The following is a 135691-nucleotide window of genomic DNA, read 5'->3' as shown; positions in this document are numbered from 1 at the left end:
CGCCAATCACAGCCCGCCGAGGGCGGGGCCTCACCGTAGCACCATCCTGGAGCAGGCCAGCCCGCAGTCCCAGTGGTACAGCTGCTGCACGATGGGCACTTTCAGTTGCACGAAGTCGCCTGGGTCAGAGCACGAGCGAGCGTCGGAGGAGGCCGGGCCAGGGGCTTCCACAAAAGACCGGCTCCCTCCCCCCGCGGCCGCGCCTCGGTCGGTCTCCCCGGCGGTCAGGGAGAGCTGGGACCCCGGAAAGGAACCCCTTGCTCCCCAGGAGCGCGGCGGGGCGGCCATTTCAGAGCCGCTCGGCTCCCCGGACCCGTTTAGTCTGCCCGCGCCAACGGGGTGAAGTGACTTGTCCAGGGTGACACAGCCGGGAAGGGCCTGTGGCCGCATTTGAACCCAGGTCCTCCGGTCCCCGCCCCCCGCGGCCGTGTCTCAGTTTCCCCAGCCGTCCCGACGCCCAGCTTCCCGCGGCCCTCACCGGGCTGGGCCCCGGCTCCCTCGGCTTCCTCCCTCATGCCGCCTGCGGGCGGACGGGCCGGGGCTTCGGCTGTGGGGGCGCCTCGGCCATGGCCCCGGCCCGATCCGCTCCCGCCCGAGCCTCAGCCCCGGCCGAGTCGGCTCCTCAGCCCCTTTCCGGGACCGCCGCCACCGCCACAGCCGCTCCCGGGAGGACGCGATCCCGCACAAGGCGCATGCGCCCGCTGTCGCTGCCGTAGGCACGGCGCAGTGGTGTCCCAGGCCCCGCCCCTTTACGCACAAGTTCCAGGCCCCGCCCCAGAGGGCCGTCTCGGGACGGACGCCGCTGCGGGGCGGGCCGTGCTCCGGAAGTGCCCACCCCGCTTCCGGGTCTGCTGCATGCTGGGACCGCGAGGCCCGCCATTCAGTTGCCGCCGCTCGTCTCACGTTCGTGTCGCCGGGGCCGGAACCGGAGCCGGGACCGGGGCTGCAGGTGAGGAGGCCGTCTGGCGGGGTGGGTTCCGCGTGACCCGGAGTGGCAAAGCGGGGCTGGAACCGGTGGAGGGGGAAAGGGCGGGGAGACTGCGCGGGCTAGAGACGCTGGGCTCGGCGTTCAAGGCCGGGCCTCGTAGCGTGCCTTCCTTTGGACTCCCCGGGCCCCAGCGAGAAGGGGAGGAGCCAAGCCGGGCTTCCCCGGGTGCACTTCCTGGACCTTCCCATTCCCCCTGAATGTGGCCGGAGCTGGGGGGAGCGGGGCTCATTTAGCTTGGGGGGGCCGCTCTCATTCCCCCCTCCCCCATTTCCGGAGAGAGGGAGGAGGTCCTATCACCGCCTCTTTCCCCGGGCTTTTCTCAATGGGAAGCTGGCCCTGGCACCCTCGTCCCCCACAGCCCACAAGACCCTCATTGTCCCCCTGCCTTGGAGGCCCAACTAAGCCTGCTTCCTCCAGGAAGCCTTCCTGGTTGGAGTTGTTTGCTGCTTGGGGGCTCTTAATCAGTTGGACCCCGAGTTCAAGTCCTGCCTCCACCACAGTTCCTCAGGGTTCCAAGCCCCTCTGACTCGGTTTCCCCCTGGTGACGACCCCTAGGGGGTCCCAGGCCAGCCGAGATGAGATGCTCATGGTCCTCCGTGGGGCCCCCCCCAGCTTCTTCCTCCCAGGATGTCCATCGGGGTCCCGATCAAGGTCCTGCATGAGGCCGAGGGCCACATCGTCACCTGTGAGACCAACACCGGGGAGGTGTACCGGGGCAAGCTGATCGAGGCCGAGGACAACATGAACTGCCAGGTACCGGGGCCTCCCTGCGACTTACAGGCTGCACCCCTGGGTCCCTTCCTGAGGCGCCCCCGGGTAGAGGCTGCAGGGCCAGGCTGGGCTGGGAGGTGAGGGGAGAACTGGAAGGGGCCTTCTCCCCGAACCCAGAACCGTCCAGACTGGCTTTAAATGGCCTTTGTTGGACGAGGTGGGATTTGAACCTTGAGCCTTGATTCAAAGGGTTCTAGGAGTGGAGGAAGCAAGCAGTCAGTGTGTTCAAAGGTGCAGCGGTGGGAAACAGAACAGTTCGAGTGCTCGAGGCTCCTGTGGCTGGATCATAGGGGAGTTGTAAAGGAGCGTCTTCAGAGGCCAGCGGAGCGTTTTGGAGGGTAGCGTGGGTAGATTTGGCTTTGGGAGTCACTTGGAGACCCCCCCCCCCCCCCAGCATTACAGGGTTCGGGGTGTGAGGTGAGGAGGGAGCTTCATGGATCAGAGATGCCGCAGGTGGGCCTCGGTGCCATGGGGGGGGGGGGGAGGCTTCCTTCGAAACGGGCAAGCTTGACACCTCAGACCACTGCGCCGTGGAATGGGGAAAAGGAGCTCGGAACACAGGCCGAGGATGGGGTGTTTGCTGTGCCGTTCCCCGACTGAAGGCCAGACTGGCCCCTCCAAAGCAGGCTTGTCCCTGCCTTCCCACTCAGTGCCAGGGTGCCTCTTCCTCTCAGTTTCCCAGCCTCAGTGATCCTCCGCAGCTTCCGCTCGCTGCCCATGTCTGGTCTGTCGTCAAGGACTTGGGAGTTTGGCCACGCCTTTCTCTGTCCCCCCTTCTCTCCTGTCACAGTAGTTGGCGGTCTCTGCCTGCAGTCCATCCTCAGCCATGGGCCCAGGTTAGCTTTAGAAACCTTGACTTCCAGGGCCGCCTGCCAGCCATTGGCTCTGCGGTCGAATACCGACTTAATTGGGATTTACTGCCCTTCCGAATCTGGGCCCTCGTTTAGCCTCCTGGATGGGGTTTAGCCGCACCTTGGCTTACAGTCGATATGAGTGTTGCTTCCCAGGCAGAAGTGCAGTACGGCTTGGGCAGTTGGGGTCAAGTGACTGGTTTAGGGTCACCAAACTAGGGAGTGTCCAAAGTCAGATTTCTCTCTTCTCCAGGCTTGGCTCTCTACGCCTGGCTGCCCTCCACCTCATTTAATTGTATTTATCTTCACACCCTGTGATTATGCTTGTCTTGCCAAGCCCATCATCAGCCTCTGTCCTGTGGCCATGGGGTCGAGCCAGGAAGAAGGAGGAGTGATCCTGGTGGCTACCCCAGTGGTCTTGGTTGAGGCAGAGACTGTGATGGTGCCCGGTTTCCCTTGCAGATGTCGAACATCACAGTCACATACAGAGATGGACGAGTGGCCCAGCTAGAGCAGGTTTACATCCGAGGGAGCAAGATTCGCTTTCTGATCTTGCCAGACATGCTGAAGAATGCCCCGATGTTGAAGAGCATGAAAAACAAGAACCAGGGCTCTGGGGCTGGCCGAGGGAAAGCAGCCATTCTGAAGGCCCAGGGTGGGTAGCCAGGCAGCCTGCCTTGGGATTGGAGGCACAGGCTCTGGGGCTGGCCAAGGGAAAACGGCCTTTCTGGAGGCCCAGGGTGGGAGGCTGGCCAGGCAGCCTGCCTTGGGATTGGAGGCACAGGCTCTGGGGCTGGCCGAGGGAAAGCAGCCATTCTGGAGGCCCAGGGTGGGTAGCCAGGCAGCCTGCCTTGGGATTGGAGGCACAGGCTCTGGGGCTGGCCGAGGGAAAACGGCCTTTCTGGAGGCCCAGGGTGGGAGGCCGGCCAGGCAGCCTGCCTTGGTGTTGGAGGCACAGGCTTTGTTGGGCTGGCAGCCATTCTGAAGGCCCAGGGTGGGAGGCCAGTTGGGGAGAGGGGCAAACTTCAGGGAGTGACTGGGCTGCTCTGACTTATCGTGGTTTTTCCTCCCTTGTCCAGTGGCTGCCAGAGGAAGAGGGCGTGGAATGGGCCGGGGCAATATTTTCCAGAAACGAAGATAATCTCCTCTGAGGAAGAGAACTCTGTCCTTGTTGTTGTCTGCTTTTCGGGGCTCGGAGCTCAGCCTTCTGGGGTGTCAGCTCTCTCTTAGATGAGGGAGGAGCAGGAGGCGCACCAGCCAAATAAAGGTGTTTGGGAATACTTGAGGCCTAGTGTGGGCTGCTGGTCCTGCTCTTTATTCCGGGGCACTTGACTGGCCCATTGGGCTACCCCTTTGTCTGTCCTCCACAACGTGGAGTTAGCAGGAGGACTCCAGTGGGCTTTAGCAGTCGGTGGCTAAGAGGCCAGACTGACATCAGCAGAGGCTCGGGTCCTCCTGGCACAGCTTTCGATGCCGTTGCCACCATGAGAATAAGGAGCTCCCCCTAAGCCTGGGGGTTAGGCCAGGCCCTTCCCCTGTCCCCACCTGGGTCAGGGAGCCAGCCCCTGAGCAGCCGTGGGAGGGGCGTGCGCCTGTAGAGAGGGCCAGGGCTCCTAGAGCTGGAGGCCACATGGGATGTAGCACGAAATGAACCCTTCCTGCTCGCAGGAGTCCAAATCAGGATGGGGTGGTGAGGGCTCCGGAGAGACTGTGTGGAGGTGACAGGCACAGCCAGTCCAAAGGCTTGGAGGTGGAAATGGGGCTCCATGGTGAGGGGCAGAAGTTTGCTTGCCACCAGAGATGCTTGAGGGTGGGGAACGCCTCAGGAAAGTGTGAGAGCACAGCCGGGGGGGGGGGGGGGGGGGGTTGCCACTCATGGCTGTCAGGCCTACGTGGAGGGAAGGTACAGAGGATGAGATTAAGCAGCTGGCAGCATGGTGGTGGGAGCCCAGGACCCTGTGGGGGGAGGAAGGCCGCTGGTTCCTGGGGAGATGGGGGCACTTTGGGATGCCATCAGAAGGCAGCAGCCAGAAAGGGTGGAGGGCACCTGGGAAGGGAGAAGATGGAGCTGGGGCTGGGACTTGGCCACGGAGAAGTGAGCCAGTGACTGTGCCTGCCTTGGAGAGGGAGTCGTCCGTCCCAGGAGCTCGCACAGGTGCCTGGGGTCAGTGGCCTACCAAAGAGCAGCTGCGGCTGACCAGACAGGTAGTGAGCTCCCTGTCCTCGGACGTCTCCAAGCAGGGACCTTGCAGAGGCACTGGAGCTCTCCCATGTCAGGGTTCCCCAGCCCTCCCTGCTAGCGTCCTTCTCTGGGCAGCCTGGGCCCCTGCCACGACCTTGGGCTCCCTCCCCAGGGGCGCTGAGGGCCCCCCTTGCCCCATCGCCTCCAGGGTGTCTCCCTGGAAGCTGTGGGCTGGGCCCTAGGCACTCTGGGCTGCCCAGCGGGGGCGGGACTCCCTGGGGCCACCTCCCCGGCAGGGGCTCAGGGCACAGAAGGTGCCTGGGCAGACCTGGAACGGCTTGCGTTTGGCTTTCAACCCCCCTCCCCGCCTGGTAAGTGGCCCCAGCCTCACTCCCACCCCCGGGGGCCCTGGCTGCCTCTGGAGGGATGGAGGAGGCCGGGGTGCCAGCCTCCTCCCCTCCTCGGTCCCCCGGGCTCAATAAAGCGCCTCTGTGCCGGCCGGGGCCCCTCCTCCGGCCTGCCTCCTGGCCGCTCCTTTGTTTCCGGCTGCCCTCCCCTGCTGCTGCTGCTGCTGGCGGAGCGGAGCGGGGGAGGCCTGGAGGGGCTCCTGCCAACCCCCACACAGTCGCCTACCTGCCCGGGGCGCCCGGCCAGCTCTCGTGCCTGCCCCAAGGCGCCCACCAGCGGGAGCTCAGCCAGAAGGAGGAGGAGAGCCCGTGCTTGCAGCACCAAGGAAGGCCTCGGAGATGAGGCGCTTCAGGGCCCTCCCAGGTGGCCTTGGCTTCCCATGGGCGTGGGTCCCCGGCGGGCACGGGCTAGGAGGGAGCCGGCGAATGCGGCCCTGGCCCTGCCACGTGCCACTGCTGGCCATCTCGGCCCAACTGGTGACTGTTTAAACAGCAGGCTCCCCACACAACACAAGGATCGGCTGAAGTTAGCCATGTTTTCTCCCCCAAAGCCACAACGGGCAGACAACTGGCTGCCCCTCAATGCCTCGCCCTTCCGAAGTAGAGCTGCTCACACCAGAAATTTAATGATCGGCTTTCCCGGGCAGGGCTGGGGCCCACAGAAAGGGCTTCGCTAAAGCCTGTTTCTCCATAGAGCAAAGATGCAGGCAGTGGCAGTGGGGGAGAGTACTAGGCAGGAAACCTGGGTTCAAGTCCCACCTCAGGCTCATCCCATACTGGCTGTGACATGCTCCATGCCTCAGTCTCCTCGCCCGTAAGATGGCATTGAAGGCCCCGCTCGCTGCCCAGGGGTGACCCCCAACCTCCTGGTGAGGCCCTTGGGGGGGGGAGATGAGAGCGAGGCCGAAGCAGCCCCCGAGCCACATGGATGGCCAGGCTCAGGCGAGCCCAGAGACGGGTCTAGTGGAGGGCCTGTCGCTGCACTTCCCCGGTGGGACTGACCAAGGCACCCCCAACTGGCCTCTCGGCTCTCGCCAGGCCCCAAGGCTTAGACTGGATGCCAGCGAAGGCGAGGGGCTTGGGGACCGGGGGGTCAGACCCCCCCCCCAACGAATTCTTTCCCTTGGCATTCGAGGCCTCCTTGGGCTGCCCCAAGTGACCTTTGAATTCCCTCCAGTTGTGCACACGTTTATCCCAACCCTGCACCGTGTGAGGCCCAGCCCCCTTCCTTCGCCCCCCTCACAGCCCAGGGAGCCCACGCTGTGGCTGGGTGGCTGGCTAGGATCCAGCCACTTGAGACTACAATCCAGGAGGGCTGTGGGAGGCAGTGTCTACTAGTAGAGTCTGGCCGAAGGGAAGGAGGGGTGCATTGTGGGTAGCATGGCTCCCTGAGGTTGGGAATGCTGAAGGAGAGCAGCTGCCCTGTCCTGGGGACCGCGGCCAGGCAGGAGGCCAGCCTCACCCACAGCCTCTTCTCCCCACCTTCCCAGGGCCACGAGGGGCCTCACCTCCTCCTGGCCCCCCCGGGCGAGCCTGGGGCCTCTCGGCCGCTCCTGGCCCTCGCCCAGCACTTACCTCACGGAGCAGCCATCTGCCAGCCAGAGAGGTGGGGGGCACCGGGCACCCCGCCATCCCCGAGACCTTCCTCCAGACGACAGGCGGGCGTGTGAGGGCAAGAGCAGAGACGGGCAGAGACAGCCAGAGAGAGACAGAGACAGAGACAGCCAGGAGAGACGCGCAGAGACAGAGACGGCCAGGAGAGACGGGCAGAGACAGAGACAGCCAGGAGAGACAAGCAGAGACAGAGACGGCCAGGAGAGACGGGCAGAGACAGAGACAGCCAGGAGAGACGGGCAGAGACAGAGACGGGCAGAGACAGAGACGGCCAGGAGAGACGGGCAGAGACAGAGACGGCCAGGAGAGACGGGCAGAGACAGAGACGGCCAGGAGAGACGCGCAGAGACAGAGACGGCCAGGAGAGACGCGCAGAGACAGAGACGGCCAGGAGAGACGGGCAGAGACAGAGACGGCCAGGAGAGACGGGCAGAGACAGAGACGGCCAGGAGAGACGGGCAGAGACAGAGACGGCCAGGAGAGACGGGCAGAGACAGAGACGGCCAGGAGAGACGCGCAGAGACAGAGACGGCCAGGAGAGACGGGCAGAGACAGAGACGGCCAGGAGAGACGCGCAGAGACAGAGACGGCCAGGAGAGACGCGCAGAGACAGAGACTGCCAGGAGAGACAGAGACAGAGACAGAGACGGCCAGGAGAGACGCGCAGAGACAGAGACGGCCAGGAGAGACAGAGACAGAGACAACCAGGAGAGACGCGCAGAGACAGAGACGGCCAGGAGAGACGGGCAGAGACAGAGACGGCCAGGAGAGACGCGCAGAGACAGAGACGGCCAGGAGAGACGCGCAGAGACAGAGACGGCCAGGAGAGACGCGCAGAGACAGAGACGGCCAGGAGAGACAGAGACAGAGACAGAGACAGCCAGGAGAGACGCGCAGAGACAGAGACGGCCAGGAGAGACAGAGACAGAGACAGAGACAGCCAGGAGAGACGCACAGAGACAGAGACGGCCAGGAGAGACGGGCAGAGACAGAGACGGCCAGGAGAGACGCGCAGAGACAGAGACGGCCAGGAGAGACGGGCAGAGACAGAGACGGCCAGGAGAGACAGAGACAGAGACAGAGACGGCCAGGAGAGACGCGCAGAGACAGAGACGGCCAGGAGAGACAGAGACAGAGACAGAGACGGCCAGGAGAGACGCGCAGAGACAGAGACAGCCAGGAGAGACGGGCAGAGACAGAGACAGCCAGGAGAGACAGAGACAGAGACAGAGACGGCCAGGAGAGACGCGCAGAGACAGAGACGGCCAGGAGAGACGCGCAGAGACAGAGACGGCCAGGAGAGACGCGCAGAGACAGAGACGGCCAGGAGAGACAGAGACAGAGACAGAGACGGCCAGGAGAGACGGGCAGAGACAGAGACGGCCAGGAGAGACAGAGACAGAGACAGAGACGGCCAGGAGAGACGCGCAGAGACAGAGACGGCCAGGAGAGACAGAGACAGAGACAGCCAGGAGAGACGGGCAGAGACAGAGACAGCCAGGAGAGACAGAGACAGAGACAGAGACGGCCAGGAGAGACGCGCAGAGACAGAGACAGCCAGGAGAGACAGAGACAGAGACAGAGACGGCCAGGAGAGACGGGCAGAGACAGAGACGGACAGAGACAGAGACAGCCAGGAGAGACGGGCAGAGACAGAGACAGAGACAGCCAGGAGAGACGCATAGAGACAGAGACAGCCAGGAGAGACGCATAGAGACAGAGACAGCCAGGAGAGACGCATAGAGACAGAGACAGCCAGGAGAGACGGGCAGAGACAGAGACAGAGACAGCCAGGAGAGACGCATAGAGACAGAGACAGCCAGGAGAGACGGGCAGAGACAGAGACAGCCAGGAGAGACGGGCAGAGACAGAGACAGAGACAGCCAGGAGAGACGCATAGAGACAGAGACAGAGACAGCCAGGAGAGACGGGCAGAGACAGAGACAGCCAGGAGAGACAGAGACAGAGACAGAGACGGCCAGGAGAGACGCGCAGAGACAGAGACAGCCAGGAGAGACAGAGACAGAGACAGAGACGGCCAGGAGAGACGCGCAGAGACAGCCAGAGAGAGACAGAGACAGGCAGAGACAGAGACAGCCAGGAGAGACGCGCAGAGACAGAGACAGCCAGGAGAGACAGAGACAGAGACAGCCAGGAGAGACGCGCAGAGACAGAGACAGACTGGAGCGGCCAGGGAAGGCTCCTGTGGGGTGCTGTGTGTGTGAGGGGCCGGCCTGTGGCTGGGAGCCCTCCTCGGTGGTGCCTGAGGCCCTCGGACGGGGGAGCTGGGCTGAGGCGGATTTCTGGGTGGCCCCTCGGCCGCCCTGTCGGAGCTCTTGGGGTGCCCGGGGGCTCCCCGAGGGCCGGCTGAAGCAGACGCAGAGGAGCCCTGAAGAGGGTCCCCCTCCCCTGCTGGAGCACACGGGCCGGGCGCCCGCCGCAGGCCCTCCAGAGCCTTTGGGGCTCCCAGCTGAGGCCTCTCCAGGCCCGGCGTGTCTATGGCGGCCCCGGCGAGCTGCTCCGGCCCCCCCGCCAGATCCAGTGTAGTGCCGGCCCGTCGGCCCTCCAGGGTCAGACCCAGAATCCTCCGGGGCGGCCCCAGCCCCCTGCTTGTTTCCCCCGGCTCCGGGCCTTATTGGCACAGGCCTGGGGGCAGAAAGATGCTGGTGCCCCTGCCTCAGTTTCCCCGTTGGTCCAATGGCTCCTCCCTCGGGGTCTTCGGAGGCTGCGCGCCAGGCCCGGCCCACAGGAGGACACGAGGAAGTGCGCCGAGTTCCGCGCGTGCTCTGAAGGGTGCTCGGCGAGGGCCCCCCCTCCCAGCACGAGGGTCAGACCCTTGTCGGGCTTCCCGTGGACGTGTCCTCGGAGGGTGGCCCGGCGCGCCCTGTGCCGGGACGGGGCCAGGCCTGGGTCCGCAGGCCCCGAGTTCAGGTCTGCCCCCAGATGCCCCCTAGGGGTGTGAGCGTGGATGGCACCCTTCGCTTCTGCTTGCCTCAGCTCCCTCATTTGTAAAATGGGCCTTCAAACAGGATCTGCCCGGCGGGGTGTCCAAGGCCTCCGTCCCTTCTCTGGGCGCGGGAAGGCCCTTCTTCCCGCTCGGCGCCCCGCTGGGTCACCCCCAGAACCTCAGAGTTCTTCAAGGCTCCTCCGGCCGGTTCCGGTGCACTTCCTGGGCGGCTCCGCCCGCCTCCTCCTGTGCCCAGCTGTGGACCGAGCCCCGAGCCTGGGTCCATCGGCCGGTCCTTGGGGTGGGGACGGGACTCGGGTTCCGGGCTCGGCGCGCCTCCCTCCCTGTGACGGTAGCAGCTGCCGCCATGCTCCGGGGCACCAGAGGTGAAACTGACCAGAGATGGGGCAGAGGTGAGACTGACCAGAGGTGAAACTGACCAGAGATGGGGCAGAGGTGAGACTGTCCAGAGGTGAAACTGACTAGAGATGGGGCAGAGGTGAGAATGAGCAGAGGTGAAACTGACTAGAGATGGGGCAGAGGTGAGACTGACCAGAGATGGGGCAGAGGTGAGACTGACCAGAGGTGAAACTGACCAGAGATGGGGCAGAGGTGAGACTGACCAGAGATGGGGCAGAGGTGAAACTGACCAGAGATGGGGCAGAGGTGAGATTGACCAGAGGTGAAACTGACCAGAGATGGGGCAGAGGTGAGACTGACCAGAGGTGAAACTGACCAGAGATGGGGCAGAGGTGAAACTGACCAGAGATGGGGCAGAGGTGAGACTGACCAGAGGTGAAACTGACCAGACATGGGGCAGAGGTGAGACTGACCAGAGGTGAAACTGACCAGAGATGGGGCAGAGGTGAGACTGACCAGAGGTGAAACTGACTAGAGATGGGGCAGAGGTGAGACTGACCAGAGGTAAAACTGACTAGAGATGGGGCAGAGGTGAGACTGACCAGAGGTGAAACTGACTAGAGATGGGGCAGAGGTGAGACTGACCAGAGGTGAAACTGACTAGAGATGGGGCAGAGGTGAGACTGACCAGAGATGGGGCAGAGGTGAGACTGACCAGAGGTGAAACTGACTAGAGATGGGGCAGAGGTGAGACTGACCAGAGGTGAAACTGACCAGAGATGGGGCAGAGGTGAGACTGACCAGAGGTGAAACTGACCAGAGATGGGGCAGAGGTGAGACTGACCAGAGGTGAAACTGACCAGAGATGGGGCAGAGGTGAGACTGACCAGAGGTGAAACTGAACAGAGATGGGGCAGAGGTGAGACTGACCAGAGATGGGGCAGAGGTGAGACTGACCAGAGGTGAAACTGACTAGAGATGGGGCAGAGGTGAGACTGACCAGAGGTGAAACTGACCAGAGATGGGGCAGAGGTGAAACTGACCAGAGATGGGGCAGAGGTGAGACTGACCAGAGGTGAAACTGACTAGAGATGGGGCAGAGGTGAGACTGACCAGAGGTGAAACTGACTAGAGATGGGGCAGAGGTGAGACTGACCAGAGGTGAAACTGACTAGAGATGGGGCAGAGGTGAGACTGACCAGAGATGGGGCAGAGGTGAGACTGACCAGAGGTGAAACTGACCAGAGATGGGGCAGAGGTGAGACTGACCAGAGGTGAAACTGACCAGAGATGGGGCAGAGGTGAAACTGACCAGAGATGGGGCAGAGGTGAGACTGACCAGAGATGGGGCAGAGGTGAGACTGACTAGAGGTGAAACTGACTAGAGATGGGGCAGAGGTGAAACTGACCAGAGATGGGGCAGAGGTGAGACTGACCAGAGGTGAAACTGACCAGAGATGGGGCAGAGGTGAAACTGACCAGAGATGGGGCAGAGGTGAGACTGACCAGAGGTGAAACTGACTAGAGATGGGGCAGAGGTGAGACTGACCAGAGGTGAAACTGACCAGAGATGGGGCAGAGGTGAGACTGACCAGAGGTGAAACTGACCAGAGATGGGGCAGAGGTGAGACTGACCAGAGATGGGGCAGAGGAGAAACTGACCAGAGATGGGGCAGAGGTGAGACTGACCAGAGGTGAAACTGACCAGAGATGGGGCAGAGGTGAGACTGACCAGAGGTGAAACTGACTAGAGATGGGGCAGAGGTGAGAATGACCAGAGGTGAAACTGACTAGAGATGGGGCAGAGGTTAGACTGACCAGAGATGGGGCAGAGGTGAGACTGACCAGAGGTGAAACTGACCAGAGATGGGGCAGAGGTGAGACTGACCAGAGATGGGGCAGAGGTGAAACTGACCAGAGATGGGGCAGAGGTGAGATTGACCAGAGGTGAAACTGACCAGAGATGGGGCAGAGGTGAGACTGACCAGAGGTGAAACTGACCAGAGATGGGGCAGAGGTGAAACTGACCAGAGATGGGGCAGAGGTGAGACTGACCAGAGGTGAAACTGACCAGAGATGGGGCAGAGGTGAGACTGACCAGAGGTGAAACTGACTAGAGATGGGGCAGAGGTGAGACTGACCAGAGATGGGGCAGAGGTGAGACTGACCAGAGGTGAAACTGACCAGAGATGGGGCAGAGGTGAGACTGACCAGAGGTGAAACTGACCAGACATGGGGCAGAGGTGAGACTGACCAGAGGTGAAACTGACTAGAGATGGGGCAGAGGTGAGACTGACCAGAGATGGGGCAGAGGTGAGACTGACCAGAGGTGAAACTGACCAGAGATGGGGCAGAGGTGAGACTGACCAGAGGTGAAACTGACCAGAGATGGGGCAGAGGTGAAACTGACCAGAGATGGGGCAGAGGTGAGACTGACCAGAGGTGAAACTGACCAGAGATGGGGCAGAGGTGAGACTGACCAGAGATGGGGCAGAGGTGAGACTGACTAGAGGTGAAACTGACTAGAGATGGGGCAGAGGTGAGACTGACCAGAGATGGGGCAGAGGTGAGACTGACCAGAGGTGAAACTGACCAGAGATGGGGCAGAGGTGAAACTGACCAGAGATGGGGCAGAGGTGAGACTGACCAGAGGTGAAACTGACTAGAGATGGGGCAGAGGTGAGACTGACCAGAGGTGAAACTGACCAGAGATGGGGCAGAGGTGAGACTGACCAGAGATGGGGCAGAGGAGAAACTGACCAGAGATGGGGCAGAGGTGAGACTGACCAGAGGTGAAACTGACCAGAGATGGGGCAGAGGTGAGACTGACCAGAGGTGAAACTGACTAGAGATGGGGCAGAGGTGAGAATGACCAGAGGTGAAACTGACTAGAGATGGGGCAGAGGTTAGACTGACCAGAGATGGGGCAGAGGTGAGACTGACCAGAGGTGAAACTGACCAGAGATGGGGCAGAGGTGAGACTGACCAGAGATGGGGCAGAGGTGAAACTGACCAGAGATGGGGCAGAGGTGAGATTGACCAGAGGTGAAACTGACCAGAGATGGGGCAGAGGTGAGACTGACCAGAGGTGAAACTGACCAGAGATGGGGCAGAGGTGAAACTGACCAGAGATGGGGCAGAGGTGAGACTGACCAGAGGTGAAACTGACCAGAGATGGGGCAGAGGTGAGACTGACCAGAGGTGAAACTGACTAGAGATGGGGCAGAGGTGAGACTGACCAGAGATGGGGCAGAGGTGAGACTGACCAGAGGTGAAACTGACCAGAGATGGGGCAGAGGTGAGACTGACCAGAGGTGAAACTGACCAGACATGGGGCAGAGGTGAGACTGACCAGAGGTGAAACTGACTAGAGATGGGGCAGAGGTGAGACTGACCAGAGATGGGGCAGAGGTGAGACTGACCAGAGGTGAAACTGACCAGAGATGGGGCAGAGGTGAGACTGACCAGAGGTGAAACTGACCAGAGATGGGGCAGAGGTGAAACTGACCAGAGATGGGGCAGAGGTGAGACTGACCAGAGGTGAAACTGACCAGAGATGGGGCAGAGGTGAGACTGACCAGAGATGGGGCAGAGGTGAGACTGACTAGAGGTGAAACTGACTAGAGATGGGGCAGAGGTGAGACTGACCAGAGATGGGGCAGAGGTGAGACTGACCAGAGGTGAAACTGACCAGAGATGGGGCAGAGGTGAAACTGACCAGAGATGGGGCAGAGGTGAGACTGACCAGAGGTGAAACTGACTAGAGATGGGGCAGAGGTGAGACTGACCAGAGGTGAAACTGACCAGAGATGGGGCAGAGGTGAGACTGACCAGAGATGGGGCAGAGGAGAAACTGACCAGAGATGGGGCAGAGGTGAGACTGACCAGAGGTGAAACTGACCAGAGATGGGGCAGAGGTGAGACTGACCAGAGGTGAAACTGACTAGAGATGGGGCAGAGGTGAGAATGACCAGAGGTGAAACTGACTAGAGATGGGGCAGAGGTTAGACTGACCAGAGATGGGGCAGAGGTGAGACTGACCAGAGGTGAAACTGACCAGAGATGGGGCAGAGGTGAGACTGACCAGAGATGGGGCAGAGGTGAAACTGACCAGAGATGGGGCAGAGGTGAGATTGACCAGAGGTGAAACTGACCAGAGATGGGGCAGAGGTGAGACTGACCAGAGGTGAAACTGACCAGAGATGGGGCAGAGGTGAAACTGACCAGAGATGGGGCAGAGGTGAGACTGACCAGAGGTGAAACTGACCAGAGATGGGGCAGAGGTGAGACTGACCAGAGGTGAAACTGACTAGAGATGGGGCAGAGGTGAGACTGACCAGAGATGGGGCAGAGGTGAGACTGACCAGAGGTGAAACTGACCAGAGATGGGGCAGAGGTGAGACTGACCAGAGGTGAAACTGACCAGACATGGGGCAGAGGTGAGACTGACCAGAGGTGAAACTGACCAGAGATGGGGCAGAGGTGAGACTGACCAGAGGTGAAACTGACTAGAGATGGGGCAGAGGTGAGACTGACCAGAGGTGAAACTGACTAGAGATGGGGCAGAGGTGAGACTGACCAGAGGTGAAACTGACTAGAGATGGGGCAGAGGAGAGACTGACCAGAGATGGGGCAGAGGTGAGACTGACCAGAGGTGAAACTGACTAGAGATGGGGCAGAGGTGAGACTGACCAGAGGTGAAACTGACCAGAGATGGGGCATAGGTGAGACTGACCAGAGGTGAAACTGACCAGAGATGGGGCAGAGGTGAGACTGACCAGAGATGGGGCAGAGGAGAAACTGACCAGAGATGGGGCAGAGGTGAGACTGACCAGAGGTGAAAGTGACCAGCGATGGGGCAGAGGTGAGACTGACCAGAGGTGAAACTGACCAGAGATGGGGCAGAGGTGAGACTGACCAGAGGTGAAACTGACCAGAGATGGGGCAGAGGTGAGACTGACCAGAGGTGAAACTGACCAGAGATGGGGCAGAGGTGAAACTGACCATAGATGGGGCAGAGGTGAGACTGACCAGAGGTGAAACTGACCAGAGATGGGGCAGAGGTGAGGCTGACCAGAGGTGAAACTGACTAGAGATGGGGCAGAGGTGAGACTGACCAGAGATGGGGCAGAGGTGAGACTGACCAGAGGTGAAACTGACTAGAGATGGGGCAGAGGTGAGACTGACCAGAGGTGAAACTGACCAGAGATGGGGCAGAGATGAGACTGACCAGAGGTGAAACTGACCAGAGATGGGGCAGAGGTGAGACTGACCAGAGGTGAAACTGACCAGAGATGGGGCAGAGGTGAAACTGACCAGAGATGGGGCAGAGGTGAGACTGACCAGAGGTGAAACTGACTAGAGATGGGGCAGAGGTGAGACTGACCAGAGGTGAAACTGACCAGAGATGGGGCAGAGGTGAAACTGACCAGAGATGGGGCAGAGGTGAGACTGACCAGAGGTGAAACTGACTAGAGATGGGGCAGAGGTGAGACTGACCAGAGGTGAAACTGACTAGAGATGGGGCAGAGGTGAGACTGACCAGAGATGGAGCAGAGGTGAGACTGACCAGAGGTGAAACTGACTAGAGATGGGGCAGAGGTGAGACTGACCAGAGGTGAAACTGACCAGAGATGGGGCAGAGGTGAGACTGACCAGAGGTGAAACTGACCAGAGATGGGGCAGAGGTGAAACTGACTAGAGATGGGTCAGAGGTGAGACTGACCAGAGGTGAAACTGACCAGAGATGGGGCAGAGGTGAAACTGACCAGAGATGGGGCAGAGGTGAGACTGACCAGAGATGGGGCAGAGGAGAAACTGACCAGAGATGGGGCAGAGGTGAGACTGACCAGAGGTGAAACTGACTAGAGATGGGGCAGAGGTGAGACTGACCAGAGGTGAAACTGACCAGAGATGGGGCAGAGGTGAGACTCACCAGAGGTGAAACTGACTAGAGATGGGGCAGAGGTGAGACTGACCAGAGATGGGGCAGAGGTGAGACTGACCAGAGGTGAAACTGACTAGAGATGGGGCAGAGGTGAGACTGACCAGAGATGGGGCAGAGGTGAGACTGACCAGAGGTGAAACTGACTAGAGATGGGGCAGAGGTGAGACTGACCAGAGGTGAAACTGACCAGAGATGGGGCAGAGGTGAGACTGACCAGAGGTGAAACTGACCAGAGATGGGGCAGAGGTGAGACTGACCAGAGGTGAAACTGACCAGAGATGGGGCAGAGGTGAGACTGACCAGAGGTGAAACTGACCAGAGATGGGGCAGAGGTGAAACTGACCAGAGATGGGGCAGAGGTGAGACTGACCAGAGGTGAAACTGACCAGAGATGGGGCAGAGGTGAGACTGACCAGAGGTGAAACTGACTAGAGATGGGGCAGAGGTGAGACTGACCAGAGATGGGGCAGAGGTGAGACTGACCAGAGGTGAAACTGACTAGAGATGGGGCAGAGGTGAGACTGACCAGAGATGGGGCAGAGGTGAGACTCACCAGAGGTGAAACTGACCAGAGATGGGGCAGAGGTGAGACTGACCAGAGGTGAAACTGACCAGAGATGGGGCAGAGGTGAGACTGACCAGAGGTGAAACTGACCAGAGATGGGGCAGAGGTGAAACTGACCATAGATGGGGCAGAGGTGAGACTGACCAGAGGTGAAACTGACCAGAGATGGGGCAGAGGTGAGGCTGACCAGAGGTGAAACTGACTAGAGATGGGGCAGAGGTGAGACTGACCAGAGATGGGGCAGAGGTGAGACTGACCAGAGGTGAAACTGACTAGAGATGGGGCAGAGGTGAGACTGACCAGAGGTGAAACTGACCAGAGATGGGGCAGAGATGAGACTGACCAGAGGTGAAACTGACCAGAGATGGGGCAGAGGTGAGACTGACCAGAGGTGAAACTGACCAGAGATGGGGCAGAGGTGAAACTGACCAGAGATGGGGCAGAGGTGAGACTGACCAGAGGTGAAACTGACTAGAGATGGGGCAGAGGTGAGACTGACCAGAGGTGAAACTGACCAGAGATGGGGCAGAGGTGAAACTGACCAGAGATGGGGCAGAGGTGAGACTGAACAGAGGTGAAACTGACTAGAGATGGGGCAGAGGTGAGACTGACCAGAGGTGAAACTGACTAGAGATGGGGCAGAGGTGAGACTGACCAGAGATGGAGCAGAGGTGAGACTGACCAGAGGTGAAACTGACTAGAGATGGGGCAGAGGTGAGACTGACCAGAGGTGAAACTGACCAGAGATGGGGCAGAGGTGAGACTGACCAGAGGTGAAACTGACCAGAGATGGGGCAGAGGTGAAACTGACTAGAGATGGGTCAGAGGTGAGACTGACCAGAGGTGAAACTGACCAGAGATGGGGCAGAGGTGAAACTGACCAGAGATGGGGCAGAGGTGAGACTGACCAGAGATGGGGCAGAGGAGAAACTGACCAGAGATGGGGCAGAGGTGAGACTGACCAGAGGTGAAACTGACTAGAGATGGGGCAGAGGTGAGACTGACCAGAGGTGAAACTGACCAGAGATGGGGCAGAGGTGAGACTCACCAGAGGTGAAACTGACTAGAGATGGGGCAGAGGTGAGACTGACCAGAGATGGGGCAGAGGTGAGACTGACCAGAGGTGAAACTGACTAGAGATGGGGCAGAGGTGAGACTGACCAGAGATGGGGCAGAGGTGAGACTGACCAGAGGTGAAACTGACTAGAGATGGGGCAGAGGTGAGACTGACCAGAGGTGAAACTGACCAGAGATGGGGCAGAGGTGAGACTGACCAGAGGTGAAACTGACCAGAGATGGGGCAGAGGTGAGACTGACCAGAGGTGAAACTGACCAGAGATGGGGCAGAGGTGAGACTGACCAGAGGTGAAACTGACCAGAGATGGGGCAGAGGTGAAACTGACCAGAGATGGGGCAGAGGTGAGACTGACCAGAGGTGAAACTGACCAGAGATGGGGCAGAGGTGAGACTGACCAGAGGTGAAACTGACTAGAGATGGGGCAGAGGTGAGACTGACCAGAGATGGGGCAGAGGTGAGACTGACCAGAGGTGAAACTGACTAGAGATGGGGCAGAGGTGAGACTGACCAGAGATGGGGCAGAGGTGAGACTCACCAGAGGTGAAACTGACTAGAGATGGGGCAGAGGTGAGACTGACCAGAGGTGAAAGTGACCAGAGATGGGGCAGAGGTGAGACTGACCAGAGGTGAAACTGACCAGAGATGGGGCAGAGGTGAGACTGACCAGAGGTGAAACTGACTAGAGATGGGGCAGAGGTGAGACTGACCAGAGATGGGGCAGAGGTGAGACTGACCAGAGGTGAAACTGACTAGAGATGGGGCAGAGGTGAGACTGACCAGAGGTGAAACTGACCAGAGATGGGGCAGAGGTGAAACTGACCAGAGATGGGGCAGAGGTGAGACTGACCAGAGGTGAAACTGACTAGAGATGGGGCAGAGGTGAGACTGACCAGAGGTGAAACTGACTAGAGATGGGGCAGAGGTGAGACTGACCAGAGGTGAAACTGACTAGAGATGGGGCAGAGGTGAGACTGACCAGAGATGGGGCAGAGGTGAGACTGACCAGAGGTGAAACTGACTAGAGATGGGGCAGAGGTGAGACTGACCAGAGGTGAAACTGACCAGAGATGGGGCAGAGGTGAAACTGACCAGAGATGGGGCAGAGGTGAGACTGACCAGAGGTGAAACTGACCAGAGATGGGGCAGAGGTGAGACTGACCAGAGATGGGGCAGAGGTGAGACTGACTAGAGGTGAAACTGACTAGAGATGGGGCAGAGGTGAGACTGACCAGAGATGGGGCAGAGGTGAGACTGACCAGAGGTGAAACTGACCAGAGATGGGGCAGAGGTGAAACTGACCAGAGATGGGGCAGAGGTGAGACTGACCAGAGGTGAAACTGACTAGAGATGGGGCAGAGGTGAGACTGACCAGAGGTGAAACTGACCAGAGATGGGGCAGAGGTGAGACTGACCAGAGGTGAAACTGACCAGAGATGGGGCAGAGGTGAGACTGACCAGAGATGGGGCAGAGGAGAAACTGACCAGAGATGGGGCAGAGGTGAGACTGACCAGAGGTGAAACTGACCAGAGATGGGGCAGAGGTGAGACTGACCAGAGGTGAAACTGACCAGAGATGGGGCAGAGGTGAGACTGACCAGAGGTGAAACTGACCAGAGATGGGGCAGAGGTGAGACTGACCAGAGATGGGGCAGAGGTGAGACTGACCAGAGGTGAAACTGACTAGAGATGGGGCAGAGGTGAGACTGACCAGAAGTGAAACTGACCAGAGATGGGGCAGAGGTGAAACTGACCAGAGATGGGGCAGAGGTGAGACTGACCAGCGGTGAAACTGACTAGAGATGGGGCAGCGGTGAGACTGACCAGAGATGGGGCAGAGGTGAGACTGACCAGAGGTGAAACTGACTAGAGATGGGGCAGAGGTGAGACTGACCAGAAGTGAAACTGACCAGAGATGGGGCAGAGGTGAAACTGACCAGAGATGGGGCAGAGGTGAGACTGACCAGAGGTGAAACTGACCAGAGATGGGGCAGAGGTGAGACTGACCAGAGATGGGGCAGAGGTGAAACTGACCAGAGATGGGGCAGAGGTGAGATTGACCAGAGGTGAAACTGACCAGAGATGGGGCAGAGGTGAGACTGACCAGAGGTGAACCTGACCAGAGATGGAGCAGAGGTGGGACTGACCAGAGGTGAAACTGACCAGAGATGGGGCAGAGGTGAGACTGACCAGAGGTGAAACTGACCAGAGATGGGGCAGAGGTGAGACTGACCAGAGGTGAAACTGACTAGAGATGGGGCAGAGGTGAGACTGACCAGAGGTGAAACTGACCAGAGATGGGGCAGAGGTGAGACTGACCAGAGGTGAAACTGACCAGAGATGGGGCAGAGGTGAGACTGACCAGAGGTGAGACTGACCAGAGATGGGGCAGAGGTGAGACTGACCAGAGATGGGGCAGAGGTGAGATTGACCAGAGGTGAAACTGACCAGAGATGGGGCAGAGGTGAGACTGACCAGATGTGAAACTGACCAGAGATGGGGCAGAGGTGAAACTGACCAGAGATGGGGCAGAGGTGAGACTGACCAGAGGTGAAACTGACCAGAGATGGGGCAGAGGTGAGACTGACCAGAGGTGAGACTGACCAGAAATGGGGCAGAGGTGAAACTGACCAGAGATGGGGCAGAGGTGAGACTGACCAGAGGTGAAACTGACCAGAGATGGGGCAGAGGTGAGACTGACCAGAGGTGAAACTGACCAGAGATGGGGCAGAGGTGAGACTGACCAGAGGTGAAACTGACTAGAGGTGGGGCAGAGGTGAGACTGACCAGAGATGGGGCAGAGGTGAGACTGACCAGAGGTGAAACTGACCAGAGATGGGGCAAAGGTGAGACTGACCAGAGGTTAGACTGACCAGAGATGGGGAAGAGGTGAAAGTGACCAGAGATGGGGCAGAGGTGAGACTGACCAGAGGTGAAACTGACCAGAGATGGGGCATAGGTGAGACTGACCAGAGGTGAAACTGACTAGAGATGGGGCAGAGGTGAGAATGACCAGAGGTGAAACTGACCAGAGATGGGCAGAGGTGAGACTGACCAGAAGTGAAACTGACCAGAGATGGGGCAGAGGTGAGACTGACCAGAGGTGAAACTGACTAGAGGTGGGGCAGAGGTGAGACTGACCAGAGATGGGGCAGAGGTGAGACTGACCAGAGGTGAAACTGACCAGAGATGGGGCAGAGGTGAGACTGACCAGAGGTGAGACTGACCAGAGATGGGGAAGAGGTGAAACTGACCAGAGATGGGGCAGAGGTGAAACTGACCAGAGGTGAAACTGACTAGAGATGGGGCAGAGGTGAAACTGACCAGAGATGGGGCAGAGGTGAGACTGACCAGAGGTGAAACTGACCAGAGATGGGGTAGAGGTGAAACTGACCAGAGATGGGGTGGAGGTGAGACTGACCAGAGGTGAAACTGACCAGAGATGGGGCAGAGGTGAGACTGACCAGAGGTGAGACTGACCAGAGATGGGGCAGAGGTGAAACTGACCAGTGATTTTGCCAAAGTGAAATTGATTGGCTTTGGTACCATATTGGATATGGGGAGTGAAAGGGAGGAGGTCTGCATGACTCCAAGGTCGGGAAGCTGAGGGCCTGGGAGGGTAGGGTTGCCCTTAAGAGTGACAGGGAAGGTGGGAGGGAGGAGGAGGAAGAGCTGGCCTGGAATTGTGGGTGTCTGGAAGGCAGCTGGAGATGAGGTCGTGGGCAGAGATTTGAGATTCGCCAGCACAGAGATGGCCATTGCGTTCCTGGGCGTGATGAGCTGATCCCTGGGACAGCAGGGTGGAGAGAGGAGAGCGAGGGATGGCTGCTGTAGACAGGGCCGGTGCAGCCCAGAAGAGGGGCAGGAGGAGAGGCTGGGGCTACTGCCAAAGAGGGAGCTTCCAGGGTGAGGAGAGTTCTCTGGCCTGCTCTGGAGGGAAAGGCCTGGAGAGAGATCTCTGAATCTTGGGTTTGGGCGGAGTCGCTCCTCAGCTTCTTCCCCCTTCGATTTCCAAAGAGGAAAGAGACCCCCCTGGGCGGCCTGGCTTCCGTCCCTCCGGGTGGGTGGGGAGCTGACATGTGCCTCAGTCCCTTTCAAAGGGAGGCCTAACCTGAGGTAACAAGGGACGGGTGCCTGGAAGGACCCACCAAGTCTGCTGCCCTCCTATGACAGATAAAGAAATCAAGGCAGGGAGAGAAGGGACTTGCCCAGGGACGCCCCGCTGGGAGTGTCAGAAGCAAGATGGGGAATGAGGTCTTCCTGAGTCCTAGTCCGGCGCCCCAGGCGCCCCCGGGTCTCTCAGATCAGAAGGGCTGCCAGCCAAGCACCCAGACTCCGCGGTGGGCCTTTTCCTGGCTCTCTCCCCGCAGCGTCCGTCTGCGGGCAGGCCAGGGCGCGTCTCCCATGACTGCCCCAGAGAAGCCGAGACCCACCCTGTCGGGAGCACCCGTTTCTGTGTAGCGCAGGGGAGCGAGGCCTCAAAGGCCACTGGGGCGACCGGCCCCCCAGGGCCCTCTTGAGGGGGCAGCAGGGCTCCTCTCTCTCCACAGGGTGGAGGCAAGCACAGAGTGGCTACCAAGGCCCAGGCTCCTGGGCAGACCAAGAGCTGGCTTGTGCCCACTCCTCTGGGAGTGAGCTCACCCAGGGTGGCCAGGCCTAAGCTGAGGGCTGCTGGGGCAGGTTCCTAGCACCCCAAGGCAGCTTGGCTCCGCCTTGGAGCCCCCACTCAGTGCCTGCTCAGTTCTGGCCCCATGTCTGGGGAGCGGCTGGGGGGGGGAGTCTGGAAAAGCGTTGCCATCAAAATCTGCTGGAAAGAGAAACTGAGGCAGAAAAGCCCGAGCCTGGTCCCCGTGCCAGCAAGGCTAGCAACGGCCCAGAAGGGCAGTCAATGGGCCCTCGGTGCCCCGAGCCACACCTTCCCATCCTGGTTATGCAACGTTACGTAAGCGAGCGCAGCTGGTGTCAGCCAAACCAAGACAGATGGGTCAGTGATTCTGCTGACTTGCAGGAAGGGTCTTCCAGAGTCCAGGGCCGCAGGGGCCCCGGCTTAGTCATCGTCCTCTGGACCATCCCACCCAGACACTCCCTCGTACCGAAGACACCCAGGGCTGGAGAAAGGCCTCCCGGCGGCTGAATCACCCACCATCTCCCCCTGTGGCCACCCCGCAAGAATCGTTCCACCCAGGCTTCCGGGAAGGGCTCTGAATCCAGGGATTAGAGATTGCCCTGATTTGAGCCCTTAACAGTAATCAACCAATCAGCGAGTCCACAGAGGAGACAGTCAGGGGAGGGGGTGTAATGGCTGCCTTTTGACTCATCTGTGAGAGCTGAGCCAGCATGGAAGGGGCAGTCTGAGAAAGTAGTGAGCTCCCCATTGCTGGAGGGCTCCAAGCAGAGAAGCCTCAGGTGGCAGGTCCCTTCCTAGGCTGGGATTCTGGTATTCCTGAGCAGAATTTCTAGGGTGCCTCCAAATCAACAGACATGAGGACTAGCACTGAGACTTAGTGAAGCAGCGGGCGCTCATGCCCTCATGAAGGAAGAAAGACTCTCAGAGAACAGGCAGCTTCCCTCCCAGGCGAGCCAGCACGAGCTCTTCCCTCCAGTGTGGCTCCCACCTGTTCCCCTGCCCCAGGGATGATGCACCAGGGCCAGCCGCAGGCGACGCAGAATAAATGTCCAACATGTGCGAGGGAGACTCTGAGCCCGGGAAAGGGCTCTCTCTGCAGCTGGGAAGTTCCAAGTGGGGGCCCCCTCTCCTGAGAGTCAGCCTGAGATGGTGGGTCCCCAGCCCATCAGCGGCAGCCCAAGGCCAGCCTCTGGGAGCTGAGCACCCAAGCCCCAGACACACCATAAGCACATGTCCTGGCTGCTGCACAGCCTGGGGGAGGCCAGGAGGGCACTCTCTGCAGCCACACCGCCCGCTGGCTGCCGCGCCCTGCCTGCCCCAAGGACCTTCTGCCCTGGGCGTAGGTGAGTCACCCTCATCAGAGCCAGAGGCTTGTCCCCTCCTGCCTGACCCTGGAAAGGGCTCTGGCCACTAGGCCTGTCACCTAGGGGCAGCTGCAGTCAGGAAGGCCCGAGTTCAAATCTAGCCTCATGCTAAGCCACTTCACCTCTGTTTGCCTCAGTTTCCTTGACTATAAAATGGGGATAATGACACTCCCCGCCTCTCAGAGTGGTTGTGATAACGATCGTGTGGCTCTTGGCCCTGTGCCTGGCCTAGTAAGCACTCCCTAAATGGGAGCCATTATTATTATTATCGTCATTACTATAATCACCAGGAGGCAGCGGCAGGCTCCCAGGAGAAGGAATCCGTGTCTCGGGCTGGTACAAGGCAGGAAAAGGCGTCCCTGCTGAGTCTGGCTGGTGTCGCTCCCCAAGGGGCCGTCTTCACTCAAGGCGCATTTCTTGGTTGGGCCCACAAGAGGGGTTTCCCGGGCTCAGCTCCAGGGTGGATTCCTGAGCCTTGCCAGGGAGAGGAATGTGGCCCCGTTGGGGGGGGGGGGCAGGGAGGGGCGTCCGAGCCCCCCTTCCGAGAGGCTTCTCTGCCCCCTGGGGGTGGGGATGCTTTTGGCGTGTGACTGCCAGAGATCTCATGGGCTTGGCCTGGGCCCACCCTGAAGGCCACACTGCCACCAGGCGTCAGAGACATTTGTGCAGACGACCAGCCCCTGGACATGGATCTTAATTTCCTAACAGCAAAAGGCAGGCCAGAGAGAGGCACAGGCCGGCCTGCTCTTCAGCCAACTGCCTGGTGCGGAGGCCAAGCCAGCCCACCACCAACTTCCTGCCCCCTCACGATTCCTGCTCTTCGTGGGCCTCTCACTGGGGACTCGGACCCCCGTTAGGAACAGATGATGGCGCGCGGGCATCTGGCTCCACCTGGCTCTGCCTAGCCCACAGAGTGACGTCCCCACCCAAGAAAGTCCCTTTTATGGACAAAGACCTTCTCTCCTCAGTGTAGACAAAAGGAGCGGGGCCCAGCCTGGGAAGGAGCCAGTCGGCAGCTCTGGATTCAAATCAAAGGGTTTTCAGGGGCCCAGGATCACTGGACAGACAATATCCCGATTCACCGTTGATATGGCGTGACGTTGTCATTGGACCTTTGGCCACAAGGAGCCCCTTTGCCTGGCGGCACCTTGTTGGGAGCTGCAGAGGCCAGGCTTTGCCTTGGTCTCTGATGGGGCCAGACCCCAGGCGCCCTGACATTTTCAGAGGGGTTGACCCTCCCATCCTAGGCGCCAGGAGAGGCGCCATTTGCTGACAACCCGCCTCAATCATGCTGGGATGCAGACCCCAAGCTCCAGCCCAGGAACTATTTCCCAGCTGACTTCTTGGGGGGACGCCTTCTCTCCCAGGGTTCTATGCTTTCATGGGACCCATCCATAGAGTCCCAGCCTCACCCTGGCCCCTCTAGGGGACTGCCCTTCTGTCCCTTCCCCCATTGCACTGATTCCTTGAGACTTCCCAGCTCCAATGGTCTGTCCATAGGCTGGTGCCCCCTCAGTCCTGCTTGGCCCCTGTCAGTCCATCGGCATTTGCCAGGTGGCAGAACTGGGCCGTGAATGGCAATTTGTATTGAAAATTTTCATTTAATTAATTAATTTAGAATATTTTCCCACAGTTACACGATTCATGTTCTTCCCCTCTCCTCCTTTCCCACCCCGGTAGCTGACACAGAACTCCTCTGGGGTTTTACATGTGTCCTTGATCAAGACCCGTTTCCATATTATTGATATCTGCACTAGGATGATGGTTTAGAGTCTACATCCCCAATCATGTCCCCATCAATGCAATCAATCCTGTTTCTCTTCTGCAGTTCTTTCCTAGCTGCGATTAGCATTTTCCTCATAAGTCCTTCAGGGTTGTTCTGGGTCATTGCACTGCTGCTAGTAGAGAGGTCAGTTACACCCGATGGTGCCACAATGTATCCCTCTCTGTGTACAGTGTCCTCCTGGCTCTGCTCCTCTCACTCTGAATCACTTCCTGGAGGTCGTCCCAGTTCACGTGGAGTCCCTCCAGTTCATCACTCCTTTGCGCACAATAGCATTCCATCACCAACATGTACCACAATGTGTTCAGCCATTCCCCAGTCGAAGGGCAGCCCCTCATTTTCCAGTTTTTGTATTATCTCTTTGGGGTTTAAACCCAGCAGGGCTATGGCTGGGTCAAAGGGCAGACAGTCTTTTAGCACCCTTTGGGCATAGTTCCCAGTTGTGAATGGCAATGATTCCCACTGGATGCTCAGAGGAGCGGGTAGCCTTGCAAAATCGAGGCTGGCTCAGCAACAGCAATGGGCGACTGGCACAGTCCTGGGCAGCCAGCCCGGGTAAATCTGCACGAGCTGCAGGCAGCCTTCTCCCCCAGGAGGCAAACACTGAGCCTTCCATGCAAATGGACTCCAGAAGCAGCCACAGGGAAGAAATGAACTGCGGCCTCCAAGGAGAAACCTGGCAAGCAGAGCGCCTCGGGGCCCCCCCAGCAAGCTCAGCTTGGGGAGGCCTGAATTTCAGGGCTCCAGCACGGCGCCTCCCCCTCACTGGACGGTCTCTGAGGCCAAGGACTTTGTCTGACCTCTCAGGGAACCTGGGCCAAGCTTTGCCCTCCAACCCCAGGGAGCCGTTTGGAGGCTGCCACGGGCGAGGGATGGCCCTCACCCCCGCCTCCCCCTCCCCGGCCTGGCTCCATCTGATCCTCCGAGGCTGTCCAGATGCTCCGACTGCAGGAAGGGGCTCCGGAGGGCAGCTAGAGGAGGAGGAGGAGGAAGGCCTGGGGGGCCTCTTGTTGGTTATAGGGCAAGGCTTAGCCTGGGCAAGGCTCTCTGCCCTTCCGTGAGAGGTCAGCACATACCCGGCTCCCTGAGTGTGCTGCGCAGGCCCCGAGGCCTCAGAGGGCTTCCGGGCTGGCTCCTGCTGGGGGAAGCAGCCTCCGTTTCCTTCTGCCATTCCCCTGTCAGGCCCTCCTCTGGACACTGCGGCTGCCTCCCCGGACGGGTCCTCAGACAGGCCGTCAGGATCCAAGTGTCCAACACACAGAGAAAGGCGAAGCCAGGCCTTCCTGGGAGCTGAGATCACCCTGGCCCTAGGATTCTGAAGTGGCTGGTGGTCTACCTAGACCCCCGGCTCTTTTTCAGAATCCCTGCTGGCTCTTGGGCTGGAGTGTGCCAGGTGGCAGAGGCAGGTGTGTGTGTCCTGGGCAGGTACCGGCTTCTGGTCTCTTCCCTGCCTGCCTGTCCATCTCTCCATCCAACCATGGGCCGGGCAGGAGGGCCTCTGCCTCCTCCCCCTCTGGCCTTCCTGCTGGGAAGGGAGCAGAGGAGCTGGTTTGGCCACTTCTCAGGCCAAACAGGGGTAAGGCGGGCAGCAGGTGTGGGGAGCCAGGGCACCGGGACTGATAAAGAGCCGCTGGACAGCCTCAGGTGACCAACCGCTGCAGCCAGGGGAGGGGGTGGCCAGGGCGCACCTCAGTTTCCCTTTCTGCTTTGCCTCTCAGGGCACCGTGAAGCCCCTGGCCTGGATCGGATGCTCAGGGAGACAGGTCATGGGGCCCATGGGCCCATTTTACAGATGTGGAAATTGAAGCCCAAAGTGCCCCATACTCCCAGAGAGGGGGCTTCAGCTAGAACTAGAACCCGGGGCCAGAGACTGGAAGGAGCCCTGCCCCCTGCTCCAAGGAGTGAGGGCCCCTGGGTGCCCCCAGGGCAGAGGCTTTGGCTTGGGGGAGGGCAGAAGCACTGGCAGCCCCCTCGCCCCTTCCCCAGGATAGGGCCAGCCTGGCCCCGCCCCACCCCGCCCCACCCCGCCCCCGTACCTTTGGTCCTGGAGCCGGGGAGGGGCCGGACAGGGACGATTGGCTGGAGCGGGAGCCTCAGCCAGACCCAGACCAGACCAGACCTGGAGGTCCCAGAGACAGAGCCCACCACGCGGCCCGCGCTGACTGGCCACCCCTGGGACTGTGCACCTGGCGCCCTCGGAGGAGCTGCGGAAAACGCCCAGCCACAGGTGCCACCCCCTCTCCCTTCCTCCTCTCCTCCTCTTTCCCTGTTCCCCGAAGGGCATCCAGCCACGCTGCCCGGGAGAGTTCCTGCCTCCAGACCAAGCTCTGGGGCAGTGCGCCCTCCATGTGTCCATCCTCCCATCCTCTGCCCCTGGCCCTGGGCCTGTGGCCTCACGCTCCTTCTTCCCAGAGACCACAAGAAGAGCCTGAGCATGGCCCTTGGCCAGGTAGGACCCTCCCTCCCCCTCAGGACTGCCAGAGCCCCGGAGCTTCCCTTGGGTCTGGGGCGCTGTGTGCTCAGAGTCTGTGCTGGAGGGCCCCCAAGTTGGTGCCTGAAGGCAGACTCGGGGTTCCCAGAATAGTAGCAGGGAAGAGTTGGGACATGAGGAGAAGAGAGGAGAGTGGGAGCACCAGAGGGTTCTATCCCCCCACTGGTGTCAGGCCTGGTGCTGAGAAGCTGCCATTCTGCAGGGTGTGTGTGTGCGCATGGGGATGGTGCAGAGCAGGTCTGAGGGATGCAAAACCCTCTCCCGGCTGCCCTGGGGAGCGAGCCTTGCCTGCCTCTGAGCAAGTTCAGAGTCCCCAGAGGCTAGGGGAAGCTGAGGGAACTTGCGCAAGTTCTGAACGGAACAAGACTTGCACAAGAGGCTGGAGATGAGTGATGTGCTGGGAGAGAGTGTCCTACCTGGGGAGTGCAAGCACAGGACATGCTGGGCGCCAGACTAGAGCAGCACTGGATACGATGGGCTGCCCTTTGGGGTCTGACATGGGCTCGGGGAGGCCCCCTTGGCAGTGCCGTGCCTGAGGCTCAGCCAGGTCACAGGTCACGGCGGTCCCAAGGTGGGGCGGCCGACACGGAGCACAAGGTGGGCTTTACACACGTTGGCTTTGGGAGGTTCATGGGATGCTCATGTGGAAGTATGTAGAAGGCAATGGAGACGTGGGGCTAGAGTGCGAGAGAGAGCCCTCTCCAGACTTCTCCTTCTTCCAGCCAGTGCCCTTCTCTCTTCCCTTCCTCCCTTGTACATCCTCCCCTTGCTGGCAGTCCTGCCCTCAGCAACCAGAGTGGTGGGATAAAGCCCTGGGCCCGGGAGTCAGGAAGACATCCTGAGTTCAATTAGCCATGTGACCCTGGGCAAGTCACTTTGCCCTGCTGGCCTCAGTTTCCTTATCTGCAAAATGAACTGGAGAAGGCAATGATGGAGCACCCCAGAATCTTTGCCGGACCCCCCCCCCCGGGGGGTGGGGACATAACAAAGGAAGCTGAGGAGGAGTGGTCAAACAGGAATGGAGCCAGAAGGGGGCGGAGGCCTAGATTTAATGGTTTAGAGATTACCGGTGACACAGAGCAGCCAATTTCCTTTAAGATCAGGTAGATAAAAAGGAGCTCGAGGCAGGGTGGAGGCTTGGAGTTCATGCCTGGCTTGGAATCCCCAACTCCTGCGCCATGGGTCCCTGGCCGGCTGTCGCCCTTTGGGGCCACCCGCCATCACAGGGTGATGCCTTGACTTGCGCGCCAATTGGATTCCGTGAGGCAGAGTTGTACAAAGTCCCTGAAAGCCAGTGGCAGGCCAAGAGTCCGGACCCCGGGGATGCCACAGGGCGCAGGGGATGGCCTTGGGGTCCTCCATGCGTGACCAAGCTCTATAGTGGCCTTCATGGCTGTGGAACATATTGTTCTCAGCCACACATTCCATGCTGGGCGTAGGCAGCCTCTTCAGTCCCTGATGGGTTCGAGGCCTCTCCGTTACCCCCCACCTTGTTCCTCCCATCTGCTGTGTGTGGCCACTGAGGATGTGCCACCTTCCTGGAGCCACGGATGAAAGCTGGGTGGCAGGCAGACCCCAGAGGAGGGAAACAGCCCTGGAGGTCCAGGGCTTCCGTGGACACCCCCATACCCCACCCAGTGCAGTGCCTGCCCCGGAACAGGCTTGTAGACTGCCTAATTGTCTGCGTGCTTGTTGGAGGCAAGGGGAGGGGCAGAGACCAGCCTTGGCGAGGGAGAGAGTGGGGTTCTGTGGTGGGGAGGCGGCCCAGATGGTGGCCTAAGCCTTTCCCACTTCTAGGAGGAGCCCTGTGGCACTCACCCGGAGTCTTGGGGCAGCTGTGGCCGCCTGTCCACGGGAAGGGAGCACCCCCTCTCTTGCATCCACGTCTGTCTTCCATGTGTCTTCCTGCTGGTCCAGGATCTCCCCGTCAGGAACGGGCGTGGGGCAATCGAATGCTCTGCTCGGAGACCCCCTCCTTCCCCACTCCTCATCCCGATGTTGCCTTCCGATAGAGATAGAACGACTGGACTCCCCTTTCCAAACTGGGGACCAGCTGCCTGAGTCCAGCCCTCGTACTCGTTACCCCCCCCAGATGTGGGCCAAGGTGAGGGGGGAGGAGTAGGGTAGGTGACTTGGGAAAGCAATGAGTCAGCAATGCCGGGCCTTCCCCAGCCACGTTCTGAAGTAGCGACCAAAGAAGAAGGGGGTGGAGGGACCCGAAGTTGTGGTCAGGTAGAGCGAGGACCATCTGGGAGGCCTTGGAGCCCCAGGATATTTGTGGCCAAGGACAAGGACCATCCCTGCGTGAGGCTCTGCTGCTCCCAGGAGTTGGTCGTTATTAGGTGCTGACTCGATGCCAGGCACAGTGCCAAGAGGATCTGAGCGGGTATCGGCCTGGAAACTGGGATGAGGAAGAAGACGGCAAGCAGGCTCCCAAACTCCCTGAGCACAGAGAATAACCGGAGGGCCCGGAGACCACAGCCCTCAGGATCGGGCAGGAGAGGAGGAGAACAGACCTGGAAGCAGAGAACCACCAAGAAGAGGCTGTTGAGGCCGGGGGAAGTGGAAGGTCTGGAGGTGGCCGCTGGGACAGCCAGGAAATTAGGCTGCTCATCGGAGAGGAGCTTCCCAGGCACAGCTTTGGAGAGGAGATGGAGCCTCCTGAGAGAGGAGAGAGGATCCCCAAAGGCAGCAGTGAGGAGGAAGGGCTTGCCAGGAAAGGGGGGAGACACCATTTACTTTTCCGGGCTTAAATGCTGCATTCTTCATTCTTCATGCCCTCTCTTTCCTGGGAAATTCGGTGCAAAGATTCCTTCTGCTGCCGCCGGATGCAAGAATGCTATTTGCACAGAAGCATCTCAGTGTCATGTATTCAGAGTTAGGCCTTTTATCTCCGGTAATGGCCTCGGACTCCCTCCCGTATCCATAGCTATGTAGCCATGAGAAGTATGTGATGGGCTTCTCTTCTGACTTTGTGGATGCTCTAACCTTGAATACGAAGATCACATCTCTCTAGAGTGCATTGAGGAGTGTGGTGGAAGCTGTTGGTCTAAGCATAGTTTCTGCCAGTTTGCTTTCCATTTTCTGAGCAGTTTTGAACAAATGAGGAGTATGTTCCTGGTACCTTGTTTTCTACTGTATCAAACACTGGGTTACTGAGTTAGTTCTATGGTTTCTGAATCTCCCTTTCTAGCCTGTTTCATTGATCCAGTGCTCTGTAATTGCCAAATGGGTTTGATGCCTGCTGCTTTACAGTAGAGCTTGAGATCTGGAAGTACCATTCCCTGTCATCCCTACTTCTTTCCCTCACTTCCCTTGCTATTCTGGATCTTTGGTTTTTCCAGATGAATTTCCTTATTATTTTTATCAAGTTCTGGCATTTACCCCTGGGTTATTTGGATTGGAATAGCACTGAGGGTAAAGTAATTCTATTAGTTTTGTTATTTCTATTATTCTGACACAGCCTAGCCATGAGAACTGAATATTCCTCCAGTTCTTTAAGCTGTTCTTTATTTCTTTAAGTTCTGTTTTGTTATTTAATCTGGACAATCTTTTGCAGGTTGGTCCCCAGATAGCTTAGGCCCTTTGACAGTTATTTGGAATGTGATTTCCCTTTCTACTATTACTTCTTATATATATGTATAGTAAAAAATGCTGGGGGAAGCTGGGTAGCTCAGTGGATTGAGAGCCAGGCCCAGAGACAGGGAGGCCCTGGGTTCAAATGTGGCCTCAGATACTTCCTAGGCATGTGACCCTGGGCAAGTCACTTGACCCTCCATTGCCTAGCCTTTACCACTCTTCTGCCTTAGAACCAATACACAGTATTGATTCTAATGTGGAAGGTGAGGGTTTAAAAAAACAAACAAAAAAACTGGTTTTTGAGGATTTATTTATTCTGTGGCTTGCAATCTTGATGAAGCTATTGTCTCAATTAATCTCTTTGCTGATTTCTTTGGGTTTTTCAAGTAAACCATCATATCATCAACTGATAGAGTTTTCTCCTCTTTACCTATTTTTGTGCTTATAATTTCTTTCTCTTGTCTTAATGCTGTTGCTAGCATTTCCAAAAGGGGAAGAGAATAAACATGTATATAGTTCCTACTACTAACCAAGACCAGGAGTTTATATGACTTATCTATTGGGTGGGGATAGTGGACATTCTTGTTTTTCCTCCATATTGATTAGAAAAGATTCTAGTGCATGATGCTTGCTTTCGTTTTTAGATAGATGCTTTTATGACCTTAAAAAGGCACCTGTACTTTGTAGGGTTTTTAGCGTCAAATAGTGCTGTACTTTATCAAAGGCTGTTTTCACTTACTGATTAACCATGTGGCTGTGGATGTTTTGATTTTTAATGTGATTAATTCTCTTGATTGTTTTCCTAATGTTGAACACCCCCCCCCCCCCTTTGCATTTCTCATAGAAATCTCATTTGTTCATGAAGGATGATATCTTGGATAAATCTCTGTAGTCAATTTAACAGAATTTTGAGTGAAATTTTATCATTGATGCTATTGGCCTATAGTTTTCCTTCTGTGTTTGAACCTTTTGTGGTTTGGGTATTAGAACTACATTTGTCTCATTAAAAGGATTCTGGCAGAGTGCTTGTTTTCTCAATGTCTGAAAATAATTTGAGTAGTACTGGTACTAATTTAATTGTTCTTTAAAAGTCTGTTAGACTTCTATGAATCGTCAGGACCAGAAGGGGTTTTTGTCCCCTGGGTTCTTCCTTTCGTCTAGATCCAGCTTGTTTTCTGATACTGGGTTATTTAAAATCTGTTTGATTTTCTGATAGTTTGAGTATTTTATAATTTTGAAGGTATTTTTCTATTTCTTTGGGATTTTCAGTTTTGTTAGCATGTGTCAACATGGAATCTAGAAACCCCAAACTTGTAGCCCAGATGATCCCCAGTTTACTTAGTTTAAAGGTTTGACCTTGTCACCTGAGAGTTCCTCCCTGAGGGAAAGTCCTACTTCACCTATCTCAGACTAACAATAGACCTAAAGGTAGTTTGAGTGGGAATAGCTAATCCCATCAGATATTAAATATCTCTTGTCTCAATGGTTTCTCCCCTTAGGCCAAAGTCCTTTACTGGTGGCCCAGCCCTTGGCTGGGTCTTTCCCTTTTTGTGTCCATTGTAAAGCATCAGCCCCTCACTGTTATTACTGTCTGGGATTCCTCATTTTCCTTTGTTACCATTGTAAAGTCAATCAACTGTTCCTCTCCTCCTCCTCCTCACCTAGAAAGGTATTTAAGCTCCCCAACTTTAATGGCGCCTTGGAATTGTCCAATCTAGCACAGTGTCCAGAGCAACCAGAGCTCAATCCTGGGACTCTGTGTAGAGGCCTACTATCACACTGAACCCCTTTCCTTAATTAAAGAGTGCTTTTTCTGACTATTTAATGGTTCTGTGTTTTTTCTAAGTCAATACATGTAACAGATTATTCTTTTGCTTTTGTTGTGATTTCACCTTGCTCCTTTGCCATTTTATTGATTTAAGTTTCTGCTCTCTTTTTAAAAATCAGGTTAGCCAAAGGTTTCCCAATAAAAAGAACCACATTTTAGTTTTTTTAGCACTTCCAGCATTTTTGTTTCCAGTTTATCTCTTTCTTCTCTATAGTTTTAACAGCCCTATTTTGAGTCTTTTTATGTTTATTTGTTGACTTTCTAATCCTTAACAATGAAAATTTGGTTCATGAATACTCTTTTTCTATTTTGTCAATGTGTGTTCCTTGGCTTATGATGTCCCTTCCTAACACTGCTTTAGCTGCATCCCAGAAAATTTTGGTGTATTGTTTGATCATTATCATTTTCTTTCATATATTTGATCAGTGTTTTTATGATTTGTTCTTTGACCTAGTCATAATTGAAGATTTCATTGTTGATCTTGGGCGAGTCATTTAACTCTGGTTGCCTCATCCTTGCCACTCTTCTGTTTTATACTTGATACTAAGACAGGTGTTAAAAAAAAAAAAAAGGTTTCATTGTTGAGTCCCCATTTGACTATGCAACTTTTGTTTGGGGTCCCTGAACCAACTGCCATTTTTATTACATTGTGATCTGCTAAGATATATTTGCTATTTGCCTTTTTACATTTGTTTGCAATACCTCTGGTGGGTTTTTGTAAATGTTCCATGTGGTCCTGAGAAATATGTATTCTTTTGCTGTTCCATTTAGAATATGTTGTAAGTTCTAATTCTGGTGAGAAGATAGCATGAGGCTTTTAGCTCTAAGTTTTTCCAGTATTTGTTTATCTTTCTGTTGGACTTATTCAGACTTGAGGGAAGGATATTGGAATCTGCAGTCACTCTTGTGTTACTATGTTTTCTTGTAGCTGTTAATGTTTCATTTATGAATTTGGATACAAAGGCATTTTAAAGCATCGAAATTTATTGTTGATAAGAATTTGCTGTCTAAGGTTCCTTTCAATATAATATAGTTTCCTTGTTTCTCCCTTTTTACCTTTTTAATTTTTGTTTTTGTTTTGCCACCTAGCAAGATACAATTTTTCAAGACACATTGTATGCAGAGTAGATTTTTTCCATCTTCTTGGTTTCATTTTGTGTATATGTCTATTTTTTATAATGTCTTTCTTGCAAGCAACACATTGTAGGGTTTTGTTTTCTTAGCCAGTCGGCACACTTTTTCCTTTTATAGGATTATTTATGTTTGCACCCATTTACATTAAAGTTATAAGAGTTAGATTTGTATTTGCATTTTTCTCCATTTGTCTCTAATGTTGATTTTTTTTTTCAAATTCTGATTTTCCCCTCTTCTGCTGTAAACTTAATACCCTGTTTCTTTAGTCAACTTAGGTAACTCTTTTTTATGATGGCCCTCTTCCCACCCACTTTATTCCCTTCATCCCCAACTTCCTTCTCCCATTTTTATACCTTTCCATGAGAGTTTAGTTTATTAATTCCTTTTTCTTTTCTGCTTTTATCTTACTATTGAATTCTTTCCCTGTCTGCTGTCTCAGTTAGTAGGTTCTTCTCCCTCCTCCTCCTCCTCTCTAACTAATGCTCTCACTAGTAGGTTAAATGTTCATTTCGATGCCCTTTTCCAGAGAGGACTTCTCTCACTCTCTTTATTATCTATCTTTTCTTTCTCCTCTAGAACCCCATTCTCTGATTCATGATACCTATAACTCTCTAGTCTCCCATGCAATCTGTGGGAGGAAAAATACCTTCATCCTGCTGTGGCACCCCAGTGTAGTAGAGCAGGGATGGGGAACCTTTTGGAGACTGTGTTGTGCCTCGTCCTGGGCTCCCCCCTCCCCCCCCAAGACCTAGTGCTGCCCCATGCCTCCCCTCTCCCCCCACCTTACCCCAGGCAGTGGAGAGAGTAAGTGCTTCCATGGGCTGCTGGGCAGGGCAGGAAGGCATGGTGGAGAAGGGGAAGGGAGCAGCTCTGCCCGAGTCCCTCTGCCTTTCTAGTAACTAACTCTGCTAGGGATGGCATGCATGCCCACAGAGAGGTCTCTGTGTGCCATCTTTGGCACATGTGCCATAGGCCCACCATCACGATTGTAGCATAACATCACATCTACTGGCCTGGTGTTCCCTGGCATCAGCCTGAGCGTCAATGTGCAATGTCGCCACAGAGGGAGGAGCTGGTGGGACTATAAGGCAAGTGCAGGAAGGAGATAGATCTTTCTACTTCCTCTCTTGACCAGCCTGGCTTCCTGGGCTGGCTCTTGGTGAGTGGCAGCCAGCATGGAGGGGACCGCACTGGGCTGAAATCTGGGACCAGATCTTACCCTAAATTAGTAAGGCTAAAATTTCTCCTCCCCGCCTCTCATTTTATTAATAAGTGCCAGACCCCTTTTTATTCCCAACACATCGAATCTTCCTCGGGATGCATTCGAGGCTCCCACCTTTAGGCAGTTGCTGCCCGGCCTTGTAGGGCTTGTGCACAGATTTCCTTTTTCCACTGTCCCTCACTCCTGGAATAATGCCAATTCCTGCAAGTGACAGAGAGGCCCATCTCTCTACCCTCCTCCTGGTGAGCCATGCCCTCCCACTCCCCCAAATGCCAGTTACCCCCAGGTGTTCTAACGCCTCCCCTCAACTTTCTGAAGTAGGACAAGTGGCCTTCCCAAGCCCCGAATGCCCCAGACCACTCCCAGCCCAAGGACCTCATCTCTCTTCAGAAAACAGCTTTCCTCCCCAGGAGCAGTCAGCAGTGGAGGAAGCCCTTCTCACTACCAAAGCAAGGCCTCTCTCCTCTCCACCCCACCACCTTTCGGTGGTTTTCTCCTGCTGACCCATTTTCCTGGAGGCTCTTCTCTTCCCGAGACTTCCCAGGGATCCCCTTCCCCTCACGGCTAGCCCCCCATCACACACACCCTTCTGCCCCTTGCTCCCCTTCTTTACATGTGATTCAATCCATCAATTTTCATAGGCACTGTGCCATGGGCTTCTTCCCACGGTGCCCAGGGCTTAGATCTGCCATCATCTCCTTGTCCATCGGAGATCCACCTTCAGCCTCGTTTCTGGGCTCTTCTTGTTCCTTGTTCGCTGCTGTTGGATTTCTTCTGTCCTCCATTTCTGTCCTTTGGGTGTCAGAAGAGCAAACCCCACCTTTAGGTCTTGTTTGCTTCCCCCAGATCCATTTCCCATCTGTCTTTGTTCATTCGGTGTGGGTAAAGGTCAGGTTTGCCGAGGAGGTCTCCTCCCCATGCTGCGCTGCATCCTGAGATCCACTGCCCTTCAAAACACATTACTCCGTTCCCTTCTGCGTTTTCTGGTGGCAACACCCCAATCTCGCCTTCTTGGCATGTCCTTTCCTCTGTGTTGGAAGAGCTTTCTCCTGGCAGCAGTGGCACTTTCAGAACTTCTTGGTTCTGAATTGAATTGTCGAATGTAGTCCCTGTGTGCCTTGGAGTTTGTAGCCTTGGATTTGGAGTTCTTTCTGGAGCTGATCTAGGAGCCCTTTCCACTGGCATTCTATGTTCCATCTAGAGCAATGCTGGCAGTTCTCTTCTTTTATTCCCTGCTGTCTGGTGTTGTAAAGATTAAAATTTAGGGGAGACTGAGGCAGGTAGAAATTAGTTTCTCTCTGCAAGGAGTATTATATTTTTAGAGGTTTATTGAAGATTAAGGATTAAAGAAAATACAGGATAAGAAAAGCACGTGTCTAGGCCAGAGAGAGGCCTAGACAATCTCACTTACATCATGAAAAAGCCACGTCTGCTTGCAAGCGGAAATGGGGAAGAAAAAAAAGCCCGCAAAAGCCTTTCCTATCAGGTTAAATATCCCTTCTCGATCTTGGCCCAGGTGAGAATTCAGTGAGATTACAAAGCATTTTGGGGAAATGGAGCAAGGATTTCTGGGAATTGAAGTCCTGGATTCAAGTCCATTTTTACAGTGTTGAGCCTTTTTGTCCTGTTGGGTTCTTCTGGGAGCCCAGTGACTCTTAGCTTGGCTCTGTCTCTGGGCTTTGAGATCCATCTGGCTGGCTTGCAGAGTGAGCAGTTTCTGGGAGTAGACTTGGTTTCTGCATTTCTTCTTCTAGATTGTCTTTTACTTCTGTGCATCGAGGTTCCTAATCTGTGGGTCTCTTTTGTTTCTTTGCTGAAACTTGCATGCCCAGATTCCAGTTTCTCTTTTCTGATCATTATTTCTTCTGTGCAGAATCATCCCTTTTGCTGTCACCCTTCCCGGGCCTCTTTGAAGCCACTTCAGAAGAGTGTGCTGCTGTCCTCCTCCTGTTTCTGGCACTCCTCTGGCTCTTCAGACAAGGATCGGGGCGTTTTCTTCTCTTTCTTTCCAGTGTTTTTTCAAAGACTAGAGCTGGAGGCCACATTTTCCCTTTGCCCTCTGATGGGGGTTTCTCTGTGGGCTGAATCTCAGGGTGATTCAGCCTCCTCCCATCCTGGCTAATCCACAGTTTGCCAGTCTGGCCTTCTGCCCCAGCTGCCTTTTGGGGGGTCAGAACTGGCCCCAGCTGACTGCTGAGTTCTTTCCCCCAGGCTTGGTGGCACAAGGTGGTCCCCACCCTGCCAAAATCAGTGCCAGCATCATTCCCTCTGTTCCCTCTGGTTCTCTGACCCAGCATTGGCAGCTCAGAGCACTAGGAAGTGCTGGGACCACTTTCGTTTCTATAGTGGAGGTCATCCCCATGGCTGTGGAAGGAGGGAGAAGGGCCTGGAGTTCTGTTTTGAGTTCAGACCCATGTCTTGCCCTTTTCCTCAGATCCTTCACTCTCCTGGAATGCCATCTTTTCTGAAGTCAGGTTCTCCACAGCCTTGGAAAGAAGGAAAGGAATTGGGTTGTGCATGGTTGGTTTTGATTGCAAGCTTGTGGCTGGGGCTGTGCAGTCTCGCTGCAGGTAGGGTAGTAAAAGGGGTAGGTCTGACTGAGCTCAGGGTTAGCGTCAGTTTGGGGATTTTAAAAAGGTCTTTTGGGTTCTGGGAATCCTAGAGCCAGCTTGGAAACAGCTGAGGTTGCTTTATCCTTGGTGCATCCCTTCTGTTTTGGAGAGGTTTGAGAAGTCCTGGGGATTAGAGAAAGTGTGGTCTGCTATCTCATTGTTTGCAAGATCCAGCCCCCCCCTAGATCCTTTGGGGTTCTTCTTTAGAAGTCCCTAATTTCTAGCTTCTCCAGTGTTTGTTCCAGTTCTGTATTTTCCTTCTCATTTAGCTTTCTGTTCAATTTGTCTAGCTCTGAAAGAGGAATATTAGCATCTCCAACAGTTATTGTATTATCTCTTCTGCAATTTGGTTTTCTTTCATCCAATGAATTCTGTCTGTTGCACATTTGTTTAGAATTGATATTAGTTCATTTCTATGGATTAAACACAATATAGCCCTCATTTTCTCTATTTCTCTTGATGTTGCAGATTTTTGTTTTTGCTTTCCCTGATAGTAGGATGGTGAACCCCCTGGATGAGGAGAAGGGTGCAGGCATTTACAAGGTGCCTACTATGTGCCAGGGATTGTGCTAAGCCCTTTAAGAAAAAGACTAATCTCATTTGGTCCCCACAGATGAGGAAACTGAGGCAGACGGTGGGTGACAGTGAAGTGACTTGCTCAGTGTCCCCCTGCTAGTAGGTGTCTGGGACCAGACTTGAATTTGGGTCTTCCTTCCTCAGGTCCAGCACCATCTAGTGGGGTTTGAGATTTGGAGGAGAGTGTGATGGTGTCTTAGAAAGATAATGCCAACTGGAAGCTTCTCCAGAAGAACAGAAACTCCATGAGGGCAGGCTCATACTAGAGGCTTAATGAATGCTTGTTGAATGGAATGGGTACTTCCTTGGCACTATTGAATCTGGGATGATTTGGGGGCCTCCAGGCTGTTGGCAATGTGGGGCTCAGAATCAGGAGAGAGATGGACTGGATAAGGAAACATGAGAGTTGGTGGCATAGAAATAAGATGGGAGCCAGGGAAGCCCAGGAGGAGGCATTGGGAGAGGGGAAGGAGCTCTCAGGATGAGTCTTGGAGGACAGCAGGGGTGGGCAGGTGAGGCAGCCAGGGGCTGGCAGGCAAAGCAGCCAGGGGCAGGCAAGGCGAGCCAGCTGGGGTGAGCAAGGCGAGCCAGCCAGGGAGTCTATATGATGAGCTGTCAGACTGGGAGGAGGCAAACCAGGAGGGAATAGAGGCTAGGAGGAAGGGGAGAAGGAGGCTGATGTTGGTGCAAAGATCAGTACAGAGGTCACAGCACGTGGCTTGAAGAAGGTGACTCAGCTCAGTGGCACTACCCATGAGGGATAGCAGCCTCTGAGGGAGTTGCTGCATAAGGCAGCTGGGGGAGGACAAGGCTTGGCACAGCTGTCCAGAGACTGGGTGGCCAGCTGCAGGGCTGCACCCAGGGACCATGGGACATGAAGGGAGCAGCAGATTGGTTGGGTGGCCTGGCTTCCCCTATACCTTTTAGGAGGAGTGGGGATTAGATAAGGGGATGGAGGTAGCCCAAGTCTGACTGGGGACAGTTAGAGTAGGATGAGGGGTACTGGGTTCAAGGAGAAAGGAAGTGGAATGGGCCAATGTTGCCTTCCAGCCTGTGAAGGGAGGAAAGGGAGGGGGCTGGAGCCTGGATGAAGCAAGAGATCTTACAGGCATAATAGATGGGGAAACTGAGGCTGCCAAGGAGAGGAGAGGCTCAGGGGCTGGGCCATAGTCAAAGTCTGGCTCTGGGTGGGTGGCAGGGCTTCTGGGGACAGTGCTTGGAGAACACGTGGTTGGGTGGACTTTGTCTCTGCCCTGCCCCCAGACCTCTCAGGCTGCCCAATGGTCAGGACCTAGTCAGGGCAGCCCCCATCGGCATTCCGGCTCCCTCCTTCCACACCCTTGGGAGGTTAATGGGTCACCTGGAGTTAATGCCTCACCCTGCCTAACTGGACTCCCTGCCGCTGCCGCCATCCCCACCCAGACCCTTGGAGGTGGGACTGAGCTGGGACTTGGCTCCTTTAGTTCCGGGCACTGTGGGGCAGTGGAGAGAGCACCGGGCCTGGAGTCAGAAAGACCTGGGTTCAAATCCCAAGTGCCTCTGTCCATTTGCCTCAGTTTCCTTCTCTGTCAAATGAGTTGGAGAAGGTAGTGACAAATCCCATCCTTACCTCTGCTGAGGGTACCCTGAAAGGGATCTCAAAGCGCCAATCTTGCCTGAGAGATGAGTGAAGCCCATTGGGGAACTCCAAGGATGGGGAGCTTACTCCCTTATCAGGCTGGCCCATGCCCCCTGGTCCCAGAGGAGGGAGGTATCTGCCCCACCTAGACCCCCAGATCATCTTCCCCACAGCTGCTGCCAGCCACCTCTGTGTACCCGGATGTACCTGGAGCTCATGGGCTTTGGGGCAGGCACCTGGGGGGGGGGGTGGCAAGCTGAGGCTGGTGTCCTGGGCCCAGCCCCAAGAAGGGAGGGAGGGAATGCTGGGACATGGCTTGGGCAAAGGTTGGGAGGTGGGAAACCCCCTTGTGAGAGCAGCCCCAGCAGGGGGCAGAGGTCGGGCAGGCCCCAGGTGAGCAGGTGGGGGGAGGAGCCTGAGGGAAGCTCTCTCTCCCTTCCAAGCTCAGCCTGAGCCTTCCCAAGGTGGGGGCTTCCTCCTCTCCTCAGGTCCTGCCCCTCCCTGCTGGCTTTGCACTGTGGGGGTGGGGCCAAGAAGGAGGGCAGAAATGGACCCCAGGGGCCCAGCAGAGGGGGAAATGCTGGAGCCTCCTGGGGAGGGGAAGGGACTGGGCCAGGGAGCTTCTGCCCCCTCCCCCCTCAAGCCTGCTCCTCCTCCCTCCTTCCCAGCCTTTTGCACTTGTCTCGGAAATTTCCCATGAGCCCCCTTGTCAGCCCACTGTCCCAAAGAGGAAACTGAGGCCAGGGTGCCCCCTCATAGTCTCCCCTTCTCTCACTTAGGGCCCAGACCTCATCCCTGCTGCCTCCCCCCATGGGCTCTGCTTACAGAGCCTTCTGGGAGAAGGAGAGTGGGGGGAGGGGAAGGGCAGCTGAGCCCTCCTGGGGTGCCAATTCCTGCTTCCTCCCCTCCCCTCTGGCCTGGAGCTAGGAAGGCCCGAGTTCAAGTCCAGTGGCAGGGTGACCCCAAGCATGTCTCTCTCTCGGCCTTTATTGAGCACCTTCTTCCTTGCCTCAGTCTCCTCAGCTGTAAAATGGGCTGCCACTTCCGTGTCCCTCTCATTTGACAGAGGAAGCCATCAAGGCAGAGGAGGTGAAGTGACTTGCCCAGGGTCATAGAGCGGGTCTCTGAGCCGTGCCCGGCCTCCTGGGAGCAGCAGAGCCCCTGGTGCAATTGGTGGGAGTCCAGGGCCCTTTGTGCCGGGCAGGGCAGAGAGGGGGCCCGCTTTGGGAGAGCCTCCTCGGGGGACCAAGCAGGGCCCCTCCCCTCCTCCCTGGGCCGAGCAGAGAGCAGACCCCTGGGGGATGCTTGTGGGCCGCCGGCAGCCCCAGGAGGCTCAGCAGAGTCTCTTCTGGGCCACATCCTGTGCAGTGTTTCCCAGCTCCTGGGGTCCCCAGCCCTCCCCTCGCTCCCCTCTCTCCTCCCCTCGGGGCTGGGCTCAGGCTCCCAAAGCAGCCGGCTTCCTGCTCCGTGGGGCCAGGCCTCTGGGATGCTCTGAGCAGGCCTTCTCTTCTCTCCCAGCCCGCCACAGACCAGGGTCCCTCCCCGACGTAGCCCCGCACCCACCCCCTTCCCAAAGCTGGGTAAGTGCAGCTGGCTGTGTGACCCTGGGTCAGTCACTGGCCTCTCTAGACCTCCATGCCCTTCTCCAAGGCCTGCAGGCCCTTTCCTCTCCTTGCCGGACCCTCCTGGAGGGTGCCTGACAACATCTGGTGGCTGGGGGCAGGGCCCAGGGTCTGGAATGGGGGTGGGGGGAGGCCGTGGCCCTGGCAGGAAGCAGCCTCTGACCCCTCCCCGAGCCCCAGCCAGATGTGGGGCCAGGCACCACCAAAGGCAGGGGCGGGGGCGGGTCTGTGTGGGGCCAGGACCCTGCCTAGCTGGGGATGGCAGGCAGAGGCTTTGGGGAATCCTAAGCACGGCCAGAGTGCGGGAGTGCCCTGCCCTTAGTGGGCTTACACTCTTCGCCAAGGACCACCTGAGAGGCTGCTGTGGGGACTAGCGAAGTGGAAGTGTCCGTGGCCCCCGTGGCCCCCGAGGGAGGCTGGAGGAGCGAGGAGGGCCCTGGCGTCTGTGGGACCCCCTCTCTGCACTGCCAACTCTCTTAACTGCCTTTGCAGGACTGCGGACCCCAGCCAGCCTGGCATTCTGCCCTTGGACACAGAGCAGGGGCACCCCGAGGCCGGTTGGGGCTGACTCCTCTGAGCTCTCCATCCAGAGACTGTCCCGCCGGGCCCGCAGAGCCAGTAAGTCCCCCCAGAAGCTGGGGACCCCACATTCTGAGCCCTTAGGTAAGCTTGTGCTGCCTCCAGCCCCCGGCTCCTCGGGGCTGCTCCCGTGGCTCTAGGATTCTGGTTCTGGGGGGTTTAGCTCCCCACCCTGCCCAGGCTCTCAGCCCCCCACCGTGTCCCCCCAGGACAATGAAGAAGAAGCTCGTGGTGGGGCTGGGCATCCTGATCACGGCTGCCATCGTGGCCTTGATCCTGGGCCTCAGCCTTGGCCTCCAGGGCAGACCAGCCACTTCCCACGTCTATAAGAGAGCCGCCGTGGCCGCCGATGCCAAGAAGTGCTCCGAGATTGGGAGGTGAGGCCTTGGGGCAGAGGCCCGGGGCAGGGAGAGGGAGGGGGCACCAGAACTGCTTTCCAGCCTGACCCTTCGCCGTCTGTCTCCGACTCCCCTCCCGGAGATGCTCTGCCCAGGTCTGGCCCCTCTCCAGGTTGGTCCCCCACTCTCCGTCCCACCACCTTCCCCGTCACCCTGGGGAAGTACAGAGACTGGCACGGGGACTGCCCACACCCAGCCCGGGGCCTTTGTCACTAGCCTCATCCCATCTCTGCCCTGATGAACTCACTGGGACCGCTGGCCAAGTCCTTCTGCTTCTCTGGGCTGCCTTAGTTTTCTCCTCTGTGGAATGGGTGTCCTTAATGACTATACCCTACCGTACCCTGAGGTCCTCATGAAGGGCTGCTGGACCAGAAGAGCACTTGCTGGGCAACCTGGCTTTGTTGGCTCCCCAAAACTGGCTGCCAGGATCTCCTGGGCCTCCCCCAGCTCTGAGGGCCCAGGTCCCTGGGGGGAAGGGAGACAATGCTGCTCTCAGCCCTCCTTACAGGGCAGGCCAGTGGTCCTATGGCTCCCATTTCTTCCCAGTGCCTGGAGTTGGGGCTGGCCAAAGAAGGGCTCTCTGACCCTCTGACCATCCCTTTGTCTGTCCCTCTCTCTATTCCTTTCTGTTCCCTCTGTCTGTTCTTCCCCCTTTCTGACTGTTTCCCTTTGTCTCTCTCTGTTCCTTTGTTTCACTGTCTCTCTGTTTTCTGTTCTATTGTTTTTCTGTCTGTTCATTCTCTTTTCTGTCTCGTTCTGTTTCTTCTGTCCTCTCTGTCTGTTCTGTCCCCTTTCTCTGTTCATCCCCCTTTCTGTCTTTCTGTTCCTTTCTCTGTTCCCTCTGTCTATTCTATCCATCCTCTTTTCTCTCTCTGTTCCTTTCTCAGTTTCCTCTGTCCTCTCTATTCTGTCCTCCCTCTCTGTTCATCCTCTTTTGTCTCTCTCTGTTCCTTTCTTAGTTTCCTCTGTCCTCTCTGTCTATTCTGTCCCCTTTCTCTGTTCATCCCTCTTTCTGTCTCTGTTCCCTCCATCGATTGTCTGTTCATCCTCTTTTCTGTCTCTCTGTTCCTTTCTCAGTTTCCTCTGTCCTGTCTATTCTGTCCCCTTTCTCTGTTCATCCCTTTTTCTGTCTCTCTGTTCCCTCCATCTATTGTCTGTTCATCCTCTTTTATCTCTGTTCCTTTCTCAGTTTCCTCTGTCTTCTCTGTCTATTCTGTCCCCTTTCTCGGTTCCCTCCATCTATTGTCTGTTCATCCTCTTTTCTGTCTCTCTCTCTGTTCCTTTCTCAGTTTCCTCTGTCCTGTCTCTTGTCTGTTCATCCTCTTTTCTGTCTCTCTGTTCCTTTCTCAGTTTCCTCTATCCTGTCTATTCTGTCCCCTTTCTCTGTTCATCCCTCTTTCTGCCTCTCTGTTCCCTCCATCTATTGTCTGTTCATCCTCTTTTCTGTCTGTCTCTCTGTTCCTTTCTCAGTTTCCTCTGTCTTCTCTGTCTATTCTGTCCCCTTTCTCTGTTCATCCCCCTTTCTGTCTTTCTGTTCCTTTCTCTGTTCCCTCTGTCTATTCTGTCCATCCTCTTTTCTCTCTCAGTTTCCTGTCTTCTCTATTCTGTCCGCCTCTCTATTCATCCTCTTTTGTCTCTCTGTTCCTTTCTTAGTTTCCTCTGTCCTCTGTCTATTCTGTCCCCTTTCTCTGTTCATCCCTCTTTCTGTCTCTTTGTTCCCTCCATCTATTGTCTGTTCATCCTCTTTTCTGTCTCTCTCTCTGTTCCTTTCTCAGTTTCCTCTGTCCTGTCTATTCTGTCCCCTTTCTCTGTTCATCCCTCTTTCTGTCTCTGTTCCCTCCATCTATTGTCTGTTCATCCTCTTTCCTGTCTCTCTTTTCCTTTCTCAGTTTCCTCTGTCCTGTCTCTTGTCTGTTCATCCTCTTTCCTGTCTCTCTGTTCCTTTCTCAGTTTCCTCTATCCTGTCTATTCTGTCCCCTTTCTCTGTTCATCCCTCTTTCTGCCTCTCTGTTCCCTCCATCTATTGTCTGTTCATCCTCTTTTCTGTCTCTCTCTCTGTTCCTTTCTCAGTTTCCTATGTCCTCTCTGTCTATTCTGTGATCCCTCTCTGTTCATCCTCTTTTCTCTCTCTGTTCCTCTCTGTTTCCCTCTGCCTGTCTCCCCACCCCACCCCCGCCCCATCCCTCTCTGTTTACACATTTCGGAAGAAGTGAAGCTGCTCTTGGCCTCAAAGAGCTTCCATGCCAATGCTGAGTGGCCTTGGATAGGAGCCCAGCTCCTCCTGGGAGATCCCTTTGGAAGGAAGCGAGCATTCCTTCTGTGACTTGGGCTGTCGGGCTGCCCACTACAGTCCCAGGAGGGTCCACGTGGCAATAGAAGGAACGCCAGCCTGCTCAGAGGGGGGAATGGAGGCTTGGGGAAGCTGGGCTGGCCGCCCAGGCCACATGCAGCCGTGGTCCTCAGAGGCGGGCCTCGAGCCTGAGTCTCCCGTACGAGGGACTGAGGAGGTCCAGATGGCCGGACTCCGTGGGTTGTCCATCCAGCTGCCTCCTCCCAGATGCAGGCGGCGTTTCCTGTGGAGAGGGCAGCCGAGGCCCCGAATGGCTGTGCATCTGGGACCGGTCCAGGCCGATCTGTGCAAGGGACCTGCAGGCCCCCCCCCCCCCCCACGTGGCCATACCTCCCAAGGCTGCATCCGTCTGGGGGCTGTCCCTCGGCCATCCCTTGTTCCTGCTGCCTGGCCCGGCACGTGGCTGGCTAACTGGCGCCCGACCGGACCGGAGTCACCCCGAGCAGGGTCCAAAGCATCTTCCGTTGTGTCTTCCCCCGTCCTGGGGGTGGAGGGGGCTCTTCCCCCGCTGAGCCGCCCTCCCTGCGGGGAGCAGAAGTGCAGGAGGCGAGTCTTTGGCTACAGCGACCCCCTGGGGGAACAGTGTTGTGCTCGGCTCGCCACGGCGAGAGGAAGGGACGCGATCTGTCCTCCAGGACCTTCTGCGCTCGTACCCTGGCCCGTGGGGGGGAAGCCCCTCTGGCCTCTCGGCTTCCCTCTTCCGAGGCGTGCTTACGCTGGTTGTTTGGAGGCGCCCATCGTTGTACTCAGGTGGCACCCCTGGGCCCGGAGCCAGAAGGACCCACATCAGAACCCTGCCTTAGCCAGCCATCGGCGTGCGACCCTGGGCCCACGTTTCACCTCCGCCTGCCTGCCTGCCCGCCTCGGGGCAGAGAACTTCTCCCTCCCAGGCTGTGGCGGGTGCGGAAAGGGAGAGAATCTCCGTGACACGCTTCGCCAACCTCGAGGCCCCCAGGGAGGCCCGAGCGCCCTCTGCCATCCCGCCGGGCAGCCCGGGGAGGCGGCCTGTGAGAAGGCTGACCCTGCGCCCTGGGCTCCTCCCCTGCGGGCACTGCCTGGAGGTCCGGGCTGCACCCTCCGCTCCCTTTGCCGGCGTGGATTGGCATCGCTGGGGAGGCGGCCTGCTCTGGGGGGGCCGTCCTGGAGGGCTCGTCGCCTCAGGCCCGGTGGGTCCGGCTCAGGCTCTAACTCGGTCCCGTGGCCGTGCAGGGACGCGCTGCAGGACGGAGGCTCGGCGGTGGATGCGGCCATCGCGGCTCTGCTCTGCATGGGGCTCATGAACGCCCACAGCATGGGCATCGGCGGGGGCCTCTTCTTCACCATCTACAACAGCAGCACTGGTGAGTCCGGGGGGAAAGTGAGGCCCAGGAGGGGATGACGGGAGGAGCCCGGGGTCAAGCGGGAGCAGCTGAAGCCCCCCCCGGCCCGCCTTTCCAGGAAAAGCAGAAATCATCAACGCCCGCGAGGTGGCCCCCAAACGCTCCTTCAGCCACATGTTCAATTCCTCGGCGCAGTCCCAGAAAGGTGACGTGGGGCGGCCAGCCAGGGATACACCAGAGCTGCAGAGGCCTGAGCTGAGGGAGGGTTCAGAGCTGCAGAGGGTAGCAGGGCCACGAGTGTGCCCAGGGGGTGGCGGGGCCACGAGTGTGCCCAGGGGGTGGCGGGGCCACGAGTGTGCCCGGAGGTGGCGGGGCCATGTGCGGGCACCTGGGGGTGGTGGGGCCACAAGTGTGCCCGAGTGTGGTGGGGCCACGAGTGTGTCCGGGGGTGGTTGGGCCACGAGTGTGCCCAGGGGGTGGCGGGGCCACGAGCGTGCCCAGGGGTGGTTGGGCCACGAGTGTGCCCAGGGGGTGGCGGGGCCACGAGTGTGCCCGGATATGGTGGGGCCACGAGTGTGCCCGGGTGTGGTGGGGCCACGAGTGTGCCCGAGTGTGGTGGGGCCACGAGTGTGTCCGGGGGTGGTTGGGCCACGAGTGTGCCCAGGGGGTGGCGGGGCCACGAGTGTGCCCAGGGGTGGTTGGGCCACGAGTGTGCTCGGGTGTGATGGGGCCACGAGTGTGCTCGGGTGTGGTGGGGCCACGAGTGTGCCCGGGTGTGGTGGGGCCACGAGTGTGCTCGGGTGTGGTGGGTGCCCCGGGGTGGCGGGGCCACGAGTGTGCCCGGGTGTGGTGGGGCCACGAGTGTGCTCGGGTGTGGTGGGTGCCCGGGGGTGGCGGGGCCACGTACGGGCACCTGGGGGCCTGGGTGAGGGGGAGTTCCGAAGCCTCGTCTGCTGGAGCCCGGGGTACCAGGGAAGCCTCACTGTGGTGTCTGTGTTCCCAGAATTGGGGTGCACCACACTCGTGCAGTGGCCACACTTGCCCTGGCCCCCGTCCCCTCCCGGCACATCTGTGGGCTGGAACAAAGGCGGAGAAGGGCCAGAGAGAGCCACCTGCTCCACCTTCCTGGCTGAGCTCACTGGGAGCTCTGGGCATGTGCCAGGCTCGGAGGCAGGACGGGCATCAAATGTTAGGAGCAGTTGGCGGCCGGTTTTACTAATGGCATAAAGGAGGGTCTGGCAGAAAAGGTGGCATTGCACAGGGCCTCGAATGCCCGACGGGGGAGAGCGGGCGGCCTCCGGCTCGACTGGCCAGAGGACAGACGGGCACCCGGTGCTCAGCTGGGCTTCAGAGGCGCTCGCTGACTCGGTCTGGCCAGCGTCCGGAGCGGGGCTGGGGGGGTGGGCAGGAGGGCCATAGAGGGGGCGGCTGACCTCGCCCGGCCCTCCCCCGGGCCATGCCGCACTGTGCAGGAGGACTGTCCGTGGCCGTCCCCGGGGAGGTCCGAGGCTACGAGCTGGCCCACCAGCGGCACGGGAGGCTGCCCTGGGCCCGGCTCTTCGAGCCCAGCATCCGGCTGGCCCGCGAGGGCTTCCCGGTGGGCAAAGGCCTGGCGAACGCCCTGTTCAAGAAGCGCGAAGCCGTCGAGGGCAACCCGAGCCTCTGGTAAGCTTCCGCCGCCTTTGGGGAGCCGCGGGCACGGCGGGCACAGCCGGGCCCTCGCCAGGCCACGGGCTCTCCTCTGCCCTCAGCCACGTGTTCTGCCGGGACGGGAAGATCCTCAAGGAGGGCGAGACCGTGAAGATGCCCCAGCTGGCGGCCACCTACGAGACGTTGGCCCGTGAGGGCGCCGACGCCTTCTACAGCGGGAGCCTGGCGCCCCAGATCGTCCGTGACGTGCAGGCGGCCGGTGAGGCTGGGCGCCGGGTGGACGGGCCCCGGCTCAGCCTCGGGGCCCGGTGGGGCGCTGACCGAGGCTCTGCCTTCCCTCCCAGGGGGGATCCTCGGCCTGGACGACCTGGCCAGCTACCGGGCGGAGCTCATCGAGAACCCCCTGAACTTCAGCTTGGGGGACGCCACCCTCTACACGCCCAGCGCCCCCCTGAGTGGCCCCGTGCTCGGCCTCATCCTGAACATCCTCAAGGGTGAGCCCCCTCCCTGCCAGCCTGACCGGGGGCCAGGGTCTCAGGGAAGGGGGGCTGGGGGCCCCGGAGCACCCCGTCCTCAGCGGGCCGCCCCATCCCTCTCCCCGGGCCAGGGTGCCCCACCTGGGGGGCTGGGGGCCCCCGGAGCACCCTGTCCTCAGCGGGCCGCCCCGTCCCTCTCCCCGGGCCAGGGTACCACTTCTCCGAGGCCAGCGTGGGCCCCCCGAAGCAGAAGGGCCTGACGTACCACCGCATCGTGGAGGCCTTCCGCTTTGCCTATGCCAAGAGGACGCTCCTGGGGGACCCCAAGTTTGAGGACATTTCTGGAGTGAGCTGCCCGCCGGGCTGTGGGAGGGGCCGCACAGGGTGGGCAGAGGGCCCCGGAGCCCGGGAGGAGCGGAGAGCTTGCCGGTGCCCCCTCGTTGAGCCTCAGTTTCCTCGTCTGTAAAACGGGGATCCTGGGCCCTGAGGTGAAGGCGTGGAGGCTCGCTCGGCCGCCCCTCAGCTCGGGTCCTCTGGGCAGGTGCTCCGGAACATGACGTCGCAGCACTTCGCGGAGCAGCTGCGGGCTCGGATCTCCGACGAGCAGACGCACGACTTCCAGTACTACGAGCCGCAGTACCTGGTGCCCGACGACGGCGGCACGTCCCACCTGTCCGTGGTGTCGGAGGACGGCTCCGCTGTGGCGGCCACCAGCACCATCAACCTCTAGTGAGGGGGGGCGGGCGGGCGGGGCGGGGCCGGGGGGGCGGGTCCCCAGGGCGGGCGGGGCCATCCTCAGCGCCCCCTTGTCGTCCAGCTTCGGCTCCGAGGTGCTGTCCCCGCACAGCGGCATCCTGTTCAATGACGAGATGGACGACTTCAGCTCCCCCAACATCACCAACGAGTTTGGGGTCCCCCCGTCCCCGGCCAACTTCATCAAGCCAGGTGGGGGTGGGGCGTGGCGGGCGGGCCAGGGCGTGGCTCCGTGGCAGGCCACGCCCGTGACCCGCCCCCCGCCGTGCGCCCGCAGGCAAGCAGCCCCTCTCGTCCATGTGTCCCTCCATCCTGGTGGGCCCCGACGGGAAGGTCAGGATGGTGGTCGGCGCATCGGGCGGCACCCAGATCACCACGGCCACAGCCCTGGTAGGCGGCCAGGAGGGGGGGCACGGCGGGAGCGGGGGGCGTCCCGTCCCTTTGGGGCTTGTGGTGGGCGTCCGCGGGGTGCCCGTCCTCCCCCCCACCCGGCCGTCCCCCCGCAGGCCATCATCCAGCACGTGTGGTTCGGCTACGACGTCCGCAGGGCCGTGGAGGAGCCGCGGCTGCACAACCAGCTTCTCCCCAACACCACGACGCTGGAGGCGGGGCTGGAGGAGGTGGGCGGGGCTGTGGGTCGGGCGTGGCGTGGCGGAGGAGGTGGGCGTGGCGGGGGCGGGGCTGTGGGTCGGGCGTGGCGGGGCGGAGGAGGTGGGCGGGGCTGTGGGTCGGGCGGGGCGGGGCGGAGGAGGTGGGCGGGGCTGTGGGTCGGGCGGGGCGGGGCGGAGGAGGTGGGCGGGGCTGTGGGTCGGGCGGGGTGGGGGCGGGGCGGCCCCCCTTACGCTCAGCCCCCCTCTCTTCCAGGCGGTGGGCGCCGAGCTCCGGGCCCGGAAGCACCACACCGAGACGACGCCGGACTTCATCGCCGTGGTGCAGGCGGTCGTGCGCACTCCGGCCGGCTGGGCCGCCGCCTCGGACCCCCGCAAGGGAGGGGAGCCGGCGGGCTACTGATCCTGAGAGGCGGGTGGGGGGCTGCGTGTGTGACGAGCTGCTGGTTCAAGCAATAAACGAGCCGGACTCGCCGCCTGGCCCCCTGCTTGTGGGGGAGGGAGGCGCCCCTGAACCCGCGTCCGTCCGGCTCGGGGCCCAGCTCCAGGCCTCTCCCCGCTGGCGGTTGTGCCGCGGGAGGCGCCTCGGAGGGAGGCGTGGAGGCCGGCTCCCCCTCCTGTCCTCCTGGGCCCGGCCGTGGACCCCTCGGGGCTGGTGCCCCGCTTCCCGGGCCTCTGGGGGCGCCGCCTAGCCGTCTGGGCCCGATCAGCCGGAGCCCAGCAGAGCCCGAGGCCGAGTTGGGCACCGCGCGGGCCCTCCGCAGCTCCACAGAGCCACACGCAGCGCATCTCTCTTCCCCCGGCAGTGGGCCTCGCAGGGAGGGGCCCCGCCTGTGGGGCGGGGCGGGGCGGGGCTGGCCCTCCCCTAGGCCCCGCCCACCACGCGGCCACCTGCGACAGGAGGCCCGGGGGCGGGAGGGCCCGCCCGCCCCGCCCGCCCCGCCCGCCCCGCCCCCGGCTCACCGGCCCGGCTGGGCGCTGCCAAAGGCCGTGACTGCGGGGAACCTGCCGGGCTGGGGGCGGGGCCCGGTCCCTGCGCTCCGAGGGCAGCAGGGCTTCTCCGGTGGCCCAGGCGGCTGCTCGGGCGCCTCGCCTCGCTGTCCCTCGGCTTTCCCGGCGCTCAGTGGCGGTCCGGCTCTCGCTCGGAAGGGCGGGGCGGGGCGGGGCGGGGCGGGACGAGCTCGGGAGGGAGGGCGGCGCCACCTGGCGGGCGCGCCGCGCATGCCCGGTCTCGCCTCTCCGCCGGCCATTGGCTGTGGCCGCTCTCTGAGAGTCCGCTGCCCTCCGGGGCTGGGAGAAGAGCTAGGCCTGAGCCCCTGCGCGGGAGGCCGCAGGGGGCGTGGCGAAGTGGGCCGAGCCTGCCTGAGCCCTGCCGGCTTGGACCCCGGAGAGCCGCCCGAGAACACTCCCTCCCGGCTGTTTGCGGGGCAGCGAACCGGCCGAGCACGCTGCGGGACGGCCTCCGGGAGAGGTGCAGAGCCCATACATCGTAGCACCAGCCCACAGCACGGACTTGGGTGGCCCAGCCCAACCCCACCCCAGGGCTCATGGGAAAGACATGCCCATCCACATCCAGAGGAAGAACTGTGGGAGCAGAAGCTGGCGATGCAGCCTCCAAATCAGGGGCCCCGCGCACCTCCGGAAGGGGCTCCTCCCTCATTGGTGCTCCCGTGCAGCGCCTTGTTCTGAAAGTGTCTGAAGGAGAACGAGGCGCCGCAGCAATGGTGAGCTGGGGGAGGGGTTCCACCTGTGTCTGCTGCTGCCCCTTAGTGGGGGCGGTGAAGGTGGGACAGGCCCATCCCAGGCAGGCCATACAGATCTGTGCCTAGTTTTTTTATAGTCCCGCCCTCCAGCACTCTGCTCGGAGGGACAGTGAAAGCCCCCCCCCCCTCTAAATGATCACCCTAATGCAAATACAGGTTCAAATACATGGATAACCCAGTGGAACTGCTTGGCAGCTTTGGGAGTTGGCGGGGAGGGGAGGCTCATGAATCATGTAACCATAGAAAACTATTCTAAATAAATGTAAATTAAAAAAACAAAACCCCCAAACACAAGGAAGCCAAAAAGGCTGAGTGAGGTGAGGTAGGGGATCAAGCACCAAGCCCAAAGGCAAGAAGGCCAGCTTCCTGAGTTCAAACCCTGCCTCAGCTACTTCTTAGCCACGTGATCCTGGGCACATCATTTCACACTGTTGGCCTCAGTTTTCCCATCTGGGAAATTCGCTGGAGAAGGAAATGGCTGACCTCTGCCAAGAAACCCCCTGCTGGGGCCCAAAGGTCAGATGCAACTGAACAACGCCAAGGGGCTACCTAGTGTGGAGGTGGAACCCAAGCAGAGCCGCCAGCCTAGGCAGCATCCTGGACCATCCAGATCCAAGATCACCTCTGCAGTATTTGCTGGGATTCCCTTTTCTCTCTTCTGACACTGCTCTTGCCTTAGTGCAGGCCCCTTGATCCCTCATGCTTAGGCTATAGAAATAGCATGGTGGTGGTGGGGTCTTCATGCTTCCAGTCTCTCTCTGCTTCTCCATCCTCCAGCCCCTAAAGTGATTTTCCTGAAGCAAAAATCTCAACACTGGAGATAACCCCTAACCCCTTGTTGCTCCAGGATCAAATACAAAATCCTTTGCCTGGCATTCAAAGCCTTTCATAGCCCAGCCCCCTCCTATGTAGGTTTTCCAGTTTCCTTGCACTCTCCTGCCCTCCTGGTACTCTTTTTTCCAGTGATGCTGCCTCCAGGTTGTTCCACAACAGGAATTTTCTCTGGCCATCCTCCATGCCTCCCTCCTCCACTCTGACTTCTGACCTTCTTCCTCAGCTTCCTCTAAGCCTGCCTCCTACAGCCTGCCTCCTTCCCTCTCATTCCATATCTTCCCTTTTTTCCATTATTTCCCATTGATCCTGTATAGACTCTGTGGGTCTACATTTATTAGCTTACTTTTTTCCTCCATGCCATGGTGTCTCTTCCCTTTTTCTGTATCCCCAGGACCTAGCACAATCCTTGGCACACAGTAGGTGCTTGATAAGTGTTTATTGACTATCACTGGAAGAAACAATTTGGACCAACTGACTTTTGGTAATGCAGCTGGTTGGTTGCTGATGGGACCAAAAAGTGCTTCAGGCCCAAGGAGGACTGTCCTAATGGGCTTCATGTTCTGGTAGGATTGTCCCAGCTGCCCATCTAGGGCAAGTCAGACTCCCAGAGAACTGCTCTTCTTCAGTTCCCTCAGAGTTCTTCTGGAGGACTTGAAGGGCAGAGTCAGGAGGGGTAACTTTCTAGGAGTCCTCATTGCTTGCTTACAAGCTCTGACTGGTGTGAAAGAGAATTCTTTACTCTATTGTCTATCCTAAGTGTGAATTTTAGTTTTACTCCACCCTGCTTAGTCTTTAGAATTCTAACAACCAGGAATGTAGTGTAAGGGGTAAAATTTGGGGTTATTTACTGATATATTATACTAATGGTCACCAGGGACTAATTCAATCCCAATAAAAATACTCAAGTCAGTTTGGGAATTTTATGGTGGTTTAATTAATATAGAGGGAAAGAATTAAGAAGAAGAAGAGAGAGAAAGGGGTATAAGATTTCTTCGGCCTAATCTGAGCCAAGGGGAGTTCAGAGACCTCAGCCACGAGGCCTCCTCTAAGATTTAAGATTTTATTTTTATATTTAAGATATATTCAGTCCAACCCCAAATTTGCCCCTTACATGAGTTAACACTAACTTAAGTACCTCACTAGATTGTGTTAGTCTACCTTTTGATTGAATCAACACAAGCTTGAACTAGGTGGAGGAGCTCACAAACCACTTAGTGAATTCACACCTACTTAGTACTAAGAAGCCAGTGAGATACTTGGAGAATTCCACTCCCTTTTTTTGGTAGCATACCAGGCATGTTAGCATCTTGGAAGTATGATTGATGTGTTGATATTGTATCCTATATATTCATTTACCAGACACATGGTCAGATCACTTAATGTTTATTGTATGGAAAGGGATAGTCCAAACCACTAGGGCAAAAGACAAGCAAATTCCTGGGCTGGGCGTTGACAGCCACAATGTCCTGGCTTGGACTACATTTATTTACAAAGCATAGGTTGGATTGATCTCCTATTTGATTCCGTCATCGTCAATGCTACCAATGTCAAACCCTATATCATGTCACGTATTCATTAATCACCTCCCACGTGACATTCCTAAATTCTCCAATAAAAACTGGGGAACGTGTGCGAGCCTCCTCTTCTCTTACACCTCTTGCTCTCACAGCCCTTGTTCTCTTCCTTGCCTCTTACAATCTTGATTTTGGTCTTGCCTATAATGTTCCTCATGTCTTAATGATTTATGCAGTGCAGCTGCCCCGCACATCTCCCATTAATCTCTTGGCAGTCTGGCTCATGGGGGATGTCCCGGAGTTCTCGACTCCACGCATGTTCTCTTGCTTCTCATACTTATAATTTCTCCACTTGCTTTCTCTTTCTAGAGAGGTAATTACTGAGCTCGCGACTCCCCATGTGTTTTAACTTGTGGTCTCTGAGTCTTTACTCCTGCGTCTCTTCCTCTGACTGCCTTATCTATCTCACATCCATATTCCTCTAGCCTCCAATTTCCTTCTCAGGTCACCACCCACAGGTTCATTATATAGGAGCTGCTGGCAGTTCCTATACTTAAAAAAAAAAAACAACCTGTAAAAACTTGTGAATTCCTTTAAGAACAGAAGAGTTCACAGTCTCAGAAGCTGTTCAATCAGGAAACGGAGCCTTTTTAATGAGAAATTGACTTTCAAAAGTTAAAAAGTCAGTGATCCCACAGACACATCCCCCTGGGCAGTGCTAGACAATTTGGAAACTGTGGAGAGGGGAGGAGACAAGATGTCACCATGAAAGCAAGCCCAAACTCCCTCAGAGAGGGTGGTCTTTGAGAAGATAGTCTGAAGAGACTGCCTGCTGGAGATGATAGTCTTCTGACAGGGGAGAGTCTTTGAGGGAGCTTTGCTGGAGATAGTGGCTTGGAGCTCGGCTTCAACTTGGACTCTGACTCCTGGACTACTTCCTTGGGTGAGTGAAAGGCTGACTCCTTTCCTAGTTTTTGGAGAGACTAGCTTCCCTGTTGGAGTTGGCCGGTGGTTACTCACTACTGGTCCTCCTGCTTGAGAGAGGATAGCTAACTTCTCTAGCCCCTCCCATTCCCCTTTGTTATTGTTTCCTGTATTTAGACAGACCTGGATTTGTGAACATTGGCGACCACACCCTTTCACCCGACTATCATCCAACCATTCATTTTCAGCTTCCTCCCCGGATTGCCAGTTGGGTCCAGCCCAGTCCAGAGCGTGGTTGGCCCTCTCCAGACGAGTACTGACAGGGCAGGCCAGTAGGAAGAGCTGGCAGGAAAGCTGTGCCTGGGGGCAGGCCTGCAGATAGGTGTTCATAAGCAGATTTCTACAGAATGCATCCCTGTGTCCTCTCCATGGAGAGATGGGAGACAGGGCAGGACCCTGGAGCTGCCCTTCCTCCCGCTGCTTCCAGGCCCCCGGCCCTGCAGGTCTAGGGACATGCTGGAGGCACCCATGGGGTGTGGCCACCTCCCAGGGCCCTGGGGACCAGTGAATCCCTCCACAATGGCCCCGAGGGAAGCCCAGCACGGCTCTGCTCTCAGGGGGGAGCCTAGTGGGGGGGGGCAGGCTCCACCCTGGTGGCTTCTGCTCACTCTCCTCGAGCCCCCGCACTGGGCCCGCTTGGCACACCTTCCAGGAAGCTGGAAGCACGGGCGATTCCAGGGCGGGCTTTGCTCTCCCCAGCCTAGCCCAGCTGCAGATGCCTGTGCAAGTGGCTGTCCTGTAGTGCCCCCTCCCCCACAGAAACAGAAACTGGGATCTCAGGAAGGCGGCTGGGGGACGCTGTGGGAGGGCCTGGAGTGGGGACCCGCCTACCCCCCCACTTGTCCCAGTTTGCCTCAGTTTCCTCCTCTGCGGAGGGGAGCCTGGGAGTGGGCCGGAAGACAGGGGCATCCCCTGGGGGGCCACGTGACTACCCCCTCCGCTGGCCCTGGGGTCGACCAGGGAGAACAAAAGGCGGCAGGGTGCTGGCGAGGGGGCAGGCCCGGAGCAGGGCGGGGCGGGCCGGCCTGAGCCTATAAATGGCGCGAGCAGTCCGGCCCGCCCGCCCCGGAATGGCCCCAGCATCGGCTCAGGGCCTCCGCCCCCTCGGGCTCCCACTCCAGCTGCTGCTGCTGCTGCTGCTGCTCAGGCTCCCCTGCCCGGTCCTGGCTCGGCCGCTGCCGCCAACTCAGGAGGTGAGGCCCGGCCTGGGCCCGGCAGAGACGTGAGGGGGGGGGGGGCGCCTTCCTGCGGCCCATCTTGGCCGGGAGCGCCCCGCCCCGCCGTCCCGCTGCCCTGGGCGCCCCTCCCCCCGGAGCAGCTGCTGGCTCCTCTCCTTCCTCCTCTTGCTCTCCTTTCTCTTCTTCCTTCTCTCTCCCCTCCTCTTCCTCCCCAGCAAGCCTTCAAGCAGAGGGAGTGCCTGAGGCTGGTGACTGGTGGGGCACGGTGGGGTGTCAGGGAGCAGGCCTCTACCTGGTGCCCCTGTGTGTGCCCAGCCCCGGGAGCCTGCCAGAGGGCTCTTCACGGAGCCCAGAGAGGGGCCGTGCCCAACATACTGGTGGCCAGTAACCTCAAGAAACCCTCTGGCGACGGGAGGGGGGCCACCAACTTCATGCCAGAGCGGCAGAGCACAGGAGGGGAATTAGCCCCCAGAGGTCCTGCAGCAAGCCATATGTGCGCCTCCTTGGTTGGGTGGGTATAGACATGCTCATGCTCACTGCAGGGCCTCCCTTCTGGGTGTGGGGAGCCAGCGTGGCCAGGGCCCAGCAGACTCTAAACTGTGACTTGAACCCAGGCTTCCTGGATCCTGCCTGCCTGGCCTCCCTGCTTTAGGGGGGACCCCAAGGCAGGAGAGAGCAGGCTAGGGGCCATGCCAGGGAGGCTGGAATCCTGGTCCAGGTCCAGGGGACCCTGGTGTGGCCAACTCGCTCATTAAGCTAAGCAGTAAATCCCCAATAGCCAAGTCTCACACCAGAAGTCCAGTCAAGCGGGCCGGGATCTTCAGTCCCTCTTCAATCTTCTTGCCTCACAGCTGCCAGCAGCCAGCAGCCAGGTTCAAAAGATTCCTTTTCTGCTGCTGGTCTCAGGAGAAAGCCACAACCTCGCTTCCAAGCCTCCAACTCAGGTCCTTCCAGGAGACAGATGAAGCCTGTTGGGCCTGGAATCTTCCCCCCCACGGGACGCCCAGTCACAGGCTCCTGTCAATCACTCATTGAGGGTGGCACCTCTCAGTTTTTACAAACCGTTCATCCTTTATCACACTTCCCAGGGACCCCCTCCACAACACTGCTGACAAGAGGTCATTGGGCTTCAGTGAGAGGAGCCCACCTCCTCCCTCCCTTTCCTTGTATCTTGGGACTCCCACCTCTGCCAGGTAGAGTGTTAGGGCAAACTGCATTTATCTTCAACCTGTCATGTTCTAAGGTCATCCAGGAGCAGTTTTCCAAGTTTTCTTGTTGGTTATTAAGATGGCGACATCTTTCTGACTAAATATTAGCTCCGAGCCCCCAGCCTCAGATTCTTAAAAGACCATAAAATGAGCAAGCACTTGTATCTCTTCTCTTGGGCTTCACCACTGTGGCCACCATTTATTATCAATGCAGCAAGCCAGGAAGGAGGATTTACAATGTTTCAGGAGGGAGGAATCCCTGGCTCCAGCCCTTACCTGCTCACTTGCCCCTGGTAGGATGCAGTGACAGCTCTGAGCTCTTCTGGGATGAGCCTCAGGGAAGGTGCCTGCCTGCCCTTTCTGTCTCCCTGGCCAGTCTTTCCTCCGCTGACTGATGGGCAGCTCCTTCCAACATTCTGTGCCAGGTGTCAGAGAGCATCTCCCCACCCCCCTGCTCCTGGCTTACGTCCCTCCCTGGAGCCTGGGCTGAGCCCTGGAACTTGAAGGGCCTGAGGGGAAAGGGGAAAGGGTCCGAGCTAGGGGGGCAGGGTTTGGCCTGGCAGTCAGAGCCCAATTGAGAAGGGGGGTTGCTAGGTCTCTGAGGCCTCTCTGCTTTCTGGGCAGGATGGACACTGGCTCCAGGCTGGTCCCCAGGCAGCAGCAACTTCCCAGGCAGCCCTTCCTGAGCCAGCTGCCCCTCAGATGGCCACAGCCCAGGGCCGCCCCCGCTGCGGGGTGCCTACTTTGCCTCTTAGCCTGAACCTTCAAAACCGGCAGAAGCGCTTCGTGCTGTCCGGGGGGCGCTGGGAGAAGCTCAATCTCACCTACAGGTAGGGAGACACTGGCTCAGAGGAAGCAGTCCTGGGTGGCCCCTTCCATCCTGCTTTGGAGAGCTGGGAGGGCCCTACGGAAAGTCCTTGGGGAGCCTGCCCAAGGCAGCTGGGGGACCCTGGGCTCCAACCCAGACTCAGACACTGTGTAGCTGAGTGATCCTAGGCAAGTCAGTTAAGCATTGCCTCAGTTTCCCCAGTTGTAAAATTGGAACCCTGAAGCTTGTGATGTCCCAACGAGATGAGCTCTTGGCCCAAAGGCTGCTGGGTTTGCCCTCCCTCTTCGTGGCTGTGGTTGGATTTGGTGGGGGAAATCTCTCATGGCCCCACCCTGACATTTTTTCCTATGTCACCCAGAATCCTCCGGTTCCCCTGGCAGCTGGTCAAGGAGCAGGTCCAGGAGATGATGGCTGAGGCCCTCCGGGTGTGGAGCAAGGTGACCCCACTCACCTTCACCGAGGTGCGGGCAGGCCGGGCAGACATCATGATCGATTTCACCAGGTGGGCCCACTTGCTGGCTCGAGACCCCCAAGGCAGGCCAGGACACCTGGGTTCCAGGCCAGAAGTGGCCCCTGAGAGGGAGGGGGACCAGGGGATCCTGAGCTAGTCACAATCCCAGCTCCAGGGTGGGCACTGTGCTCTCACAGGACTAGAGACCTGTCCCAGGTCCTATTCCCAGGGTGGGCCGGAACCCAGGAAGTCCCCCTTCTGCCCGTCTCCCGGGCCTGGGATTGGGAGGCCTTGCTGCGTGACCCTGGGCAAGTCACTTAGCCCCAGATTCCCAGGCCTCCCCTCCCCTCTACCTTTTCCTTTCTCGGTGCAGAGGGTGCGTGTTGCCCAGGTCTGGGTTCTAATCTTTTGTCGTCTACAGAGAGGAGGAAAAGAAACGCCCGGCTGGCCTTCTCACCTCAGCCTCTCCCCAGGTACTGGCACGGAGACAACCTGCCATTCGATGGCCCCGGAGGCGTCCTGGCTCACGCCTTCTTCCCCAAGACCCACCGCCAGGGAGACGTCCACTTCGACTACGACGAGACCTGGACCGCCGGGAGCGACCTGGGTATGAGGGCTGGGCGTGGGGGGGCGGGGGCGGGGCCGGGCCGGGCCTGGCGGGGGCTTCGCCAGCCCTGGGCCTGTTCTGTCCATCCCCAGGCACGGACTTGCTGCAGGTGGCTGCCCACGAGTTCGGCCACGCGCTGGGCCTCCAGCACTCCACCGAGGCCAAGGCGCTCATGTCGCCCTTCTACACCTTCCGCTACCCGCTGAGCCTGAGCGCCGACGACCGGCGGGGCATCCAGCACCTGTACGGGCGCCCCCGGCCCGCCGCCGCGCACGCCAATGAGATCTCCCTGGAGGTGAGCCCGCACACACCTCCCTCCCTCCCCCTGCGGCCCGACGCCTGCGCCACGGACTTCGACGCCGCCGCCGCCATCCGCGGAGAGCTCTTCTTCTTCAAGGCTGCCTTCGTCTGGAGGCTCCGGGCTGGCCGGCTGCAGCCCGGCTACCCGGCCCTGGCGTCCCGCCACTGGCAGGGCCTGCCTGAGGGCCTTGACGCCGCCTTCGAGGATCCACGGGGCGACATCTGGTTTTTCCAGGGTGAGGCTCTGCCTCCTCGTGGTGGCCAATGGAAAGAGGCCCAGAGCCCACCCTCCTCCTCCGCCGCTGGCACCCCCAATGCAGAGACAAGGAAGGGAGGGGGCAGTGTGGGTGGGTGCAGGCCCAACTGTGCTTGGCCCATCCGGAGAGGCTGGCCCTGGAGCTCTGGGAGCTGCTGCTGGCACCCCGGGAGGGAGGGTGAGACCCCAACCAGGAGAGCAGTGGGAGGCTGGGGCTGCCTGGGGTCCCCTTCATGGACACATGTGAGGACTGGAGACCATATGGGGAGGGCAGAGGGGTTGTCTGGGGGTCTGTCTGGCCTTAGGGTGATGCCCGCGGCCCCTCCCATCCCTGCTGGACCCCCTTCCTGAATGTTTCCTCTCTGGTGCCTCTCCCCAGGCTCTCAGTACTGGGTCTATGCAGGGGAGAAGCGTGTGCTGGGCCCTGCGCCGCTCTCTGACCTGGGCTTGCCAAGCTCAGCCATCCACGCGGCGCTGGTGTGGGGCACAGGGAGGAGCAAAATCTACTTGTTCCACGGGGGCAGTTACTGGCGCTTCCGTGCTGATGTGCGGCGTGTCGACAGCCCGTCGCCCAGAAGGGCCAGCGACTGGCGGGGAGTGCCTTCCGAGATCGGCGCCGCCTTCCAAGACAGCCAAGGTGTGTGGGGGCCAGGGCCGGGCATAATCGGGCTTCTGGTGCATGCTGGGCCCAGCTGTTGGGCCCCTCTGGAGCTCAGACTGCCAAGAGCCCGGAGCTGCCGAGTGCCCCTCCTCTCACCGACCCTTCCCTCCAGGTTATGCCTACTTCCTCCGTGGTCGCCAGTACTGGAAGTTTGACCCGGTGAAGGTGAGGGTCCTGGAGGGTTTCCCGCGCCTCATTGGCCAGGACTTCTTCGGCTGTGCCGGACGTGCCCCCCTTCCCTCCAACGCTTTCTTCTAGGCGGTGGTCTGCTGCCACTGGCCTCGAAGGCCCCACGCCGTGCCTTGACCCTTCGCCCAGACCGTCTTTGGGGGCTGGCCTCCCATGGGGATGATCCTGAAACTATCAGCTCTATTTATTCAGGGATGGAGTGAAGGCCTCAGGGTGAGCTGGCTGGGCTCAGGCTCCCCCATGGCCTCCCCTGGAGGCAGCTGGCTGCCCACTGGTCTTCTATCCAGATCTGTGGAGTCCCATAGCCTGAGAGCCCACAGGTTTGGGAGCAGAGACTCCGGGCCATGCTGGTTGTGGCCCACACCATCACCCCTGGCCCGTCCCCTCTGACACGGTCCTGCCTTATCCTTTAAAATCCCCAGTTGGTCAGTGCTCTCTGCCGGGGGACTCCTATGAAGGGAGGGCTCCCTTTGGATCTTCAGCACTCACTTCCCCCCTTCCTGGGACGCTGGGCTCTCTGCTGTCCCTAGATCAGTGATGGTGAACCTTTTAGAGACCGAGTGCCCAAAGGGCATCCTCGTGCTGCATGTGAGCCCCTGACTTACCCCGGGTGGGAGGGAGCAGCCCCTCTGGCACCTGGGCCATAGGTTTGCCAACACGTCCCCAGGGGGATGCTCTGGAAGGTCACAGAAGCTGCCTTCCACTTCCCAAACTTGGGGGGAATGTCCCAGGGTGCCTGCCTGACCTCCCCTCCATCCACCCCCTTGCCTCTCAGCATTTCTCCCATCCCAGTGGCTGGGCTCCTCCTATCCCCTCTCCGGGGAATGGGATGCCTCGCAGCCCTAAGGGGCACCAGGCTCCTCCCCAGCCAGCCTTAGACTCTGAAGAGTCCCCTCAAGCTCCAACATGCTTGCTGGGCCCGGGCCTGGTCGTGCTGACTGTGCTCTCCCCCTCGCCAGGCCCTCGGGGCCCAGGCACAGGCCAGCGGTCCTGCTGGCACCCTTCCTCGCCCCATGCCCTCCCCTGTCCTGGCCCTGGGTTCCAGCCCAAGAAGCGAAGCTGTACAGTACGCGTAATGCCCTTTGTGCCTGGGGTCTTCCAGTGGATGATTAAACAGGGCCTGTTTTCTACTGGAGCGTCTGGCCTCCTCCTTGGGAATGCCTCAGCCTTCCTTTCTCGGGGCATCTCAGCTGCCCCTCGCACTGAGGGCCCAGACCTGGGACGCACACGTTTTGATTCGAAGGGGTGGGATTTGAATGCTCCCAATCGACGTCAGGAAAGGAGTGGGGACATTGGACGGACGAGTGGCCTTGGAGTCCTGTATTCTAGTCGTGCCTCAGACCCTTCGCCGTACGGACTTGGGGAACTCCAAGCAAACGGGCACACAACGGTCGGCAGCCCTCCCTCCCACGCGCCATGAGGCGCCTTCTGAAGAAATGCCGGGTTTGCCGTCCCAAGCGCCGACGTCCACTGGCGAAGGCGGGCCCGACCAAGAACACGAGCTGACGAGCCCCGGGGCGGGCGGGCCATCCTTGTCACGCGGCCCGTTGGCTGGGCGCCAAGCCTTCGCCCCAGAGCTCCTGCCAGGGCTGCTGCGCGGCCAGAGGGCGAAGAGAGGCCCGCGGGGACCGAGAAGCCACCGGAGAGGCTTGAGCGTCGAGCCGGCCTCCGCCAGACTGCCCAGGGGGCCCAGAGAGGGCCAGGCCACGGGCGAGCCGAGAGGCTTGATCCTCTTGTCCCAAGAGCAGAAATGGGAGCGCTGGAGGGAGGAAGCAGAGAGGGAGACTGAGGCTGGCCAAACTCCTCCTAATGACTAAGTGGGCTGGCGGGGGAGGTAGGAGAGGAGGAGGCCATTGGGGGGTCAGGAGTTTAGTTAGGGACAGACGGAGTCAGAGATGAGCCAAGGCACCGCCAAGGGCCACCCTGAGCCTGTCCCACTGAGCAGGGACGGAGGGGGGACACCGGGGCGCTCCCGAGACAAATGCCCTCCTGAACCCCGACGTGCGGCTCCAGGCCACAAGTGGCTGCCAGCCACCACGCAGAGCTTGCCAGCCCAGAGGAGATGGCGTCCATTGGCTTGAAATCCTGGGGTGGGAGGCACGAGCGCAGCCCCGCCGAAGCCCGAGAAGGGCGCGAGAGGCCACGCTGGTTACCGGAGCCGCCGAGGGGGAGCCAAAGCAGGAGCCATCGGGAGACCGTCGGTAGCCCCGGAGGGCAGTCGGGATTGAGAAGGCCCGAGACCCGGGACTGGGAGAGGGCGACGGGGGATGAGGAGAGGAGCTGGGCTGGGGCTGGGCGCCGAGGCTGGACGGGGGTGGTGAGCTGGTGGCTCTTGGAAGACGGCACAGAGGCTTTGGCGCCCCAGGAGGGACCTGTTTGGTCCTGAAGGCCCAGTGGGGGGGAGGGGCGGCCTGCCTTCCACAGCCTGGGGCTTTGGGGCTTCTGCTCTCTGGGACCCCCCCCCCCCAGGCACGGCAGCCATCGCGGCGGGGCCAATAGCCAAGGCTCTTGAGGCACCCCAGCGGATCCCCAGGGATGGTCCTAGCTTGGGGGCCTCTCCGGAGTGGGAGAGCTTCTCTCCAAGGCCAGACTCCCTGGCATGAGCTCCTGGGGAGGCAGCGGGTAACAGGGAAGGGGGGACATCAGGGGAGAGAATGAGGGGAAGTGGGGGATGCAGTGGGGTGGCTCATGCAGGGAGAGGGGCTGCTGGTCATCCTGTGAGGGGGAGGGGAGGAGAAAGGGGGAGGGGGAGGGGAAGAAGGGGAGAAAGGAAGGGAGAAGGGGGAAAGAGGAAGAAGGACAGGGCGGAGGAAGAGAAGGGGAGGGGGAGGAGGGGGCCACGCACTGACCCCGGCCTGTGGGTCTCCCTCCCCCTCTCTGTTTCCTGTGCTAGCTGGCCGTGGAGCCCGGGGGGTGGGGGGTGGGGTGGGTGGCGTCCTTGGTGTCCCGGAGGGGCGGGGGGAGACATGAGCGGGCGGGGGTTGGAGGTAAACCGAGACCCTTTTAGGGCAAGGAGCCCCAGACACCGGCCACTACCAAGTGTAGCTGACTACGGCCCACTTGGGAGGGCGAGGGCGGGCAGAGCCACGCCCAGGTGTTTTGGACTAGGAGAGGGGCGGGGTCCGGTTCCGAGCTTTCCGGGATCCCAGGCGGGGGCGGAGCCGGCACTGGGTTCCAAGTTGAGGCTGGAGGCGGGTCAGGGGCGTGGCCTGTTTGGAGGCGGGGCCCCGCTCCGGTCTTTTGTCCGGGTTCCCCCAGGGTTTGGGCGTGGGGGCGGGGCCGGCTCTTTGTCTGGGCGCCGGGACGTCGCAAGGCACGTACCGGCGCGCGCGTGGAGTAGGCACACAGACGTTGGCACGCTCGGTCTCAAGGACGCAATACGCAGGCGCAGGCGGCCTTTTGCGAGGCGCGCACGCGCACGCTCCCCCGCTGTCGCCGCCGGCGTCCCCGCGTGCGCCTGCGCACTGAGCGGCGCGGCCTGGCGGGTGTGGGCGGTGGCTGAGGCGGCCAGCGCGGGTTCGGGCAGGCGGGAGGGTGCGGGCGGCGGGTCGGCCTGGGTCCGTGGGAGCCGGGCCCGGCGCGATGATGATGATGGCCTTGAGCAAGACGTTCGGGCAGAAGCCCGTGAAGTTCCAGCTGGAGGAAGACGGCGAATTCTACATGATTGGGTCCGAGGTGAGGACTAACCTGAGGATCCGAGCGGGCCTGGGGAGGGCTGGGCGGGAGGCGGCCGGAGCCCGTGGTTGTGCCCGGAGCGGGGCTGGGGGGCCCGCAGGCTGTGCTCGCCCGCCCAGCAGCCCCTCCCGGGTCTCCCCCCGCAGGTGGGGAACTACTTGCGCATGTTCCGGGGGTCCCTGTACAAGAGGTACCCCTCCCTGTGGAGGCGCCTCGCCACCGTGGAGGAGAGGAAGAAAATTGTGGCGTCGTCCCATGGTAAAAAATCCAAACCTAGCGCCAAGGGTGCGTCTTCAGCAGGGTTTGTAAGCCTCTTTCCCCGCGGCCTCCCTCCAGAGGAGAAAGCGCTCTGGGGCCCCGGCCGGAGGGGGCGGGGCCGGCCGGGCCGGAGGGGGCGGGGCCTCAAAGCGCTTTACCGGAGCTCGAGGCGCGTCGCCGTCCCCAGTCCTCCCACGCATGTCCGGAGCATGGCATGCCTGTGCTTGGGGGAGCCGGGGTGGCCGTGGCCGTCCGGGGTGCTGGGGCGAGGCTGCGGGGGCTGGGGCTCCCCCCGGCTCCAGCTCAGCCTCCTGTAAGGTGCCAGCGGCTTCCTCGGGACCAGCCCTTCCCAGGACCGTGGCGGGGGCGCTGGGCCGCCAGCATGCCTGCCTGCCTGCCTGCCTGCCTGCGCGGCGTGGCCCGCCCCGGGCGCCCCGTGACGGAGCCTCTCTTTGGCTTCAGATCACGGCTACACCACCCTGGCCACCAGCGTGACCCTGCTGAAGGCCTCCGAGGTCGAGGAGATCCTGGACGGCAACGACGAGAAGTACAAGGCCGTGTCCATCAGCACGGAGCCTCCCACCTACCTCAGGTGGGCTGTGGGAGCGGCAGGCGGGCAGACCCTCCCGCCCGAGCGCCGCTCATGGCCCTTTCCCCTCCCCCTCTAGGGAGCAGAAGGCCAAGAGGAACAACCAGTGGGTCCCCACCTTGCCCAACAGCTCCCACCATCTGGACGCCGTGCCCTGCTCCACCACCATTAACAGGAACCGCATGGGCCGGGACAAGAAGCGCACGTTCCCGCTCTGGTGAGCCTGGCCCCGGGTCCTACGGGATGGTGGGCTGCGCTGCCAGTAGCACTTTAAACATCTCAGGTGGGAGGTAGTTGCTCTTACACGCTCCATTCTACAGATGGGGAAGCTGAGGCAGACCTGGATCACGAGACTTGCCCAAGTCAAGGACCTCATGAGTTTCAGAGGCTGGATTCAGACTCGCCCAGCTACCTACTCAAATCCTTGACCCATTGTTTTCCCAGGTCATCCCAAGAGCCCTTCGAGGTGGGGACTTTTTTCGTGGTTGCCATATGTATTGTTAAGGGAGTAGAAGGAAGACAGTGTCAGTCGAGAACCCTGTTGTTCAGCGGGCCAACTGAAGCACAGGCTGGGCTCCGGCCCTGCAGTCCATGGGGCCGCTGACATCTGCCCTTCCTCCCGAGTGCTCCACAGCCGGGATCTCTTGGGAGCCTTGAGTCACCTCCTGTTCGTCCCCCTCTTTAGAGCTCCTGGCCAGGGCACACCTCTAGGTCAGAGGACGTAGTGGACTCCGGCGTGGGGCTGGAGGCACGTGGGGTGCTGGGCGGCCCTGCTGCTGAACCCCTTCCTCTCTTTTTAGCTTTGATGACCACGACCCTGCAGTGATCCATGAAAATGCATCCCAGCCCGAGGTTCTGGTTCCTATTAGACTGGACATGGAGATCGACGGGCAGAAACTCAGAGATGCTTTCACATGGAACATGAATGGTATGTGGAGGGGTTTGGCTGTTGCGCTGGGGTGCTTGTGACTCCGAGCCAGGTGCAGAGCCTCACCTCTGTCTTGGGCCCTTTGGGCCTTCTGCTTTGGGAATGAGTTCAAGGAGCCTGCTCAGAACCACATGTTCAAGTGTGTGCTGTTGACAAAATGACTCTCATTTGGCATGGCAAAGGCAGCCTACCAATTGTTTGGCAATAGAGGTAAATTTGAGGAAAGAAGCTCCTGCAGCCTGGCTTAGGAAGCGCTGGTGGAAAGGCTTCTAATCCTTTGTGCCCAACAGTGTCCTTGTGGGGATGTCCAAGTGGGTCACTGGTCATGGGAGTGGAGAGGATGAGTTTGACACAAAGGGCCCTTGTTCCACTTTGTGGCAGCCTGTGCTCCCCCTGTATGCCTGAATGTTAGGATAGACCTCATTATTTTTTTGTTTCTTTCTGTTTTTTGGTCAACTGAAGTCAGGTCTTTAGCACAGCTGGCTGCCTTGTACCCCCAGTCTTTACCTTCCTACCTTTAGCTTATTTTGTGCCCCAAGTGCTAAATTCTTTACCAGGCTTGCTGACCTTCTCTAAAATGGTTCTTTCTCAAATGGGCTGACTATTCTAGGTAGGGCCTGATCAGAGGACCCGGAAAAGCTAGGTGAGAGGCTGCCTGGGAGATGGAGTCTGCCTAGTGGTCTGCTGGGGGCAGCGTGTGCCCCTTTAGAGAATGGACCAATAGTCCTGCTTAGGGTCACCTCATTTTAGGGAGCCAGTGGGAAGAGGAGGTGAGCAGGCCATTGGCTGAGCCAGCCTTCCCTAGGCATCATCAAGGAGAACTCCAGCATGGGGCAAGTGGATGGTCCAGGGCCAGAGAGCAACCTCTCCAAAAGGAGGGCAGCTGCCTCCTGGCTGCACTGAGGAAAGTGCTGGAGGCTCCCCTTGCAGCTCATCATACTCTGGGAGAAGATAGGAGGGGTGCCCCAAAGAGGCAGGGAATCCTAATAACTTCGAAGATAAGAGGAGAGTGAGCAGTGAGTCTTAGGAGTAATAATGGAGTCTGATGAGTGGTCAAGGATGGCAGCTGGGAGAATGGCCAGAGGGACACAGACTGCTCAAGATCCCTGCTAGTTTATACCCATGGAGATGGGGAGAAACCTATGTCAGGCAGCAGGACTGTCAGGGAGAACCTAGGGAGTGCTGGGCAAGAGAACCCCAGAAACTGACCTTAAGGCCTAACAGCTGCAGGTTCTGAGGGTGCCAGGCTTCAGGTGAGGGATTTGGAGGACACACATGTTGAGAGTATCCAGCTATGGTTGTGGAATGTGCATCTACCCTGGAAGTTAGAGGATCTACAAGGATATTGTGTAAAAAACTAGACACATCTGAGGAAATCCTGTACCTAGAAGAGGTGCAGCCCAAGGAAGGGAAACCTGAAGCAGAAATCATCCATTCATCTTTCAGTTCATCAGTCCATCATCTATGTCTGTCCATCCATCTATTTGTCCATTCATCCATCAGTTATCCAACCATCTGACATCATCTATCATATCATCCATCCCTCAGTTCAATTCATTTGTCCACCCGTCATCTATTCACCCATCCATTCATCCATATGTCCATTTATCCACATATTCCTCTATCCAGCATTTATCTCACCATCTATCCGATCATCCACCCATCTTTCAGTTCATCTGTCCATCCATCATCCATATGTCCTATCCATTCATCTATCCATCATCTATTTAGTCATCCATCCTTCCACCCATTGATGGGATGTTTTGGAGAAAGCAGCTGAGCTTACAAGTGTTTAAGGGTCAGAATAGCAGGGTCTCAATCCCTGAAAAGGAGGGGGTATTGTTTGGGGTCCTCACTAGAGAAGTTATGTTGCCTAGGCCACTGAATGAACCAGTCGTGGCTATAAACTGCTGTCTTTTCTTTTTCGCCGCATATTTGGGTCTTGGCAATTCCCCATCTTTTGAGAGGCCAGTTGAGACATTGCCAAACGTCACCCTGAATGTAGGGTAGAGAGAAAATGGCTTAGATTCCATTTTTTTTTAAGAGTTTTAAGTTTTATGCAAATTACAAGAATTCTAATATTGTGGTTGCAGATTTAAAAATATAGCTTAAGTCAAAATGACTTTTAGCAGCTTTATTTACAAAGAGATGGAAAGAGTGAAAGTGGAAAAAAGTAGATAAAGAGACAGATTCTAATAAGCCTACCAGCCCTTCTGAGAAGCCAGGCTCAGTCCCTAAGCAGGGCTTCCCTAAGACTGTCTCCATCGTGGATTTTCCTGGTAATCCTCAGCCAGAAGTCCCAGTAGTGTCTTTAGCCAAGGTTCCACCAACACAGCCTCCTCCCAAGCCAGGAAAGGAATGCCTCTCTGAAACCAATCTCTCCAAAAACCAAGAAGGAAATCAATCTCCAGAACCAATCTCTCCAGAAGCAAGGAAAGGAATGAATGCTAAACCATGTTGGGTTCTTTTTATACCCCTTTTTTTCCACATTACTTCCTGTTGCTCCTCTTTATTCACCGACACCAATGGCAATCTTTCAATTTGCCTAGCATTATCCAGGGTGTGTGTGGGGCAGTGGCAATTAGCTGAAAATAAGCAAGGGGACTGTTAATCATATCCTCACAGGAGCCTGGCCCAAAATGAGGTTGTTAAAAAGGCCCATCTTCAAGTGATTTGGAGGACAAGTAGGAAGGGGGAGGGCTTTGTCTTCAAGGGACCAGCAATGAAGTCTCTGATGAGCATTAGTCTGTTGTCTCAAATCTGGACAGAATCTCTGTTCTTTGTAGCACTTGGACCAATCAGGCCTCTTGCTCTGCCCTACCTTCTTTTTCCCTCCTTTCAGCACTGGGGAGATAGAAGATATCTATTATATGGCAGAGATTGCTAAGTGCCTTTAAAAAAAAAACAAAAAAACTTTACCGTCTTTCTTTGTATCAGCTTCAAGACTAAAGAATGACAAACACTAGCCATTCAGGGTGAAGTGACTTGCTAGGAAGTGTCTGAGGCCAGATTTGAATCCAGGCGCTCCTGACTGCAGGCCTGGTACTCTAGACACCATGATACCTTGCTGCCTCTCAGCTAAGTGCCTTTTATAAATAGAATTTCATTGGATCCTCACAACCACTCTGAGAGGCAGACCCTCTTAGTATCCTCCTTTTACCAAGGTAACTGAGGCAGACAGAGGTTCAGTGACTTGCCCAGGGTCCCACATTTAGTGAATGTGTGAAACTAGATTTGTACTTGGATCTTCTTGCCTCTAGGCCCAGCTCTCTGACCACTATACCACTGGCTACCTCATAAGAGTCTTCTCTGAGGAAACAAGTCCAAAGAAGACTGTTCTCACTTAGCTGATTCTAATGAAGGAGCTAGTGAGATTTCAAGGGCTTGTGGAATGAATACGGAGAAAGTCAGTACTAGACAAGTAGAAGGTAGTTAGACCAAGGGCCCTTGGAGAGGGAAGAAGTACATGCACGCATGGGTCCTGATTCCTTAAAGACCCAGAGATGAGATGAGGGAGAACAACACCCTGGTTGAATCGATGCTCTGAGGAGGAGTCACATCTCTTGGGGCTCTGCTGTTAGTTAAAGCTCATCAATTCGATTCTTAGGGCAGTGGGGAACCCTTGGGCTTGATTGAGTGGGAGAGGGACATGGTGAGGAGATGGATCAAAGTGGAGAAAGCCCTGGTTCTTGACTCCCACAATATGTCATAAATATTTTGGGGAAGTATCCAGGAGGCAGAGCCAAGATGGTAGAGAAGGTACACAGACCTACCTGATCATTCCCAAATTATCCTCCAAAAATCTATGATATAACATTTTCAAATGAATTCTGGGGGCCCAAACCCCACCAAAAGATGGGGTGAAATAATTTTTCAACCTAAAACAATTTAGAAGGCTAGCCCAAAAGAGCTATTTCCCTTTGGGGGAAGTGAAGTGACAGGCCTTCGAGATGGCTGAATTGGCAGCAAAGCCTTCTGGATTTCTTTACAGTAGATGATAAAGGCGGACAAAAAGATGACAACACCAATCTCTGGGTGGAAGACTCTTATTATATTGTCCATATACAGAACTGGGTCATCATCCTGGATTGGGGTTTTAGGATGAAGAGGCACTAGCATGCACCAGCCTTTGTTGCCACGGGGTCAGGGGACACTGTTCCAAGGCAGAAGGAGAGCTTAAGCCAGGAGAGAATTAAACATGCCTCTCCTTACATCATATCACTTTGGAAAAATTGAAAGTAGATGGATCCCCAGAGCTAGCTAGAAAGCAGTTACACAAAGAACCTGGTAACAGTGTTCCCTTCACCACAGTTACAGAGCCCAACTTGGGTTTGGTTTTTGTTGTTTTTTAATGAAAAGAAAAGATGGATAAATGAGCGAGCAACAAAAGAAAATTGGCACAGAAAGGTACTTTGGTGACAGGGAAGACCAAAACAGAAACTCGGGAGAAAACAAAGTCAGGAAAACAGGAATTGAATGGAAGCTTCCCCCCCCCCCCCATTCATAGAAGAACTCAAAAAGTATATTAAAAATCTGGTAAGAGAGGGGTCAGCTGAGTATCTCAGGGGATTGAGAGCCAAGCCTAAAGATGGAAGGTCTTGGGTTCAAATCTGGCCTCAGACACTTCCCAGCTGTGTGACCTTGGGCAAGTCACTTAACCCCCATGGCCTAGCCCTTATCGTCCTTTTGCCTTGGAACCAATACACAGTATTGATTCCAAGATGGAAGGTAAGGGTTTTTTTAAAAAAAGGAGAGGTAGAGAAATTGGGAAAAGAAATGAGAGTGATACAGAAGAAACATAAAATCAATAGCTTGATAAAGGAAGCACAAAAAGAATACCTAAAAAACCCAACAAACATAGAATAGGTCAATTCATGACAGATGCTCAAAAATCCACTGAAGAGAGGGAACTTCTTAAAAAGCAGAATTAGTCATATGGAAAAAGAGGTATAAACATTCACTGAGGAAAAACCTGAAAAGTAGAATTGGTCAAAAGGGAAAGGAAGCATACAAGGTCACTTAGGAAAATCTTGCCTTAAAAATTAAAATTGGGCAAATGGAAGCTCATGACTCCACGAAACATCAAGGTACAATCTAACAAAATCAAAAGAAAGGAGAAAAGTATGAAGTACCTCACCAGAAAAACAACTGATCTGGAAAATAAATCCAGGAGAGGTGAAGACGTTAAAGAATTATTGGATTACCTGAAAGTCATAGTCCAAAAAAGAGCTTAGACATCATCCTTCAAGCTGTTATCAAGGAGATCCGGAGGGTAAAATGGATGTTGTAAATATTGGGGTTAGAGGAGGTGGGTGGGCTTTCCAATTATCACTGCTGCCCTTGGGGGCCAGTCCTAGGATTTCTAGGCCAAAGGGTGGTGTTTTGGATTTTCAGCTTGATTTCCCAAAGAGCAGGGCCAAGTTACAGCTGTACCAACCATGCACTAGTACACCTTTCCTACAACCGTACCTCTGTGTTTCTGTCTCTTCTCTCACCCCTTTTCTATCTGCTAAATGCTCACTTCTCAAGCTGAACAATGCCTTCCATTGTCCCTTCCTGGCCATCGTAACCTTTTCTGTGCCGTGTCACTCCTATGTTTCTTAGAATGGGTCATCTCCAACTAAGGGCTATTCTGGTTCAGTGCTTTTAGGGGTTCAGGCCTCAACCCCACGTATTAGCTGCTCATGCCAGAGTGTGCCTAGTGCCTCCTTTGTTCTGCTCATCGTCACCTGAGGCCTTGGTTTCCTGGTTGGCATCCATGTCCTCTCCAAAAGTCCTTCCACCAGGGAGGCTGCCTGCTTTTGTTGGGAAGGCCTCATGGGCCAAGAGGAGCTCTTTCCTGCATAAGCCTGTTCCCTTTGCTCATACCACTTGCCAGTGTCTAGACCGTCTCTTGCTGTTTATCTACTTGAGGCCCTTTTGGTGTTTCCTGGGCCCACCCTTTAAGCCATGCCAGTCTGACATGACCCTCCTCCCATCTCTGTCACCTGGCTTTCAGCCAAGCTGCTTTCTTCCCTCCTTGACTTTGCTCCAATGGCTTCCCTGTGCCCATGTTGCCCTTTGAAAAAGATCTGGGGGTCCGAGTTCCTGTGCGATAGCCATCCAGATCTTGACCTGCCCTGGGAGGGGTCATTCATGTCTTCTGCAGGATTGGGTCTCATTCTGGAAACCACCACTTAGGAAGGATGCTGGTAGATGTCACCTTCTATCTCAGAGGCAGGGATGGTTTTGGGTAAGCACGGTTCCAGCACGCAGTAGGTGCTTAGCAAATCCTTGTGGCTTGACTGGACAGCTGGAGAGCCTCCAAGGTAGGGAAGGGCAGGTGAGAGAGCAGCTAGATGGATCGGGAACATGCCAGCTGCAAACAGATAATGTGACCGGTGAGGGGAAGGAGGTGGGAGGAGAGAGAAGAGGGCGATTGGGGGCCTGCCCCCTGTAAGTGAGCGCGACCTGAAGCAGGATCAGCAGTCAGGCCAGTAAAGAGGGCAGCTGAGGAAGAGGGTGGTGGGCAGGGCTGAGGGGCTGAGGGCATCCCTTCCCTTCCTTTCTCTGGCTTCTCTCTGCAGTAGAGCACCTCTCCAGGTTTCTGTTCTCTAGGAACAAGCATCCATAGCAAGAGGAAGGCTCCCGGTGTCAGTCTAGCTGAGTGGGGCTGCTGTGCCCTTTTCCCACTGTAGCACAGCAGCTAAGGGCTTCTTGATGCTCAGCAGCGGAGGCCTGGGGAACAGCATGAATACCGTTGAAGAAATTGGGGTTCAGGGGGTAGCCAGGTGGCTCAGTGGGTGGAGAGCCAGACCCAGAGCTGGGGGTTCCTGGGTTCCAATCTGGCCTCAGACACTTCCTAGCTGGGTGACCCTGGCCAGTCACTTGACCCCCATTGCCTAGCCCTGACCACTCTTCTGCTTTGTATTGACTCTAAGGCGGAAGGTGAGGGGTTAAAAGTCCACCCAGAGGCCTCTGAGGTCTGGGTCTCATCGCCCTTTCAGGCCATCTTAGTGCCCAGGAGAGGCCGTCCACACGAGCACTAGAGTGTGCCTGGCCTTTGAGCTGAGGAGAGGGAGCAGATGAAGGGGAACCGTACCCAAATCCTTGGGAGGAGGAGGGCCCCTTGTTCCGTTTTGACACTCATCGGCTACTTCTCGCCCCTGATCTCAGAGAAACTGATGACCCCAGAAATGTTCTCAGAAATCCTCTGTGATGACTTGGATCTGAATCCTCTGACCTTTGTCCCTGCCATCGCTTCGGCCATCCGGCAGCAGATCGAGTCCTATCCGACGGACAGCCTCCTGGAGGACCAGTCAGACCAGCGTGTCATCATCAAGGTAGGAAGAGGCCGCCGGGGCCTGCTGCACCCCTAGACTTAGGACTTGGGAGGAGGAGGGGCAGAAAGGACCCCGGGCCCTTGGCCAACGTGTGCTCTTTGGGACCTCCGCCCCGTCCCCTGGACTGGGAGATCTGATGCTTTCCTTTCTGCCCCCAAGTTTTCAACCTTAGTGAGAGGCGCTGTAAAAAAAGCTCGAGAAGCGGGGGTTTGGGAGAGAGTGGGGTTTGACGTGCTGGATTCCAGTCTTGCTGTGTGTCTGTTACGGTCTGACTGGGCCTCGCCTCGGCCTGTCTGGCCCCTCCACCCCACTGGGCCACCCGGGGCAGGGCTTTCTGGGATGGCTCTGCATTGATGCCCTTCCCCTCCTGCTTCTGGTGTTGGTGCCCAGTTGAACATCCATGTGGGCAACATCTCTCTGGTGGACCAGTTTGAGTGGGACATGTCTGAGAAGGAGAACTCTCCAGAGAAGTTCGCCTTGAAACTGTGCTCAGAGCTCGGCCTCGGCGGGGAATTTGTCACCACCATCGCTTACAGCATTCGGGGCCAGCTCAGTTGGCATCAGAAGACTTACGCTTTCAGGTAGGAGCCACCAAAGCCCCGGTGCTGGCCTTGGACCTTCGCTGTGGGGGCCTCCCCTCAGAGGAGCCCCAAGGAAGGCGGAGCTGGTCCATCCATCTCTTGTCTGGGAGGGCTCTGGTGGGGAACAGACCTCCCCCCTCTCTCCTTGAGGCTCTGAAGGGCTTAGGGTGTGGCCACACATGCCTGTGGGACCCATCTCTGTCATCTGGAAGGGGGGCCGTCCATGTGCTCTCCTGGAGGCTCTGGACAGCTTCTCTGTGTTCCTGTCGTGTGCGCACATGCACACGTGTATACGCTGGGAGGGCTGGGGGGAGCTTGCTTCCCGATGTCTGCTTCGGGGCAGGGAGGGCCTTTGGGCTACTGGTCTGACTCGCTCAGTCCTGGATCCATGATGCTACGAGGAGCCAGGTGGGCTTGGGCTTGGATTGCAAACTCCCCAGAGTTCGGGGGGAGGGGGGCTGCTTCCGGCCTGCCTGCCATTGCTGGGCCTGGCCATGAGTCAGGCAGAGCCTTGGGGAAGGCCCAGGCCCAGGCTTTTTTGCCCTCGCTATTTTTGTCCTGTATGGCCTGGCCTAGGTTGGCAGAGAGCCTGGTGGCCAGGAAGCTGGCTCGTGCCCCATAGTCACCCTGGTCACCTCCCTGTAACCTTGAGAGCTTGTCGCAAGGTCCCAGGTCGTCCCAGAGCTGCCCAGAAAAGCCCGTCGCCGCCATGACTTCTTTCTGGAGCAGTGCTGAGCACTGGGACTTAATCTGCTACCATGTTTTGGGCTGCTCATTGTAATAAGAGGCAGGCTAGAGAGACTTGAGGATTAATTCTGATTAAGATGGACTCATCTAGGGGGAAGCTGGGTGGCTCAGTGGATTGAGAGCCAGGCCTAGAAACGGGAGGTCCTAGGTTCAAATCTGGCTTCAGCCACTTCCCAGCTGTGTGACCCTGGGCAAGTCACTTGACCCCCATTGCCTAGCCCTTACCACTCTTCTGCCTTGGAGCCAATGCACAGTATTGACTCCAAGACCGAAGGTAAGGGTTTAAAAAATAAAGGGCGGATTCATCTAGCTTCTCCATCTTACAGCTGGGAAAGCTGAGGCCCAAAGAGGTTATAAGTGCTTCTTTTCCCAGGGAGAGGGAAGACATCTGCCCCCTGGTGTGCTCCTCTTTGTCTGATGTCTTGGCAGCTCCCCATCCCCCATTTTGGTCGGTAGAGGTCCCAGCCTTTCTGGGCAGGGTTCTCTTCCTAGAGAACTAGTAGCTGGCCAGTGGCAGCAGTTTACTGTCCCAAACCACGCAAACTAGGAGGCCTTTTCAGGGCATTGATGGGGAAGGCAAGGCAAGGCAGCTGCAATTGGGAGCTTGGGATGGTCTCCTGCCAGACACTGAGGAGGGACAGTGCTGCGAGCCCCAGGGTTTATGAGGAGCAGCAGGAGAGGCTGTGGTTGTGCCATCCAGAGAAGACCCTAACCCCTGCCGAAGATTCCAAGGGCCTTTGTGCATGAATGGTGAATGCAGGGGTGGTGACGGGCCGCAGGGACACCTTGCGGCCACAAAGTATGGCTTGGGCTAGGTGGCCTTCCAAGGTCCTCCTGACTGACTGGGGCAGCCCATTCTGCAGGCCCTTCTTCACTCTTGCCTAGCCCCGGGGTCTTCCAACCAGCAGGGTTGGTGCCAGACTGGCACTATTTTAAGACACACATTTAAGTGGAATCTTGGAAGAGCTGAAGGGGCACAAATTCAGGAGGCTGGCCAGCTGGCCTTCACCTGGCTCCATTTAGAACCAGGAGTGATTCTTTTCCAGGATGGGGTGGCTTGACTCTCCTTCCTGGGTGTGATTCTTTTGGTTTGGGCCTGTAGTCGGTTCCCATAGCCCGAACCTCACCAGGGGCTTCACTGGCAAGCAGCAGCCCATTGATGTTGGCAAAGCTCTGTGTCAGCAGTCCTAACAGACATCCTACTCCTCTTAATCACCAGGGGCGGAGTGGAGGGTTCTTTGTTGTCTGAAGCTGACAAGATCAGGGCAGACAATTGGTGTTGAGCCCCTCTGTCTGGGAGCTCATCAGGTTGGGCACATGTATGGACCTACCCTCTTCTCTATTGGAGAAGAGAATCTAGCAAACCACTTCTGGCCAAAGTGTTGTGGTGGTGTGTTGGAACAAGTATAGAGATGGTAGTTCTTAGCTTTGCTCCAGGGCAGGCCAGTTTATGGATAGGCCGCATGGCTAGATAGCAGGTGAGCTTAAAGAAAACACAGCTCCTCCCTGCCCTTCTAAAGCTTATGGTCTGTTAGTGGGGCAAGACAGGGACACGGACAATGGTGTGTCCTATTTGTTACTTGCATAGTAGGTAGAGAGTAAAAAGCCATGGAAGGAAAGGTTATTTTGCCCATCAGGATCCATTTGGATGAGGCTGAAGGAAGGGAATAAGCAGTTACGTAGTGCCCTGCAAGAGGATTTTAAAAAAAAATTATCATCATTTTACAGTTGAAACTGAGGCAAATGGGTAAAGTGACTTGCCCAGGGTCATATAGCTACCTTCTAAGGACTTCCTGACTCCAGATCCATACCTGCTGTGCTACTAGCTGTCTCTGGGCCCTATTTACAGGCCTGAGCTGTGGTTGCCGTGGGCTTGCAAGCATAGGTTAGGATTTTTTAGCTGTGGTTGCCTTGGGCTTGCAAGCACAGATTAGGACTTCTGAGCTGCGGTTGCCTTGGGCTTGCAAGCATGAGTTAGGACTTCACTGAGGAGGAGTGTCATTGAAGCATTGTAGATGTTTCATCTGTGTAGGGAACTCCTAGTGCAGGAATTCCCTTTGCAGATGTGGATTACAGGCCCCACAGGTGGTATCTAATTTATTCCTATGTGACACAAAGGGCTTTCCTGCTTCTGCTCATAGATCTCCTGCAATTCTCTACCTAACCCCCAAGGCAGGCTTTAATTGGGAGCTTCACTGTGACTTGGTGGGTAACCCAGAGGTTAAGTGATCTGCCCAGTGTCCCATAGTTAGATGGTGGCAGTTGAGACTTGACCTAGCTCTCGGCTCTCTGATCCTCACAGCTTTCCACCTCCCAAATTGCCTGCTGGACATCTCCACTTAGATAATCCCTTCACACCTCTTTCTCTTGCCCTCTTAAGACCTCCCTGACATTTCTTGGTGTCACCATCAACACGTAGGAGCTGTGTGCTGTCAGTTTTGCCCTGGCACCCTCCCCCTCACGCCCCATTTTTATCTCCTTTCTCCAATCCTCAGCACAGATGTTTGGTTGATATTTCTAAAGTGTAGGTCTGACCATGTAATTCCCCTGCTCAAGAAACTTCAGTGACTCCCAACTGACCCTGGGATAAAGGACAAACTGTTGTTTGGCACTGAAGGCCCTTTCCAGTGTCTTTGGCCTGTCTTTCCAAAGACCGAGCTGACATCTCTCCCTCTCACATGTTCTCCATTCTCACCAAAACGGTGCCTTCATGCCTTTGCACACACCAACCCCCTGTGCCTAGAATGCTCTTCCTCGTCGTTTCCCCCTCTTGAAGATTCCATTCTCCTTTCCTCTATTCCTACCTCCCCCCATGCCTTTGTATTTGCTGTTCTCATCATCTTGGTGTCCTTGGTAATTGCGGAGCGTTGGGGGTTTAGATGATAACCCACATGAGCCTTTCGTCAAACACACTGGGCCAGAGTAAGACTAGGCTAAGTGCGGTGCTCCTGTCCTTTCCCTGGTTCTGGACTTACAGTGCTCTTTCAGTGGAGCCTCACAGCATGCTGGCTCGCCTGCATCCCCCGGAAGGGCTGCCCAAATGTAGCCCTCATGTTGATACGGGCATGCCAGCTCTCTGAAAATGCACCAACACAGACACGACCCTTTGATTTGCATTGTTCCCATTTCTCTATTGATTCCTTCAGTCTGGATGACCAGCCCAGCAGTAAGTCCAGCCCGGTTGGGAGCTGGTGTTTTCCCAGTTGCTCTCTGGAGCTGCTGTGAGCTGACTGCAGCACAGCCCTAGTGGGGCCGCTACCTTGTAGGGTCCCTCCCATGAGGGACGTGCTTCTAATTGTCTCGCTGTGGAGGCTATGCTAGCCCTGCCTTTTCCATACTCCTCGGCTTAGATCACAAATCGCTCTCCTCCAGTCTTTTGGCTTCTATGCTGGACTGTTCGGAGACTTGGATACACACAAAGCAGGCCTCCTAGCCCAGCAGGAGAGGCCCAAGGCCGGCACATAATCTTTCTTGGCTAGAACAGTAAGCGCAAGTGAATGTGACGAGGATAAACAAGCAGCTACCAACGTGCTGCTGGGAGAGCGTGGAAAAGCGGATCTCCGGGGGATGGTTTCATGGTTTGGCAACCAGGCGAGCCAGCATGCTGTGGGGCTCCATTGAGAGCGCTGTGAGTCCAGAACCAGGGAAGGGACAGGAGCGCCGCACTTAGTTGGCCCCGTGTGTGAGGAAAGGTGCCCAGGAGAGCCTCCAGAGAAGGACCCGGGTATGGTGAAGCCACACCAGCGCCAGTTCTCTATTAATACGGATTTATTAAGCTTTGGGGTCCACGGGCCACCCAGCTGTGCATGTCCAGCAGCCAGGCCGGTCTGCTCAGTAGACCTCAGACCAGGAAGGGGGGTGGAGCGCCAGACCGTGGACAGAGGTCAAAGACGACAAAGGCTCCGCGTGGTTGTCCTGACCTTGCCCTGCCACTGCACTGGGAGGCCCGAAGAGAGCGACGCTGCTCACCTCGGTGCCCCGCGGTGTCTTTGGGCCCATTGGAGACGGAGGGCGTGAGCTGGCAGAGGCCAAGGACTGCGCGAGGGCCCAGGGCTGGGAGCAGGGACACGGCAACAGAACAGCTACAGAAGAAGTAGTTCGGGGCGGGGGTGGGGGATGACGGTGGAGCCGCAGAATCCTCCCGGAAGGGGGGGGGGGGGCGAGACAAGTGATTAGGCTCCCGGGCAGAGAGCACCCTTTGAAGCCCAGCCCACAGCGGAACCCCGAGCCGACTCTGCTGGGGAGACAAGGCCGCGGGCCTGGGGCGTGCCCCTCCCAGCTCCTGCTCTGTCCCTTCCCTCAGTGAGAACCCTCTGCCCACGGTGGAGATTGCCATTCGGAATACTGGGGACGCCGACCAGTGGTGCCCCCTCCTGGAGACCTTGACCGACGCTGAAATGGAAAAGAAGATCAGAGACCAGGACCGCAATACCAGGTGCCCTCTGTCTGTCCTGACCCTGGGGGGCCTGGGGGGGGGCAGCCGGGGCGCGGCCCCCACTCACTCTCTCCCCTCTGCTCCCCAGGCGCATGCGACGTCTCGCCAACACGGCCCCAGCCTGGTGAGCCCCTGGGCCGCGTGGAAGCCTCCCAAGACGGGCCCCTTTGCCTTTCCTCCGGGCGGGAGCGGCTGCTGCCCTCGGCCACCTGCCCCGTCCGGCCGCGCCACGTGACCTGGGCCGGGCCCATTGGCTTGTAGCCTGTGGCTGCCGCGGCCCAGCGGGAAGATTTCTTAAATAAAGAGAAGGTGGGCGTTCATGTCTCCTCCTGAGCCTGGGCCTCTGGCGTCACTGTGGTCCCCTTGCACAGCTGGGGCGGCTGGGCTTGAACCCAGGACTTCTGACCTAGACCAGGCGGGCCTGGGGCCCCAGGTGGCTTCTTCCTTCGTCAGGCCGGGGAAAGACTCGGGGCAAAGCCGAGAAGCCCCCACCTGCCCCCCCCCCCCCACCGGAGGAAGCCAGGTCTTTCCGGAGCCTGCCAAGATTTTATTCCAGTTGCAGTCATTTGGAGGGGGCGGGGGAGGGAGGGGTCACCGCGGCTCCTCGGGGAGGGGGTTGTAGTCCGGGTCCTCTTCCCGGGGGTCAAAGATCAGTTTCCTGCAGGGGGAGGAGTGTTGGGAGCCACGCCCCAGGCCCGCCCCCTTCCCGCCCCCTTCGGCCGGCCTCGAACTCACAGGAAGCCCGGGGTGAGCAGGAGCTTCTTGCCCCCCGGCTGGTAGGGGAAGACGTCTTCCAGGAAGTAGTAGATGTGGCCCACAGCAATCCCTGGGCCGGGGAGAGCAGGCTGGTTAGGGCGGCCCCGCCCCTCCCGGGGCCCCGCCCCCTCCCCGGAGCCCCGCCCCCGCTCACCCAGCAGGTCCACCAGGATCGAGTTGCCCAGGAGCAGCGAGAAGGCCAGGAGCACCCAGGGCAGGAAGGGCGCCTGCAAGTTGAGGAGGCCGAAGAAGTTCATGCGCAGGGAGGGGTTGCGGCGGCTCCACACGTACACCAGCATGACGGTGAAGGCCTGGCCCAGGAAGAAGAGGCTGGCCAGAAGGCCGAAGAGCTGGGCGCCCGGAGTCAAGGAGGCCGAGTTCAAAGGAGCCCCGCCCGGCCCGACCCGGCCCGCCGCCCTCCCAGGAAGGATACCGTCATGAGCGCGCCCCCGAAGAGGAACATGTACACGAAGTCGGCCGTGCGGCCCCGGAAGGAGCCCTCCTCCAGCATGCGGCAGTACCGGTACCTTGGGCTGCTATAGGAACCCTCACCGGCAGCCAGACCTCCCCGGGGGCAGCCCCGCCCGCCCGGCCCGCCCCGCCCCGCCCCGCCCCAAAGGATACAGGAAGAGCAGGTTGAAGAAGAAGCTGAAGCCCAGGGGCCCGAAGAAGAGGAAGGCGGTGACCAGCCTCCAGACCTGCGGGGGGGGAGGGGACAGGAGCGCCGGGCTGGGAGGGCCTCCCCTCCCCCTCCCCTCCCCTCCCCCCCTTACCTGGAACTTCCTGAAGATGAGCTCCGGGTTGAAGTAGAGCTGGAAGGGGGTGATGAGCTCCAGCTGCTGCGGGGACAGGACAAGGCCGGGTTGGGGGGGGCAAGAAGACCCGGGGCAGGGGCTGGGGCTGGGGGACACGCAGGGGCAGGCCTCACCACGGCGGCCGTGGTGAGCACGCAGGCGGACGTGTAGGCGCGCGTCACCGCCGGCACCTGCCAGAACTCGGCTGCCAGGCCCCGCTGCGCCATCTCTGCCCGGGCTGCAGCTGCAGTCGCCCCGGGCCCCTCCGGTACCTTTAACTAAACCTAATGTGCCCTGCCTGGCCAATCCGCAGACGCCCCACGCGCACCCTGGGGTGGCCGGCCAATGGGCGCGTGAGGCGTGTTCTCGTGCAGGCGGAAGCCCGCCAATCCGAAGAAGCTAGACGCACAACGCCTCGTGGCAGCCAATGAAAAGGAGGACCAGGCCGAGGGGGTGGGACCCGAGAGGCCTAGGGCCAATCAGAGGTCAGAGTGGCTAGCCAATCGGCGGTGGCGTGAGGACGCCTCTTGGGAAGGTGGACCAATAAGATCAGGGAATGTGGAAAGGGCGGTGCGCCGCAGTTGAGCGGACCAATGAAAGCCGGTCGCGTGGAACTAGAGCCCGCGGACCCTGGCCAATGCGGAAGGCTCACGTGGGGAGGAAAACACGAGCGGAAGGAGCCAATAGGAAGTAGTGAGTGCTTGGGTGGGCGTCGCCCCAGGGCAGGCGCTCTGGCAAGCCGGAGGCCCATTGGAAGCCCGGGTGAGAGGAATGTTGGGAGCGGCGCCAGGATTTAACCTGCACAGTCTAGGCTTGGAGACTCCTTTCTGGGAGGGCCCCCAAGTCAAGAGCCATCCTCGAGCTGCAGGAGGGGGCCCAGAAGAAATGGAAACGGGGTCAAATAGGCAGTGATGGCGGGAGCCCCGCCTCCCTGCCCTCCCTCTGCAGCCCCGCTGAGTCAGAGACTTGGCAATCCCCCCCAGCGCTAGGCGCTTGGGGGGCTGGGATTGGCCTCCGGGAAGAAGGTGCTGGTCGCCGCTCCCGCCCTCCCTCCTTTCTTTGCGGCTCCTGCTCTTGCCTCTGAGCTCCAGCTCTTCTTTTCTCGCCTTTTGTCTGCGAGCATCTCCGAGGCCAGGGTTTGGGGGAGACTCTACCTACTGAGCCTTCCTGCCGCCCCTCCCCCTTCCCCTCCCTTTTAGTGATCTGTGCACCCGGCCTGCCCCCTTGTCTACCCAGAGTAACCCTTGCTGAAGCTCGTGGGCAGGCACCCAGCGAGGGTTCCCAGTGGGTGAGCAGCAGGAAGCTGTGAATCCTGGGCCTGGGCAGTCAGAGCTCTTTGGAAGCTGGGGTTGGGCCAGGGACAAGAAGTCCCGCCAGAAGCCCTGGCTTTCTGCTCAGCTGAGTTTGGGGATGAGTGAAGAGCTGGCTTTCCTTTCTTGCCTTCTGGAGAGAGTTTACTTCCAGTGCGCTGCAGCAATATGTGTGCTTCGGGATATTGTCCTCAAATAGAAACTCTTGAAAGTCATTTTGACTTGAGCCAGAATGTTTTAAACCGGCCACCACCACATTATTTATACTTCTCATATTTTCGTCAAGCCATTCCTTTGAAATCCTTAGACCTCCTCATTGGACTGTGAGCTCCTCGAAGGCAGCAGGGACTGCGTGGCCCGCCAGTGCTTTGTGCTCTGCCTGTGATCATGACTAAAGTGCACTGACTAACTAACGGCTGGAGAGGGGCGAGAAGAGAGAGCAGCAGCAGCAACAAAGGGGGCAGTTGGCAGAAGAGGGCTCAGGGGTGCTGAAGGCATCTGGGACCTCCGTGAGGATGGGTGCATCTGAGCAAGTGACCTCTGCTGCAGTGTGGTCTAGAAGGGCCTCCGTGCAGTAACTTGAGGGAGCTCAAAGTAAAGGAATGAAACCTGGATACATGGACAAGGGAGTCACTGGCCAAAAAGAAAAGAAACAGCAGGGAGGAAGGGATGACCCTGAACCCAGAGAAGACTTGGAAGAAACGTGAGCGAAGGGAAAGCTCTCTAGGCCCAGAGTCGGCTTCTGGCCTCTGGGAGAAGATGCTAAAAGGAAGGGAGGAGGAGGAGGAGGAAAATCAAGAAGAAAGGTCTTCAAGAGAGGGTGGATGGCCAGGGACCTCAGCAGCCTTGAGTTCAGCCAAATGAGAGGGATCCAACAAAGTGGTCATCCACCCTCTGCTAGAAAACTGCTGGGGAGGAGTGGCCTTGCCCCAAGCGCCCCCCCCTTCTGGCCTAAATTAATTAATTGGACACTGCAGCTTCCCCTTAGTTCCCCTGGCTCTGCCCACTGGACTTTAGCAGCATGCCTTCCTTCAACCATCTCACCCTTCCTCCCTTCTCCCATTGGTGAGTTCCTCCAGCAGCTGCCATTCAGCTCAGGGTAGCCATCCCTCCACCTCCCCCCTTTCTGGACTTTCAGAGCCTCCCTCCTCTGCTCCTGTGCAGTGAACCTTTCATGACCTCATGGAATAGAGTTCCTCTTCCCAGGTGTTTGTGCCATACCATTCCTGCGGAGTACGACAAAACATAGTAATCTCCCTTCAAGGCTGCATGAACAGTTCCAAGATCTCCTGGGAACGGGTTAACTCCCCTGTTCACACTCTGGGGAGGATAGAGTGTGCCTCTTGAGAAGAGCTTTCAATCTGATGTGCTGCTTACAATAAACGTTCATTATTCCTCTTTGATAATGTTCCAGTCTTGCTTTCTTGGGACTCCATAGCTGTTCTCCGACAGCTCTAAGCTGTCCCCTATTGCGACTCTGTGGACACCATTTCCCCCCGGTTCTTTTATTGGAACCCTCCCTTCGGTTCTCTTTGGAGAATCTCCGACTTGTCCAGTTCTTTCGAGAACCCCCGACGCTGTGTCCTAGTCATGCAGAGTTTCGACACTACGGAGATCCCCTCGGTGGTGAGTATATGAGATACTCTAAGGGTGAGAGGGAAATTATATTTCTTCTTTAGAATGGATCCTAAAACACTGATCTTTTCCTTTCAAAGCATGCTTGTCACAATGTTGTGTGTTTCCGTTTATCGTTGTGTTTGTCAGTCTCGTCTCTATGTGTTCTTAAATTGGACACTCACAAAAAGAAAAAAAAATGGGGTAGTTGCAAGATTGAACTTGTCTGTCAAAAATCCTCAGCAGAGGACAAAAGCAAATACCTGTTCAATGATTTTTTTCCTCTTTCTTCCTTTGGATGGGCCCCCGAAGGAGTGAAAAAGAGAAAAATTCAGAGCAGAAAAAGGGAGATTTTTACTCCATAATTAGAGGCTACTTTTCACTTAAGATTAATTCTAAGGTTTGATGTATGCAATTTGGGAGGATTGTTAATGATTTTGATATGATCCAAATGTAATTTCATGTATTATGGTAACTATTTGTCAGTTAAATGTGAAATGGTAACCAGATTTTCTTGAGCACAACAAAACTCATGGTTAGAAGTTTGTTTTGTTAGATCTTGCTATGCATAATGGTTTCAGTGAATTTGAGAATTGTCTAAATGTGACTGATAGCCAGCCTGACACAGAGAGGGAATGTTTTACTCTATAAGGACAGAAATTGCACTGGTTACTTTATAGAAGTAAAAGTCATCCAGAAAAAGTTGTTATGTTGTTGAGAAGAACTTATTCTAGAATGTAAATTTGGGATTTTTTTTTCAAATCAGATTTATTTTAATGCATGTGCTGTCAGGAGTAGTAACAAGAAATCATATGGCACACAAGAAGTTTTTAAAGTGATTAATCTGTTCATGGGATTTAATAATACTAGTACTAAGAATCTGGTATTTTGCAACAGATAATTTCTAAACGATGTTGTCTTTGACTAAGGTTATATGAGTTGCTTTTAAAAATGTGTATAATGTATAGGAAGGAATTTAAGGGTATATAATATGCAAACAGCAGCCTTGAAATCAAGAAGGGCTTGTCATAAGGATTACATACAATTCAGAATAGTACCTTTCCTCTACTTACAATAATGGTAAAGAGAAGCCAGAAGAAATAAGAGTATTGGAAGGACATACTAGTTGATACTATGCATTCTAGTGTGAAATAGATACAACAAATTATAAACTGGAATTTAATAAGGTATGTAGCAATATTTTGAGCTAAAAGAACTAAACTGGAGGATCTATTCTACTTTAGACAGAGGTTTGAGAGGAGTGCAGGTCAATGCTTTGAACTTCAGTTTGGTTACACTGAAACATCGCTAAAGGACTTAATCAAAGTTATTTGGGAGTTGTGGAGTTCAAACTAAAATCCACTGAGAGTAAATGATTATGAAAGAGGTTTGATACATTCACAATTTTAAATTGTAGTAAGCTCACTTGTTAAAAAAGGATGGGACAAGGTTACTCAGTAATAAAATCTAAATTGAGTCAAGCAGCCTTAGGATAAATTGCTCAGAAGCTATTAACCCCTTCCTTGCACACAGGAAGGAGAAAGAAGTGCTTATAATTGTTCCACATTGATACTTGGGGACTGAAATGGGGACCTCAAAGAGTTAACAACCACTGTGTGATGAACTTAAGATGAGTATATTTTAATTGTAGAAACAGAGGTTTTAAGACGCTCAAACAAACAAACTTTGCCAGCCCCATCTGACCAAGTAGCTTGTTTGAAGCTGTGGAATTTCAATGCAAACATTCCATGTCCAGAACCGACAAGATTATTCAGCCAACAACATGTAGCTTCAGCCCTTCATTCTGTAAGACTGCACTTTCCTGCTCTGCACATTGTCCATTATGTGGGTGATATTCTTATCGCGGCTGAAGATGAATCCCAAATAAGCAAGTGCTACAGTCAATTGGAAATTACCTGGCAAAAATACCATTTAGTTATTGATCAAGAAAAGATTCACAAAACAAGTCCCGCACTCTATCTAGGGGCTCCGTTATAGGCAACATCTGTTACGCCTCAAATATACAATTAAGCAAGGACTGCCTTAATGCCTTAAATGATAATCAGGAATTGTTAGGTGATATCAATTGGGTTAGGCAATATTCATTTACTACAACTGAACTACAACCGTTATTCAAACTACTGGAAGGGAGTTCTGACTTGAATTCCCCTGGAACTTTGACACCGGAGGACTCTCTTGCTTTAGAGATAGTAGAAGACAAACTGAATCAGGCTCCACTTCACAGCTATCAGCCTCCATTCGCCGTGGAAGTGACTCTTTTTGCAACTTCAGTGTTACCAACAGGTGCCTTATCTGAGAAACAGAGTCATTGAATGGCTACATCTAAAAAGCAAATCAGGAAAGGCTTGACAGAGTTATGACTGTCTCATGGCTCAATTATATGGAAAGGCATAGAGTAAGTGGTCTGAGGTTTAGGACAGCATCCTCATGGAATCCGGGTACCCATTGCTAAAGATGTACTACAGAAATATTTACAAAGTCGTGACGAATGGCCTTGGCTATTGGTGTACCCATTGCTATGACCACCTGCACTCCACAAGGCTTATTTCCTTTTTTGTCACCACATCCTATTGTTTTCCCCATATTCTAAGAGATCGTCCGGTATCAGGACCTAACGTTTACGTTGATGCGAATGCTCGTTACGAGGCAGGCGTATACGGGACGGCAGCTCCCCTGTCATTTTTACCCTCCTTTTTCTTCTACCCAACACAATGAATTAACAGCTGTTTGACCAGCTTTTTGGTTATTTCAGGAGACTTTCACCCTCCTAATGGACTCTAGACATGGTTTTCAGTCTGTGCAGGGTACAGAACAAGCTGTCATCAGAGCCACTCAAAGCAATGTACAAACGTTATTCTGTGAATTACAAACTCTCCTACGACACAGGACACGTCCAGTGTGTGTCCTGCATGTACGCAGTCATACCGCTCTGCCTGGACCTGTTTTTAAAGGAAATGACATCATAGATCAAGCTTTGATTGCTCCATGTTACAATTAGCCGAGGAATCCCATCATAGATTTCACCAAAATAGTCCTGCTTTACGCAAAATGTTCCAACTCACAAAGGATCAGGCCAGGAGTATTGTTCAAAAGTGTCCTAATTGTGTTCCAAACCACCCCCAACGCATATTGCTGTGAATCCCAGAGGCTTAACTAGTACAGAGATATGGCAAATGGATGTGACCCATGAACGGTCCTCTGGACGACTTCAATATATCCATGGCACTGTGGATGCTCATTCAGGGGTTTTGTGGGCTTCCTGCTTGACGGGAGAAAGAACTTCTCCTGCTATTAATCTCTGCTTAATGACTTTCCAGATGGCTGGTCCTCCCCCGAACATTTAAAACAGAGAACGGACCTGCTTATACTTCCAATTTTTTCTTTTTTGTCAAACTCGGGGTATTCGGCACCTCACAGGTACCCCGTACAATCCACAAGGACAAGCTATTGCGGAGCGCAGTAATCAGATCTTAAAAACATTTCTTTTAAACAAAAAGGGGGAGACGGCACCCCGCATCGGCGACTGGCAATAGCTGTACATACTATCAATAATTTGATCTTTACTTCCAAGAACATATCCAGAGCTGAACAGTTTTCTCTGCATTTTCCTATGAATGAGATTCAGGCACCGCCACTCCCGGGCTCCCTGCCTGCCCCAGAACAACAATGTGTCACGTGGAAAGATGGTCATCAATCTTGGCCCCACCCAGGGGTCCTGCAGGCCGAGGCTGTGTTGGCGTCTCCACAGGTAAAGACAGAGTTCGGCTCCCTCCCGCCGAGTTCAAGAAATCGACCCTAAAGAGAAGGACGAGGAGAGGACGCAGGAAGACTCGCAAGGAGACTCGGCAACGTCTCCCTAAGATGCTGCCTCGTCTGCTTCTGTTCCAGAACTTAAGAGCAGCTACCGGAATAAAGGGATGGTCTTTGGGGAACCCTTGGGTAGAGTCTGTCGGCACGGGACACGCTTTACCGGAAGTAAATACAAAAACTAACTCTGGTATTCCTGGCATTTACCATTGGGAGAGACAAGCCAAGGACAGCAATCAGGCCAACAACTGGTTTGTGCCTTTCAATTGGCCTGGACGAGTTGGGGCACCCCCAGTGTGCCTCGCGCGAGACCATCCTGCCTGCCTGCCCTCAGATCTCTGCAGGCGCCTTATTATGGTCTTCCTGACCTGTCAGACTCTCTGGACAGGACCTTGTCGTGTACACAAAGGGGTAAAATAGGAAGGTTACGGCCAACGTAGTATCTAGGTTGTCTGGGGGAACCTTGTGATAGTACTTGGGGACAAGAGAGACCTGTTTGTCCCTCTGTGATGGGATATGAACAAGGAGACACCGTTAATATGCTTCCGCCCTTGCTATCGTGTAGCTCTAAGAGGGCGTCACGTATTCAATGGAAAAACACGACTGGGGTGTCTTGGCACAACGACACAAGGCGGATTGGACAGAAACTGGATTCTTATACATTTCATGATTGTTTTATAGGAGGAGAAGCTCGCCTGTGTGGGTGACGCCCCAGAGCTAATTGGTGACGCTCTGCTACTGTCACACAGACGTTGACTGATTGCGGACAGACAGCCCTGGCGTTGGATAAAGTGACTATGTCTCCCTGTGTGACTGTCACTAATACTGGGAACGTCCAAACACCAGTAAATAGAAGGGTTGCATTAGACATTCGAGCTTGCCTAACTGGGATGTGCTTTTATAACTACAGTAAAAGATCATCCTGAAGCTTTGAACATTCCCGAAATAACACACAAAGGAGTTAGATATTGGAATGTAACCTGCAGCAATTGCAGGGCCAGTTACTGTGTAGGATCACGAGTGGACGGGCTGGTCTTAACCATTAAGCGACCACGCACGGCCCTTTTTGCCCTGAACATAAAGATTCATGGTGTGGTCGTCCAGGGGGTCAAGTTCTTCATGTATTACAAACACAAATAAGACCGCGACGTAGACAATGTATGACTTGTATTGCATTAGGCATAGTAGCGTTAGGTTCTGCTTTGGCTTCTACTGTAATAGGTTCTGTAGACAAATTCTTGAGCATGATGACAGTTATTGGACAGCCTTGGCTACTAATGTAACCTCAGCTTTAGAAAGAAAAAGAAATGGATATGAGTTGTTACAAAAGTATGATGATGTTACAGAAAAATATGATCTAACAAATGAAGTAGAATATTTGTCATTGATAACATGCATGAAAAGTGATTACAGACATGCTGCATTTTGCTTACTACCCATAACAGTAAATAATGATACAGAAACATTACAGGGATTATGGGACCATGAAAACATCACTGAAGATATTCATGATTTGGGTATATTAATTCAGAATATTGTTTCATCCTTATAGGAGAACTTTGTACCACAGCATATTGCGGATTCTTTGTATAATTGGATTGAAACAAAAAAGGAATTGTTGTCCTCCTTAGTTCATGATATTACTCTTCTCGTAGTTGGTGCGCTTGTGATTTTGTTTATCTGCTTATGCTTACCTTGTTTACTAAAAGCTTTAATGACTAGTTTTGCTGTATTGCAAAAAACTATTCATGGGATCCTGGACCAAAGGGAATTGGATGGCATAAACAGAAAGGGGGAATTGCAGTGAACCTTTCATGACTTCATGGAATGGAGTTCCTCTTCCCAGGTGTTTGTGACATACCATTCCTGCCGAGTACGCCAAAACATAGTAATCTCAGTTCAAGGCTGCATGAACAGTTCCAAGATCTCCTGGGAGCAGGTTAAATCCCTGTTCACACTCTGGGGAGGATAGATTGTGTCTCTTGAGAAGAGCTTGAAATCTGGTGTGCTGCTCACAATAAACCTTCATTATCCCTCTTTGATAATGTTCCAGGCTTTCTTTCTTGCCACTCCATAGCTGTTCTCCGACAGCTCTAAGCTGTCCCCTATTGCGACTCTGTAGATGTCTCCGGCACCCCTGCTCACGTGCAAGGTTATCATCTCCCCCACCCCCACCCCCACCATCACCTTTTCTGTTCCCTTTTGGTGTTGTCTTTCCTTATTAGGTTGTAAGTGAAATTGAGAAGAGGAAAAGAAGGAGAGGCTGAACTCTTGGAGCAAAAATTCAGATTCAGTTGGCTTGGAAGCTGGCCCAAGACTGGAATGTGTGGCAGAGCTCCCATGGAATGTGATGGATAGAGCTGGATAACATGGGCTACATCAAAGGGGAAGAGAGGATTGTGGGGAGGGAAGATCCAGGAGAGAAGAAATAGAAAAGATTGGCATTGGGTAATACTAGACCCTAGGAGGAAGAGGAAATGAAGGGAGAAGCCCCATCAGCTGGTGAGTGGCCACAGGAAGAAAACCTGGAGGGTTGTAAACCTTAAAATTTCTTAGACTTATGAATGTTGGAAATTTCACCATTGGGAAATTTCATACTTGAAAAATTTCCTACTGATAGTAAGAACTCTATTGGAATGTGAAAACTCTTGGCATGGGAGGGTCCTTCTCCTCCCTACTTAAGACTACTTTAGGACAGAAACCTTTTGCTAAACAATGGAAAGGGCTTTGACCTATGCTTAAGCATAGAACAGGAAGTTCTTTGAGTCATGATTGATTTTAGAATTGATACAATAGAGATACTTGGAATGACAGAACCAGGTCTTGGAACTTACAATCTCCACCCTACTCGGTCTAACAGGATTTAGGAAGGGCTGTAGCATAGATCAAGATTTAATTATTTGAGAATATGATCTACAACAGACATGTGCAAAGGAAACAGACCTCTGGGCGGTCCTGGGTAAGCTAGAGCCACCATTGGCACAGGGGAGACATCGACAGTGATTGGTAGATGTGAGAACTGAGGGGAAGGGACTTAGATGGTTTCCTTAAAGATAGCGGGATCTGAGGAGAGAGGGAGGAGGTTTTGCTTTGAGCGAGGTGGCTCTGAAGGAGGACTGAGGAGGTTGCTTGGTGGGAGGACCAGGAGAGAAGCCTGGCTCTGAAGGAGGAGAATTCTCTGGAAACATTTCTTGAAAGGAGGCTCTCTTGAAGGTGGAGCCTGAGGTTGGCATGAGAAGCCTTACCTAGAGAGATCTTGGGTGAGTGATAAAACCAACTGACTGATTTATCTCTTAGGACTGAGGTCTAGGCCTTATTGGCTTGAGGCCCTTAATTCTTATTCCTTTCTTACTTTCTCTCTTTTTCTATTGATTAATCAGTGTATTATAAATTAAATTTCTCTATAAAACCCGGTTGGCTTGGGCATATTCATAAATTGGGAATATATTCCCTGGCGACCATCTTATATTTATATAAAACCAAGACACAGTAGAAAACATATTTCAGCGGTCATAATTGTTATATATTTCCCTTGCTCCCAAACATTTTAATTGTCACGGTTTATGGCTCCCACTCTCCTATCTACAACTATTTAACACTAAAAACTATTTTAAATCTAACAGGGTGATGGGCTTAGAGCCTAGGAAGAGAGGTTGGAGAAACTGGACCTGTTTAGCCTCAGTCTCCAGAGCATGATGGCTGTCGGGAGGAAGAGAGATTTGGCTTGTTTGGCTGATGATGACTTGGAGGTGTGCAGAGAAGAGGCAGCTGGAACAGAGGGCCTCTCTTTTCCCACTCATCAGTGCTCGGTACATAGTAGGGATGATGCCAATGCTTGTTCCCTTCCCTACTTAGTCAGATACCCAAACCACCATAACTTGCCGCCCTTTGACAGAGGGATGAAGGCTGCCAAGAAAAGGGGTGACCCACCCCCAGCAATGCACCCAAGGGAACATGGAACCGGTCATTGATTAGTGTGGGGCCACCTTTCCGGTAAGACATAAGGGTGGGCCACTTAGACTCACAAAGATGAGAAAACGCCCTTGGATCTTTAGACACAGCCTGCATCCTTGGGCGGGGCCCCTGGACCGGAGGCACGGGGATTCGCTTTCCCAGCCACACAGGACTACAGTCAAACAATGCCCAGTTGCCATAGTCGCTGCCCATTTTGGTGCCTGGGCAGATAGAGCAAAATGCCCCCCATGAGCACCCTCCTCCCCTTCCTCAGCCACATAGAGATGGTCAGACCCTTAGTCTTGCCCACTTTACCCACAAAAGTCCCGCCTGATTGGCCTTTCACCTCTCTTTGCCTTCCCTTACATAACCCAAACTCTTCATCTATACCTCTAGATCTGCATCATCTACATAGGGGAGCTCCTGGCTTAAAATTGTAGCTTGTGGCTCACTCTGATTACCCGACCACCCTCGTGAGCTCTGAGCCAGCAGGTTTGGGTAGGAACTAGACTGGGAAGGGGAACGTGGAAATCTAGTACAAAGTGTCCCCAGATCACAGGAGCAGCATTTACAAAGGATGTCACATGGTAAGCCAAATTCCTAGCCTGCTAATTAACCCCGAGGCGGACTTGTTGGGATTTCCAGGCCTTTGATGTTGAAATTCCAGAATCAGTCCAGACCTTCCGGAGCCCAGAGCAGCAGAACATCCAGAGGGGCTCAGAGCTTTGGGATGTTGGCTTTGACAGTTTACCAACAACTCGCAGATGATGTGGATGTGGTGATGAGCTAATTCCAAGGAGCCACGGCCCTCCCAGACCTATAAACTCCTCGAACTCCTGACTCCCTTTAGAGGGTCCAGGCTGTGGCATCCTCCCCCCCGACTCTGCTGATAGGTGGCTATGGGAGTGATGCTCTCTCCTTGTCCCACTCCCCATCGCCTTCCATAATCCCCGTCTCCACTCCCCATCCCGTTACCCATCCTATGCATCCCTCTGCACTTTCTGCCACTTTTCTCTGTGCCTTTGTGATTGCTGCCCTGTTTCCCATGAGCAATTATGGCTTTCTTGGCAAAGTACCCAAAGAACTGGGCTTTCCTGACCCCATTTCATCATTTGAGAGTTTCATAAAGTCATTATCAATCTACCTCCAGTCTCTCCCTCCCAGGCAGCAGCCACTCTCCTCTTCTCCCCATTGGGGCCCCTTGGGGAGCCAGTCCAGATCTACAGTCTTGGATCTCTCACCCCCTTCTTCCATTGCCAGTTGTGCCTAGCCAGGTCTCAGCCTCGGATCCCTCCCAGTGTTGTCCCTTGGCTCTTCTACACCTGAGCCGCTGGACAAATCTGGAGGAAGTCATGTCCCGTTTCGACTGGATCGACTCCAAAGTTCTGCTGTACAACTGCCATTCGCTCCTCTCCTCTACCAGACTGCGCCCTCTCTCATGCTTCCTCTAGCACTTATTCTCCATCCCTGCCTGCTGACTCCTTCCCTAAGGCTTCCAAACGTGGTTACTGTGGATTCCTTTCTTCTCTGCGGTGTTGTAAAGATGTTGGGCAGAGGCAGAATGTGCCGTTGTAGAGTCCTACATGGTGCCAGGCACGTGCCAGGTGCTGGACAAATACTTCACTTGGTTCTTCCTTAGTCTCTGCTAATCAGCACATCTGCCTGAATTCCTGTGACTTTGAGCAAGCTGTATGGAGACATTTTAAACATCCCCATCCAGAGACCGCTAGATCTCTTCCTTGTAATAATCAAGCAAAAGAGACCAACCTGCTGCCTGCAGTAAAGAAGGTTTGCCTCACATGCCCAATGTGGAAATATTTGTGGCACTTCCTGTGGACAAAGGATGCTATACCGCTCGCTTGTTTCTGGACAAGGAAGGCGTTGGAGGGAGAAAAAAGGGAACTCCAAATCATAGAAAGTCATGGCAAAAAGAAATCACCAATTGAACAGATGTCCACGTCATTCCTCAGCCATGGACCACCACATCTTTTGTCAAGAGAAGCATGTGCCCGTGGTTGAATCCTCTTCGGGACATCAGAGGCTGCCTGGTCCAAGCCCCTCTTTTTGCAGATGTGGAAATTGAGGCCCAGGAAGGTTAGCTACTTTGATTTGAAACTAGATGCTCAGACTTCAAAATCACTACACCCTGCTGCCTCCCGTGAGAGACCAGAGGTCATACGTGTGAAAATGTAAATTCATTCCTAGGGCCTCTACTTCATAAGTTTCTCTTCAATATAAATGGTTCCTCTGTGTCCAAAGGGCTCTAAAACAATGCCTACCTTTGATCCAGTAATACCCCTGCTGGGCCCGTACCCCAAAGAGATCAAAAGGGGTGTCCATCTACTTGTACACAAATCTCTCTAGCTACACTCTTTGTGGTGGCAAAGAGCTGGAAACTAAAGGGGTGTCCCCCACCTGGAGAATGGCTGAACACATTGGGGTGCAGGCTGTCACTGGAATGCTACTGTGCTCAAAGGAATGACGAACTGCCCGATTTCTCTAAGAACTGGAAAGACCTCCCTGACTGATGCAGAGTGAGAGGAGCAGAACCAGGAGAACAAGGTACAGAGACTGATACATTGTAGCATAATCAAATGTAACTGACTTCTCCTTCATCGCCTTAGGGGAAATGCGATGATCCTGAACAACCAGGAGGGATCTACGGAGAAAGAATACTATCGACATTCAGAGAAAAACTGTGGGAGCAGAAACACAGCAGAAAAGCAACTGCTTGATTGCATGGTTGGAGGGGGATATGGAGGGGGGGGAGATGTAGACTCTGAATGAACATCCTAGTTCAAACACCAACAACATGGAAAGAGGTTCTGATCAAGGCCACAAGTAATACCCAGTGGAATTGTTTGTTGGCCACCCGAGGGGGATGGGAGGAGGGGAGGGAAAGAACATGAATCATGGAACCATGGGAAAATATTCTAAATTAATAAAACTTTTTAAAAAGGAGACACCCAGGAAATGTACAAAAGGAAAGAAAGGATTCACTGAAGAGGAGGACAGGAGGGACAAACATACTTAAGTGAGGGGGAAAAGAGAGGTAGAAATACAGAACGAAAGCAAGAGACAGGAACTAAGAAAACAACGGGAAGAGAAAAGAAGGAAGGACTAGGGCAAGGGGGAACAAAGGCAGCTTAAAAAGAGATGGAAGGAAAGTAACTGAAGGAATAGAATACTGTGTCCACTGCAGAAGAGAAAAAGCTCAAACCCTTCGAGAAATCCCAATTTCTGCCCCTCCTTCTGAACTGGTCCTTCTGCTCAGCAAACAATTCCTGTCTCTCCCCTTTGCTTAGAGTCAGCTCCCTCTTCCTCCTGATCTATGAGCGCTTCACATCCCAGTTGTTTGCAAGCCTGGGAAATGGGCAGAAACCTCCCCAGCACTCTCTCTCTGCTTAAAGCCCAGCCCAACCTTCCTCAAGCTTCAGGTTTCCCAGTTCCCAGCCCAGTGGACTTTGCTTCGAGCCCCACCCCCGTCTCTTTCCTCTGGTCCACTTCCACTTCCCTTTGGTCGGCCCTCATCCCAATAAATGCTGGACCCCAAGGATCGGGCCCTCCATATGCTGGATCTCGTGTTGTTTTATCCAGTTCAGCTCGTACATTCATTTTAGTCCATGGCCCAAGTGGGTAAACTAAGGCACATCCTCAGGATGAAGCAGAGTTTAGGGGCCAGGCGGGCTGTTCCCTGTCAAACAGTGGATGACAACCCCCTCCTCAGTTCCCTCTAAGGGGAGCCCTTTTCTGGTTTGCTCTTTAGCTGCCTGGTGGCCCTTCTAGGCCTCAATCACGCTCCTGAGGCAGCCAGGCACATGGCGGACCAAGGCCACTAAGAAGGAGGCGCCCCTTGGGCTCTCTCGCTGGCTCACTGGGTCTACAGAGGGGTGGAGGGAGGCCGTGAACCGGCCCTTCCCACCTCCGGCCTCTCAGTTCTTTGTTCTCTCTTCCTCAGGAGGGTTCAAGGAATGCGTGTGGGGATCCTCTGCCTTTCCGGGTGTGCTTCCTGCGGTGGCCGTGGGGCTGGGACTCCCCTGGCTGGGCTGCTATGGTCCCCGCCCGGCCCTGCTCGGTGAGCCTTTGGGCCCTTCCGGTCTGGTTCCCGGCTGCTTCCGCTCACGACTCTCCCAGGGAGGCTCGCCAAAGACGTCCTCCAGCCCGAAGAATCGCCTTCCGTGGCTCGTCCCCAGCTGGCTCCGGCCAGGGACCTTTGGAGCGCCGGGCAGTCCAGAGGCTCCCGCCTGCCTTCCCCAAGAGCCTGCTCTTGAGGGAGGCCAAAATGATCAGCCTTGGAAAAACAGGCCGTACTTAATAAAGCTGGCTGGCCTTGGGAGTTTGTCAGAGCCACAAATATGCCAGCTGCGGTGGGTACCAGACAAAGGCCAGGAAGACCCCGATAAATATGCCAAACTCCAGCTGCAGGAAGACCCCGATAATATAGAATTGTCAAAGTTCCGAGAATAGTAGGAAGCAGAGAAGAGCCAGACATGCAGGCAAGATCCCAAGGATGGTATGTAGTAGATAAGGTGGCTGGAAAACCGGGCCTACCGAAAAGTATTTAAAGCCCAGCCTGTCAGAAGCAACTCTGGCAGAGGTTCCCACGGATGCGCTATAAATGGCCTTTCTCTGCCTGTTTGTATTGTTCGTGGACTTCCATGGTGGTGGGTGAAATCCCGGACCTTAGCACTCTCTCTCCCCCTTCTGTATGTCGCCACCTAGTGGTCCTGGAAGGGGAGGAGAAAAAGGGAGCACCGTGGCGCATGCGCACTCGTCACCCGCCTCTGAACTACGTTTCCCAGAAGGCCTCTCACTTTCTCCAAGCTGCGGGCTGGTTGTTATGGAAACGGAGAGGGCGGGGCCCGTGGAAGGGAGAGCTCTTTGTCCGCTCTCCAGGGGACATCGCTCTCGTTTCCTGCCCCGGGACTTGCTCCGCTTCCAGGAGTGTGCGGAGGGGTCAGAGGCGAGTCTTCCCCCTCCTTCTTTCCCTTCCCCCCTCCTCTCCCCTTCCTGACGTCCGCAAAGGGCAGTTCAGTCAACATCTATTAGGCGCCTGCTGTGTGCGAGGAGCCCTCCTGGAGGCTGCTCAGATGGGAACTCCTGAACGGAGGGAGGGCTTCCTGGAAGAGGAGGGCTTTTAGCTGCAGAGGTCGATAGGGCCGAGGATAAAGGAGAGCCTTCCAGGCTCGGGGGACAGCCAGGTGGGAGATGGAGGGGCCTGGGTGCGGTTCAGAGGATGGAGAACTAGCCTTGGAGCCCCATCTCAGCCACCTAATGGCCGTGTGACCCTGGACAAGTCACTTAACCTCTGCCTCTGGACCATGGAGCCAAAGTTAGCCCAGAGCCGTGTATCCTAGGCTCAGAGCTGGGAGCCGGCGTCACTTAATGGGGGAGGGGGGCTAGAGAGCCCGAGGGAGCTCTGGAGGCTAGAATGCCCCAAGGAAGTCCGGAGCCCGCGTTTTAGGGAAGTTGCCTGGACTCCGCGCATCCAGAAGGAAGAAAAGAACTGGCTTGGCAGAAGAGCGGGATATCCGGCCACGGCACCCCTTGGGACTCCCCACCCTGGCATCTGGCCACGCCTGGAAGACCCGACAGGATCCTCCTCCTCATGGACGGCGACACTCGCAGCAGGCCGGGTCTCAGGCTCCCATCCGGCCCCTAAGCCAAGAGGGTCACCCACAATCGCCAAAGAGCCGGGACCCCGGAAGTGACGTCATCTGGGCCAGTCTCCTCCCCCCCCCCCCCCCCCCCCAGCTCTCCCTGTTTTTAGTTCTGTGTTCTTGGAAGGCTCATCGGGTAGCCACAGGCCTCTCTGGAGCCGATGGAGTAGCAGCTCTCCAGACGGATCAGGCCTGGCACGTTTGTTGGGGCCCCCAAACCCTGGCAGGTGGGCTGGCTAGGTCAGGCAGACTAAGGAGCTCCTTGTGGACTGCCAGGCCATCCACTTGTCATCATTTGGCTGTGCGGGAGGGGGGAGGGGTCTCGCTGCCCTCCTGGAATGTGAACGCTGTGACCACTCCAGGTAATTCATGACCGAAAGCAAAAAGGAACAACACGAGCACTTAATAAAGCAGTTTAGGCTCAAGGCAGATGCCTAGTATAGAGCATTCCAGACCCAGTGCGCAGAGGGTCACTGGTCAATCTGCAATTAATGCTGAAACGACAGGCTTTGCCATTGATGTTTAACAGGAGCTAACATGAGAAATGCCAGATTTCAGTCTGAGGGTCTTCCCCTATGATTATCGCCCATTGCCTTTCTCCATCAGGGAGAGGCTTGAGGCAGACAGACCCCTCCTACCCTCACCCCCACCAGCTATTGCAGGAGACCTGTGAAGTGATGAGGGTCTGCACTGGGGTTCTGGGCAGGATCAGAGGAGAAAAGGGAGCAAAGTGCTGAAATGGAGCAGAGGTGAAATCTGGTGAAATTGGTCAGAGCCTGGAGAAGTGAAATCCACCAGAGATATAGCAGAGGTGAAATTGGTCAGACACTGTAGAAGTGAAATCCACCAGAGATATTGCAGAGGTGAAGTTGGTCAGAGACTGGAGAAGTGAAATCCACCAGAGATATAGCAGAGGTGAAATTGGTCAGACACACTGTAGAAGTGAAATCCACCAGGGATATAGCAGAGGTGAAATTGGTCAGAGACTGGAGAAGTGAAATCCACCAGAGATATTGCAGAGGTGAAGTTGGTCAGAGACTGGAGAAGTGAAATCCACCAGAGATATTGCAGAGGTGAAATTGGTGAGAGCCTGGAGAAGTGAAATCCACCAGAGATATAGCAGAGGTGAAATTGGTCAGAGACTGGAGAAGTGAAATCCACCAGAGATATAGCAGAGGTGAAATTGGTCAGACACACTGTAGAAGTGAAATCCACCAGGGAAGTGGCAGAGGTGAAATCTGCAAGCCTTGAAAACCTTCTATAGCTCTTTGTTGCCTAGGGGCTGCACAAAAGGCTCTGGTCACCCTCTGGCACTAGCCTAATCTTCCCTCTTATAACTCATCTTCCTGAGCTCCATGTTCTGGCCTTTAGGGTTTATGTGCCCTGATGCCTTTGTGTCCAAGTGCTTTTTTTACTTTGTAGCTCTCACATCTTCCCTTCTTTTGAGACTCTTCCCCTGGGTTCCTGGTGTACTCCCTGCCTTCCCATATCTTGTATTCTCTCACCTGTTGACACATCAGACTTTTCACTACTAGACCATAAGCTCCCAGAGAACATGGTTGGTGTTCCTGTTATCTTTGCCCACCTAGCACCAAGCTGAGTAGAGGAGAGCTGTGTATGCAGCCAGTAGAGAAGAAGTGACCTTCATAGGGCAAGCAAGGACATAGGATTTTTCTGAAGGCTTTAAGGCAAGACCAAGCTGTCTCACAGTAGGCTCTCTTTTTCTCCCCCGCTCTGCCTTTTGAAGCCTCTATTCTCCCCCAAGAAGAGTGAGCTTGGCCAGACTCAAGTGGCTTTCATGGTCCTCAAGGCCAGGCCCCATCAGGTGAGGGTGGGTATTCTCTTCTCTGCCTCTCTTTTTACTCTTTTGAGATCCCAGGTATGGCAGCTGGCCATCAATTGGGTTCATAATGGAGCTGTAGGGAAATCACTCTGGTGGGAGAATGGAGCAGGCCTTGGGGTGGGAAGAGCCTTGTGGCAGACAGACCCAGCAGCAGGTTGTCTTAATAGTCCAGGAGGGAGGTGATGTGGGTCTCTACCAGGAGGATGGCAGTGACACAGGACAGAAGGGAGCATATTGGAGAGATACTGCAAAGGGGAAACTGACTGGTCCTGGCACCATATTGGATATGGGGGTAAGGGACAGAGAGGAGTCAAGGGGGACTCCTTGATTTTGAGCCTAAAAGGACAAGGAAGATAATGCTATGGAGAAGGTGGGGGTTCTGTCTAGGTGAGAGAGAACAATGTGCTTGGGACACACTGAGCTCAAGATGTTTCCTGGTCCCCTGGTGGGAAATCCCTGTAAGGAGATTAGAGATTGTAGCAGTCCACCCCTAGTATGGGCAAGGGGAACAGTTGGTATGTGCAGATTGCCTTAGAAGAGAGCTTGCTCAGTCTTGAGCATGCTTAGTATTGCACATGGCTGGGAAGGCCTCTGACCCTTGACCCCAGCTTCCCCCAGGTTAGGCGGGAACACAGGTTTCTTTGTGCTCACCTGGTTAAGAGAAACCACACCTATACCTTGTCATTAACCAATGAGGATCATCCCTATGTACTGTGTATATTTGCATGTCAAAGGGTATATGTAGCCCAGCAAGCTCCGCCTCTCTCTCTCTCCCTCTCTTTCAGGAGCTGACGGCTGTCCTGGCAGGAGCTTGGCCTCTGGCCAAGCTCCATCTTTAAATCTTCTCTATCTATCTTTCATCTCTCCGACCTGTGTGGTATTAAATGTGGATCTCTGGACTGGTAAAAGCCTACGGAAGGGTCCTTTGATCAGAGCTTAGCTGTGGCTCATGGAAAATTAATAAAGACTCATTCCTGCCACCTCATATCTCTAATTTGACTCCGTCATCCCCCTTGTGGCATCTAAAACTTCTATCCTGTCTCTATCTTCCTACCTTAAAGCTTCTCTCCCCTCTGAGGAACCTTTAGAGATAAAAGACTGGAGATCAGCACAGAGATTAGGGCAGAAAAATGGAGATCTGAGACTCATCAGCAGAGAGATGGTGCTTGCATCACTGGTAGCTGATGAGCTCACCACGTGCAGAAGTCCACAGGGAGAAGAGTAGAGGGCCAAAGGCAGGGCTGGAGCCACTCCCTCACCCTAACCCTAGTGTTACAAGATCTAGAGGAGGAGCCAGCAGAGAGGACAGAGAATCACAGGGCAGAGATGGAGAAGCTGAACCAGGACAGAGAGAGCCCCGTCCTAAAACCCCAGAGAAAGAGAGTATCAGGGGAGAGATGGGCCAAAAGCATCAAAGGCTGCAAACAGGACTGAGGAGGTGGTCTATCATCTCAGAGAGAAAGGAGCATACAGGGGAGGAGGTACAGAGGAGAAGGCAAAACCTGAGAAGATGGAGAAAGGATGGAGGCCTTACCCTTGAAGTGGAAGCAGGTTCAACTCATGAATGTTCTTATGGGTAAAGGCAGTTGAGGACTCACATTGAGGCCAGAGAAACTTAGTGCTTACAGTCTACTTGTCTGGGGTGTAGGGGGTGGCGGCTGTAGCTTTAGTGGGGGGTGGGAGTGTCCAATATGGCAATTGGAGCACTGGGATAGCTTTGACCCAGGGACCAGATTTCCAGACAAATGAGGAAGAAAACAAGAAGCTTAACTGTGACAAGTGAAAGATGAAATTCCCAAGGAATCAGAGCTCTGCTCTTCTGGGCACATCAGTTTATTAAAGCAACATATATCAACTGACTGACCAATAAGGACCAGGCCCTTTCTTGGGCTTAGGGCTGGACATCAAAATCAGGGGGAAAAGAGACTTATCTACCTTAAAAGAGATGAATTGAATTAAGACCAAAGATTGAAAAGTGTTATAAGGAAGAGGGGGTTAGAGCAAGCTTGCAGAGGTATGAGACTAACGGAGAGAATTCTAGAATAGGAAAGGAAGGGAGAGACAGTTCACTGAGGTTTCAGGGTCTTTCTATAGCTTTCACCTAGAGATTCGGGCTGCTTTTCCTTAGTGGCTCACACTCTGAATTCCCTGTCCTGTCTTGCTGTCTGGCTGCCTTGCCTGCTCTGCTTCTCTGCTGATCTGTTTTATCCACTGCAGTTCCTGGCGATCCTGAACCATCTGGCATCTGATTGTGAGACCAGGCTTGGGTCCTTTGGGATCTAGACCTCCCCTGGGCTCTATCAGGCTTACACAGACCCTTTCCTTAAACCCAGCTGGGGGCGGGGGGTTAGTTTAGCCAAGATCAGGGACTGGGGGTTTGGGCAGTTAGGGAGGATTAGAGTAGGGGAAAGTCACTGAAGAAATCTCTGAAGAGATAGTAGATCCTGGAGTGCAGTGAACCTTCCATGACCTCATGGACTAGAGTTCCTCTTCCCAGGTGTTTGTGACATACTGTTCCTGCTGAGTCCGCCAAAACATAGAAATCTCAGTTCGCGGCTGCATAAACAGATCCAAGAACTCCTGAGATCGGGCAGCTCCCCTGTTCACATTCTGGGGAGGGGAGGTTGTTCCTCTGAGGAGAGCCTTAAATCTTGGGTGCTGCTCACAATAAACGTTCATTATCCCTCTTTGATAATGTTCCAGTCCATCTTTCGTTCTGGGGACTCCGTAGATGGCCCTGGCACTGGGGTATTAGTCAGGAAATTGGGTTTAGGTTATCCCATGCCCTTCTACCTCATTCTTTTTTTTTAAAATTAAAACCTACTTTCCTATTTCATTGAGTGGTTTGTGTGTCATCCTCAAGCCGGGCTCTGTTGGCCTTCCCAAGCCTGATAATCTGCTGCTCCTGGCCCAAACCTCTCCATCTGGTCCCATCCCTAAATCGCCCTCCCCACAAAAGGAAACAATCCAATATTGGTTCATTTGCTTTCTATCTACAGAAAAGTAGAAAACCTGCTTTTGGGGGAGAAATTCCTTATTTGGTAAAAACTGCTAAGAAAACTGTAATGCAGCCTGGAAGGAAATGAGGCTCAGAGCATAAGCCGACACCACACTCTACTAGACCTGGTTTAAGGAAATGTGAGCTAAATAGTAAAGATCACACCATAAGAAGGCAGGAGAGAAACAGCGCATATATGTCTCACAGCTACGTACAGGGAGATGTAGGTAGAATAATATTTTGCTTTCTTCCCATGTAGCATACCAGGCATGTTGGCGTCTGGGAAGTATGACTGATGTATTGATATTGTATTACCAGACACATGGTCAGGGCTCTTGATGGTCAGGGCTCTTGATGGTCATCGTACGGAAAGGACAGTCCGAAGTTCTAGCATAGGCTGGGCCTTGGCGGCCGCTGCCTGGGCTCACAGTACACTCATTTGCAAAGGGCGGGTTGGATTAATCTCCACCTCTCTGGTCTCGTCATTGTCAATTCAAACAGTGTTAAAACCAATGTTGTCATGTTACTTATTCGTTGATACACATTCCTAAAACCTTCAATAAATACTGGGGAACTAGCACAAAACTCACTCTTACCAGCTCTCTCACGAGCTCTCTTACTAGCTCTCTTACTTTCTCCCTTCCTCTCTCTCTCTCTGTTCCCTCCTCTCCTCCTACCTCTCTTGCTTCACTGTATCTCTCTCCTAGCAATGCGGATGCCCCCAGTGCCTCCTACTAAGGCTCAGCTCAGATTCTTTTGTCTAGGAGGCCCCAAGGAGTTGTGACTCCCCCCTTTTCTAGCGACGCTGTTGCCCCCAAAGCTTCCTATTAATGTTCAGACTCTCTTGTCTATAGGGGTATCAAGGAGTTGATATTCCCCACCTATTCTCTCATTCCTCATATTTCCTCAGAGTTCTCGTTACTCCCCACGTGTTTCTACTTTTGCCTTTGAGCCTTTATTATTCTCCCATTTCCTTAGCCTCCTCTCTCCACCTCAGGTTATTACCCACAGATAAATATTATAGGACTCCCTTGGGGGGTTGCTATATCCCAATTACATGTTAAAACAAATTTTTTTAAGTATTGGAAAATTTTATTAAATTAATTAATTAATTTAGAATATTTTTTCCATGATTACAAGATTCATGGTCTTTCCCTGCCCTCCTTCCATCCCCCTGCCATAGCCAATGAGCAATTCCACAGGGTTGTCCATGTGTTATTGGTCCAGACCTATTTCCATATTATTAATATTTGCACCAGGGTGATCGTTTAGATTCTACATCCCCAATCCCATCCCCATCAACCCATATGATCAAGCACTTGTTAAAAACAATTTCTAGCATTCGTTTTTTTAAAATTTGAGTTCCAAATATTCTCCCTCTTTCCTCCCCCCTCCCCAAGAGAACAAGCCATCAAATCTAGACTTTACACATGCAATCAAGTAAAATATTTTCCTTATTAGTCATTTTCTGGAAGAAATCTGAAACAAAAAAAAAGAAGAAGAAAAGGGAAACATGTTTTGGTCTGAATTCAGAGTCCATCAATTCCTTCTCCAGAAGCAGATGATTTTTCTCATCATGAGTCCTTTGGGATTGTCTTTGTAAAAATTAAATTTATATCTCTAATAATAAAAATATTATATTTCATGAGGTTTACTAAGGATCATTAGAAATCAAGGAATAAAGAGAATACAAAATAAAAACCATGTGCCCATGGCTGATTAGCTCATTTAACATCCCTGCGCTTAGCTTACCACCATACTTGTTGCATTATTGCAAAGGAAGAGAGCATGGGAAGTGTTACTGCCAGTTAAATACCAATCATAATCTTGCCAATGTGGAGATGCAGAAGAGATTATAGGGAATTCTGGGAAATACCAAGGACTTCTGGGGAATGAAGTCTAGGGTTCAAAATCTCCATTTATACACTCCCCTCTGAGACCCATGGTCTCTCCAGTGGGACTTGTAAACATACCAGCTATGAAATTACAATAATTTGAGGAAAAGAGAACAAAACCAAAGATTGCTAGGCACATTGACAAAAAGCCAGTTAGGGGACAGTTCCCTTTGACATAAGAGTATACATACAAAACAAATGCATTCCAACCCTACACAGTTCAGATCACCACATCCCAAAGTTCACTCTGGATCTTCTGGTGCAGCTTGTGGTCTGTGGAGGCATCTTCATGGTGTCTTCTCCAAAGAGTTCATTTTCTGGATTTGGAGAGGTATCATGTTTCTTAACCTAAAATTACTCTCAAAGGAATTTAAACTTTGCAATTTAAAATAATAATGATTATATGTTTCCCCCCTGAAGAGGGTGTTGAAAAACCCAGGGATCACTTAAGGATGCATGGCTGAGTTATGAGGTGTATGAATCAATTGGCAAGAGAAAGAAAAGAACATCAAAAAATCCAAAGAAAAAAGAAAAAAATAATTTCTGGATGAAATGTAGACCATGAAAGTCTTATAGGTCAAAATTCCAAGTAAAGGAAAAACAAACCTATAACAGGTGATTGAATCAAGGTCCAATTAAAGTGATTTAAGCAATGATGCATTTACCCAATCAGTATCCAGGACTACAGGAAGTTGTCACATTATGAAAGACAGAAAAGGGACTAGATTATAGGAACCAGATAGGAGCCAAAGTTGAGATACTTGGTAGAATATGGGAGAAGGAAGACCTGCCTTTAACACATGTTAAATAGCCACAACCTCGAACCCCAAACAAGTTCAAGTCCTCTTGTCATGGCTCAAAATTTTCATTAACCCCATCGGAATTGGTTGGTCTCTTTAACCTTGTGCTCGATTGGCACTATTCAGTTTAGTTTTGTGCTTCTTTGGCCCTGTGCAGTGGTTCTTTTTGTATTCTGTTGTCCTGGAATCAGACAGAATCATTAAGCAAAGTCCCATAAATTTTTTGAAAAGGTCAATGGCATAATTTTTATAGTCTAAAGCAAATATATTTTAAACTTATATTACTGCAAAATCAAAAAGTTAAAGAAAATCTTCTCAATATGGTGATAAGCTTCAAATATAAAAAGGAGAGAGAAAACTGCAAGTATATTGCACATGCAAGCAAAAACAATAAAAGAGTTTTAAAAATAAAAAAATATATAACTTATAATCATTGACACACTGTGTCAGCTAAGGAAAGGTACAATACAAAGGTTTCTCACCAAAAATGAGATCTATTTCTTCTTTATACTTGGTCATGATCCACTGTGAGTGCAAAGCAAATGATTTCCACAAAGTAACAGTTTTTTATAAAGAACAGTAGTACAACAGGTAATGCACATTCAATAACTACCAAAGTCCCCCAAATGGATACTTGTCACAAGTTTTTCAGATGTAGCAATGTTTCAGCCTTGGCTGAGATATTTTTTAAAAATTCTATTACTGCCATCATTACAAAAATGTAGCAGAGGAGTCTAGAAAAAACCAACCTCTGTACTATTGATGTTGGTTCTAAAAATGTCCCCCAAGAACCTAGAGATCATTTTGATGGAAGGGTAAAGTGAGCTGAACAGTTATAAATGAGAGATCCTCCCTCTTGGGAGCCATCCAGGGGTACCATGCCCTGGGAATAACTTCCTAGCTCCTTTGGTATGAGACCGTAATGTCCCATCAGGAGGTGGGGATTATAATTGTATTTCACTTCAGCTACTAAAATGGACCTTATCTCCTATTAGAGGCAAGCAGTAAAATGATCAGAATTGAGAAAAAAAACCAAATTTCCAAAGGTTTCTTATACAGTTATAACCAGTTTTGATGAAGTCCCTCCATACTCTATGTGACAATTTACAAAGCCAAAAATAGAAAAAAAAATCTGTTTTTTATATGGGCTTATTCAATAATGATTGTTCAGTATAGTTATAGGGGAAAAGTAACAGAATATAACAGTAGTTAAAACTCAGTACATTAAAGTGATTCATTGTAACAGAATAGTATTGAATACATTAATATATGAACTTACAATCACAAAATTAAATCTTAAAACAATCAGCAAAATACAGTAAAAAATACAGAGGCTTTTATAAAGCACTGGAGTCGGAAAAGTCTTAAAAATATAACCTCCAGTCTCTTTAAAGTTTGTTTGTTTGTTTTTAAAAATCTATTGAGATTCCTTTTGTCAGCACATGGAATCTCCCATTGCGAGGGAGAACATGGGTTTTAGGAATCTCAAACTGGGCAGGCCCAAATGGCAAAGAGTTGAAGGGAGTTGAATCTGAATCTCAGGCAAGATAAGTAAAAGGATCAGTGCACTCATGAAAACATCCTAAAGCTGGAAACTGTCTGAAATAGGTTAATGCACTGCTCTCTCATAGAATGTGCCATACTTGTAATCAACTTCCTGATGGGAAAAGTCTCTTCCTTCTCATCCCACCCCCCTCGAGGTCCTCTGCCATGTGGAGGCTAATTTTTGCCTAAGGAAAGAACACCCCAGTTTTTACCAGTTAGTTTGTGATTCCAAAGACACAGTGGCAGCTACCAGCAGCCTTGGTCCTGGGGCTGGGCGTGGGGTTGGATGAGCGATCTGGCTCAGAAGCCAGAGATCAGAAGTAGAGTTGCTGGGGCCTGAGGCTGGGGCTGGGGCTGGGGCCGGGTGAGTGATGTGGGTCAAGAAGGTCAGGATTGGATGGCTGGAGGCAGGAGTGGGCAGCAGGAGTGAGCTGAATCAGAAACAGCTTTGTGAGGGTGGGTGGGGTGGGCGAAAAACCTTGGCAGGAGAAATGTGGCTTAAAAAATTATCTATTCTATCTTAAAAAAATTGAGAGTAATTCTTGTCCCTTTTGGTCACCAAAACGGTAAAAAATTAAATTTATATCTCTAATGATAAAAATATTTTATTTTATGAGGTTTATTAAGGATCATTAGAAATCCAGGAATAAAGAGGATACAAAATAAAAACCACGTGCCCATGGCTGATTAGCCCATTTAAAATCCCCATGCTTAGCTTATCACTATATTTGCTGCATCATTGCAAAGGAATAGAGCGTGGGAGGCATTACTGCCAGTTAAATACCAATCATGATCTCACCTATGTGGAGACTCAGGAGAGATTATAGAGAATTCTGGGAAATGAAGTCTAGGTTTCAAAATCTCCATCTATATATCTTACATCCCTGAATTGCTGAGAACAGCTGAGGTGTTCACAGCTCCTGACCAGAGTGTTGCTGTCAGCCTATAAAATGTTCTCCTGCTTCTGCTTATACTTTGCATCAGGTCATGGAAGTCTTCCCAGGATTCTCTGAAATGATGTTGCCTGTTAATCATCATAGCCCAACAGGGTTACACTATAATCACACACCACAACTTGTTCGGCCATTCCCCAATTAATGAAAGTCCCTCCATTTTCAAGTCTCTGCTACCACAAGACCTGCTATATAAATATTGTTGTATAAATAGGTTCTTTTCCCCTCTTAGGGATCTCTCTGGGACACATGCCTAGATCAGCCTTTTAAGCAGAGTTCCAAATGGCTCCCCCAAGTAGAAGATCAGTTCACAACTCCACCAACAATGTATGAGTGTCCCGGATTTCACACACCTCCTCATTTTCTTTGTTTTTTTTGGCACAATAGCAAAATTGACAGGCATGAGAGGGTGCCTCAGAGGTATTTTACTTTGCAGTTCAAGTACACAAATGCTTAGCTGAACTTGAGATAGAGGCAATTACCCCCAAAATGGAAAAGTTTGATTACTTAAAACAGAAGAACTTCTGCACAGACAACATTCACACATCCAGGATAAGAGAGAAATTGGGTGAAGGAGAAAAACTTTGATGTCTAATTTCTCTGAAAAGGGTCTGGTATTGTTACAGACAAAAGAGTGGTGGCCATAAATTGTGACCGAGAAAATGTGGGTTTCAAGACTGTGAATTGCCAAACTGGAAAGATTATTTTTAGTGCCTTGATTTTATATAAAAATAAGTGGTCGCCATGGGAAAAAATTACCAAATATGAAATACCTAAATCAGCTGGGTTTTATGGAGAATTTAATTAATACGAATGAAGGAATTAAAGAAAGGGAGAGAGAGAGAGAATAAGAGGAAATAGGGCCTAGGCCAATGGCCTAAGCCTTTCTCCTTAAGAGAGAAAACTAAGTCAGTCTTCAATCACTCACCACAAGATCCTTCCAAGCAAAACTCTTAGTGTTCAGAGAGGCCCTCCAGTTCAGCTCCTGAGCTCAACTAAGTTCAGCCACCGAGAGACCTCACTGAGAGAGAACCCAGCTCTCAGTTCCTGACCTCCTTTTTTTTTTAACCCTTACCTTCCATCCTGGAGTCAATACTGTGTATTAGCTCCAAGGCGGAAGAGTAGTAAGGGCTAGGCAATGGGCGTCAAGTGACTTGCCCAGGGTCACACAGCTGGGAAGTGTCTGAGGCCAGATTTGAACCTAGGACCTCCCATCTCTAGGCCTGGCTCTCAATCCACTGAGCTACCCAGCTGCCCCCCTGACCTCCTTTTAAAGAGAATTTTCTCCTATGTCACCTCCCCTAAATTTTCACATTTATCAATCACAATAGATGTTTTCCAAAGGACAGACCATTCTTAATTCACATCTTGTTATCACCTTCTCTGGGTAGACTAAAACTTCTGAGTAATTCACATCTCTTTGCTAAGCTTGCTTGACCTTTTAGTGATTAATTTAACCTTCATAGGTCCTTAGCACCCTTTTGTATTAGATCTAAAAATAGACCTAGCTTAAGGGCTTTTGGCCTCACTATAAGTATGAGTTAAGTATTTTTCATTGTTCAGTAAGGAGTTTACAACTTTATCTTCCCCTAAGGTATGCCCAAGTATGGGTGGAGTAATTTTAAAGTTCCCAATACATTCCTGATCAAGTATCTCTATTGTTTAAAATGGGGAATAGCTTTAACCAAATGTTTTAAGGTAGAGGCTGAGAAATTTTAAGATTCACAGTATCCAGGAGAATCTGTAAACCTGCCAGGACTGAGAGCTACTCTCCAGTAGACAGTCACAGGATCTGAACAAAGAGTTTTCTAAAGGAATGTCGAGGATTCAGGGTCACATAGAAAATGGTCTAAGTCACCAATCAAGAGAAACGGGAACCAAACCAGGGCTAAGGCTTCATTTCATACTCTGAAAATTGCCAAAAAAGAAAAAAATTGGGAAGCCATCGGTGTTGGGGGGAGGGGCATTGTGGGAAGGCAGGTACACGAATGCAATGTTAGTAGAGCTATAAAATTGTAGAAATTAATGAAGATCTGATTTCCAATCCCACCTCAGACACTTACATGCTACAGAACTCTGAAAAGTCACTTAACTTCTGTTTGCCTCAGTTTCCTCTACTGTGAGAAGCGGAGAATAAGAACATTTACCCCAGAGCATTATTACACAGATGGCTGAAAGCAGATTTTTAGGAGAACACGAAGCCCTCCAGTCTCTGCGTATCTCATTCTTTGCCACTGAGCAGGATGCCTTTGTGACAAGGCCAGGACGTCTCCCTCAGGACCTCCCTAACTCTACTTGCACAGAAAACTCGGAGGCCTTCCAGAAACTCACCCCCTTCTCTCCAGCCTGTCCAACCAGGGAAGGACTAGACAGGGAGGAATTCTACTGCACAGAGAAGGAAGGTTCCCAGCTGCTGGCTCTGGTACAAACGGCTCTGCTCAAGAACACTCAGAGCTCCTCTTCTGACAAAAAGGCCCCATTTCTGTGAGGGCCCGTCCTGGGCTCCCCCAAACTCCTCAGACTCTCTGGTCAGGGAGCTCAGCAGAAGGCCAGGGAGGGGGTCACACCCTGGAGTGGATACAAAAGCCACAGGGAGCTCTCTGGGGCCTCCCCAGCTGCCTGATTCTGGCTGTCCCTGGCAAGGACCCCGACCATTCCTACAACAGGCTTCACTGGCTTATACTGACCTTCCAGCCCCTTCCTCTCCCCTCACACCTCCCTCCTCCTCCTCCTCTGACCCAGGGACTCTGGGCTGATGCTTGGCCAAGACCTTCCATGGTCTGATTCGGGGCCTTTCCAGGGTCGTCTGTCTCCCTGCAGGGAAGGTTTTCCCTCCTACCTCTGGCCTGGGAGCTGCCATTAAATCCCAGCTCAACCCTCCCCTCAGGAACCAACGATCTTCCAGAACCTGAGAGCTTCCCTCCCACAATGCCTCCCTCCATCCTGTCCCCTGTAAGGATGATGCTAGAAAATCAGTCTTGTTTCATTAGTTTAGAGTCAAGAAGTAAAGTGGCTGCTGGAGAAGGAGCCGGAGTTTGAAGCAGGTGAGAGAGCGGGTTAATTTCAGCCTTGACAGTTACAAACCGGTTTTCTGTGTCAATTACTCTGTCTGGCAGTTGGCAGAGACACACCCTGAGACTCTGTCAGGGCTGGAGGAGGAACATCTTTGCTTCTCTGTCTGAGGGAAAGAGCTGAAGGAGCTCAGGGTTTTCCTTTCCCAACCTGGGACACACTATTGACTATCTATTGTGGTTTTTATGAATTGTTTAACTCTGAGAAGACCAAAGAAAAACCTGGTCTTTGGCTGGGACTCTGAGTTTGTTAAGGCTCAGAGTCCTAACTTCCTTCTGGTTGAGACTCAACCAGAAGCCTTTGCTATTTTGTAATTTGAAGGCAAAGTTAAGATTTATAAGGATAATAGTGATAGTTTTTATTTAGATAGTATAAATTTGGGTTAGTCAGATCAGGGAGGATTAGTGTAGCCTATGAAACTAGTGGCTCCTTGCAGAACCAGGGAGTTCATTTGGGTAGATTTAGAATCCCTTAGAATTAGAAATCCTTGTTAATACTTATATATTTCAATAAATACTTTATTTTTGTAATAAGAGTCTCTTTAGCATCCTTGTGCCTGCCCCTGAAGGGAAGTTCACATTTGAGCTTCACTTCGTCACTGAAGATACTTTTGATTGCCTCTATCAAAAGTATCTAAACAGTTTGAACCTATATTGAACAGTTTTTCTATCTATATTTATTTTTATAACTCACCATTCACCTTTCTTTGTTGGGGTTTCATTTGCATAAACCTTGAATATCTTATGGCATAATCTAGATTTTAGTTTCATTAAAAAAATCAAGGCTTAATTTATCCAAATATGCTGCTCCAAAGTTACATGATTTAGAAGAAATTCTTAATATCTTATTTAAATAAGATCATTTTATTCCCCCATAAGTGGGCTATCTTTTCATGTTTTATTGTAAATTTAACTTAGAAAAATTATTCCTCTCAGATTGGGAAGGAAGAGGAGAATTGGGAAAGCTTTTTTTTTTTAACCCTTACCTTCCATCTTAGAATCAATACTGTGTGTTGGTTCCAAGGCAGAAGAACAGTAAGGGCTAAGCAATGGGGGTTAAGTGATTTGCCCAGCACCATACAGCTAGGGTAGTGTATGAGGCCAATTATAGGAAAGAAGTTTTAAATTTTTAAATATGTGGTAGAAGAGTTTTGTCAGATACAGGCTGAAATAGATGGCCTCTGAGATCTTTTCCAATTCTGACACTTTAATTCTATTTGATATTTTCTTTCAATGTGATTCATATCATTGCTCAGGATTATATTGCATAGATCTAAAATCTGTGATAATCTATTTAGACTTTTGTTGAAACCATAGCAGTCTTAATGTTGGAAAAAATGAGTGACTATTGGACACAGACCATCCAGGCAGCTGAATTTGTAATTTTTCATTTTCCCCTTTGGTCTGCTGGGGACATACTCATTGAATCGTTTGAACCAGTTCTATAACAAGGAGTAATGGAATTATCAAAAAGTGTAAAACTCTTTGAGGCAATAACCATTTCTTTAATATTATTCTTTGTAGTTTTAGTACCTTGCACATGGTAGTTGCTTAATAAAGGTCTGCTGAGTTCATCTCAAGAAAGCTGCAAGGGAGCTCTACCTGTCATTGTAACTCAAGACCTTGTATGGCAGGGATTATATTTTCAGAAGGTCCATGAACCTGGATGGGAAAAAAATTACATCCTTATTATCACTAATCTCTGGCTTCCTTTATATAATCCTATGCATTTTATTTTATGCATTTCCAAATATTTAAGATGGGGAATGGTATGTGGCTCAGTAGGAGACCTGGGAATGGGAGGTTCTGAGTTCAAATTTGGCCTCAAATACTTCCGAATTGTGTGACCCTGGACAAATCGCTTAACCCCTTCTGCCTTGGAACTGATACTTATTATTCATTCTTTTTCTTTTTCTTTTTTAACATTATTTTATTTGATCATTTCCAAACATTATTCATTGGAAAGAAAAATCATTTTCTTTTCCTCCCCCCCCCTCCCATTGCCAGTGCATGATTCCACTGGGTATCACATGTGTTCTTGACTTGAACCCATTTCCATGTTGTTGGTATTTGCACTAGAGTGTTCATTTAGAGTCTCTCCTCAGTTGTATCCCCTCCACCTCTGCAGTCAAGCAGTTGCTTTTCCTCGGTGTTTTTACTGCCATAGTTTATCCTCTACTTGTGGATAGTGTTTTTTAGATCTCTGCAGATTGTTCAGGGACATTGCATTGTCCCTAATGGAGAAGTCCATTATCTTCGATTGTACCACAGTGTATCACTCTGTGTATAATGATTTCCTGGTTCTGCTCCTTTTGCTCTGCATCACTTCCTGGAGGCTCTTCCAGTCTCCATGGAATTCCTCCACTTTATTATTCCTTTTTGCACAATAGTATTCCATCACCAACATATACCACAATTTGTTCAGCCATTCCCCAATGGAAGGGCATCCCCTCGTTTTCCAATTTTTGGCCATCACAAAGAGCACAACTATGAATATTCTTGTACAAGTCTTTTTACTTATTGTCTCTTTGGGGTACAAACCCAGCAGTCCTATGGCTGGATCAAAGGGCAGACAGTCTTTTATCACCCTTTGGGCAGTTCCAAATTGCCCTCCAGAATGGTTGGATCAATTCACAACTCCACCAACAATGAATTAGTGTCCCTACTTTGCCACATCCCCTCCAGCATTCACTGCTTTCCATTGCTGTCATGTTATCCAGTCTGCTGGGTGTGAGGTGATACCTCAGAGTTGTTTTGATTTGCATCTCTCTGATTATGAGAGATGTAGAACACTTTTTCATGTGCTTATTAATAATTTTGATTTCTTTGGCTGAGAACTGCCTGTTCATGTCCCTTGCCCATTTATCAATTGGAGAATGGCTTGATTTTTTGTACAATTGATTTAGCTCTTTGTAAATTTGAGTAATTAAACCTATGTTAGAGGTTTTTATGAAGATTGCTTCCCAATTTGTTGCTTTCCTTCTGATTTTAGTTAAATTGGTTTTGTTTGTACAAAACCTTTTTAATTTGATGTATTCCAAATTATTTATTTTGCATTTTGTGGCTCTTTCTAAGTCTTGCTTGGTTTTAAAATCTTTCCCTTCCCAAAGGTTTGACATGTATACTATTCTCTGTTCACCTAATTTTCTTATAGTTTCCTTCTTTATGTTCAAGTCAATCACCCATTTTGAATTTATCTTGGTGTAGGGTGTGAGGTGTTGATCTAAACCTAATCTTTCCCACACTGTCCTCCAATTTTCCCAGCAGTTTTTATGAAATAGTGTATTTTTATCACCAAAGCTGGGTTCTCTAGGTTTGTCGTATACTGTCCTGCTGAGGTCACTTGCCCCAAGTCTATTCCACTGATCCTCCTTTCTGTCCCTTAGCCAGTACCAAATTGTTTTGATGACCGCTGCTTTATAATATAGTCTGAGATCTGGGACTGCAAGGCCACCTTCCTTTGTATTTTTTTTCATTGTTTCCCTGGATATCCTTGATCCTTTGTTCTTCCAAATGAACTTTGTTATGTTTTTTTCTAAATCAGTAACAAAAATTTTTGGAAGTTCAATGGGTATGGCACTAAATAGATAAATCAGTTTGGGTAGGATGGTCATTTTTATTATATTGGCTCATCCTATCCATGAGCAGTTAATGTTTTTCCAATTGCTCAAGTCTAGTTTTAGTTGTGTGGAAAGTGTTTTGTAGTTATGTTCATATAGATCCTGTGTTTGTCTCGGGAGATAGATTCCTTGGTATTTTATTTTGTCTAAGATGATTTTGAATGGGATTTCTCTTTCTAGTTCTTGCTGCTGAGCTGTGTTGGAAATATACAGAAATGCTGATGACTTATGTGGGTTTATTTTGTATCCTGCAACTTTGCTAGTTGTTGATTAGCTTTTTGGTTGAATCTCTAGGATTCTTTAAGTAGATCATCATGTCATCCGCAAAGAGTGATAACTTGGTCTCCTCCTTGCCTATTTTGATGTCTTCAATTTCTTTTCCTTCTCTAATTGCTACTGCTAGTGTTTCTAGTACAATGTTAAATAATAGAGGTGATAATGGGCATCCTTGTTTCACTCCTGATCTTATTGGGAATGCGGCTTTTTCTGCGTCTATTGAAATAATCATGTGATTTTTGTTGGTTTGCTTGTTGATGTGGTCAATCATGTGGATAGTTTTCCTAATATTGAACCAGCCCTGCATCCCTGGTATAAATCCTACTGTGGCATTTAAAAGAGTGGGAGAGCCATAAACTGTAATAATTAAAATGGTGGGAGACACAAACTGTAAGAGTTAAAATAGTTGAGGTTGTAAACTGTAGTGATTAAAATAGTGGAAGATATAAATTATAGTAGATATAAGAGTGGGTGAGTAAATTTGTGACCCCAGAAAATATGTTTTCACTACAGTGTCTTGTTTTAAATCAAATATAAGGTTGTTGCCAGGGAAATATTCCCAATTATGAATAGACCCAAGTCAACTGGGTTTTATAGGGAATTTAATTAATAATACAATGAGGAATCAAAGAAAGAGAGAGAGAGAAAGGAAATAAATGAGAAAAGAATAGGCCAGCCCAGGCAGCCCTGGCCAACCCAGGCCTAAGCCCTAAAAGAAAGATCAGTCAGTCCTTATATCTTAATCACTCACCATAAGATCTGTTCAAGCGAGGATTCAGAGGGACAGAGTCTCCCCAGAGGGAGTTCAGCCAGAGTCAGACTCCCTTGAGAGACCTCCTTAGAGATTGTCCTTCTCTCAACAACCTCCTTAGAGACTGTCTTTTGAGAGATCCTGTTTTTCAGTTTTTCCTTTCCTTATAAAGGGAAATTTTTCCTTTGTCACCTCCCCTAAATTCCTACATCTACCAATCACAGTAGACGTTTTTCAAAGGACAGACCATTCTTAGTCCACACCTAAAAAGGTGTGGATTTTTAAGTAATTCACACCAGGAAAGCTCTGAGCAAGTTTCCCAGTTCTTGGTTCCTTGTAAGTTCACAAGCTTTTGACCTTTATAGGTACTTAGCACCCCTTTGTACTAGTTCTAAAAATAGGCATGGCTTAAGTATGGGTTTAAGTACTTTTCATTGTTCAGCAAGTTTTCTCCCCTAAAGCAGGCTTAAGTATGGGTGGAGCAGAGGTCTTCACATTCACACTTCTGATCTAAGTAGAGTTCTCACTGTCCAAATGGGGAATAGTCCCAATAGGGAATTGTCCCAATGGAGAATTCCCCAATGGGGAATTTTTTAACATTCACAAGTCTGAGAAATTTCAAGGTTTACACTACTTGATCATGGTGGATGACTCTTCTGATCACATGCTGGAGTCTTTTTGCTAGTATCCTATTTAAGATTTTTGCATCTATATTCATTAGGGAGATTGGTCTATAATTTTCTTTCTCTGTTTTTGGCCTGCCTGGCTTTGGGATCAGAACCATGTTTGTGTCATAAAAGGAATTTGGAAGAACTCCCTCTTTGCTTATTATGTCAAATAGTTTGTATAGTATTGGGGTTAGCTGTTCTTTGAATGTTTGATAGAATTCACTGGTGAATCCATCAGGCCCTGGGGATTTTTTTCTTAGGATGTTCTTTGATGGTCTGTTGGATTTCATTTTCTGATATGGGATTATTTAAGAAATCTATTTCTTCTTCTGTTAGTCTAGGCAATTTATATTTTTGTAAATATTCATCCATATCACCTAGGTTGGTATATTTATTGCCATATAGTTGGGGAAAGTAGTTTTTAATGATTGCCTTAATTTCCTCTTCATTGGAGGTGAGGTCCCCCTTTTCATCCTTGATGCTGTTAATTTGCCTTTCTTCTTTCCTTTTTTAAATTAGATTGACCAGTACTTTGTCTCTTTTGTCTGTTTTTTCAAAGTACCAGCTTCCAGTCTTATTTATTAATGCAATAGTTCTATCACTTTTGATTTTATTAATTTCTCCCTTAATTTTTAGGATCTCTAGTTTGGTTTTCTTCCAGGGGTTTTTAATTTGTTCATTTTCAAGTTTTTTTATTTGCATTTCTAATTCATTGATTTCTGCCCTCCCTAATTTGTTAATATATGCACTCAGGGATATGAATTTTCCTCTAAGTATTGCCTTGGCTGCATCCCATAAAGTTTGAAAGGATGTCTCACCATTGTCATTTTCCTCAACGAAATTATTAATTGTTTCTATGATTTCTTCTCTAACTAACCAATTTTGGAGTATCATATTATTTAATTTTCAATTAATTTTGATTTGGCTCTCCATGTACCCATACTGATCAATATTTTTATTGCTTTATGATCTGAAAAGGTTGCATTTATTATTTCTGCTTTTTTGCATTTGAGTGCCATGTTTCTGTGACCTAGTGTATGATCTATTTTTGTGAATGTGCCATGTGGTGCTGAGAAGAAGGTGTATTCCTTTTTTCCCTATTTATTTTTCTCCATATGTCTATTAACTGTAATTTTTCTAAGATTTCATTCACCTCTTTTACCTCTTTCTTATTTATTTTTTGGTTTGATTTATCTAAATTTGATAGTGGTTGGTTCAAGTCTCCCACTAATATGGTTTTACTGTCTATTTCCTCCTTCAATTCTCCTAGTTTCTCCATTAGAAATTTGGATGCTACTCTGTTTGGTGAATACATGTTGATTAGTGATATTTCCTCATTGTCTATATTCCCTTTTAACAGAATATATTTATCTTCCCTATCCCTTTTGATCAGGTCTATTTGTGCTTTGGCTTTGTCAGATATCATAATTGCAACTCCTGCCTTCTTTCTATCGGTTGAGGCCCAAAAGGTCTTACTCTATCCCTTAATTCTAACCTTGTGAGTATCAACCTGCCTCATATGTGTTTCTTGAAGACAACATATGGTAGGGTTTTGGGTTCTAATCCAATCTGCTATTTGTCTATGGGGAGTTCATCCCCATTCACATTCAAAGTTATGATTGTCACTTGTGGATTCCCTGGCATTTTGATATCTTCCCCTAGTTCTGACCTTTCTTCCCTAGCTATATCCTTTTGAACCAGTGATTTACTTTAGGTCAGTCCCCCTAGTCCCCTCCCTTGGTATGCTTCCCTTTCTAGCCCCTCCCTTTTTATACTCCCTCCCCCTTCCCCCTCCTTAATATCCCTTTCTTTCTTACCCTGTTGGATAAGATAGAATTCAGGATCCCATTGGATCTAGATGTTCTTCCCTCTCAGATTTTATTTCACTGAGAATAAGGTTTAAGTAATACCACTTCACACTCTCTTCCTCTCCTTCTCATATGAGAGATCTTCCCCTCCCCTTCCCATGTGTATCTTTGTATGGGAAAGATTATTCTATTTAGTCCCCCTCCCTATTTCTTGAAGTAAGTCTTAGTATTGTCGACGCTTCCTCCCTCCCTTTTCCTTTCTTTGCCCCCCTTTCACCAAATCTTCTTGATGCCCCAATCTTTCCCTATGCATGATTCTTCTAACTACTCTTATAGGGCATACAATTTTTGAGAGTTACATAATACATTTTCCCCACATATTAATATATATAATTTGATGTAAATGTAGTCCTTATAAAAGAGAGTTTGACTTAAAGAAAAAGATAAGATTTATCTCCTTTTCCCTTTCTTTCATATTTACGTTTTCATGTTTCTCTTGCTTTCTGTGATTGGATATCAAATTTTCCAATAAGTTCTGGTCTTTTCTTAGCAAATGCTTGGAAATCTTCTATTTTGTTGAATGCCCATACTTTCCCCTGGAAGTATATAGTCAGTTTTGCTGGGTAGTTGGTCTTGGTTGGAGACCCAGCTCTCTTGCCTTTCTAAATATCGTGTTCCATGCTTTGCGGTCTCTTACTGTGTTAGCTGCTAAGTCATGTGTGATCCTTATGGGAGCCCCCCTATATCTGAAGCTCCTCTTCTTGGCTTCTTGTAGGATTTTCTACTTGGAGATTACATTCCTGGGGGTTGTCTTTTGGGGATTTAGTATAGAGAGTGTTCTATGAACCCTTTCTATTTCTATTTTGCCCCCTTGCTCCAGAACATGTGGGCAATTTTCTTCTACAATCTACTGTAGAATAACATCGAGGTTTTTGTTTACCTCTGGTTTTTCGGGGAGACCAATAATTCTGAGGTTGTCTCTTCTTCCTCTGTTTTCCAGGTCTGTGACCTTTTCAGTGAGATATTTTGTGTTTTCTTCTAATTCATTAATTTTTTGGCTTTTCTTTGTTAATCCTTGCTGTTTTGCATGCTCACTGTCTTCCAGTTGCTTAATTCTGGTTGTTAGGGACTGGTTTTGCTTTTCAGCTTTGTCTGCCCTTCTATTAGATGCTTCCGGCTCTTTCTCCAATTGTGAAGTCTTGTCTATCAGACTGCTGATCTCTTTCTCTCATTTTTCTTTCCAGAAGGTTTCCATCTTTTGGGTAAACTCCAATTTGAGTTCTTCTAGAGCTTGTGGATAATTTCCATTTTGTGAGGCATGTTTTGATTTTGTTTGGGTTTCATCCTCTTTCTCTTCTTTTCCTTGGGTACTCCCACCATAAAAGTTTTCAATAGTCACCTTTTCCCCTTTCTTCCTGGAGGCTTGATTTTGGGCCATGTGAGCCATCCCTTTGGTGGTTTTATTCCCCTTTTCTTTTTGATCTGGGGTCTGGGTGATATGGGCGGGTTTTCTGTGAATTTAGATTGTCTCAGACTAGTTCTTCCCACCCTTTGAGGTTTCTTAGAGTGCAGGCCTCTGTGCTCAGCGCAGCCACCCCTTTGCTCTGTGCAGCCTCTCAGCTCAGCCTCCCCTTTGCTCAGAGCAGCCTCTCAGCACAGCCTCCCCTTTGCTCAGTGCTGCCTCTCCGCGTGGCCGCCCCTTTGCTCAGCATAGCCTCTCAGTGCAGCCGCCCCTTTGCTCAGTGCAGGATTTTTCCCATAAAACTGCCCTGAGAGGTTGTTTCCTTGCAGTCTTTAGATCCCAAGGACTCTGGTGTGCCCCCCCCCCCCAGACAGAGATGCTCCTCACTCACTTGCTGTCCCAGTGAGCGCTCTGATACTGTACTCTGGTTTGGTGGGGGGATAGGGGGGAGGGGCGGCTCAGTTCACGTTTTTGTGCAAGCTTTTCCTTCTCCTTATAGTGTGGAAATGTTCAAGCCCCACATACCTTTGTTTCTGTGGGGTACTGGAGAGTCCCTCTGTTCTTTCAAAGGTAATTTTTATGCTCTTTTGAGGTAGTCTATTTCGTTCGGTGCTGGGGAGAGGAAGTGATTTGTGTCTAGATTGCAGCCATGTTAACCTGGAATTCCTTATTATTCATCCTAAGACAGATGGTAAGGGTCTAAAAAAAGAATAATAGTTTAGATAGTCTGAGAAGAGATCAAAGGATATCTGTTATCAGGATTCCTTGATATATAGCATAGCTTATTCATTTGTTATAACTTCTTTTTACTTTGAAAACAACAAAAAAACAAATCTTGTGTATGACTATTAACTCAAAGACAGATAAGATAATATATTTTGGAGTTATTATTCATAGCATAGAAGACTTCTTTGGCTTTATGATGTAAGATTTCTTTTCCTAGGAGCATTTACGTATTATTTCAGAAATTATTTCAACTGCTTGATGTCGGTGGGGTCAGGGGAAAGAAAGTTGAGGAGGCCAAAGCATTAAGAGCCTCTGAAAATTGAAGAGCCACCAGAAGTAGAACATTTCGCATGATGTTTAAGGTCATTTCCAAGATAACATTCTTACTCATTTTTCCAAAATTCTAGTTAAAGATTAGACTAGTTGTGAAGGTGTCCTGTATTGTCATCTTTGCTTCTAGAAATGTTTTATTGCAGTCTATTCAGTGATTACCTATTTTGTTTAGACTCATATATCCATTGCTGTCATTATTTTGCTTTCAGATGACTAAAGCAGTTTTCTCTTTTGAATTATTCTTTTTTTTTAAATTTACTGGGTTAAGTGGTTACAGCTCTTCAGTTTGGTGGAAGACCATGGACAGAAGCAGATCATTGTGCGCCTTCAGGAAGCAGATCAAAGTGTGAACTAGTTTGCGTGCTCAGCTCTCCTTTGCCTTTGTGTGTTTCCAATTTGATCTCCCTCTGAGTCAGATTGACTTCTGTAATATTCCTGGTGTTAGTATGTGAGTGTCCTAGAATAAATACTTCAGGCAGAGAATATTTGATCCCGACTTGTAAAAATATATGGATGTCGCCAATATGTTCAGGTGACATTGTTTGATGTGCTTTCTTATTCCTCTGACACATTTCTCTGCATTTTATTTTTAGGGTATTCAGGAGGAGTTAAGAAACTTGGTGAAGTTACAGAAGAATAACGCTTCATGGCCTTCTCACAGCAGACCTCCCCCTGAAAGCAGACAAGCCATTTTTCTACCTTAGAAAGCCAAATGGGGTTGTGTTCCGAAAGCTGTGAAAGAAATGAGTGTGTTGTCAATTATCCTAAACATGAAGAATGTGCAATTTGGTCCCAACATTTTTTTTCACCCCAAGACAGCAGTACGGAGAGTATTTCAATGAATAATGGTGGGTTTGGTAGTTTTTATATCTCAGAACAGAATCCCTACAAACCCAAAGATTCCAAAGATTTCAAGGAACACAAAGACATCTTCAAAGGCAAACATATCAACCCTGTGCCCCAGAAAGGTTCATTTGTGAGCGATGTCAAGAACAAGAGCCTGTGTGTCCAGACTCTGGAAGAGCCCACCTTGTCACGCAAGGAGGACGTCTCTACTTTTCCTGGTGAATATGAACATGGTTTTACCAGTGAAGATAAAATTTCCGAAGCACATTGTGGAAAAACAAGCGGGTGAGTGCCCAGTTTTCATGCTCTGAAGATAATTGCATTTGTTCGTTTGTGAAATTGAGGGTAATTTACAAATACTTTCAGTTGGATATTTGCCGAAGAGCAATGACGAGATACTTGAAATATTCATTAGGTCGGACTTTCCAAACAGACCTGCTAGCTGGTAGATCACAGGTCGAGCTGAAGTTAGATTGTTTTGATGCTTCCTAGATTTCTGGTTTCATAGCTCTGATCGCTCCCTTTGGAGGAAATCCAAATGGTAACATTGTAAAAACTGAAGGTCAAACGGTCTTGGAGGGTCGTTATGGCCACAGAGATTCTTGCCGTTGACAGTTTGGCAGGAACCTTCCCAGTTTACTAAGACTGATTTCTGGGTGACATAAATGCCCAGCGACAGGCAGACACACACGCTGTGTGTTCCCTGATGACACACATATTCCTGACTTCTGCCTAAAGCGTGTCCGGCTTGGTGGATAGGACCTGCCTGCGAGAACCCCGGAACCCCTTTTATGCTGTTAGATGGCACAGACAGTGACAACAATTCAGCTTCGATTTCCCAGAGTGCTCTCATCTCATGGGCTCTTCCTAAGCTTTGTTCTCTCAAACAGGATACCAACGTTTATGATGTTTGTGATTTTGCTTAAAGTCACAAACACTCTCATTGGAACGCTGTTTCTTTTGGGTCTCTAATAAGAGTTCTGCCTCACTTCTAAGTCTTATCATCCTGGCTCCCGGGTTTTTCACTTCGATACCCAGAGCTCCTGGTGGATTAGCATAACGAGCGTTTGCTGGCCTCATTTTAAGAATGCGCCTTTGCAAAGTCTGAACTCCCTCAAGTTTACCCTAGATTGTTCCAAACCGTAACCCGAAATCAGGAACAACCAGGAAGTCCCTGCTGTGGTCTTCAGCTACTTGATGCCACGTTTTCCCAGCAGCGTTTCGGGAATGTTGCTGTGCACACGTTTGACTGGATAAAGAAACTCGAGGTCTCCCCTCCTTTATGTGCTTGATGCGTTAGCAAAGCATTCCAGCCTTCATTTTGTAAAACGGAGCTGTCCTTCGGCTTTTCCAGCGAGCTCACTAAGTACTGCAGTAATTTGGTACCGAATCCGTTTTGTTCTTTAAAAATCACGAAGTCTCCGTCCAACTGATTTTATACATAAATGGGTGACATATTTGCTGCAAACACACGTATACATTTCATCTGCTACATATACATACCTGCGTGTGTAGAGTTCATGATATTACACGTGTCTATACCTACACACACACACACACACACACACACACACACTGACAGGCAGTTCCGGGCTCTGCTTGTAAAGGCTGGAAACAATCAGTTGCTCATGTTAACATTTGTTCCGTAGAGGCTGCCAGTGAAAACTAGGGGTGAGGATATTACTTTCAGAAATCATTTTTAAGTGGTCGCCATTCCCGGTGTTTCAAGTGTTGACATCTAACAATATCCTAACATTTATAGTAACATTTAAATCTAGCAAAGTTTCACTGAAAATTTTAAGCTGAAGTAAACATTGCTTTGATTGGCGGGTACATCTATTTAACCAGTTCATTTAAAAATCTCATGTTCAGTAATTTCAAATTACTCTATAAACAAGCTTACCAAAATTTTGGAGATATAAAAGTGTCGAAATGATCCGCCCCCATTTCTTACCCCAATAGTTGCTCTCTTGAAGCATCTCGCGAGCTAGTGAGGTCTTCGACGACAGCATTCCTTGAGCTCTGTCATTCCGTTTCTCCTGGCATTTGCCTTTCTGTGTACTCCAAGTGGTAAAGAGAAAGTTCCTTTTGGCCTCAGTTGTCATAAAAGCATCCGTTGTAGTGAATACGTGCAAATGACAAAGTTTTGTTTCTTTATAAACCTTTTGAAACTCCTCGTTATGTTTACGCCTCTCTCCTTCGCCATCCCTACGCGTGCTTTCTGTAGTCTTTGCAGCAATGTACCAGAAAGCAGGAATCAAAGAGGGCCTCCATAAACAGGGCGCTGTTGGCTCTCTTTCTCTTTCGGAATTGATCCCTTCAGTCTGTGAAGATCTGCCAGATCTTCCTGGTTTCTTAACATTCGTTCAGCCTTTTCCAGGTTTTGTAAGGGAGGAAAACTAAACGTAAATTAGAAATCAATATGGATTCTCCTCTTTTGAGGTAAGACAAAGTGATGCATAGTCAGAAGAATTCGTTACTATAGTGGTAGTTCCAATATAAACTAACATCGTGGGGGGTGAAAGCATTTCCTGTCCTCTGAAGGGAATTCAGCCACATTAAGAGAACAGCAAAAACAAAGTGTTCCTACTCACTTAGTGCTCAGCTTCCCTTTACTTGTCTCCAGCTTCTGGTAAACTCGTCAATTAAACCTGTGTTGTGGTTCTGTAATCCACACAATGACTGGATTTCCTTGTTTGATTCTTGCTGAGTATGTATTGGCTGTATAGCAGTCTAATGTTCTTTTGGTCTGATGTAGTACAGATGAGATGTTACATAAGCAGAGTCAGACCTCTCAGATTTTTCTGGCCAGATTCTAACATTTCTGGGAACTCCAAGGTAGTGACTGCTTGAAAGGCTGTGGATGGACAAGGGATTTGTCTGGTTTGGGTTGGACCCAGAGGGTAGAACTAGGAGGCATGAATAAGTTGGATTTTAGCTTGGTAGATGAAAATATTTCCTTTATTGTGATTAAATGTAGGCAAAAGTAGATGAAATATGCCTGTCTCCATGGAGAAGGATCCTAAGAGACTTGGAAGCAATACTATAAAAGGGTTCTTGGTGACTTAGAAGTTGGGTTAGATTAGGGGTGTCCAACGCCCTGCCTACAGGTACGAATTAGACTAAAATGTCATTGGGAAATATTTAACCAAATAAATAAAAATACAATACAACATAGATACTGTCAATTTGTGATTTTCTAAGCCAATACGTGACCTCCAGGAACCCAATTTCAGCTTGAGGTTTTGGGGAACTGGACTAGACGGTCTGATGTCACTTCGGGCTGAGGTCCTGTGGTTCTGAGGGTCTCTTAAGATTTTAATGAGTTCAGAGTGGGGCAGGCTTTAGTTTCTGACCCAAACTCCTTAATATAAAAGCATGCTCTGTGTTGAAGCTATTCTGAAACCCATTTAACAAAATGTAGATTAGCTTATGGATTTCGGATAGGTTGCCTTTGTTTGTATGGCTTTTGTGGGATAAGCTTTTGAAGGTTCTTCATCTTATTAGATGAAGGATTTCAGATCTTTGTTGTTTTTTCTTTTAGACACTATTATTAAGACTGAGTAAGGGTCCTTATTTGTATATTGTAATGCTCCATGGGCTACAAGGGTTGACCTTTCAAAAAGGGCTGTTTATTGTTCCATATTTTTATTTCTTATTAAAAGCCAGATCTTTTTTCTTCAGTGGATGAACTGCTTTATGCCAACTGAACCAGAATTCATTTCTTACTTCAGATTAGTCTTTCCTTGATCTATTTTTTTCGGACTTTTTTGAGTTATTGAATCTTTATGGTAATTAGAAAGGTGACAAAGAGATTGTTTGCCAATTTTCTTGACTGGTGGAAAAGGGAGTAAGTAGTGCCTTGTGTGACTGAGGATTATTAATTCTTCCTCTAGCAGGTGTGGAGTTTTAGTAACTCAACAGAAATTCTGCTTCTAGGATTAAAGTTTTAAGAAAATCCTCTTTAGAGTAAATAGGAAAGCTGTATGGAAAAGGTTTGAGGGAGAAATCTGCACACTGACTATTGCTGCATCCTAATAAGGTTGGCCCCTTGGACCTGCTGCCATTTGTAATCAATTTTCTTTTAAAGTTTCAACATAAGTATTTTTCCATTTAGGCTTTGGCATTGATTATTATTATTTCCATGGTTTTAAAACTTAATTTTATTTGCTCTTATTATACATTTGTGAAAACAGCTTAGATGGTCTTCATATGACTTATGTTTGTTGCTGAACTACTTTAGTTCTGAATTTGTTAAATGGTAATTGGTTCACTCCTTATCCAGCTTCATTGAGGGAAGTCCCAATCGGACACTCATGTAGACTTTGTGCAGAATTAATTTGAGAGTGTCAGGGATGAACATCTTCCATTTTTGTTCCTTTCCTGTTGTGACCTTTTGTAGCTGCTCTGCATGAAACTACACTTTGTAGTCTTCGGTAAGTATTTTGGGGGCTTTCCGAGGATCCTCCAGGCGGCTGGAGAGTTGGGCTCATCAATAAGATTTAGCTTGACTTTCTAGTAATAATTGGTTTTTTGAATTGTAGTCTGACTTCAGTGCCGCTACGTGTCCTCATACTTTTTACCTTAACAAACAAAGTGAGGGCCCAAGTTCTCGGGCTTCTGAAGGAGCACGTATGCTAGCTTACTAACTTCTTATTTTTTTCTTAGTTCTTATTCTGCTCTGCTTGGTGCCCATTTATAAACGTTGAGGAGCCTCATCCAACTCGACAACATTACAAATTATCCTGTAAAGATAAAAGGTGGTGCTTCAGGAGTTACGCCAAGCGACCACAAAGGGATTCTAGCATCATCGTTTTTATTTCTTCCCTAGAGGAGATTTGAAAGTTGGACAATTCTGCTTGCTCAACGTTCATTACTGTTTATAAGGCTCTCAAAATTTCTTCAGTATGACCAGCTTTTTTCTTTGATTTAATGAAAAATCTTTATCGATAATCCATTTGAACAAACATTTGCTAAGCACCTACTCTATGCAAGGCAATGTTCTCAGTTTCTCCTACAAAGTGTTAAGCTGTGAATTTATATCTCTAACATTTCATTTGCTTTTAAGCAATAAGCATGTCACCTTGTGGACATCTGAATCTTGTTTCTGGGCTTTTATTGACTTGTGTTCAATCTTATTCTTTCCTCACAAATTCTATTTATTACATCAAAATAATGTATGCGATCATTTTCGAGACACAGAAACTCCTATATTTTTGATTGATTTTTTTAAAAGAAAAGACGCATTGCGCACTTCATACCTCCATTGTCCAACGCGATGGCCCATTTTGCTCTTCCCTACCCTTGAGATGCCATATCTGATGTGGCCGTCCCTATTCCCAGAATGCACTTCCTTCTCACTGCAGCCTCTTCGAACTGTTAGTCTCCTTCCTAGCCCACTTCAAACTCGGACTTCCTCATGAGACCTTCTCGCTCGTCCCCCCTCACTGCTTTTCCGCTGAAAGTTCCTTGTACAGTATTTTGTCTGCATGTTGTCTCTCCCTGGTGGAATGCAGGTCAGGCACTACTTCCTTCTTGTCTTTAGGTCCACAGGGAGTAGCGGAGTGCCTGATGCACAGCGGCTCAATCGATGTTTGCTAGTTGTTGACTGATGGTCTTGTAGACTTTCATATCTGGAGGGGTCCCAAAGGGCCTTTTGTCTGCCCTTCCATTTAACAGAGGCCAACATGAGGCTTGCTGAGGGGAAGGGCCTTCTTCCTAAGGTTGGGCAGAGTGAGTTAGTGACAGTGTTTTATTTAGCTGTGATTATCCAGCGCATGCACATCAATGTGTGGCACAGGGGAGGCTCTCAACTGGTGCTTGTTGAATAAGTGAAAATAAGTTACAGAACACGGTGCAGCTACAGAAATTCCTAGAAGAAAACCCATAATCTGGGAACTGCTTTCATCCTCTTCTCTCCACACCTTATTTTTCTCTTTCTTATACACTTTCTTCCTTCTCCTTTATTGTTATCCTTTGCTTTCTCACTCTCTTTCTGTTCCCTATTAGGAATGAATTATTGGAAACGAGAAGACAAGGACATGTATGACTCTTTGCCTGAGACTTTGGAAAAATCATTTTTAAATATCAGCCCCAAGAAAGTATTATCAAATCAGGTATTTTTGGGGTTCCCAATCCTAAATGTTTTATAACAACAATTCAACTATTCATTTCCCAAACCATCCTCTTGTCTCATTGGTTCATCCCACTTTTTAATTTTCTATCAATTTCATTTGCTTAAACTTTGTTATCTCATGTGAAAGGAAGATTGGAACATGAATATGCTAATATGTTTATATGGCAATAATTTTGCTTAAAGGAATCTCACTTGTCGCTTCCCTGCTAAGCCACATAAATCATTTGTTAGATCAATAAAAATGGCAATACTCTCCTTGGAATATTGTTTCTTTGGGGTCTAGAATAACAATTCTGCATTAGTTCTAAATCATATAATCCTGACTCCCAGGTGCTGTAATCATAGGCCTTTAGTTGGAAACTAGAACTAATTGATCTCCCGTTGATGAGGAAACCTTCCACCTGGACACTGAATTGGTCACTCAACAAATGTTTGGGTAGTGCCTAGTATGGCAGGAGGTGGCAGTACAGAGAAGCAAATGGAAAGACTTTTCCCCATAGGGCCTTACCTCCTTGGTGGGGGCAGACTAACGTAGAAACCACTAATGAAACAACACGTCATCCAAGAATTTGACTAAATAAGAGAGTGGAGTTAGGAAGAAAGGGAAGGGCTGGATAAGGAGAGGGAAGTAAAGGACATGAAAGTGGAAAGGGAAAGGAGAGAGAGAGAGAGGCGGAAGGGGGGAAAGGAGAGACATAAGGAAATATGGTGATGTACATGGAAACCCAGAGAGGAACCAGTGTACATACCTGTCTGCAGAGGAGTGCAATAGACTAGGCAGCCAAACTAAGAGAGAACGGCAATGGAGGGATGGAGAAGGAGGAGCTGATGTTTTATTAGGTCTTAAAGTACTTCTGTCCATTTTGGATTGTGAGACTCAGCTTAGCTATGAGCATTGAAATGATTTGTTGCAGATGAGCCAACTAACTCTAAATAGAACAGTGATTGCAAACACAGGAGTATCAAGACTTGGCCTTGCCCAGAGTTACAGGCTCTACGTAATGTTGAATCTATATCTGTGCAAAAGTGCCCATTTCAACATCAACAACTAGTTGGGGAAACTTTGATGGTTTTCATTGATGGGGAAACCACCTTCCCTATTGTTGAGTATCTTGAATATTAGAGCCCAAGTCTGCCCTGTATCTGAATCTTTGACGCTTTTGCCCCGAGCTCTTAGTCTTTAGAACCCTTACGCCTCAACTGGTCCAATTCCAGAAATGCTAAATTCCACATAGCAGAAGGCAATTAGCGTGAGTGCTAAGTCTTTATAGGGCCATTTCTTAAACCAGTTGGCGGTTAGCGTGTTCTCCGGTTTTCTCACTATTCTCCCTTCTTTTGGATGTGCTTCTCACTTCCCCATTTTTCCTAAAACAAGGTTCCCACACTGTATTCCATGTATGGCCTGACTAAGGCAGAACTATTGCACTCAGCCCACTAAAATTCTCAAGTTATTCTTACAGGAACATTCCTTCTCTGTGTGTCTGTGAAGCTGACTTTTGAGCCCCTTGACTCACTGTCTCATTCCTTGTGCTGATCGGTCCAAACATTGCTTCTCTGACTCCAGCTCTGTAACCTCAACATTTGTAGCACGTAAAATAACTGGCTATTGCATTAAGGGGACCATTGAAAGAGTTCTCCGAGGTTCTCCTTCCAGCCTTTATAATCTCATCAATTTATTTGTGCCTTTGATCGTGTTCAGAATTGGGAGGAACCTCAGTGGTCATCTAGTCTGATGACACACCTTCAAACTAATATTCCAGTGATATAATATTAGCCAAGCAATGTGCTATTTGACAAGGGGTAATACAAGCTTTTCTTGAAGATCTATGAGGGAGAAATCGTTAATCCTCAAGTTAACTTTCATCCACTTTTTGATGGCCAACTACTAGGAAGTTGTTGCCTAAATTTGCCTCTTTCTGACTTCCACACCTAATAATTTCCTCCTTGGGCCAAACAGAGTAAATCCAATTCCCTTTTTAGAACATATTCCCTTTCTCTAATTGTCATTTTGTCTGCTGGTTCCTTTGCTGATTCCTACAAACATGCCCACCTCAGCACTATTCTTTTTTTTTATCATTTAATGTTCATTTTATTTTATAATCAGAATTCTGCTTAACATACTTTAGGAACCTGTTGTTAAATATCTTAGCTATTTATCTACCCAAGGGAGTACTATTTCCCCCTCTACTCATAAAGTCCTTTTTAGTTGATGCCGTTGTCAAGGAATTCATTAAAGACATTTTTTTAAACCTTAACTTAAAATTGATACTAAGTTTCAAGGCAGAAGAGTGGTAAGGACTAGGCAGTTGGGGTTAAGTGACTTGCCCAGGGTCACACAGCTAGGAAGAGTCTGAGGCCAGATTTGAACTTAGGACCTACTGTCTCTGAGCCTGATTCTCAATCCATTGAGTCACCCAGCTGCCCCTCAGAGTTGTTTTCATTTTCATTCCTCAAATTAATAATGATTTAGAGCATTTTTGCATGACTATAGAGAGCTTTAATTACTTTGTCTGAGAACTTACCTGTTCATATCATTTGACCATTTATCATTTGGGAAATGTCTTGTATTCTTACATATTCAATTCATTTCTCTATGCATTTGAGAAATGAGACCTTTATTAGAGAGAATTATAGAGTTTTGCACCATTATGATTACTGTGTACTTGCCCATCTTGTTTAATCCTGTTTAGTTTCTGACTTCCACCTCCCCCAATTTGCCCTTATTTCTACTAGCCTCATCCACCTTCTTTTATCACCTTCCCATCCTACTTTCCTGTAGTATAAGATAGATTTCTATACCCAATTGATTGTGTATGTTCTTCTCTCATTGAGCCAATTTTGATGAGAATAAGGTTTACGTGTTTTCCCCAGTTCCCCTATCTTCTTCTCCACTGTGAATGCTCTTTTATGCTCTTTAATGTGCAATAATTTACCTTATTTTATTTTCCCCTTCCCCTCCTCCTAATGCACTTCTCTTGCCTTAATTTTATTTTTATATCATTCCATCATATTTAACTCATATCCTTGCTCTGTATACTCCTTCTAAATTCTCTAATAATGACAAAGTTCTTTGATGTTGCAAGAATTATCTCCCCATATAGGGATGTACACAGTTTAATCTTACAGAATGCCTTTTGATTTCTCTTTTTTGTTTACCTTTTTATGATTCTCTTGTATTGTATTGTATTTGAGAGTCAGATTTCCCATTCATGTCTGGTCTTTTCATCAGGAATATTAAAAGTCCTCTATTTCATTCAATACCCATTTTTCCCCTGAAGGATTATGCTAAGTTTTGGAAAAGTGATTCTTGGTTGAAGTCCTAATCTTTTGAAGTATCATATTCAGACCCTCCAGTCCTTTAATGAAAAAGTTGCCAGTCTTGTGTTATTCTATGACTCCAAGATATTTGAATTGTTTCTTTTGGGGTGTTTGCAATATTTTCTACTTGACCTGGAAGTTTTTGAATTTGACTAATATTCCTGGCAATTATCTTTTTTGGGATCCCTTTAAGGAGATGATGAATGGATTCTTCCAATTTCTGTTTTGTCCTTTGGTTCTAAAATATCAGGGCAGTTTTTCTTGACAATTTCTTGAAAGATATCTAAACTCTTTTTTTTTTTGATCATAGCTTTTGGGTAGTTTAATAATTCTTAAATGATCTCTCCTATATTTATTTTCTAGTCAGTTTTCCCAGTGAGATACTTTATGTTTTCTTTTATTTTTCATTCTTTTGACTTTGTTTGATTGTTTCTTGATGTCTCATAGAGTCATTAGCTTCCACTTGCCCAATTCTAATTTTTAAGACATTATTTTCTTGAGGAAGCTTTTGTACTTCCTTTTCCATTTGGCCAGTTCTACTTTGTAAAGAGTTCTTTTTCTCAGTGAATTTTTGCACCTCCTTTTCCAAAGGGCCAATTCTGTCTTTCAAGATGCTTTCCTCTTCAGTGATTTTTTGTCTATATTTTTCTATTTAGCCAATTTTGCTTTTTAAAGAGATCTTCTCTTCATTGGATTTTTGTGCCTCTTTTACAAACAATTTGGCTTAATTAAGGTATCCATTTCTTTAGTCCTTTTTGTGCCTCCTTTACCAAGTTGTGGACTTTGTTTTCACGATTTTCCTGTATCACTCTCATTTCTTTTCCCAATTTTTCTTCTTTATTTTAAAAATCCTTTTTGATCTCCTTCATTCTTTTTGGGCTCATGAGCAATTCATCTTTTTCTTGGAGGCTTTGGATGCAGTAGTATTGACTATGTTGTCTTCTTCTGAGTTTGAGTTTACCTTGTAACCAAAATAACTTTCCATGTTGAATTATTTTTTGGTTGCTTGCTCATTTTTCTGCCTTTTTCTTTTAGTTTAAAAAATTGTTGAAGTTGGACTTTGTATCTGTGGTGAAGGTACACTGTTCCAAGCTTCATGTTCTTTGTGCAGCTGCCTTCAGAATTGGTACTGGGACTCTATCAGCTTTCAATCCTTCCAAGGTGGTATGATGTAAGGAGAGGTGTGTTCAATACTCTCTGGACCTGTGAGTAACTTCAAGCACTCTTTTCCCCCTTGAATCTGTGACTGGGGTCCCCTACTTCCCTGTGGCTTCAATTACTGGGGTATGATGGTATTCCTCCTTCTGATATTGCTCCCCAGTACTGCCACCTGGTTCTGTGTATGAGCAATGTGACAAGAGTTTTGCACCCGGAGCCAGTAAAGGAATCCCTATAATCTTCTGAAAGGTTGCCCAATCTCCTATACTATCTGTGGCTGAGAGTTCCTGCTTCAGCTGTGCCCAAGGCCTGTTACTTCAGAAGGGCACTCCACCTCCTCCCTGGTGCACTAGATCCCTTGTACAGGCCTTCTAAGTTGTTTTGAGCTGAAAAATTGTTTCACTGTGCCTTTTTGTGGGTTATGATGCTTCAGAAATAGTTTTGAGGCATGATACCATTGCCTTTTGGAGGGCAATTTGGTAGAAATCATATTGTTTTTTCTTTCTTGAGTTTTAGAAGATTTTGGTTTAGATTTTAGAGTCTGATGAGAATGTACCTCAGAGACTTGCATTTTAGGTTTCTTCGTGTTGAGAGTAAATCTTTTTCTGATTACAGGATGTCAATCAGAGAAAACTCACTTGAATTTCAGATTCTTTCAGTGCTGTCTGGGATATCAGTGATTCTGAGGTTTAATTGTTTGCACCTATATTCTAGGTTGATCACTTTTTCCTGCTCTGTTACTAACTGGTTTTCAAGTTCTGTTACATTCAGAACCTGTTCTTCCATTTTGTTTCCCTTTTCTATTTTTTCTATACTAGATCACTTCTCATTTTTGCTATTTCTGACAATATTCTACTGAAGAAGTCCATTTCTGTATATTTTCCTTTATTTCCTTACAAGTGTCACTTTTCCTTTAGATCCTTTAGAGTACCTAATATCCAAAGTAGTTGATCTCTTAGCATTTCTTGAGTTGCTTTTGGCATTGTTTCTACAGATATTAGATACACTTTAACCTGATGAAATTAAACTTAATAATCACTCTTTTCACAGATGTTTTGTACTGGTATTTTCATTGTAACAGGTATGTATATCACCTTCCTACCCAGGGTCCCAGCCCTTAGAGAAGGGAGTGCCTTGGCTAGAAAAAAGTTGTGTTGTATTCCGAACTGCCTTACAAGCTCAGAACTTCAATATGATTATATTATTTTATATGTAAAAACAATTTAAATCTTTTTATATATATTTTGAGTCCCCAGTTCTTTCCTGTCCTCATTCTCCTTCCCACTCACTCAGATGATTAACAATATGGTATAGACTTTACATGTGCGATCATGTAAATCATTTTTACACATGTAATAACTAAAATTATGAGACTGTAACTTCAAAACTTTATTAAATCAAAGTAGTAGCAGTAAAGAGAGGAAAAGGTAGGGGAGAAGTAGAAGGATACTCAACTTTCTAATATATGGTCCTATTTATGGGCCTCTAGCCGAACTCTGTCCATTCTGCTCTCCATGCTCATGCCAAAGGCTTTTCTTTCCTGTTGGATCTCCCTTTATAAGCTGTTTTCTCCACCCGCTAACTCTTATGCGTTATATCTCAGGAACCAATCATAGTTTCTGAATTTGCCTGGGCTGCTGGGGGGCGGGGCAGTGCCTGTAGAATCAGTTTCCTGTCTTGTTGGTTCCTTTGTTCTTTAACTTCCTTTCTCTGAGGGCTTATCTGTACCTGAATTTACTCAGTGGTATTTGACCTGCAGGTCACTGAGAGATGATGTTTAAAAAAAAGCGATACTGGAGAGAGAAATTTGCTTTCAACACATCAGTCCTTTTGTGGGAGAAAACTAGAAAAAAAATTGAAAGTGAAATATGTTTTGATCTGGATTCAGACTTTACCAGTTCTTTCTCTGGAGGCAGATGGCATTTTCTATCATGAGTCCTTTCAAATTGTTTTGGATCACCGTATTATTGAGAAGAGCTAAGCCATTCACTGTTGTTCATCACACAGTATCATTGTTATTGTGTATAGTGCTCTTTCTCCTGGTCCTGTTCACATCACTCTGCATCAGTTCATGTAAGTCTTTCCAGATTTTTCTAGAATGATCCTGCTCTCAATTTCTTAAAACATAATAGTATTACATTATAATCACACCTGCTACTTGTTCAGCCATTCCCCAATTGATGGGCATCCCCTCACTTTCCAATTCTTTGCATCACAAAAAGAGCTGCTACAAATATTTGTGTATATATGGGCCCTCTTCTTTTTTTTCCTTTCTCTTTGGTTGGGATATAGACCTAGTAATGGCATTGGGTCAAAGGGTATATGGATATATTTTATAGCCCTTTGGGCCTAGGTCCAAATCGGTCTCTAGAATGATTGAATGGGTTCACAACTCCTCCAATAGTGCCTCAGTGTCTCTATTTCCCACATCTCCTCCAATGTTTGTCATTTCCCTTTTCTGTTGTAATAGGCGATCTGGTAGATGTGAGAGGGTACCTCAGTTGTTGAAATTTGTACAGTGTTATTTTTAAAAGCCTTAAGTCTCTTCTTTACATTGGAAAGAGAAATCCAGATTGCTTTCACTCCCTCTCATCTCACTTGCCATCCTCTTACATTCTGGCCTCTGGCCTCATCACTTAACGGAAATGCTCTCTTCAAAGTTGCCGGTGATCTCTTGCTTGACAAGCTCACGTCTTGCCTCTTCGTTCTCATTCTCCGCCGTGCTTCTGACTGCCTGTAAAACGTCCTCGGGGCCCTTTCCTGGGGTTCTTGTGCAGCTTCCTCATTCATATCACATCTCCGAGGAGGCTACTCAGAGGCTCTTTCCTGTGTTGTCTCTAGTTTTCTCTTTGCTCAGTCACTTGGGGAACTTGTCTGCTCTCTTGAACTTAATGATCATTTCTGTGCGGAAGACTCGCGGATCCATCTCTAGCCAGCTTTCAGCCTCTCTTGAGTCTTGTCTACTGAACATTTTCAGCTCTCTGCCAATATCGGAACCACCCTATCCAGAGCAGAGCTACTCATTTACGCCTGGCAGCCCACCCTTCCTCTGACTGTCATTTCTCTCCAGGGTCTCCCCCTTTTTCCAGTCTCTCCAGTGAGTAACTTTGGTGCTACCCTCAGCCTCTCCCCAAGTACCTGTCCAGTCCTCAGACCTTGTCACCCACATCTCCTGCATCTAGCAGGGCTCTTCTCTGGGTGGGTTTCTACACAACATATCTATAGTATATATACACTGTCTTCCCCTCCTCTTGCCTGGAATGCCGCGATGAGTTCTTACTTGGCTTCCTTTTGCCTCAAGAGTTTCTCCAAGTCCTCCATGTAGTGGCCCAGACTATTTTCCTCCAATACAGCCTGAATGTGTTACTTCCTGACTGAGCATGCCCCAGTGGCTGGAGCATTTATATTTACTATATGTAATAAACTATTATATTTAATTATAAAAATTAATATTAATGCTTCATTAGTGCTTCTAAATCTCGTTACAACTGGAATCCTGGACCATTTTTCAGACTTCACTGGACATTATTTTCCTTGCTTCATTTCGTGCTCTAACCCAACGAATATTTGCAATTCTTCCAACTTCATTCTGTCTCTTATTTCCTCCTCTGCACTGATCTGCACTCCCTGCTGATCCTTCTTGTTACTTCCTCAAATATTAAGCTTTTCAGGCTTCTGTATGAAACCTTTTATGGTTTCCCCCAACTGCTAGCCCTCCCTCTCGCTCTCCAAACTATCCTGTACTCACTTATAGACGTACGTGTTTCTGCAGTGGAATGCAAGCTGTAAATCTTGAAATTTCTCAGACTTGTGAATGTTAAAAATTTCTCCATTGGGGAATCCTTCATTGGAACAATTCCCTACTGGGAACATTCCCCATTTTGATGTGAGAACTCGCCAGGATCAGAAATGGGAGGACCTCTACTCCGTCCGTACTTAAGACTGCTTTAGGGGAGAAAACTC

The 135691-nt window shown here is 51.9% G+C and overlaps 7 protein-coding genes and 1 long non-coding RNA gene across 18 annotated transcripts in view; 5 read left to right on the top strand and 3 right to left on the bottom strand.

The window, feature by feature from the left end:
• The window catches only part of GUCD1 (guanylyl cyclase domain containing 1), a 6018-nt gene extending 5310 nt beyond the window's left edge, over positions 1-708 (bottom strand). The window contains exons 1-2 of the mRNA XM_001379327.5: positions 479-708; positions 35-119 (exon numbers count right to left, since the gene is read on the bottom strand). Coding sequence (XP_001379364.2) covers positions 35-119; positions 479-515 — 122 coding nt within the window. The 5' untranslated portion in view covers positions 516-708. The remainder of the gene's footprint in view (positions 1-34; positions 120-478) is intronic.
• An 82-nt stretch (positions 709-790) lies between these two features.
• SNRPD3 (small nuclear ribonucleoprotein D3 polypeptide) lies at positions 791-3895 on the top strand. Of its 2 annotated transcripts, XM_007506663.3 has the most exons (5): positions 793-949; positions 1601-1741; positions 2434-2595; positions 3073-3265; positions 3690-3895. In XM_007506663.3, exons 2-5 carry the CDS (start codon positions 1616-1618, stop codon positions 3749-3751), a joined length of 543 nt encoding a protein of 180 aa, XP_007506725.1. In that variant the 5' UTR covers positions 793-949; positions 1601-1615; the 3' UTR covers positions 3752-3895. The 2 variants fall into 2 exon arrangements, with proteins under 2 accessions (XP_001362481.1, XP_007506725.1); XM_001362444.5 differs by lacking the exon at positions 2434-2595 and having other exon boundaries at positions 791-949.
• Positions 3896-27539: 23644 nt separating this feature from the next.
• On the top strand, positions 27540-50770 carry LOC100022333 (glutathione hydrolase 1 proenzyme-like). 3 transcript variants are annotated; one of them, XM_056821152.1, is made up of 15 exons: positions 27540-27708; positions 42060-42121; positions 42656-42781; positions 42952-43119; positions 46700-46830; positions 46928-47014; positions 48282-48474; positions 48561-48718; positions 48804-48953; positions 49145-49281; positions 49477-49664; positions 49753-49880; positions 49966-50078; positions 50195-50308; positions 50553-50770. In XM_056821152.1, exons 4-15 carry the CDS (start codon positions 42956-42958, stop codon positions 50697-50699), a joined length of 1710 nt encoding a protein of 569 aa, XP_056677130.1. In that variant the 5' UTR covers positions 27540-27708; positions 42060-42121; positions 42656-42781; positions 42952-42955; the 3' UTR covers positions 50700-50770. The 3 variants fall into 3 exon arrangements, with proteins under 3 accessions (XP_056677130.1, XP_056677128.1, XP_056677129.1); XM_056821150.1 differs by having other exon boundaries at positions 42656-42826; XM_056821151.1 differs by lacking the exon at positions 42060-42121 and having other exon boundaries at positions 42656-42826.
• Positions 50771-51471: 701 nt separating this feature from the next.
• On the top strand, positions 51472-62200 carry MMP11 (matrix metallopeptidase 11). 2 transcript variants are annotated; one of them, XM_007506010.2, is made up of 7 exons: positions 51472-52020; positions 58402-58607; positions 58965-59108; positions 59531-59664; positions 59757-60200; positions 60600-60857; positions 60994-62200. In XM_007506010.2, the coding sequence occupies exons 1-7, from the start codon at positions 51844-51846 to the stop codon at positions 61137-61139; spliced, it is 1509 nt and encodes a 502-aa protein (XP_007506072.1). In that variant the 5' UTR covers positions 51472-51843; the 3' UTR covers positions 61140-62200. The 2 variants fall into 2 exon arrangements, with proteins under 2 accessions (XP_007506072.1, XP_007506073.2); XM_007506011.3 differs by lacking the exon at positions 51472-52020 and adding an exon at positions 56429-56584.
• Positions 55270-56474, bottom strand: LOC103099073 (uncharacterized). Its single transcript, XM_007506014.3, has 2 exons — positions 55515-56474; positions 55270-55399 (listed from the first exon to the last, which is right to left on the bottom strand). Exons 1-2 carry the CDS (start codon positions 56472-56474, stop codon positions 55391-55393), a joined length of 969 nt encoding a protein of 322 aa, XP_007506076.2. The 3' UTR covers positions 55270-55390.
• A 2414-nt stretch (positions 62201-64614) lies between the features above and the next one.
• Positions 64615-79938, top strand: SMARCB1 (SWI/SNF related, matrix associated, actin dependent regulator of chromatin, subfamily b, member 1). 4 transcript variants are annotated; one of them, XM_056821157.1, is made up of 9 exons: positions 64615-64745; positions 64892-65003; positions 65466-65595; positions 65672-65809; positions 66393-66520; positions 73676-73842; positions 74233-74423; positions 79474-79605; positions 79694-79938. In XM_056821157.1, the coding sequence occupies exons 1-9, from the start codon at positions 64653-64655 to the stop codon at positions 79731-79733; spliced, it is 1131 nt and encodes a 376-aa protein (XP_056677135.1). In that variant the 5' UTR covers positions 64615-64652; the 3' UTR covers positions 79734-79938. The 4 variants fall into 4 exon arrangements, with proteins under 4 accessions (XP_056677135.1, XP_056677134.1, XP_056677133.1 ...); XM_056821156.1 differs by having other exon boundaries at positions 64892-65030; XM_056821155.1 differs by having other exon boundaries at positions 79474-79938.
• On the bottom strand, positions 78921-81422 carry DERL3 (derlin 3). Of its 4 annotated transcripts, none has more exons than XM_056821160.1 (7): positions 81290-81422; positions 81135-81200; positions 80986-81059; positions 80795-80888; positions 80516-80672; positions 80341-80431; positions 78921-80263 (listed from the first exon to the last, which is right to left on the bottom strand). In XM_056821160.1, the coding sequence occupies exons 1-7, from the start codon at positions 81380-81382 to the stop codon at positions 80197-80199; spliced, it is 642 nt and encodes a 213-aa protein (XP_056677138.1). In that variant the 5' UTR covers positions 81383-81422; the 3' UTR covers positions 78921-80196. The 4 variants fall into 4 exon arrangements, with proteins under 4 accessions (XP_056677138.1, XP_056677137.1, XP_056677136.1 ...); XM_056821159.1 differs by having other exon boundaries at positions 80516-80711; positions 81135-81197; positions 81290-81421; XM_056821158.1 differs by having other exon boundaries at positions 80132-80263; positions 80516-80711.
• Positions 81423-81557: 135 nt separating this feature from the next.
• LOC130458143 (uncharacterized) lies at positions 81558-94819 on the top strand. Its single transcript, XR_008917231.1, has 2 exons — positions 81558-84091; positions 91531-94819. It is a non-coding gene; the product is annotated as an uncharacterized LOC130458143 (long non-coding RNA).
• The last annotated feature ends 40872 nt before the right edge of the window (positions 94820-135691 follow it).

The sequence above is a fragment of the Monodelphis domestica genome, chromosome 3 (genome assembly GCF_027887165.1).
Source record: "Monodelphis domestica isolate mMonDom1 chromosome 3, mMonDom1.pri, whole genome shotgun sequence".
NCBI lineage: Eukaryota > Metazoa > Chordata > Mammalia > Didelphimorphia > Didelphidae > Monodelphis > Monodelphis domestica.
Note: the sequence above shows the minus strand (reverse complement) of the source record. Positions and strands in the feature narration are given on the sequence as shown.

What these genes read in the sequence shown, in the direction of transcription:
- SMARCB1 (XM_056821154.1), top strand. Translation starts at nt 64,653, where the DNA reads ATGATGATGATGGCCTTGAGCAAGACGTTCGGGCAGAAGCCCGTGAAG. An exon ending in ATCCAAACCTAGCGCCAAGG is followed by an intron (nt 65,031 to 65,465) that starts GTGCGTCTTCAG and finishes CTTTGGCTTCAG; the next exon opens with ATCACGGCTACACCACCCTG. An exon ending in GAGCCTCCCACCTACCTCAG is followed by an intron (nt 65,596 to 65,671) that starts GTGGGCTGTGGG and finishes CTCCCCCTCTAG; the next exon opens with GGAGCAGAAGGCCAAGAGGA.
- LOC103099073 (XM_007506014.3), bottom strand. Translation starts at nt 56,474, where the DNA reads ATGCTGGGGCCATTCCGGGGCGGGCGGGCCGGACTGCTCGCGCCATTT.
- DERL3 (XM_056821158.1), bottom strand. Translation starts at nt 81,382, where the DNA reads ATGGCGCAGCGGGGCCTGGCAGCCGAGTTCTGGCAGGTGCCGGCGGTG. An exon ending in TCATCTTCAGGAAGTTCCAG is followed by an intron (nt 81,060 to 81,134) that starts GTAAGGGGGGGA and finishes CCCCCCCCGCAG; the next exon opens with GTCTGGAGGCTGGTCACCGC. An exon ending in TCGGGGGCGCGCTCATGACG is followed by an intron (nt 80,712 to 80,794) that starts GTATCCTTCCTG and finishes CCGGGCGCCCAG; the next exon opens with CTCTTCGGCCTTCTGGCCAG.
- LOC100022333 (XM_056821151.1), top strand. Translation starts at nt 42,956, where the DNA reads ATGAAGAAGAAGCTCGTGGTGGGGCTGGGCATCCTGATCACGGCTGCC. An exon ending in GAGGGCAACCCGAGCCTCTG is followed by an intron (nt 48,475 to 48,560) that starts GTAAGCTTCCGC and finishes CTCTGCCCTCAG; the next exon opens with CCACGTGTTCTGCCGGGACG. An exon ending in ACCAGCACCATCAACCTCTA is followed by an intron (nt 49,665 to 49,752) that starts GTGAGGGGGGGC and finishes CTTGTCGTCCAG; the next exon opens with CTTCGGCTCCGAGGTGCTGT.
- SNRPD3 (XM_007506663.3), top strand. Translation starts at nt 1,616, where the DNA reads ATGTCCATCGGGGTCCCGATCAAGGTCCTGCATGAGGCCGAGGGCCAC. An exon ending in AGGACAACATGAACTGCCAG is followed by an intron (nt 1,742 to 2,433) that starts GTACCGGGGCCT and finishes TCTTCCTCTCAG; the next exon opens with TTTCCCAGCCTCAGTGATCC. An exon ending in ATCCTCAGCCATGGGCCCAG is followed by an intron (nt 2,596 to 3,072) that starts GTTAGCTTTAGA and finishes TTTCCCTTGCAG; the next exon opens with ATGTCGAACATCACAGTCAC.
- MMP11 (XM_007506010.2), top strand. Translation starts at nt 51,844, where the DNA reads ATGGGAAAGACATGCCCATCCACATCCAGAGGAAGAACTGTGGGAGCA. An exon ending in ATCATGATCGATTTCACCAG is followed by an intron (nt 59,109 to 59,530) that starts GTGGGCCCACTT and finishes GCCTCTCCCCAG; the next exon opens with GTACTGGCACGGAGACAACC. An exon ending in CGCCTTCCAAGACAGCCAAG is followed by an intron (nt 60,858 to 60,993) that starts GTGTGTGGGGGC and finishes CCTTCCCTCCAG; the next exon opens with GTTATGCCTACTTCCTCCGT.